The 144179-nt window shown below is 43.9% G+C and overlaps 1 protein-coding gene and 2 non-coding genes across 3 annotated transcripts; all 3 read right to left on the bottom strand.

Moving 5' to 3' along the window:
• Positions 1-4080: 4080 nt before the first annotated feature.
• On the bottom strand, positions 4081-4155 carry Trnas-gga (transfer RNA serine (anticodon GGA)). The gene has a single exon. It is a non-coding gene; the product is annotated as a tRNA-Ser (tRNA).
• Positions 4156-4381: 226 nt separating this feature from the next.
• Positions 4382-4456, bottom strand: Trnas-gga (transfer RNA serine (anticodon GGA)). Its single transcript has one exon. It is a non-coding gene; the product is annotated as a tRNA-Ser (tRNA).
• Positions 4457-26337: 21881 nt separating this feature from the next.
• Positions 26338-139925, bottom strand: LOC126475231 (knirps-related protein-like). Its single transcript, XM_050102908.1, has 3 exons — positions 139485-139925; positions 46359-46436; positions 26338-29591 (listed from the first exon to the last, which is right to left on the bottom strand). Exons 2-3 carry the CDS (start codon positions 46434-46436, stop codon positions 28293-28295), a joined length of 1377 nt encoding a protein of 458 aa, XP_049958865.1. The 5' UTR covers positions 139485-139925; the 3' UTR covers positions 26338-28292.
• Positions 139926-144179: the final 4254 nt, after the last annotated feature.

The following is a 144179-nucleotide window of genomic DNA, read 5'->3' as shown; positions in this document are numbered from 1 at the left end:
TATTTAAGTGGTGCTCTGATATACCAATAATTTTAGAGTTAACATCTATTAGCAGTTCACTAACTTTATCTCTAATACCTCTTATACACTCCTGGAAATGGAAAAAAGAACACATTGACACCGGTGTGTCAGACCCACCATACTTGCTCCGGACACTGCGAGAGGGCTGTACAAGCAATGATCACACGCACGGCACAGCGGACACACCAGGAACCGCGGTGTTGGCCGTCGAATGGCGCTAGCTGCGCAGCATTTCTACACCGCCGCCGTCAGTGTCAGCCAGTTTGCCGTGGCATACGGAGCTCCATCGCAGTCTTTAACACTGGTAGCATGCCGCGACAGCGTGGACGTGAACCGTATGTGCAGTTGACGGACTTTGAGCGAGGGCGTATAGTGGGCATGCGGGAGGCCGGGTGGACGTACCGCCGAATTGCTCAACACGTGGGGCGTGAGGTCTCCACAGTACATCGATGTTGTCGCCAGTGGTCGGCGGAAGGTGCACGTGCCCGTCGACCTGGGACCGAACCGCAGCGACGCACGGATGCACGCCAAGACCGTAGGATCCTACGCAGTGCCGTAGGGGACCGCACCGCCACTTCCCAGCAAATTAGGGACACTGTTGCTCCTGGGGTATCGGCGAGGACCATTCGCAACCGTCTCCATGAAGCTGGGCTACGGTCCCGCACACCGTTAGGCCGTCTTCCACTCACGCCCCAACATCGTGCAGCCCACCTCCAGTGGTGTCGCGACAGGCGTGAATGGAGGGACGAATGGAGACGTGTCGTCTTCAGCGATGAGAGTCGCTTCTGCCTTGGTGCCAATGATGGTCGTATGCGTGTTTGGCGCCGTGCAGGTGAACGCCTCAATCAGGACTGCATACGACCGAGGCACACAGGGCCAACACCCGGCATCATGGTGTGGGGAGCGATCTCCTACACTGGCCGTACACCACTGGTGATCGTCGAGGGGACACTGAATAGTGCACGGTACATCCAAACCGTCATCGAACCCATCGTTCTACCATTCCTAGACCGGCAAGGGAACTTGCTGTTCCAACAGGACAATGCACGTCCCGTGCCACCCGACGTGCTCTAGAAGGTGTGAGTCAACTACTCTGGCCAGCAAGATCTCCGGATCTGTCCCCCATTGAGCATGTTTGGGACTGGATGAAGCGTCGTCTCACGCGGTCTGCACGTCCAGCAAGAACGCTGGTCCAACTGAGGCGCCAGGTGGAAATGGCATGGCAAGCCGTTCCACAGGACTACATCCAGCATCTCTACGATCGTCTCCATGGGAGAATAGCAGCCTGCATTGCTGCGAAAGGTGGATATACACTACTAGTGCCGACATTGTGCATGCTCTGTTGCCTGTGTCTATGTGCCTGTGGTTCTGTCAGTGTGATCATGTGATGTATCTGACCCCAGGAATGTGTCAATAAAGTTTCCCCTTCCTGGGACAATGAATTCACGGTGTTCTTATTTCAATTTCCAGGAGTGTATTTTGATGAAATATGCTAATTCCTTCTCTACTTGGAAACATTACATCCTCTGGAGGTGAGCCCTTAGTTAGAGGCACTTCCTTTAAGCAGGTATACCTATCAGCTGACTTCAGTCTAAAAAAGGTGCAGCTCTAACACCAACTATTACAGGAATTTTTCCAAGTGTAACACCACCACCACCCACTACACTGTCACCTATAAGCTTAGCCAGTATCCCCTTCCCATACCTATTGATAGACCTACTGATAGACCCAACTGGCACCACTGAGATGTGTCCAATGCCCTTTGTCATCAGCACCCTCCCCAGCCCCACGGTAACGCGCCTAACAGCCACATCAAACATGACGCTGAAACAGTTACACGAAATGCACATTAGTGCCTCCAGTTTGATTTGCTATCTTAACCAAGTCACCACCTACATCATATTGTTGTGGTCTTCAGCCGAAAGACTGGTTTCATGCAGCTTCCATGCTACTCTATCCTTTACAAGCTTCTTCACCTCCGAGTAACTACATCAACCTGCATCATTCTGAGTTTGCTTAGTGTATTCACCTCTTGATCTCCCTCTACGATTTTTACCCTCCACGATTTCCTCAAGTACTGAATTGTTGATTTGTTGAAGCCTCAGAACATGTTCTACCAATCTATCCCTTCGTCTAGTCAAGCTGTGTCACAAATTCCTCTTCTCCTTACTTACGTGATCTACCCATCTAATCTTCAGCATTCTTCTGTAGCACCACATTTCGCAAGCTTCTATTCTTTTCTTGTCCAAACTGTTTATCGTCCATGTTTGACTTCCCTACATGACTGCACTCCTCACAAATACTTTCAGAAAAGACTAACTGACACTTAAATCTGTATTGAATGTTAACACATTTCAATTATTCAGAATCGCTTTCCTTGCCATCGTCAGCCTATGTTTTATATCGATCTGCTTCGACCATCATCAGTTATTTTGCTGCCCATATAGCAAACCTCATCTACCACTTTAAGTGTCTCATTTTCTAATCTAATTCCCTCAGCATCACCTGATTTAATTCGACTACATTCCATTATCCTCGTTTTGCTTTTGTTGATGTTCATCTTATATCCTCCTTTCAAGACACTGTCCATTTCGTTCAACTGCTCTTCCAGGTCCTTTGCTGTCTCTGAGAGAATTACAGTGTAATCGGCAGACTTAATTGTTTTTATTTCTTCTCCCTGGATTTTAATTCTTCATCCAAATTTTTCTTTGGCTTCCTTTACTGCTTGTTCAATGTACAGACTGAATAACATCGGGGGTAGGCTACAACCCTGTCTCACTCCCTTCTCAACCACTGCTTCCCTTTCGTGGCCCCAGATTCTTCTAACTGCCATCTGGTTTCTGTACAGATTGTAAATAGCCCTTCGCTCCTTGTATTTTATCCATGCCACCTTTAGAATTTGAAACAGTATATTCCAGTCAACATTGTCATAAGGTTTCTGTAAGTCTACAAATGCTGGAAACGTAGGTTTACGTTTCCTTAACCTAGTTTCTAAGATAGTAGAAGGGTCAGTGTTACCTCACGTGTTCCAAAATTTCTACGGAATCCAAACTGATCTTCTCCGAGGTCGGCATCACCCAGTTTTTCCATTCGTCTTTAAAGAATTCGTGTTGGTATTTTGCAACAGTAACTTATCGAACTGATAGTTCGGTAATTTCCACACCTGTCACCACCTGCTTTCTATGGAAATGGAATTATTATATTCTTCTTGAAGTCTGAGGGTATTTCGCTGTCTCATACATCTTGCTCACCAGGATAGTGTTTTGTCAGAGCTGGCTCTCCCTAGGCTATCAATAGTTCTAATGGACTGTTGACTACTCTTGCGGCCTTGTTTCTACTTAGGTCTTTCAGTGCTCAGCAAGTTCTTCATGCAGTACCATACCTCCCATTTCATCTTCATGTACGTCCTCTTCCATTTCCATAATACTGCCCTCAAGTTTGTCGCCCTTGTATAAAGCCTCTGTATACTCCTTCCACTTTTCTGCTTTGCCTTCTTTGTTTAGGACTGGTTTCGAATCTGCGCTCTTGATATTCATACAAGTTGTTCTCTTTTCTCAAAAGGTCTCTTTAATTTTCCTGTAGACAGTGTCTATCTTACCCCTAGTGATATATGCCTCTATGTCCTTGCATCTGTGCTCTAGTAATCCCTGCTTAGCCATTTTACACTTCCTGTCGATCTCATTTTGAGACCAGAATGAGATTTTCACTCTGCAGCGGAGTGTGCGCTGATATGAAACTTCCTGGCAGACTAAAACTGTGTGCCCGAACGAGACTCGAACTCGGGACCTTTGCCTTTTGCGGGCAAGTGCTCTACCAACTGAGCTACCGAAGCACGACTCACGCCCGGTACTCACAGCTTTACTTCTGCCAGTACCTCGTCTCCTACCTTCCAAACTTTACAGAAGCTCTCCTGCGAACCTAGCAGAACTAGCACTCCTGAAAGAAAGGATATTGCGGAGACATGGCTTAGCCACAGCCTGGGGGATGTTTCCAGAATGAGATTTTCACTCTGCAGCGGAGTGTGCGCTGATATGAAACTTCCTGGCAGATTAAAACTGTGTGCCCGACCGAGACTCGAACTCGGGACCTTTGCCTTTCCCGGGCAAGTGCTCTACCAACTGAGCTACCGAAGCACGACTCACGCCCGGTACTCACAGCTTTACTTCTGCCAGTACCTCGTCTCCTACCTTCCAAACTTTACAGAAGCTCTCCTGCGAACCTAGCAGAACTAGCACTCCTGAAAGAAAGGATATTGCGGAGACATGGCTTAGCCACAGCCTGGGGGATGTTTCCAGAATGAGATTTTCACTCTGCAGCGGAGTGTGCGCTGATATGAAACTTCCTGGCAGATTAAAACTGTGTGCCCGACCGAGACTCGAACTCGGGACCTTTGCCTTTCCCGGGCAAGTGCTCTACCAACTGAGCTACCGAAGCACGACTCACGCCCGGTACTCACAGCTTTACTTCTGCCAGTACCTCGTCTCCTACCTTCCAAACTTTACAGAAGCTCTCCTGCGAACCTAGCAGAACTAGCACTCCTGAAAGATAGGATATTGCGGAGACATGGCTTAGCCACAGCCTGGGGGATGTTTCCAGAATGAGATTTTCACTCTGCAGCGGAGTGTGCGCTGATATGAAACTTCCTGGCAGATTAAAACTGTGTGCCCGACCGAGACTCGAACTCGGGACCTTTGCCTTTCGCGGGTAAGTGCTCTACCAACTGAGCTACCGAAGCACGACTCACGCCCGGTACTCACAGCTTTACTTCTGCCAGTACCTCGTCTCCTACCTTCCAAACTTTACAGAAGCTCTCCTGCGAACCTAGCAGAACTAGCACTCCTGAAAGAAAGGATATTGCGGAGACATGGCTTAGCCACAGCCTGGGGGATGTTTCCAGAATGAGATTTTCACTCTGCAGCGGAGTGTGCGCTGATATGAAACTTCCTGGCAGATTAAAACTGTGTGCCCGACCGAGACTCGAACTCGGGACCTTTGCCTTTCGCGGGCAAGTGCTCTACCAACTGAGCTACCGAAGCACGACTCACGCCCGGTACTCACAGCTTTACTTCTGCCAGTACCTCGTCTCCTACCTTCCAAACTTTACAGAAGCTCTCCTGCGAACCTAGCAGAACTAGCACTCCTGAAAGAAAGGATATTGCGGAGACATGGCTTAGCCACAGCCTGGGGGATGTTTCCGGAATGAGATTTTCACTCTGCAGCGGAGTGTGCGCTGATATGAAACTTCCTGGCAGATTAAAACCGTGTGCCCGACCGAGACTCGAACTCGGGACCTTTGCCTTTCGCGGGCAAGTGCTCTACCAACTGAGCTACCGAAGCACGACTCACGCCCGGTACTCACAGCTTTACTTCTGCCAGTACCTCGTCTCCTACCTTCCAAACTTTACAGAAGCTCTCCTGCGAACCTAGCAGAACTAGCACTCCTGAAAGAAAGGATATTGCGGAGACATGGCTTAGCCACAGCCTGGGGGATGTTTCCAGAATGAGATTTTCACTCTGCAGCGGAGTGTGCGCTGATATGAAACTTGTCTTTCAGGAGTGCTAGTTCTGCTAGGTTCGCAGGAGAGCTTCTGTAAAGTTTGGAAGGTAGGAGACGAGGTACTGGCAGAAGTAAAGCTGTGAGTACCGGGCGTGAGTCGTGCTTCGGTAGCTCAGTTGGTAGAGCACTTGCCCGCGAAAGGCAAAGGTCCCGAGTTCGAGTTTCGGTCGGGCACACAGTTTTAATCTGCCAGGAAATTTCATTTTGAGACGTTTGTATTCCTTTTCGCCTGCTTCTTTTACTGTATTTTTACATTTTCTCCTTAAGTTCAATATCTCCTCTGTTACCGAAGGACTGCTGCTAGCCCTTGTCTTTTTACCTACTTGATCCTCTGCTGCCTTCACTATTTCCTCTCTCAAATCTACCCATTCTTCTTCTACTGTACTCCTCTCCACCGTTCTTGTCAATCGTCAATCGTTCCTAATGCTCTCTCTGATACCCTCTACAACTTCTATGTCTTTCAGTTTATCAAGGTCCGATATCCTTAAATTCCTATCTTTTTGCAGTTTCTTCAGTTTTAATCTACAGTTCATAATCAATAAATTGTGGTCGAAGTCCACATCTGCCTCTGGAAATGTCTTACAATTTAAAACCTGGTTTCTAAATCTCTGCCTAACCATTATATAATCAATCTGAAACTTCTGGTGTCCCCAGGTCTCTTCCACGGGTACAATGAAACGTTAAATTATAAAATTTCTACTGTAAACTTAAACTAAACAATAAAAAATTGAACAGTTGAAAATATAAAGGAAAATTGGATTAATTTGAAAGTTGGCTTTTGTCACTGTCCCATTAATATCATCAGATTTGACGAGTATCTTTCTACTAAACTCCGTCCGAACAGGCCTTGTTAGGTCCAACGGTACCGACCGACCGCTGTGTCAGCCTCAGACCACAGGCGCCACTGGATGCAGAGATGGAAGGGCATGTGGTCAGCACACCGCTCTCCCGGGCGTAAGTTTACGAGACCAGAGACGCTGCCTCTCAATCAAGTAGCTCCTCAGTTTGCCTCACAAGGGCTGAGTGCCTCCCGCTTGCCAACAGTGCTCGGCAGACCGTATGGTCACGCATCCAACTGCTAGTCCATCCCGACAGCGCTGAACTTCGGTGCTCTGTCGGGAACCGGTGTTACCACTGCGGCAAGGCTGCTGGCATGATTATCTTTCATCAAACATATTATTATAAAATCATTTTTAAATAACGTGGCCTACATTACACGGCAGATCAGGTTCCATCCTTTTCAAAGTGAATACATTCCCAGACTGTTTAACACACACTGTTACTCTCTTCAAAAAATAACCTCCCTGACCAACATCTGTGGTCTGAACAACAGACTTACAAAGGATATGGTTATATCAATACTACAGAGATTGAGTACATTTATCAAATTCGCACAGTCTGAACGTCATACCTACACACTGAGATGATAAAAGTAATGAGATATCTTCTAATATCGTGTCGGACCTTATTTTTCCCGGCATAGTGCAGCACCTCGACGTGGGTTGGACTCAACAAGTCGTTGGAAGCTCCTGCAGAAATATTGTACCATGCTGCTTCTACAGCCGTCCATAATGGTGAAAGTGTTGCCGGTGCAGTATTTTGTGCACGAACTGACCATGTTATGTCCCACAAATGTCCGATTGGATTCTGGATGGCCAAATCATTCGATCGAACTGTCCAGAATGTTCCCCAAAACAGTCGCGGACAACTGTCGCCCAGTCACATGGTGCATTATCCATAAAGGAACCCATCGTTGTTCGGCAACGTGAGGTCCATGAATGGACGCATATGGTCTCCCAGTAGCGCAACGTAACCATCTCCAGTCAATGATCGATTCAATTCCATACAAACACAATCCACAGCATTATGGAGCTATCACCAGCTTGCACAGTGCCCTGTTGACAACTTTGTGGGGTCTTAGAACCCTACCATCAATTACTACTAATTGAAATCGGGGCTCATTGACCAGGGCACGGTTTTCCAGTCGGCTAGGATCCATCCGATATGGTCACGATACCAGGAGAGGCACCGTATGCGATGTTGTGCTGTTAGCAGAGGCACTCATATTGGTCGTCTGTTGAATTTCGTCTCACTGACCTAACGGATACGTTTGTCTTAGGCCTCACAATGATTTCTGCAGTTATTTCGCGTAGTGTTGCGTGTATGTTAGCACTGACAGTTGTATGCAAACGGCGCTGCTCTCGGTCGTTAAGCGAAGGCCGTCGGCTACTGCGTTGTCCACGGTGAGACGTAATGCGTGAAATCTGGTATCCTCGGCACAGTCTTGCCCCTGTGGATCTCGGAATATTGAATACCTTAACGATTTCTGAAACGGAACGTGCCATGAATGTAGCTCCAACTACCATTCCGCTTTCAAAGCCTGTTAACTCTCGTCGAGTAGCCATGATCACGTCGGCAACCTTTTCTCATGAATCACGTGAGTACAGGTGGCAGACCCGCCAATGCACTACCTTTTATACCTTGTAGTCGCGATACTACCGCCGTCTGTACATGTTCATTTCGCTATCCCATATTTTCTATCACCTCAGCGTAAAGTTGTTTATTCGTACGGCAAATGCTTTTCCCTCTGCACTGGCTCAAAGTGGCAAAAGTTTAAATATAACCTTTCTGTACGCATCACAAGCAAAATTCCAGTTTTTATTGAAAATATAAGTTCTTCGTTATCGACGTTTTGTAAAAGATGGTTAACAAATATTTTTATTTAAAAAATACAAATTAATTTTTTAAAGCTTTATGTACCTGATATTTCACGTAAATGCTCATACAACACGCAACTTCGTTTAAAAACTTACTTTGGACCAGAATCGAACCCAGGTCACCCATGCGGCTGGCGAGCAGTCCATCAAAGAGACACGTGGTCCGTCTAAACATTGCCCTTGCGGTAGTAAACTAAATGCTCTCAGAAGGCTTGAACGTCGATTTTCTCGAGAATGTTTGAAAGTTGCATTGACCTGCTGTGGCGGACTGATATTTGTGTTCTGAATTTCATGTACCATAAATTAAAAAAAAGTTATAAAAACCCATCGTCGTGTGGTCTACTTGAGGTGTCTGATTGCCGTCAACAAACATTTGAAGAGACCAAATGTACTGTGGAGGCTGTTATCAGTATGCCCAACTGATTTAAAAGGGTTCCAAAAGAGATACTAGAATAGACTCCATTGTTAGGTGCTTCTGTCCGACAGACACTTTCTTCTCCAAGGAAGAGATGTCCTATAATAAGACGCTACAAGTCACTGAAGAATAAAAATAGGAAAAGTAAATCAAATTTTTGATACTGTCATCTTCAAAATCTGATCTTACCGTAAGCCAACTGCTGCAGAGCTAGGACGTTGAAAATGATCTGCAGGTTCATATCAGTATTAAAACCAAGAGTTTATTGATTTACCTTCGTGAATTATTTCTAAATTTGTGGACAGGCCTTTTATAGTACAGTGATGTGTATGATAAATGCGTGTGTTGTACTTTTTTACGTTCAGTGAGACCCATTTGCAGGGACTTCAAGAAAATTTTATTCACATTAAAATCTGACTTGTATAGAGAGTACTTTGCTACGTTCGTATTTTAAACAAAGGAAATTAACTTGCTGAATCATTTATGTGGAATAATTTTTGTAAGTTACTGCCATGAACTGTACTGAAATTCAGCTCCTGGCTCTTATAGACAAAAATCATTTAATGCCTGTAGTTTAGATGCTAATCTGGTTTAAACCGAACGAATGTGAATGCACTGGTCTTATTCCTTGAAAAAATTTATCTCTAACCTTAATGTGAATTTACCGACTGAAATAAACCCTGAAAGTGAGATCTTTCAAGCCTGACTTGAAATTATAAGCAACGGATATTCTCTGCACACCTGTCCCGCATCTCTTGGTCTCGTACAGCGATAAATTTACCTCGTGCGCTGAAAGAAAACACATTTGCATATCTCTGTGTGCAATGGGTGTAGCTCAGTCTGTTGCAAATAAGGCGAGACTGTGACCGTGGAAAATATAGACTGGAGGTTACGGAAAGTTATGCTCGGGGTGTGTAAAATCAGTAACTAGAATTTGAAATAGATCTATGTTTAGATGGAAATTGCAGAAACAATGGGGTTCCAACGATGGACACTGTAAGTCTACACACGGCCAAATACTAAAGGCACACAATGCTTGACCGTGTGTTACTGAAAATACAAGCCTCGCAAACTTACACATTAATTATAATTACAAAAGACACCGAAAAACGCATTTAGAAGGAGAATAAGAAGCTACAAAGAAAGGATACAGGAAGCAAGAACCTACACGTAGTCCAAACCATTCTCTTCAAGATTCAAGTGCGGCACCCATGAAAGCCAACTAATCGGGATTCCACGACCATACTACACTCAGAATATGAGTTTAATTTTCACTGACAACTAACAAAAATGATTATGATCAAAGAAGATGCTGGACCTGTGAAAGGTACAGTTGATCAACGACAAAGCCTTTTGGGTTTGCAAAAAGTTGCCTACGACAAGCCTATAACGATAATAATTGTGAAGTATGCCATAATTACCACTAATAGCTGCTGATGAACTTTAATTACTTAACAACCAATTTCGGTCCCCGGACAAACGTCATATTAGTCGATAGAAAATCATTGAGGTCTGTTAATGAAAGCCATATATTTCCACAGCACATCAAATCACAGCACTTGTTTTCTTACAGTCGGTTTTAAAATAAAACCTCTACATTGTTGTTCAAATACATATACACCCCATGTCCGCCTGAATGTTTGTTAGAGAATCGTGTTAAAATTTGAAGTAAATTATTCAAGAACTTTTCATGATTTTTGGAAACAGTGTTAAACACCATTTTGACTATATATATTAGTATAAAACAAACACCGTCCGCACAGGCCTTCAACGCCCAATGGAACCGACGGGCCGCCGTGTCAGATACGGAGGAGCGTGTAGTCAGCACACCACTCTCCTGTCCATTGTCAGTTTCCTGACCGGTGGCGCTACTTCTCAATAAAGCAACTCCTTACTTGGCGTCACAAGGGTTGAGTGACTGCAGTTGCGAACAGCACTCGGCAGACCAGGACGATGACCGATCCAGATGCTAGCCAAACCCGACAGACTTCGGTGATCTGACAGGAACCGGCACCACCACTGCGGCAAGGCCATTGGCATATATTAGTACAGGCAGATAGATGTATTCATGTATTACAAATATGTAGCCTATGTCTGTCTAACTGTTTATTAGAGTCCCATATAGCCATTCGAAGTAAACTGGTCAAGAATTTTTCGAGATTTTTGCAAATAACTTTCCCTCATTATATATTAAATATATATCAATATAGTACACAAATTTTTAAAAAACTATAGCCTTTATCCACCCGAATATTTATTAGAGCATCATGTAAAATTTTTAGTTAATTCGTCAAGACCTTTTCGAGATTTTTAGTAACAGGTCTTGGCCTTATATAGTGGCACAGATCAATTCGTATAGTAAAAAGAGAGAGAGAGACAGAGAAAGAAAAGCAAGTCACTCGTCACTCTCCTTAAATGAGAGTTAGGTCGAAGGCCCTACGACACATGTATACGAATAATGAAGGTTTTCCTCATCAACTCAACTGCTTGCAATGTCCAATGTCCTAAGTGGGCCCTCTCGGCCTCACACTCACTAGGCAAGTGTGCGCTTACATAAAGGCTATACCTATGTTTCTGGTAGCGGTGGATGACGCGACATTCCCTGACCAACTTCATCGAAGAGACGTGCATTTAGTGCTTCAGGTATGTAGACAGTGTCAGGGTGTCTTTGTTTCAACAAATATTTCGTCTGCTGAAAGCTGTGATGCAAGTTCACATTATTCACAGTCACATTCTATAATTTTTATCCCCTCACAGTTCCTTCTATTATAAAACTGACCATTCCTTGATGTTTTAAGATGTGTCGTATCAGCAAGACTCTTCTGTTAGTCGTTTTGTGCTATAAATTTCTTGTTTCTTTCTGCTCAATTCTGCACTGTCATTACTCATTCGTTATTCAATCTACGCATCTAATCTCCAGTAATCTCCTACACCACCACATTTCAAAAGCTTCTATTCTCTTGTTGTGTGAGTTGCCTATCGCCCTTGTTTCACTTCCATACAACATTACACTCCACACGTTCACAAGAGACTTCATAACACTGAATCTTATGTCAGAGCTTAAAAATTTCCTCTTTCTCACATACGCTTCTTTTGCTATTGCCAATCTGCTCTTGATATCTTCAATGCTTCGGCAAACGTCAGATAATTTGCAGCTCAAATAGCAAAACTCATCTACTACTTTTAGTGTCAATCGAATTCGCTCAGAATTGCCAACTTTGTTTATAAAATATTTACACTAATGGTCATTACACCACGAAGACGACGTGCTACAGACGCGAAATTTAACCGTCAGGAAGAAGATGCTGTGATATGCAAATGATTAGCTTTTCAGAGCATTCACACAAGGTTGGCGCCGGTGGTGACACCTACAACGTACTGACATGAGGAAAGTTTCCAACCGATTTCTCATACACAAACAGCAGTTGACCGGTGGTGCCTGGTGGAACGTTGTTGTGATGCCTCGTGTAAGGAGGAGGAATGCGTACCATCACGTTTCCGACTTTGATAAAGGTCGGATTGTAGCCTATCGCGATTGCTGTTTATCGTATCGCGACATTGCTGCTCGAGATGCAATGACTGTTAGCAGAATATGGAATCGGTGGGTTCATGAGGGTAATACGGAACGCCGTGCTCGATCCCAACGGCCTCGTATCACTAACAGTCGCGATGACAGGCATCTTATCCGCATGGCTGTAACAGATCGTGCAGCCACGTCTCGAACCCTGAGTCAACAGATGGGGACGTTTGCAAGACAACAGCACCTGCACGAACAGTTCGACGACGTTTGCAGCAGCATGGACTATCAGCTCGGAGACCATGGCTGCGGTTACCCTTGACGCCGCATCACAGACAGGAGCACCTGCGATGGTGTACTCGATGACGAACCTGGGTGCACGAATGCCAAAACGTCATTTTTTCCGATGAATCCAGGTTCTGTTTACAGCATCATGATGGTCCCATCGGTGTTTGGGGACATCTCGGTGAACGCACATTGGAAGCGTGTATTCTTCATCACCATACTGGCGTATCACCCTGCGTGATGGTATGGGGTGCCACTGGTTACACGTCTCGGTCACTTCTTGTTCGCATTGACGGCACTTTGAACAGTAGACGTTACATTTCAGATGTGTTACGACCCGTGACTCTACCCTTCATTCGATCCCTGCGAAAACCTACATTTCAGCACGATAATGCACGATCGCATGTTGCAGGTCCTGTACAGGCCTTTCTGGATACAAAAAATGTTCGACTGCTGCCCTGGCCAGCACGTTCTCCAGATCTCTCATGAATTGAAAAAGTCTGGTCAATGGTGCCGAGCAACTGATTCGTCACAATACGCCACTCTTGATGAACTGTGGTATCGTGTTGAAGCTGCATTGGCAGCTGTACCTGTACACACCATCCAAGCTCTGTTTGACCTAATGCCAAGGCGTATCAAGGCCGTTATTACGGCCAGAGATGGTTGTTCTGGGTACTGATTTCTCAGGATCTATGCACCCAAATTGGGTGAAAATGTAATCACATGTCAGTTGTAGTATAATATATTTGTCCAATGAATACCCGTTTATCATCTGCATTTCTTCTTGGTGTAGCAATTTTAATAGCCAGTTGTGTATTACTTTCTGGATTTTTGAGAGTTATTACTGGTGTACAGCTAAATTTTTTAAATTTATTCATCAAAAAGCAAGTATTTTTCAAGTATGCTTTGACACACTTGGTTACCCATGTGGATACGCTAGTTGATTTCTCCCCCAATTCTGACGCAGATTTGTTGCTCAAGTCGTGTTGTAGTTCACTGTGCGTGACAGCAGGTGGCTGGGGAAATGCATCGGCTCAAATAACAAAAGCTTTACTGCGCCGAGTTGTGGCTGCTATTAGCGCGGACGGTTTGGGTGATTTGCCGTCGGCCACCGCGAGTGTGGCCAGTTGGAAAGTCTGGCCAATTAGGAGACGCGTCAAAGGGCACGGCGGCAGGCGGCAGGCGGCCGGTGAAAGGCACCCCCGCGAGTGGCGTAGCGCACCGCGGCCCGGGCCCCGCCGGTGACCCGGCCCGCGTCTGCCGTGTCGCATCGCTTTCACGCTCCCGTGCGCTCTGCCGCTCTGCGCTGCGCCGCGGGACGCGTCTATCCGGGACACGCGGTCGTCGACTCATCCCGCTGTACGACGCCGACGCGCGCCAACATCACTCAGCAGGTTTTCAGACGCACCATACGTACCGAGTGCGACGTTGACATGAAAATACTGATTTTGTGAAATTGGGAGAAATATCGTGTGTTAGAGTTTTGGCGTTTGTTACTTCTTGAGTTTCTAAGATACTGCATGTTTTTAGGTTTAGGACACACACCGAAGCTCCAAAGGCACTGGTTTAGGCATGCGTATTCAAATAGAGACATAAGTAAACAGGCAAAATACGGCGCTGCGGTCGGCAACGTCTATACAGGGTACTCCATTGATTGTGACCGGGCCAAATATCTCACGAAATAAGCGTCAAACGAAAAAACTACAAACAACGAAACTTGTCTAGCTTGAAGGGGGAAACCAGATGGCGCAATGGTTGGCCCGCTAGATGGCGCTGCTATAGGTCAAACGGATATCAACTGCGTTTTTGTAAATAGGAACCCCCATTTTTTATTACGTATTCGTGAAGTACGTAAAGAAATATGAATATTTTAGTTGAACCACTTTTTTCGCTTTGTGATAGATGGCGCTGTAATAGTCACAAACATATGGCTCAAAGTTTTAGACAGGTAAGCTTTCAAAATTAAAATACAGAACGTAGGTACGTTTGAACATTTTATTTCGGTTGTTCCGATGTGATACATGTACCTTTGTGAACTTATCAATTCTGAGAACGCATGCTGTCACAGCGTGATTACCTGTAAATACCACGTTAATGCCATAAATGCAATTGGCAATATGTGTAACGACATTCCTGTCAACAGCGAGCAGTTCGCCTTCCGTAATGTTCGCACATGCATTGACAATGCGCTGACGCATGTTGTCAGGCGTTGTCGGTGGATCACGATAGCAAATATCCTTCAACTTTCCCCACAGAAAGAAATCCGGGGACGTCAGATCCGGTGAACGTGCTGGCCATGGTATGGTGCTTCGACGACCATCCATCTGTCTTGAAATATGCTATTCAATACCGCTTCAACCGCTCGCGAGTTATGTGGCGGACATCCATCATGCTGGATGTACAGGTGTTTCAGAAATGACCGGTATATTTGAAACGGCAATAAAAACTAAACGAGCAGCGATAGAAATACACCGTTTGTTGCAATATGCTTGGGACAACAGTACATTTTCAGGCGGACAAACTTTCGAAATTACAGTAGTTACAATTTTGAACAACAGATGGCGCTGCAAGTGATGTGAAAGATATAGAAGACAACGCAGTCTGTGGGTGCGCCATTCTGTACGTCGTCTTTCTGCTGTAAGCGTGTGCTGTTCACAACGTGCAAGTGTGCTGTAGACAACATGGTTTATTCCTTAGAACAGAGGATTTTTCTGGTGTTGGAATTCCACTGCCTAGAACACAATGTTGCTGCAACAAGACGAAGTTTTCAACGGAGGTTTAATGTAACCAAAGGACCGAAAAGCGATACAATAAAGGATCTGTTTGAAAAATTTCAACAGACTGGGAACGTGACGGATGAACGTGCTGGAAAGGTAGGGCGACCGCGTACGGCAATCACAGAGGGCAACGTGCAGCTAGTGCAGCAGGTGATCCAACAGCGGCCTCGGGTTTCCGTTCGCCGTGTTGCAGCTGCGATCCAAATGACGCCAACGTCCACGTATCGTCTCATGCGCCAGTGTTTACACCTCTATCCATACAAAATTCAAACGCGGCAACCCCTCAGCGCCGCTACCATTGCTGCACGAGAGACATTCGCTAACGATATAGTGCACAGGATTGATGACGGCGATATGCATGTGGGCAGCATTTGGTTTACTGACGAAGCTTATTTTTACCTGGACGGCTTCGTCAATAAACAGAACTGGCGCATATGGGGAACCGAAAAGCCCCATGTTGCAGTGCCATCGTCCCTGCATCCTCAAAAAGTACTGGTCTGGGCCGCCATTTCTTCCAAAGGAATCTTTGGCCCATTTTTCAGATCCGAAACGATTACTGCATCACGCTATCTGGACATTCTTCGTGAATTTGTGGCGGTACAAACTGCCTTAGACGACACTGCGAACACCTCGTGGTTTATGCAAGATGGTGCCCGGCCACATCGCACGGCCGACGTCTTTAATTTCCTGAATGAATATTTCGATGATCGTGTGATTGCTTTGGGCTATCCGAAACATACAGGAGGCGGCGTGGATTGGCCTCCCTATTCGCCAGATATGAACCCCTGTGACTTCTTTCTGTGGGGACACTTGAAAGACCAGGTGTACCGCCAGAATCCAGAAACAATTGAACAACTGAGGCAGTACATCTCATCTGCATGTGAAGCCATTCCGCCAGACACGTTGTCAAAGGTTTCGGGTAATTTCATTCAGAGACTACGCCATATTATTGCTACGCATGGAGGATATGTGGAAAATATCGTACTATAGAGTTTCCCCGACCGCAGCGCCATCTGTTGTTGAAAATTGTAACTACTGTAATTTCGAAAGTTTGTCTGCCTGAAAATGTACTGTTGTCCCAAGCATATTGCAACAAACGGTGTATTTCTATCGCTGCTCGTTTAGTTTTTATTGCCGTTTCAAATATACCGGTCATTTTTGAAACACCCTGTACATCGCCATTCTGTCATGCAGAAAAACATCTTGTAGTAACATCGGTAGAACATTACGTAGGAAATCCGCATACATTGCACCATTTAGATTGCCATCGATAAAATGGGGGCCAGTTATCCTTCCTCCCATAATGCCGCACCATACATTAACTCGCCAAGGTCGCTGATGTTCCACTTGTCGCAGTCATCGTGGATTTTCCGTTGCCCAATACTGCACATTATGCCGGTTTACGTTACCGCTGTTGGTGAAGGACGCTTCGTCGCTAAATAGAACGCGTGCAAAAAACCTTTCATCGTCCCGTAATTTCTCTTGTGCCCAGTGGCAGAACTGTACACGGCGTCGCCATGCAATTCTGGTGCATAGAAATATGGTACGGGTGCAATCGATGTTGATGTAGCATTCTCAACACCGATGTTTTTGAGATTCCCGATTCTCGCTCAATTTGTCTGCTACTGATGTGCGGATTAGCCGCGAGAGCTGTTTCCTTAAATAACGTAACTATCCGTCGAACGGTCCGGACACTTGGACGATGTCGTCCAGGATACCGAGCAGCATACATAGCACACGCCCGTTGGGCATTTTGATCACAATAGGCATACATCAACACGATATCGACCTTTTTCGCTATTGTTAAACGGTCCATTTTAACATGCGTAGTGTATCACGAAGCAAATACCGTCCGCACTAGCTGTATGTTACGTGATACCACGTACTTATACGTTTGTGACTATTACAGCGCCATGTATCACGAAGCGGAAAAAGTGGTCCAACTAAAACATTCATATTTCTTTACGTACTACACGAAAATGTAGTGAAAAATGGGGGTTCCTATTTTAAAAAACGCAGTTGATATCCGTTTGACCTATGGCAGCGCCATCTAGTACGCCAACCATTGCGCCATCTGGTTTCCCCCTTCAAGCTAGACAAGTTTCGTTCTTTGTAGTTTTTTCGTTTGATGCTTATTTCGTCTGATAGTTAGCCCGGTCACTATCAGTGTACCACCCTGTACAAGACAAGTGTCTGGCGCAGTTGTCAGATCGGTTACTGCTGCTACAATGGCAGGTTATCAAGATTTAAGTGAGTTTGAACGTGGTATTATAGTCGGCGCGCGAGCAATGGGACACAGCCTCTTCGAGGTAGCAATGAAGTGGGGATTTTCCAGTACGACAATTTCACGAGTGTACCGTGAATATCAGGAACCCGGTAAAACATCAAATCTCCGACATCGCTGCGGCCGGAAAAAGATCCTGCAAGAACGGGCCCAGTGACGACTGAAGTGAATCGTTCAACGTCGTGCAACCCTTCCGCAAATTCCTGCATACTTCAATGCTCGTCCATCAACAAGTATCAACGAAACATCATCGATATGGTCTTTAGGAGCCGAAGACCCACTCGTGTACTCTTGATGACTGAGCGACACAAAGCTTTACGCCTCGCCTAGGCCCGTCAGCACCTACACTGGACTGTTAATGGCTGGAAACATGTTGGCTGGTCGGACGAGTTTCGTTTCAAATTGTATTGAGCGGATGGACGTGTACGGGTATTGAGACAACCTCATGAACCCGTGGATCCTGGATATTAGCAGGGGACCGTTCAAGGTTGTGGAGGCTATGTAATGGTGTGGGGCGTGTGCAGTTGCAGTGATACGGGACCCCTGATGCGTCTAGATACGGCTCTGACGGGTGACACGTACATACCTGCATCCATTCATGTACATTGTGCATTCCGATGGACTAGGGCAATTCCAGCAGGACAATGCGAAACCTCACACGTCCATAATTGCTACAGCGTGGCTCCAGGAACACTCTTCTGAGTTTAAACACTTCCAGTGGCCACCAGACTCCCCAGAGACGAACATTATCGAGCTTGTCTGGGATGCATTGCAGTGTGATTTCAGAAAAGAGATATCCACCAGGCTCCTATCTTTCGGATTTATGGACAGCCCTGCAGGATTCATGGTGTCAGTTCCCTCCGGCACAACTTCAGACATTAGTTGAGTCCATGCCACGTCGTGTTGCGGCACTTCTACGTGCTCGAGTGGGCGCTACACGATATTAGGCAGGTGTACCAGTTTCTTTGGCTCTTCAGTGTATTACCGAGAAAGGGAATGTATCTTGTTACTGTGTCCTCTTGGTTCAAAAAATGGCTCTGAGCACTATGGGACTTAACATCTGTCGTCATCAGTCCCCTAGAACTTAGAACTACTTAAACCTAACTAACCTAAGGACATCACTGACATCCATGCCCGAGACAGGATTCGAACCGGCGACCGTAGCAGTCGCGCGGTTCCGGACTGAGCGCCTAGAACCGCTCGGCCACCGCGGCCGGCGTGTCGTCTTGGCTCTTAACTGTTATTTTGTTTGTTTGCTTTCTTTGAATTTTCAGCTAATTTGTCTATTAAATGCATCTGCATCTGCATATACACACTCTACAAACCACTGTGAAGTGCATAGCACAGGGTACTTAGGTTGCTACGACAAGTTTCTGCCGGTCCTAGTAGCGCACGGAGCGCGGGGAAAGTGACTGTTTCCACGCTGTAATCGGTCTGCTTTTGTCCTCAAGGGAACGATGCAAAGGGTACGGAAAAATATGTCTAGATTTTTCGCTTAATATTTTTTCTTGAAATTTTGTAACTAGGTATCGCGGGATAGTTTGCGTCTATTTTCGACAGTCTGCCGTTTCTTGTTTTTCAACATTTCCGTGACGCTCTGCGAGAGTCAAACAAACCAGTGATGATGATTCGTGCTTTCGTTCACTCATCATACGCTCAATATCCCCTCTCAGAATGTGTCCCACACACTTGAGCAGTATTCTAGGATGGGACGCACGAGCGATTTGCAAGTATCCTCCTTTGTAGATTGCATTGTCCCGTATCCTGCCAGTAAACGGAAGTCTGTCACCCGTCGTACCTACCACTGAGCCTATGCAGTCATTCCAATGCATAGCCCTACAATTTGACCATTTTATTTGTGCGAGTTGGGTGATTCCAGTGGTGAATCACAGATTTTTTTTTCGTTTTTTGAAGCGTGTAATTATACATTTCTGTACAATTAAAGCAAGTTGGCAACCTTTGTACCACTTTGAAACCTTATCTAAATCTGACTGTATATTTCTGCAGCATTTTTCAGACACATATTCATTACAGATAGCTGCAGGACGTGTCAAAATCCTGAGGGTGCTGTTAATGTCGTTTCTCAGGTCGTTGATATACGAGGCGCTATCTAATAGTTCCCGGAATGTATGTATGGCTGGTGAACCCTAGCCAGTACGACGAAACGTCACCATACTTTTAGATTTAGTGGCTCAAGGGGTTTCATGCTATGTGGTTGTGTTGAGGTTTTATGAGCATTTACTCGTTCTCGTGTGTTGCATGTCTTGCGAAATTGATGATGGCGATTGTCTGAGAACAATGTGTGTGCACAAACTTTTGTTTCATAGTCGGAAAGATCGCTACATAAACACGTGGCATGTTGAAGCAAGAGTTTGTGGGAGATGCTTCAGGTAACAGTCAAACTTTCGACTATTTAAACGTTTTCAAGATGGCAGAGCATCATTTCACGATGATCCCCATTCATAACAGCCATAAACCAGCTTTACTCCTGAAAATGTCGCTGCTGTTGAGAATATGGTGTCGGAAGATCGCTGGCAGACCTTCCAAGACGTATGCACTGTTGTGGAATTGTGTTATGGGACGTGTCAGAGGATTTTTTCGGACGAAAGTGACATACGAGCGATTGGTTCCTCCTTCATGACAGTGCGAGGTCACACACACTGCGCTGATCACCCTTGAATTTCTGGCGAAAAACATAATCACAGTTGTTCCTCATCAGTGACATCCACCCCAACCTGGCACCGACAGATTTTTTTTATTCCCCAGAATGAAATTTAGATTAAAAAGCCGAAGATCTCACCCAGCTGAGGAGATTCAAACAGAAATGCAACTGGTACTCCACAGGCTCACGAAAAATCCATTTCAAGGAGCTTACAGTTCTGGAAAAACCGCTTCAAGCGGTGTATTCACCCTTCAACCCCCCCCCCCCCACCCCTCCTTCCGCTCCCCGCAGAGGGGACTTCTTTGGAGGTGATGGTGATAAATAACTTCATCGCCGATGGCTTTATAGACGTCATGTTTAAAAAAAGCAGCAAGTTGGTATTCACATGACCAATTTTTTCGGAATCCACACTGACTGAATTGGGGGAAGTGATTCTTTTCGATACGCCTCATTAAGTTTGAGCTCTTTATAGGGTTCTACAACAGATGCGCATCACTGAGATCGCAAGGTACTTTCTTGGATCACTTCTGTTGCCCTTCTCGTAGACGGGCCCCATTTTTTGTTCAACCGGTGTTTAAAATGAGAGGTAAGTCGGGTATAAATTCTTTACAGAATTAAACACATGCAGACTTTAATTGAAAATAATAAAACTGTTTAGGATTGTAAGCGCTTGCTACTGCAATTTTTAAAGCGCTGTAAATAATAGATCATTGACATAAAACTGTGTATCTTTTCGGACGTCAGAAGAAAGTACTCGGAGTGATTCTGATTCAGTAAAGCGTTGACTAATGTATGCTATTTATTTTTGCGAACTAATGCAACAATATACAGTACACTGACGAGAGAGATCATTTACATTTTCATTGATAACAAAGCCTACTTGAAAGTAATTTGTTGGTAAGCCCTCCCACCAATCGATGTAGACCGAAAACTTCGGAGAACCTGAGTACTCCCAAAGTATAACACCTATTTGTTTGAATTCATTTTGATGATAACTGTTGTTTTTGCAGTCTTATTTTATGTTCCTTTCACTAATTGTGAGTTTAGTCACAGTATAACTTTACAACATATTTGCCTGTTACGCATCAACGCATTTAGCTGTATGTTTGAAGCATGCTGTAGTCCTTAATCCCGGCCGCGGTGGTCTAGCGGTTCTAGGCGCTCAGTCCGGAACCGCGAGATTGCTACGGTCGCAGGTTCGAATCCTGCCTCGGGCATGGATGTGTGTGATGTCCTTAGGTTAGTTGGCTTTAAGTAGTTCTAAGTTCTAGGGGTCTGATGACCACAGATGTTAAGTCCCATTGTGCTCAGAGCCATTTGAACCAAGTCCTTAATCAATTAAGAAACGGTATTATTCTTATTATTTCTTGACAGACGTTGCAGAGTCATGTTTCCCCCTTCCACCACTAAGCATAACATAAATCAGGCTTTATCAACCGATTTTCACGAAATCTTTATCTGCCTATAGATCTAAGCTCTATAAGTTTATGATAAGATCTGTTTTATTTTTTACAATCAGCAATAATAATTTATAATCAGTTTCGAGACGGTCTGCACGAGCTAGCGCCTACAACGATGCGTAACTATCACTTCTGTTTGCTGGTAACTCAAGCTACGGTAAAAGTACACTGACATCAAAAATTAAAACCAAATTTTGCTACGTTGCGTTTATTTTGCCACAAAACTGTATAATCAGGTGGTAGTAAAGTAGGGACAATACAAAGAATACAGGACTTAAACAACTGCAACTTGCATTGCGGTAGACAAAAATGTTCTTGCATTTTTGCAACTTAATGAATTTGCAAACACATTCCAACAACTGGTTAATGCGCTCAGTATAGCGTGTGACTACCTCTGGCTGCAATACAGGCCTGACATATTGTGGATGATACTGTCACTCTCATCTTGAGGCCATTCTCCCTGCAGTGCTGCTCGCAAGTCCTTGAGAGTGGTTGGCGAATGCTGACGTGATGCAACCCGTATCCCCAGTGCACCCCGGACATGCTCTGTGAGATTCAAATCGGAAGAGCGAGAAGGCCACGCCATGCGAACAGTATCTTCCGTTTCCAAGAAAATATTAACCATGTGTGCTCTATGAGGTCGAGCATTGTCGTTCAGCAATACGAAGTCTGGGTCCACAGCACCTCGCAACAAACGCACGCACATAAGGTTCCAAGATCTCGTCACGATACCTGACAGCAGTTAAACCTTGCCGATTTAACGAGACAATTTCATGAAGAGGTGTTTGAGTGGTCAACATAATCCCTTCCCACACCATTAGGGATCATCCTCGATAACAGCCTCTTTCGACAATGGTTAGGTCCCGAAATCGTGTTCCACGTTCCCTCCAGATGTAAATCCATCGAGAATCACTGTTTGGACCAAATCGGGATCATCTGTGAAAAGAACATTGGCTCACTGTTCGATCATCCACGTGGCATGTTGACGGTTCCACTTTATACGTTCCCTTCTGTGAAGACGCGTCAGAGGTACGCATAAAGCAAGTCTCCGAAAATAAAGACCACACTGCCGAAGCCTTCTGTACACCGTTTCCCTATCTACAACACGTCCAGTGGATGCTGAGAGGTCAGATACCAATTGCCGTGCAGTACTAAGGCGGTACCGTCGTGCCCTTACAGCCAAATAAGGGTTCTCTCTTTCTGATGTTACACGTTGTCGTCCCCGCCCTGGTCTTCGGGTTCTTTCGATCTCTGTAAATTGTTGCCACATCCGAAAAACAATAGAACGACTCATATTAAGCCATCGGGGCTCATCAGTTTGCGACTGTCATGCTTCCATTCTTTCCATGGCCCCCCACCGCAGAGAGCATGGTAGGCGTCTTCTCTGTGCCATACTGCACCGTCTGTTACTGTGTACACAGTGATTAAGGATGTGAGGCTACCCGTAAAACACTATCCCGTTTGCTAGGTGCCCTGACTTCACCTCTGGGGTGGTTTTCCGTTGACCAGAATGCCATCTTACCTGCAGGATTTTGGACACCAATGTATTTGACTGAGATTATCTTACTTTTCCCACTTATGGAAAACAAGAGCACGAGCACCCTGCTAACTCGCCAGATTTAATTTAAGCAGTATTGATTGGGTAGCTGAGATGATAGTTCAAATTTAATGTCCATGACATCATCACTTAGTGCTTGTTGTTGTTGTTGTGGTCTTCAGTACTGAGACTGGTTTGATGCAGCTCTCCATGCTACTCTATCCTGTGCAAGCTTCTTTATCTCCCAGTACCTACTCCAGCCTACATCCTTCTGAATCTGCTTAGTGTAAACATTTCTCGGTCTCCCTCTACGATTTTTACCCTATACGCTGCCCTCCAAAACTAAATTGGTGATCTCTCGATGTCTCCGAACATGTCCTACCAACCGATCCCTTCTTCCAGTCAAGTTGTGCCACAAGCTCCTCTTCTCCCCAATTCTGTTCAATACCTCCTCATGTGATCTACCCATCTAATCTTCAGCATTCTTCTGTAGCACAACATTTCGAAAGCTTCTATTCTCTGCTTGTCTAAACTATTTATCGTCCACGTTTCACTTCCATACATGGCTACACTCCATACAAATACTTTCAGAAACGACTTCCTGACATTTAAATCTATACTCGATGTTAACAAATTCTTCTTCTTCAGAAACGCTTTCCTTGCCATTGCCAGTCTACATTTTATATCCTCTCTACTTCGACCATCATCAGTTATTTTGCTCCCCAAATAGCAAAACTCCTTTACTACTTTAAGTGTCTCATTTCCTAATCTAATTCCCTCAGCATCACCAGACTTAATTCGACTACATTCCACTATCCTCGTTTTACTTTTGTTGATGTTCATCTTATATCCTCCTTTTAAGACACTGTCCATTCCGTTCAACTGCTCTTCCAAGTCCTTTGCTGTCTCTGACAGAATTACAATGTCATTCCTTTTTGCCTGCTTCATTTACTGCATTTTTATATTTTCTCCTTTCATCAATGAAATTCAATATTTCTTCTGTTACCCAAGGGTTTCTACTAGCCGTCGTCTTTTTACCTACTTCATCCTCTGCTGCCTTCACTATTTCATCCCTCAAAACTATCCACTCTTCTTCTACTGTATTTCTTTCCCCCATTCCTGTCAATTGTTCCCTTATGCTCTCCCTGAAACTCTGTACAACCTCCGGTTCTTTTTTGTTTATCCAGGTCTCATCTCCTTAAATTCCCACCTTTCTGCAGTTTCTTCAGTTTTAACCTGCAGTTCATAACCAATAGATTGTGGTCAGAGTCCACATCTGCCCCTGGAAATGTCTTACAATTTAAAATCTTGTTCCTAAATCTCTGTCTTACCATTATGTAATCTATCTGATACCTTTTAGTCCAGGGTTCTTCCATGTATACAACCTTCTTTCATGATTCTTGAACCAAGTGCTTACTGTAGCGAAATAAAATTTGACTATACGTTACCTTATCATCATCATCATCTTCTTTTCTTTAGCGTTTAACCCGTGTAGACAGGCCCTGCTGTACTCAATTTTTGCCAATTTTATTTAAATTTGCGGTGTAGATGCCCTTACTGTCTGTGAACTGTGTAAACTTTGCTCCGTTTGTGGCTGTGTGTTAAATGTTTGTGTGACGTATGCTCGTAGGCGGAAAGTGAGATCCTCGCAGTTCAGTGCTACACGTCATGCGCTGTCTTCGTGGTTTCAAAAATTTTGTGTGATGTATTATTAATCTTCTAGCGACACCCGCAGCAAAAATCTCCACTTAGATTCAGTGTCTGCATGAAAGGCATAAACTTGGAGGCTATGACCGAACGGATGTCTTGAAAAACTTTTTCTTTCGCAGTGGTAATTTGCCATATAGCATGTTAATTTGGGGAACGTTAAGTATACGATATTTACCAGCTTGTCTAGTTGCTACGTTTCATAAGAGTAGAGCATACTGTGGGCCTGTTCGTGATTAGGGGCAACTTCGTATTTTTTTTGCAGGTTCTTGGTGGACAGTTACGTTGTTACAGCCTATACTAGCATTTCTGCCGGGCAGATTTCACTTTTTTACCCTACGTTTGATCTCTGAGTGAAACAATACTTCATAGTAAATATGTTGTCTGAACTGAAATTATGGAGACAATATAAAACACTTTTGAGACAGCAGTGTATTTTTTTTTTCATTTGTAGACCAGAAATAGCACTGACGTCCTTTAATATGCTTTTTCATCACGGAGTCTAAGATCGATGGAAGCTAACGAACGAAGACATGCACAGTTTTTACAGAAGAATGTCTTTGGAACACAAGACACAGCAGCAGGTTCGTTGGCATACTGCATTCCGTAATGTGTGTTTAAGTCTGCTCCTATAAATTGAGAGAAGTAAGCACACGTAAACTTCCATAAGTTCTTTTAATGTTCTTAATGGCAGCATGTTTACAACACTACAGAGACTCTGATTTGAGTGAAGCATTGGAGTTAGAGGTAAGGATTCGCAAAGCTAATCCGATCATTTGCATATTCTTCCCTCACTTGTTGATGATGCTTATACAGTTGAAGATTTTCCAGTAGTAGAACAAGGCGAATGTGTTTTGAGTCTCTGTTATTTTTCATGAAATTTCAGGTATCTTTTGTTTTCTAAGTTTCATTTATCATTCTCTTAGACAAGCTGTGAATCATTTCTCTGCAGGCACTTACGTCGGGTCGAGTACAGTAATGCAGATGGACGTGCACAATAAATTTTCACACTTACCTTTGCAAATGAATCAGTGTTGCTACCTGAAATTGAAGTATCACACCTGCCTCTCATAACCTATATGTTTAAAATCTGTACATCGCAGTTTTTCCCTACCCTTTATTATACAAAATTTCACTATTTTACTTAGACATAAATTATAGTAGCCCATAGAAAGAACTCTGGGAGTATGTATTTTTGTGTTGTGGTTCTAAGCCATAAAATAAAATACAGATGTCCAAATGAAAGAAAAGACTCTGTGAAACGTGGACTGGAGACAGAATCAGAGATTTTTATTTTCAATCTTTTGTTACCTCCTGGAAAACTGTCTAGGAATTACCTCAGAATATAAGCAGAAATTTAAAGTTGAAGTAAGAATCATGTGGACTGCAAATGTTCAATGTACAGTTTATTTGGTGACTGAATATCACAATTTTAATATAGATAAAAAGCGAAACAACAATAAACAATTTACTGCGTCAAAGTAGAACTTATTCTACAAACAATATTTACAATACAATAACATTATTTGTTGCTAAATATCATGAACAAGCAGGTATAATTGTCAGATAGTCTTTAGACTAAACTCAAACAATAACAGCAAAAATATTTACTCAGACTGGCCATAAGTCCCATAGTAACTTTCTTCACATAAGTAAATCTTTTCACCAGATTTGTGACACTAAAAAACTTTGACGATAACAAAACCCAGAAGTGTTTCACTTACAGCATTCCGCTATCATAGAAATCAACAACATGTTATCACAAAATTTCACCAACCTCAGACATACGACAATGAGATCATTCCTTCATTGATTTTATTTGAAATGTTGATCAGGTTCAGCTGTTTGGAGAAAAAAATAGTTTATAATGTTTCGATCTGTTAGATAAGTTATGAATTAGACCTTCCACTAGCAATGGTCAGAGACTAAAATGAAGCACTGAAAAATGAGACTGACTGGGACAGTGTTTACTGTGGCATGGGAATTATAAGAGGGTTGGGTTATAAACAGAAATTCCAGTTGACATCTTAGTGAATTTCAATTATTAGTGCGGCGGAACCACCGTAAAACGAAAAAAAAGTTACATGCTTGTCCTGAGCTGTCTTCCCACAGGTAAAACAGTTCATTGGTGTCTTGCTTGAGGCGTACAATTCAGTTTTCAACGATTTGTAACTTTTTGTAATTGACCGGCATGTAACAGCTGTGAGCAGAAGAACGCTTTTATGAGCAACATTTCTCGATGTACGATTCCGTAAATTTTAAAGATAAAGAAGGTTAAACGAACCATACGATAATTAGTTTGTGGGAAAGGCTACTATATAATGACACTTGTTTTCTTCATTTTCTTCAATGGACAAATTGTATGGAAGTAAACATAGTTGAAAAATTAAGATTCATACGAGATTTGTGAAACCTTAATCACGGCTAAGCATTTTCTTGTAACTAGCAATATTCTTATGCTCAAAATATCAATCAACTGTGACAGTCAACGCTTAATTCCAAGTTCTGTTCACTCTTTTGATGTTTCGATTTATAATCAGTGAGTGTAAAATAAAAGTCTAAACAGCGAAATAGGTTGTGAGATCGACATGTTACAACGTACTTATGTAATTCATCACTCAGTCCGTGTCTGCAGCTTCCAAGGGACAAAACATGCTATAATTTTCTACAGAGCTGCACTGTTTATTTCTGAGCTGTTTATCGCCACAAGTAAGTGTACAGATTTCCTATTCGTAAAGACGTACAAATACATTTGTGTACAGGATGTAGGGAGGTAAGTGTCGAAAAGAGGAATGATCTCATACCCTGGCTGTCTGCATCTCCTTTGGATTGAAACACGGTGTATAGAACACCTGAAGAGATGATCTGCGATTTACTTGATGTTCATTATCGATAGTGACAGTGACGCTTCCGTGGCTTTTTCAGCAAAGACAAGTCTAGGATGGGAACTTCCGTTTTCGTTACGAAGTGCGACATCAAAAGACGTCTTCGCGTCGTCTGTTAGCTACAATGAGCAACAGTGGCTCTGTTCCAACTTGGAAGTGGCAACTACCGGTGAAGATGTACAGACGATACGTCTTCAAACAAGAATTGAGAAATTAAAAATAATTGTCTTTGCAAGAGGTGGACGGAAAGATAGTTTGTGCCACTAGTCCCTTGGCTTTAGATAACGTTTGCATATGAGGTCATACAGAAATTCACGAACTATTAGAGTATGTGGATAACTCGGATCGTCTTTGGACAGGAAGCTACTTTGTTTTCAGTGACAAGCAGCTGTATACGAAAGGCATCTGAGACTGTGTACAGCCGTGGTACACAAACTCCTAAGGCAGGTTGTCTGGGGCTGTGCCGCGTCACGCTTTGGTCGTGAGATCGATGGGCGTGGCACGGTGCGCCAGCGAGGCGTGGCCCTCCGCGTCGTCGACGTCTGCGCCGCAGCCGTGCGACAGCCCCGAGTCGGAGCGGTGGCCGTCGGCGTCGCCGTCTCCCTCGGCGTCGCCTTCGTCGTCCTCGTCGGCGCCGTCTGCGCCACTTCCCTTGCTGCCGCTGAACCCTCCCGGCGACAGCGACCGCCGCTCTTCGGCCCGTATGCGGCAGCCCTTCATCGACAAGTCCATCGGGTTCTCCTGCTCCTGATCGGAAAGCAGCAGCGAAGGAGAGTGGTGCGACGACGAGCCGTCGTCTTCGTTGCCGTCGTCGTCGGCGTCGACGTCACTGCTCGTGGCGCCTCTCGGCGTAGACGGCGGGGAGACCCTCTGGGACTGCAGGATCGCGTCCAGGAAGAACCTCTTGCCGGCCGCGGCGTCGATGGTGTTGTTGTTGAGGGTGGAGGCGTGCGTCGTCGGCATTTTGGGCACTCCGGCGTGGTGGCCGTGCTGCTTGTGCGGGCCCGCCGGAGGGTAGACGTATCCGCCGTGCGTCGGGAAGAGGAACGGCGCGCCTGCCGCTCCCGCACCGGCGAACGCCGACGGCTGCAAGAAGGCGGCGGCTGCCGCGGCGGCAGCGTGCGGGAACACCGAAGGCGCCAGAGACGCCAACGTTGCGAACGGCAGCGGAACGAACATTCCGTCCTTGTGCGCTGCCGGGGACGCCGACTCCTTGAAGAGGCTCGCTGTCCGCGAAGCCAGCCGCTGGTCGCTCACTTCCACCGACGAGTCGGAGTTGTGTGACTCCGGGGAACTGATGGACGGCGACGTCGAATTCTTGTACTCGTCCAGACCCAGAAGCATGAGGTCTTCCTTGGCCCGCTGGTGGTGGTGGTGCGACATGGCTGCAGCCAGCTGGTGGTGTAATCGAGGGTCAAAATGAGGGTGGTTGCCGGGCTGGGCTTGATGGTGGCCGAGTATCCCCAACGCAGATGGATGCGGGGGCGACCTCTGCTGCCTCCCCACCTGCTGCTGGTGGAGGTGGTTCTGCTGCTGCTGCTGTTGTTGTTGCTGCTGCTGCTGCTGTTCTTGCAGTAGGCAGTGTATCTTGAACCAGTTGGAGCGCCGGCCGTAGCGGGAGCCGCTCTTGGACATGCCCACCAGCAGGCACTTGCGCAGGCGACACGCCTTGCAGGATGTGCGGTTCTTCTTGTTGATGACACATTCCCCGTTGTTCTTGCACTCGGAGATAGAGCCGAGGTTGTTGTATGACCGTCCAAAGAAGGACTGAAAAGGGAAATATCGAAATTAAAACTAAAGGAATAACTCAAAAGAAACAAATAGTAAATAGTGGTAAACTGAACTTGTTAAAACTGCAAACAACAATTAACTCATGATTTATTCACAGTACTGGCTTGACTGCGTTAAACTAGCGTCTTCAGGTGATATATAACATCACATAGGTTAGCACAAGGAGACACCCCCAACATTCGTAACCCCATGAAAAGGGTAAGTAATCAGCAAATAATAAACGGCAGGTTCAGATGGTTCAAATGGCTCTGAGCACTATGGGACTCAACTTCTGAGGTCATCAGTCCCCTAGAACTTAGAACTACACAAACCTAACTAACCTAAGGACATCACACACATCCATGCCCGAGGCAGGATACGAACCTGCGATCGCAGAGGTCGCGCGGTTCCAGACTGTAACGCCTAGAACCGTTTGGCCACTCCGGCCGGCTAAACGGCAAGTCATTGGCGCAAATAGTGCAGGGGTGAGGCACAATAACAAACTATTCTGGACGCAGGAATGAGCATATCAAATAGTAGGAGACCCGATTTATAACGACAAACGCTCTATTTGATTGTCGCGAGGGTAAAGCGGTGACGGCAGTGCGCAGTATACTGGCGGGGATCGCCTTAAGACCAGAGGCGCTTGTGAACATCGATCACAGTGAAACTGGTGGTCTGAATAAATTGTCAGTTAACAGCTGTTTTCGGTTTTATTCAAGTTCAAAAATGGTTCAAATGGCTCTGAATACTATGGGACTTATCATCTGAGGTCATCAGTCCCCTAGAACTTAGAACTACTTAAACCTAACTAACCTAAGGACATCACACACATCCATGCCCGAGGCAGGATTCGAACCTGCGACCGTAGCGGTCGCGCCGTTTGAAACTGAAGCGCCTAGAACCGCTCGGCCACACCGGCCGGCTTATTCAAGTTCAGTTTAACATAAATGTCATCGTCTGTGGCTGACCATGCTGTAGAACTGTATGTAAAATAGTGAATAACGCATCTTACGAAATATCAAAGGCATAAGCAATAATATATTAATAAGTGAAAATTATAATCAAGATTAACAGTAGCTAGTTACATAAAAGCCTGTTACTAAGTCTGTGAAAGATTACAGAATTTCGATAGACATAAAGAGTGCTCTCGAAGATTTAATAACGTTCACCATTGCTAGTGTAGCTGCCCCTAAGAAGCAACAGCAGCCAATACGGCCTTCAGTAAATGTGTCAAGCAGTTAACAGTTCTGGAATAGGTACGAATTTCGTCGGTTGTGAACGTATAAGCTTAGCAGAATTCCAGAAGAAAGCATATGTTTTCAATAATATAAAATTACATCACATAGGCTGTTTGTATATAACTACGCGGCTGGGTTACGGTGTACTGTGGTGGCATTCTTTATTAAAATGAGCCTTGGGGGCATTTGGATAACTTCACATGGGGAAGAATCTTCGGAAAGCTGGAAGAAGGACGAAATGTGACGGGTGTAGCCCAGGAATTTGGTATTGCTGACGCATTGTTTCAAATGCATTGGGAGCATTCCGAACCAAAGGCACTGCTGCCCGAAGGAGAGGGGGCAGTCGATCACGGCCAACACTAGTACATGACCACAGCACTGTGCAGTAGGCAAGAAGGGACCCAGGTCAAACGGCGGTTGCAGTTGCAACTAACTTTAACAGGAGCGCACGGCGCGCAGCCTCACACTTTAAAGTGGCACGGTGACTGCATCGTAGGGGCCTCTTTGTCTGGCGATCAGTACACGGTCTTCCGTTGACACCCGTTCATCGGCGGCACCGATTGCAGCGGTACCAAGAGCATAGGAACCGGACCAACGAGGAGTGAATTTGCTTGCTCTTCTCGGGTGAGAGCAGATCCAGTCTGAAAAGTGATTCTGGACGTGCCCTCACAAGACGTGAGGTGTACCCGGGGACGTTGTCCAACTTGATCGTTTTGGTGGTGTTATGGTGTGAGAAGGCATAATCTTACATGGGGGTACTGACCACCAAATCTTTCAACACGACACACACACCAGCCAGCGTTGTCAGCCAACGTTGTTGTGACACTGTGCTCCTTCCCCAAATGCGTCTTTTCAGGGTCACATTCGGTCCTTACTTCATTTAAATGGATGACAATGCCCGACTGCATCAAAAAATGTGGATGGAGGAGCTCTTGGAACGAGACGATATTCGGCGAATGGACTGTTCTCTCCGCTCCCCGACTTAAATCTCATCAAGCACATGAAACATGTATTCGAAAGACGTCTAGCCGCACGTTTATATGTTCCAATGACGATCGAGCAGTTGTGAAACATACCTTTGCAGGGGTGGAACACTCTACCTCAATAATAAATACAAGTGTTATTTATGTTCGTCTCACTGCATATTTCCTTCAGTTACCTTCTGTACTGTACTGTACTATACTGTAGCAATTCTTTCCATGTATGGTCCAAATTTCATCGAGCCATGTTCCTTGCGAAAGTTACTTTCGTTCTTAAGTTTAGTAACTAGTCTCAAAAACACGTGTTCTGGCAAAGTGAATTAATGTAACACAGACTGATGGAGAACATCTTGAATAGCGAAACACAACGGAACTGAATAGCGCTCAAGCAGCCATTTACGATATAAGGTGGAACTAATTGCAAAGTAACATTTACGTCATTCCGTCTGATCGGTTGCGTGTGAATCAAACATAAAAAGGTAGAATCTCGCTGTACTTACTAGGTGAATTGTTGAAGAACATGCGTTAGAAAAAAGACGGACCGCGCGACTTCTACGGTCGCAGGTTCGGATCCTGCCTCGGGCATGGATGTGTGTGATGTCCTTAGGATAGTTAGGTTTAAGTAGTTCTAAGTTCTAGGGGACTGATGACCCCAGATGTTAAGTCCCATAGTGCTCAGAGCCATTTGAACCATTTGATCGTCTTGAAAGATGCAGTCTCTATCCCCGAATATCTCTTCAACAGTGGGAAGCAAGAAGGTGCTTGAGACATCAATGTAGGTCTGTACTGTGATAGTGCCACGCAAAACAACAAGGGGTGCATGCCCCCTCCATGAAAATCACACCTTCTAATTTTACTGTTGGCACTACATACGCTGGCAGATGACGTTACCGGGCATTCGCCATACCCACACCCTGCCATCCGATCGCCATATTGTGTACCGTGATTCGTCACTCCACACAACTTTTTTACGCTGTTCAATCGTCCCATGTTTACGCTGCTTACACCAAGCGAGGCGTTGTTTGGCATTTACCGGCGTGATGTGTGGCTTATGAGCAGCCGCTCGACCATGAAATCCAAGTTTTATCACCTCCCACCTAACTGTCATAGTACTTGGAGTGGATCCTGATGCAGTCTGGGATTCCTGTGCGATGGTCTGGATATACTACACATTACGGCCCTCTTCTACTGTCGGCGGTATCTGTCAGTCAACAGACCAGGTCGGCCTGTACGATTTTGTGCTGTACGTGTCCCTTCACGTTTTCACTTCACTATCACATCGGAAACAGTGGACCTAGGGATGTTTAGGAGTGTAGAAATCTCGCGTACAGACGTATGACACAAGTGACACCAAATCACCTGGCCACGTTAGAAGTCTGTGAGTTCCTCGGAGCGCCCCATTCTGCTCTCTCACGATGTCTAATGACTACTGAGGTCGCTGATATGGACTACGTTGGCGGTAGGTGACTGCACAATGAACCTAATATAAAAAACATTTTGTGGTTGTCCGAATACTTTTGATCACATAGTGTATATCTAACTTACCCCAGTAATCCTACTGGGCAAAGTAGACCTACAGCTTAACATGGTATCTGAATCACGTATTGTTCCTGATCCTGGAATTTGTTCACATTATTGAGAGGTGAAGACTAGGGTAAAGTCAAACACATTATCAAGGAGAGTTGTGGCGCAGGTAACTATCTTATTACATCTGATGTCAGGTTACACCTTGAATAAACTCGCATTATTATTTAAGATGTGTGGAGAGTTCCTCTGTGTGACGTTGTTCAATTCCCTTTGGTTTCCTGGGGTCAGGTGAGTGGAGTTTGACCTAGAATAAAAGTCGCCGAAGTTGGTACCCTAGCCCTGGATGTGTAACCTGACGCCTTATGTGATAGGATCTTGATAACATACTAGTGTACTCCGAAGAATTTCGAGCTCTGGCAGGAATTCAGCCCATCGAGCTTTCGATGTTCAACATGCGCTCTAGGACTTGTTCACCAAGTCTGACTTTGTGGGGCTAAGATCACGTAACTGAACGAAGCAGTCGAATGGTGATGGGTGCTTGAGTGTCTGTCATACAAGGAAGATAGGGTGTAGCCCACTGTACATCGAAGTTAACATTTCGGAATTCGAAAATGTCCACAGCGTAATTATGAATATGTGGAAGGAAAGACACCACTTGGTCATGAAGAATACTGAGATCTTTCTTATGATCAAGGAGCTTGAATCAACGAGAGCAACTCATACTCCAAAAACGCTCGTAACACCTTACACACTGCGAGGTAAAACCTTCGTACGACCGTCGCTGCACTATACGCTTTGCACTGTTTGAAATTGGCCAGTGTTGCTAGAAGTTGGATCACTCTACTCACTTCCAGTCAGCTCCTGTCAGTGTTGTTTACCACACCGAAGAAGTTCAGTTTTGTATGTTAATGTGAACAAAGGCCTTTTGCGATATACCCACAACGGATGTCCATCGAAAGCTGTTCCGTTCACAGAGTTTGCGCGGAAACTGGTTTAGTCTTTGATACCAGTAACGTAAAACGAATCAGAAAGCCATAGTCTCTGCTGATTAGAATCTTTACTACAACCAGTATTCGCATTCCATGTTACGTGACTTAAAGTGGTGCAACACTCCTTTTAGACACGCTGGAGAGTCCACTTTCATACAGCAACAAATCGGGCAACTTTATTCTCTGTGTGGTCATGGTCAGGACCAGACACGATGGCTCCTATCAGCCAGTCTGTCACGTCTCCACGTCGAACAGTCTTATTGCACTGAAAACATACAGGAGCGTGGCACTTACACACCACTTCACAGCCACAATTTAAGTCGACGGTGGTGGGTCACGTGGCTGGATGCTACCACTTATATAGCACCCACAGCGCTCCGAAGCGACCACTGTGCTCTTTTAAAGATGTTACAAATATTACGTCCGGTCAGCTCAGCTTACTAAAGGTATTCCCGGAAGATCCCATTTGAAGCCCTGTGGTAAGAGGAAGACCAGGTTGCGAAGAGACAAGGACGGGACCCGTGCGTGCCGCTGCAGCGGTAGAAAGCTACCGGTGGAGCAAGCAGCGCCTGCTTCGATGGGATGGGATGGGCTGGGCTGGGCTGGGCTGGGTCTCACAGACCGGCCGCGTCTTTCGCAACGCCCGAGACAATACGGTAAGCCACGCGCCGGAAACGGCGCATCGCCGCTACGGCTTTTGTTCGGCGGCCCTTGCCCACTTTCGCGGGTCTGTAGCGATCTTAGCCCATAGTCGAGTTGTCCTCATTCTCAAAACTCCGCGGTAACTGTGCCCGTAAAGGGTCATCAGATTTCATATCTGCTTTGTGAAGAAAGTCGAAGGGCTCTGTATAAAAGTATACTGTTTCATATTCATACACGCTGACCAGTCACCACCTGTCAATAGCCTGAATAACCGGACATTGCTGCAGTGCAGACATCTGCGAGACGCACAGGAAGAGGGTCACTGTGGTGCTGGGAGGTACCGACATGGATGTAGATCCATGTGGACTCTTGTGCTGTGGCCAGCTGCGCTACGTTTCTCGGTTGAGGATCCATGGCGCGAACAGACCGATCGAGGTGGTCCCACAGACTAAATCTGGGTAGTTTGTTGACCAGGGGATACTCTAAACTCATCCTGTTTTCTTGAACAGAACTAATTGGGACCCCGAGTTAGGCGCCATCATTCGACGGTTGAATCGAATCGTCACTTCGTTATGATTTAACTCCATAATATACCGGGTGATCAAAAAGTCAGTATAAATTAGAAAACTTAATAAACCACGGAATAATGTAGATAGAGAGGTAAAAATTGACATACATGCTTGGAATTACATGGGGTTTTATTGGAACCACCCCATATTGCTCGAGGCGTGAAAGATCTCTTGCACGCGTCATTTGGTGATGATCGTGTGCTCAGTCGCCACTTTCGTCATGCTTGGCCTCCCAGGTCCCCAGACCTCAGTCCGTGCGATTATTGGCTTTGGGGTTACCTGAAGTCGCAAGTGTATCGTGATCGACCGACGCGTCTAGGGATGCTGAAACACAACATCCGACGCCAATGCCTCACCGTAACTCCGGACATGCTTTACAGTGCTGTTCACAACATTATTCCTCGACTACAGCTATTGTTGAGGAATGATGGTGGACATATTGAGCATTTCCTGTAAAGAACATCATCTTTGCTTTGTCTTACTTTGTTATGCTAATTATTGCTATTTTAATCAGATGAAGCGCCATCTGTCGGACATTTTTTAAACTTTTTTTTTTGTTCTAATGAAACTCCATGTCATTCCAAGCATATATGTCAATTTGTATCTCTCTATCTACATTATTCCGTGATTTATTCAGTTTTCAAATTTATACTCACTTTTTGATCACCCGGTACTACGGAGACTTCTGAATTTTATCTCAGAACACTGGTGCATGCTCTCGTGGTGGGGAACTGTTTTCTGTTTGCTCTTCTCCGATAAATCCTACCTTAGGACTGATGCCACCCTGTTAACATGAATTTAGACACGAAGACGTGTTATTTGGCATAAAATCTGCTGTTTCTTATTACTTCTCAAATTCGTGTTTTCCGCTCTTTGTACACTACCACACATCTTCTTAATTTATGAGTGAAATTGTTCCTTAGCATCCTGAATTTCAGTATACCAAATTACTTAGATATAAATGTTTACTTTTTAGTGCATCGGAGATTTTTCAGCAATTTCGTTTCTTGGGCATCGCTTCAACAACTGAGCCATTAGGTAAAATTCCATACTGGCGCACATTTGTTGAAACTTTTAAGGTGAGTAAGTGAACTTTACGTCTTATGTTTCGGACGGCCGCTCAGAGACGGTTTCATCCTCATATAGCATGTATAATCGTGTGATACTACTGGAACTCGAACCACACAGCCACTCTCACTTGATGCCGTGAAGCATCGGTTCATTCGTGTTAAGATTCATTACCGTGACGCATCACAATTGTCCTTAATAGGCCTGCTTTAACCCACTAAGGTAACTGGTTTCGTCAGATATAACTAGCAACTTCGCCACTTTCTGTAGACCGTGGAAAAATTGCTATTACGTAGTAAAGTGTACTTGACACTTGTATTGAATAAGAAATGTCGAGTGGCTCCCAGTCTAGCGCAAGTACGAGGACGTGCTGGAAAATAATGCCTCCCATTTTTCTCTGAAAATTCTTAAAGCTTTTTGAAAAAATCAAACGCTATTAACATTCTACATCTTTATTCTTCATCTCTACAAATTTCCAGCCCTCTACCGCTAGAGGGCTCCCAATTCTGGCATGTAGCATGGCAGTGTGTGACGTGACTGTGTCGGTGCGTGAGGAGCAGCAGGCTGTAATCGAGCTTCTAATTCGAAAGAGTTCGCCCACACATGGAGAATCCTGTCCTTCAGCACGACTGGAGCCAGACCAAACACGAGCGCTGCGACATCTGCAACCATCCGCCGCCCTGGGTTCCTTGGGTTCTACACCACATATTCCCGACTCGGCCCCATCTGATTTTTATCTGTTTTCAAAACTTAAAGCACAGCTTCAAGGACTTCACTTCGATAATTATGAAGCGGTGCAAGCAGAAGTGAGGTTATTTCTCCGTCATAAATATCAAACATTCTACAGTGACGGTATCAACAAAGCGCTCTCTTGTTAGGAGAAATGTGCTCGATGCCAGGGTGACTAAATATGTAGACATGAAGAATAAAAATGTGGAATGTTAATAAAGTTTGTTTCATTTAAAAAGTTTGAAGAGCTACCCACAAGGAAGTCGGAGGCATTACTTTTCAGCACGCTCTCTAGCTCGATTGGATGCCATTTCGGCAGCTTGTGTGTTAGTCTCGCTTCTTATTTATAAAAAAATATTACCATTTAACAACATGAAACTGAGTGGGCCATGTTACATGTCTTGCATGACTTAATACGGTCATTGTTGACTGAACCCAGGACCTTAGTGTAAGAAACCTGTAGCTCACGGATCCAAGCCTTGTGATAGACTGGTATTCGAACTTGGCCAAGTTCCACTGAACAGATGTATTTTCTAGAAGTTCTGAACCGCGAAGCTTTTTTTACCCAGAAGCTTTCCTTTTGAGACGATTTACAATTTGTGTTTATTGTGTATACTAAGAACGCGGTACTCGAAACAGAGATGGTGACATCGCAGCGGGATTCGAGTTATGGATAGGGTATCATGAAACAGACGCCATGTACGACTTGCGTATAACGTTCGTGTGTTGACTAGCAGGCATATTTGATAGCCGTTCGTTAGCGGCTTTCACGCGATCTGATCGAACGACAGGCCATTCTGCTGTACTGACGGGTAGTCGCATTGCTTTCCGTTTTTATACGAGAATATTTGCAAGAAAATGTACCTCCTCTTTTGGTTTTATAGCGTAATTCGATAGTGGTTAACAGCCTTGAGGGTGTATATTTCCATGTTCTGTTTACCCGTGTGGAAGGATACGTATGCTATGGCCAGCTGTAGGAATTAGAAGTACTACCACTACGCACAGGGAGCTCATAGGAGAACAAGAAGAAGAATACAAGAATAACAACTGACAGCCCTAATCTGATTGGGCTAAATAAGCAATAAATAAATAAATAAAACATAATGTAGTTATATTAAGGACACAACTGGCACCAAAGAGGTGAATCGTACTGAAAAGTGTACTATACTATAACATTTATCAAAATCAATATCAGTAATCTGACATCCACAGCTGGGCAAAATCCCCCTACAGACTTCAGTTACGGGTTTCCATGGTATCTCCATGTTTCCTTCCGCTATACAACAATATTATCGTCTAATAACATCAAATTAGACGCACTGTCCTATAGTTTTCGTATTATTTTCAAATTAACTTAGCGATGTGCTGTGGGGAACATTAGAGAAGAACAGGGTACAAATTTCCGTTCGCTATTCAGCTTTAAGTTTACTATCATTGCAGGCAGAGCTCACGATGATTCTTTCAACGAGGCGACAGCCGATTCTTCTTCCAGTCTTCTCTCATCTGAGACCATAGTATTCCAACATAATATACCTGTCACATGGCGCAGCGTACATCCGGGGCCCAGGAAACCGTTTCTTGCGCCTGACGTGCAGGCTGCCCTGGCAAGCAGGTTGATTTGGTACGCCGATAGTTTCCACACGATATGACTGATCGTTTCTTGCGCCTGACCTGTAGGCTGCCCTGCAAAGCAGGTTGATTTGGTAGTCCGATGGAGTTCCCACACAATATGACTGACGTGCGAGGGAACCTATACGCAAGGGATTGGAAAACACATTTTTTTCACATCTCGGCTCTGTTGAAACTAGAAGATTATAGACCCCGACATTGCTGATACTCTTGAGGCTTTTGTTTCTATGACAAATTTAGCTGAAATCGATAGAGAGGTGGCATTATATGAGGAAGGGCAGGGGCATGAAGAAAATTACAATTGAAAATTGGCTCACTAATACTGAAAGCTTGGAAAATGCCACACTATTGGAAAAGCAATGTAGGAAGTGACTAGCAAAATGGCTCTGAGCACTATGGGACTTAACATCTATGGTCATCAGTCCCCTAGAACTTAGAACTACTTAAACCTAACTAACCTAAGGACATCACAAAACACCTAGTCATCCCTGACCCCGCCGGGAATCGAACCCGGGAACCCGGGCGCGGGAAGCGAGAACGCTACCGCACGACCACGAGCTGCGGACTGACTGTAGCACCCTCCATCACATGTCATAAGGTCACCTGCGGAGTGGAAATGTAGATATGGATCTAAATGCCTGCCTGTTGAAGGTGTGCGTCAAAGCCCAGAAGGGCCTCCTTCCACAGTGTGTATGTCTCTCAATGCCTCAGAACACAGGCCCAGCAAGCACTCCGCGCTGTAGCACCGAAACCTCACTTCCAGAGTTATCGTTTCAGCTCGCACACGATTTTGAAGCACAACAGGGACTCGCAAAGCAGACATGTGCGCCTCCGCGTACGACGTGGGGTGGGACGCAGTGTCGCGCCGGTGGTTGCTGACGCGTGGCGCGGCTCTCTCCGGCTGAATGGCGCGCCGTATTCTCGGGGATTTCTCCGACCACGGGGTAAGGTCAGCCCCGCCAGAGAAACCAATCTGGCCGCCGAGCCGCGCGCAGCCTGTCGCAACGCGGGCGCTGAGTCACGCTCTTCCTTCCGGGAGCAACGAGGTGCCACCCGCACCTCCGATCCGCTGTGAGCGCCGCACTGCCCTCAGCTCGCGTAAGGCCCTCCCTTTCCGTAAGTGAACAAGTTCGCTGAGCGTGTGACGGTCCGATGTATTCCCAGTGTGCGAGGGTAGTCAAAAAGCTAGTCTGGAAACATCCCCTAGGCTGTGGCTAAGCCATGTCACCGCAATATCCTTTCTTCCAGCAGTGCTAGTTCTGCAAGGTATGCGGAAGAGCTTCTGTGAAGTTTGGAAGGTAGGAGACGAGGTACTGGCAGAATTGAAGCTGTGAGGACAGGTCGTGAGTCGTGCCTGGGTAGCTCAGATGGTAGAGTACTTGCCAGCAAAAGGCAAAGGTTTCGAGTTCGAGTGTCGGTCCGGCACACAGTTTTAATTTGCCAGGAAGTTTCATATCAGCGCACACTCCTCTACGGAGTGAAAATCTCATATCTGAACATAGTCGTAAACAGCTTCCGACACTTTCTACTAGATAGTTTGTATACCAGTTCATTGGCAACCGTAATGGTCCTGTCACTTCCTTTGGGTACTCCGTACGTTATATTTACATCCGTCGATTTGTGCAGTTAAGAGGGGTGTGTTGAGTGCTATCTGCATGTCTTGAATCCAGCCGCAAATCTGGTTCTATACTCGGTAAGCGCAGTGCAGGTTGGTGTCAAATGCCTTCATGAACTCAAATATAAGTGCTCTAACTGTAAGGAGAGAGTTTGTTCGACTTGGTGAACTTCTGTATGCTGATGCACTTAGTGACTAGACACGTTTCCTTCCTTTTTTTCGTATTACATGTTCACGGGTATCGAAGTTTTTATTTATGTATACCACAGACATGACTAGTACACGGACAAGGAAGGAAACGCAAGTTTTAATAGAGTTAACGTAGGAATTTTACGTGTGTCCATTTTCGAGAACGAACTGTATGGTTTGAGAGCCAAAATAAAGCCAAATGCCGCTGCAGAGCGCTGAGAATCCAAAATCACCTTAACCACCTCGTCCAGTGTGCCGACGGCTTAACCAAAACAAAGCGTCTCAGTCCCATAGGTAAAGTGAAGTATCGCGCAGTAAATGTCTGCTGTATTCGAAAGGGAACAATGCTGCAAAATTCCACGTTTTGGTAGCTGTGTGCGGCAATAATGCCCAGTGTTGTCAAACAAACCTGAAAGACAAATAACATAGTGGCAGACCATCTCTCTGTGAAGACCCGGGAATCGCAAGGAGAGATCTTGATGCTCGAAGATCGGCGTTTCAGAATGGCGGCTATAACGTAAAAAGTGAAAATCAGTCGCGGATCGGTTTTCAACATCTAGCACGACTTTCTTTTAACGTGAAGTAGGTCGACATCAACTGGATTCCACTACTGCTCATCGCCCTCACTCATCCTGTATGTATTGAACAAGATGGGGCAGTGGTCAGGACAGTGGACTCGCATTCGGAAGGTCGACGGTTAAATTCCGCGTTCGGCCATTCAGATTTAGGCTTCCAGTGATTTCCCTAAATCGCTCCACTGCAAGGGCACCCTTGATTTGCTTCCCCATTCTCGAATCATTGCGAGTTTATGCTCCATCTCTGATGACTTCGATATCTGCGGGACATTATCGTATTTTGCCTCATCGCTCCGTATTGTCTTGACAGGGCATTCACTGATCTATTCCTCTTTCCTTGGACGAAGAAACAGTTGCGGGGCAACCGTTTCCAGAGCAAAGGTGATGTGTTTTTCGAGGTGAAATGTTCCTTGGACAGACGAAGCGCAGGTGTAGGTAGGTGACAATAAACTATTTTCGCATTCGGCGGAGAAAGTTGGTGATTGGAATTTCACGAGAAGATGCTGCCGCAACGAAAAATGCCTTTGTTTTATTGATTCGCACCCCAATTCGTGCATCTTATCCGTGGCACTCTCTCCCTTGTTTCGCGATAGTTCAAAACTATCTGCCCTTTTCTGATTCTTTTTTCGATCTCTTTCGTCAATCCTAATTGATGTGGATACGATACCGTGCAGCAATACTCCAGAAGAGGACTGGCAAGAGTAGTGCAGGCAGTATCTTTAGTAGACATGTTACACTTTCTAAATGTTCTGCCAATAAATGGCAATCTGTGGCTAGCTTTCCCCACAACATAACCTATCTAACTGTTCCAGTTTAATTTATTCGTCATTGTAATCCCTAAGTATTTAGTTGAATTCCTGCTTTTAGATTTGTATGATTTATCGTGTAACCGAAGTTTAGTGGATTGCTTTTAGTATTCATGTAGATGACTTTACACTTTTTATTATTTAGTCAACTGCCAATTTTCGTACCGTATCTTGTCTAAGTCATTTTGCAACTGGTTTTTATGGTCTGGTGACTTAACAATACGATTAATAACAGTATCATCTGCAAATAATTTAAGAGATTGTTTCCAGAAATCTTTTATATTGATCAGGAACAACAGAGGACCTATAACACTTTCTTGGGGAACGTCAGATATCATTTCTGTTTTACTGGATGGCTTCCCGTCAGCTATCATGAACTGCGACCTTTATGACCGGAAATCCAGTCGCACTACCGAGACGATATTCCGTAGGCACATAATTTGATTAGAAGCCGCTTATGAGGAACGGTGTCGAAAGCTTTCTGGAAATCTAAAACTTTGAAATCAGATTGACATTCCCGGCCGGTAGCACTCATTACTTCGTGAGAAAAAAGGCTATTTGTGTTCCACAAGAACGATATTTTCTGAATCCGTGTTGACTACTCGGCAAAAGATGGTTTTCTTTTTTTTTTGAGGTAGTACGTAATGTATATATAACAAAGCACATGTCCAAGAATCCGTTCATGGGTATTGGTGTGACTTGATCTTTAGGTACTGATCTTCAAACCAGTGAGCGGTTGTATGTGATGATAATTCTTGTATGAGATAGCGAAGGAGATGGGTACTGGGAAGGCCAACATTCGGTGCGTAGCATGGATTACAGGTCACAGAACGTAAAACAGCACAAAAAAAAGAAAGATCAGTCTTCTAACGATATACACAGGTAGCCACTCATTTTCGGTCACATGATTGAGAAATTATCGCAGACGTGCTATTATCCAATGCATACAGAATCCAGAGAGCTCTTTTGTAATTTTTTGGTTAGGCCTGAAAGAAAATGGCAACGAGAATGTGATCAGAGACTAGCTTAGTAGGTGAACGGGCTGAAATCGTGGCATCATTCAAAATGCAATCGCCTGAACTGGTTTAATAACTCTCGAACCCTTATGGTACAAGTTTCGTTTTCCGCGTATGAAATCCTCGCAGTATATGAGAGCTGTATTTGTGTTAACCACTCGGATATTTTATAGAACGTTTCTTGTTTTCCTACCTTAAAAAATGCATCTTCTGTAAAATTAATCCGGAAAGTAGTAGCTTTGATTATAACGTTCTCACCAAAAATCAATAAAATCAAATAAAATTTAATGTCCAGAGAGTAATATGAAACAGATTCCTAACATTAACGATTCCACTGTCTCATGTACTATGTTAGTGCAGAGCGCTGTTACGAGACAGTTTAAACGTTCCTTTCAAATGAAATATGTGTTTACGACTTTCAGACAGTACTATTTTTGTCAAATCGGGCGCTAGGGTAGACTCAGCGGCTAATCTAGTATTTCATGATCTTCGGAACAATGGAACCTTATACGAAGCGACATAAATCACTAGAGAAATAGGGAAAACAAGAAATGAAGTAATATTCCTTCATACTGCCAAGACATCAATAATTATGCAGTCCTGTTCTAGCGTATGTGTCAATCTAGAGATAAGTGTCATTTTAACTATATATGATTTTTGAAACGACACCGATGGTGACCCACGAGCTGGACTATAATGTTATTTTTAATTAATTTATTTATTTAACATGATTAGGGCCATCAGGTCCTCTCTTACATCGGACCAGTGTTTCACACATACAGCGTATTTCCAATCATACTTACCTAATAGCCAGCCGAAGTGGCCGTGCGGTTCAAGGCGCTGCAGTCTGGAACCGCAAGACCGCTACGGTCGCAGGTTCGAATCCTGCCTCGGACATGGATGTTTGTTATGTCCTTAGGTTAGTTAGGTTTAACTAGTTCTAAGTTCTAGGGGACTAATGACCTCAGAAGTTGAGTCCCATAGTGCTCAGAGCCATTTGAATCATTTGAACTTACCTAATAAATAACAATTTTAATATGACAAACAGTGATGTGAGTGTCTATAGTGATAATGTGAGTAAATAGCACTGACTATGAACCAATAAAGTTAATACTGGCAGTACTTGTAATACTGCAACGATTGTTACTAATGGTAATTACAGTAATAATTAAAATTGGTAATAATAATGGCAGTAATAACAGTAACGATGGTATCACATATAAAAAGAATTTATAGGTAGATTTTTTCTGAAGCAGTGAGTTCTGGGGAACAGAAATTTAAGGAGACTGCACCAGCTATGAAAGCTGGTAAATGAAAAAGATCTGGTGGAAAGAATGTTGTACAGAGGTAATGTGTGCGTAAAGGGACAATAGTAATCATTATTGCCGCTTTAGTAGTTGTGCCATTAACTGCCTTCTGAAGCTGGAAATGTTGTTGAGACAAGAGCGTTAAGGTCTAGAAGAGATGTGAGGAACAGTGTATGTTGATAAGACAATACAGAAGACAAAGGGTATGGAAATCTCTGCTCTTGTATGCACGCATTTAAGATAACCGTGCATATGAACGTGAAATATGGTCAAAGAGTCGAACATCACAGATATAACGAACACTGGCATTCATAACTAGTTCCAGGTGCGGTGAGCTTTGCTGAGAAAGACCTTACAGGATAACATTGCTGTAATCAGTAATTGGAAGTATAAGTGTTAGTACAAGTTGCTTTCTCAGGTCAAGAGGGAAGAGCTGTTTATGTTTTTCTGGGTCATGGAGAGATGCTGATGCCCTCTTGCTTAGTCCGATTTACAATGGGTGGGAGACAGGAAAAACGCTCGTTATTTAGTGACTCAGAACTGAGACATCCGGGTGTTCTGATTTACTATCGAGAACAGGCAGCTAATTCAGTCCAGAAAGAACCAAAGAATAAAGATATTGTTTAAAATCAGTACAGCTATTTACTTAGTACTAAAGAGTGCATTTTCCCCCTAGAGTCTTGCGTTTGCCGAGCTATTGACAGATCTGATAATACATAAGCTGATTACACTATCCAGAAATGAACACGCTGCAGAAACTTCTTTCTCATTTTTTCCTATCCAGAAGAAGTGTCCATAGTAAGAATTGAGAACTGCCAACACCTAAGCTCATCTTTACCGTGAGATACCTACCACGATTATAGCGCGGAGATAACATACAATAACCCCATTGTATTCTACAGAATGAGAACAAAAGATACAGAGGGTCGTAATGTTTGGCCTTCAGTCACAAAATTACTAATGGGCGTCTTATCGTCGAAAGCATCTTCTCAACTTTACCGGTGCAAACTGCTTATATATAAAGTGGCCAGGTGTTAGTAGCAACAGTGCACTTACGATTCCGCGCAAACTTAATTCCGTATATAGACAGTTCGTGCATTCCGGGAATCGAGATCTCGACGATTGTTGCCTGTTATTGCACCCCAAGGGGCTGAAGACCTTAATATGTGACAAATTTCAACTTGATGCATCTACCTATCCCCGAGAAAGAAGAGTCTTAACAGACAGACGGGCAAATAGTCTACTAAAAAATGACATGAAAGTTTGATAGCAAATGACAATTTTTTTCATGTGAAATGATTACAAATTAACAATTTCCGCACATTTCTTTCGTTTGTGTTGCGAAACAGTGTTTCTCGCCAAACTTCATGATTCTAGGTTAACGCGAATTACCCTATAGGTTTTGATGAGTGAGTTAGCGAATATCAAAATATGTGACATAAATGGCCGTATCTTTCGACTGGACTGACTTAGCAGCTTACACTTATTGCGCAGTCAAAGATTCATAAACCTTCGCATGTGCCATAAATTTTAGCTTGACATGTCGATCCTTTCCTTAGAAAAAAGGGGCTTAACAGACGAACAACACAGTATCTTCTAGGGGTTCTGTTCTTATTGAGGTACGTCGCCCTAAAAAGGCATGAGCGAACGGACAAAGCATAAGGCTTAATGCCGAATTAGTTAATGGTAACTATAAAAATAAAATTAAATTATCTGAAATATGTGGAGAAGTAGAGATCAGATTTCAAATGTTGTGGTTACCCACAATTTATTTCAGCTGTCGTATTACAGATAGAGTAAACGGCGGGACGCACAAGTTTTAATTTCTTCTTCTCCGTAATTAGTTTTAATTTATGCGTGGCTGTATTGACGTGAAACTCACCTTGCAGCCCTCGCAGGTGAAGGCGCCGAAGTGGAAACCAGCCGCAGGCTCGCCGCACACCTTGCACTGCTGGTTCATCTGCAACAACACAGATGGCTCTGCGTTACACTCCGCGCAACAGCTGCCCTCTGCAGGCGGTCGGTGCTTGTAGGCACCAATCAAATGTAGGAAACACACACCTGCCCTCGTAGTTTTCGTTCCTTTTGCAAACGGCGCGTCTTTAATTTCGCACTTGCTGATGACTACAGAAAGCACCATTTCGAGGAAGCATGTTGCTAGAGTTACAACTCAAGACGCTGCAGATTGCGAGGCATCCTCAACTCTTCCTCTTAGTTCGAGTTTTCCGTGACTGTAGTACAAACATATAGGACATGGGTTCACCTTGAATATAAAGCTCTTTTTTATTCCTGTCTGTCACCGATGTTTTTCCGCAATGACCTACGACCCGTATCTTCTGCAAGTGTAAACATGTCAGTCTCGAGCAGAATATACGCTTCCAACGCAATGAGAAACAATACGGACTTGGATGACAGAGGTGACAAGCACGAATGCGTAGCTCTAGAAAAAAAGCATAGTACTGGAAGTGGCTAACATTCTGAATAATAATTGAATTCTTTTCCGTCGAAACAGTACATCAAGTTTTTCTCGTTTACGAATAGTACATTAATTGTACTTCCTACAATTCCGTTTCGCGCGTTTAAAGCAAAACTACATACTTTCTGTGAAAGACTTGGAAAGAAGAAAAAAAAAATTAACTTCCCGCTGACTGCGACGTCAGCAGAGACTCAGCACAAGCTCTGATTGGGAAACGAAAGTAAATCGACCGTGTTCTCTCTGAAGGAACCATCCTGGCACTTGTCTTGCGCGGTTTTAGGGGAGCTATGACTATCGGCATGGCTGGACGGGGATATGAACCTCTGTCCTCCCAAATGCGAATCCAGTGTCTTCATCACTGCGCCATCCGACTCGATCATTTGGCGATGGAGCAAAATGATCGATGTGATGGGTGATTGTCTAATAATCTTATTTGTGCAATCACGAGAGATATATTAGAAGCAGATGTTCGTAAATAGAGAAGAGCATTCTAGATACCAGCGTTCGGATGAAACGTACAGGAATTTGGAAACAAACTTCTTATTTATCAAAGAACTCTAGCAACGACTGACTGGGATTCTACTAAAGCTTAGAGTGCCGAGCGCGACTGGAAATACTGCTTCTTCAGCAATCTGTATACTACTTGGATTTCGTTGTTAGGCTGCTCATGGGATATTATGCCTCTTCTTTGGCGGCATGGCAGTTTCGTTGCTATACTGTAGCCAAGGCGGTTGAGAAGACTGACAGAGCATTCGTAAAATCTATTTAGTGTCCCTTCTTCGTGCAGCTTTCAGACTTACTTACGTTGATTTCAAAAAGGCTTTTCTCAGTCGTTCTCATTTTCTGTGTGATATTTTTAAGATTCAGTGTCTAGTAAAATTATTAATACAGGAACTATACAATTTTCCTGACTACTTCATGTACTCCAGACTTACCGAATGAGGTTTATCTTAAATGGCAATTTTAGAATCGCCGCTCTCAGATTAAGTTCTGTAGATCCCCATGGTATGGTTAGTGATGCCGTAGGAGGAACGTTGGTGGAAGTTCAGTATAACGAGACAGACGAAAACGGATTTTCTATTGCTCTCACTTTAGACCACATCAGTATGAGCTTTCATGTTACTGAGTGAATTTTTACTTGCTTTTAGGGTGCCTAGAGAGCGTCGTGTAAATGGTTATTATAAGGTGCGATAAAACGTTTCCGTTTGAGGGCGCTGCTGCAGCATACAGAGGGGTTCAAAAATGGTTCAAATGGCTCTGAGCACTATGGGACTTAACTTCTGAGGTCATCAGTCCTCTAGAACTTAGAACTACTTAAACCTAACTAACCTAAGGACATCACATACATCCATGTTCGAGGTAGGATTCGAACTTGCGACCGTAGCGGTCGCGCGGTTCCCGACTGTAGCGCCTAGAACCGCTCGGCCACAACGGCCGGCTACAGAGGCGTAAAAAAAACGTATCCACTGTTTAAAAATCCATAACTGGCCAACTAATTGTCGGAGTTGTCTCATCTTTGGTAGTGTGATAGTTTGTAGTTCCGGCACTCGCCACACAAGCGTTGTATTGCCTTGTTTTGTTTTTTGAGATAACAGTCGCCAGATAGTCAGTGTTTTGTTCTTAGTTGCACCTAGTTATTCGAGTAAACATGGCTGGCGCAAGGCTTACATTCGATGAAAGGAAGTCAGTTTTGAAGTGGTATTTTAAGTACGAAAACATTAATGATGTTCAATGGCAATGGCGAAACGAGTATCAAACAGAGCCACCGACACGTTTAACGATTCGTCGCATTCGAGACAAATTTGAAGCCGAAGGCTGTGTTAAGGAAGTACACAAACAACGACCTGGACGACCTGTAACAGTAACAAGTCCAGCTAACTCCCGTCGTGTGTTACAACAATTCACTCGCTCACCACAGAAGTCTGCGAGACAGTGTGTCCGTGAAACTGGAGTGAGTCGCTCAAGTTTTTGGCGAATTTTGAAGACAGCAAAGTGGAAGTGCTACATCCCACGATTGCTACACGCAATGAACGAGGACGGCCCAGATCTTAGAATGGAGTACTGCGCGAATGGTTTACTAACATGGTGTGCAACGATGAAGAGTTTGCAGAGATGATTGTGTGGTCTGATGAGGCACAGTTCAAACTCAATGGTACAGTAAATCACCACAAATGCATCTGCTGGGCCGCCGAAAATCCGAACGTCCATGCTCACAAAGCCGTGAATTAGCCAGGAGTAAATTGGTGTGGGTTGTCCTACCGGGGTTTCATTGGACCATTCTTCTTTGACGGCACAGTTACCGGTGAGGTGTACCTTCAGAAGCTTCAGACATCCATTTCACCTGCCATCCGAGACTTGTATGGAGACGGAAGAGTTTACTTTCAACAAGATGGTGCCCCACCCCACTACCAGAATCGTGTTAGGACGTATCTCGACGAAAATCTACCAGGAAGATGGATAGGCCGTAGAGGTGCTATGGAGAATCCACCACGTTCCCTAGACCTAACTCCTCTGGACTTTTACATGTGGGGAACACTAAAGGAAGTCGTTTATCGACAAAAGCCACGCACATTGGATGAACTTCGAGAATCCATCGAACATTCATGTGCAAATATCCAACTGAACACGTTGCAGTCACTAGTTCGTGCTGCAGTTCGGCGGCATCGTTTGTGTGTGGTTGTTAACGGTGACTATTTCGAACACCTACAGTGATATGTTTAAGTTGGACTTTAGGCTGTGCTTTCACCAAAAATGAGACAATTCCGTCAATTAGTTTGCAAGTTATGGATTTTTAAACAGTGGGTACATTTTTTGGACCTCCCTGTATATGCAACGTAACGCGACTCCGTTGGGGGTATACAAGCACCGACATGTAGGCAGAAGATTTGTGTGGGATTCGTGCCCTTCCAGTGTGCGTGCAGTAAATGCGGAAACGTGGACTATGACAACGTTATTACCAAACGCTTCCAAACACAGCCAACGTGCTGTTATTCTTTCGTGGCTGCCGAAGGACAAACGCCAGTAGAAATCCGTTTCAGAATAAAGAATGTGTATGTGGCAGTATGTCTGTCTAAAAACACTATTGTGGAATGGGTGCTGCTGCTTCGTGATAACGCGCGTCTCCATATCGCAAATGTCGTAATGCAGAAGTTACGCCGATTCAAGTGGGAGGCACTCGAGCACCCGTACTATAACCTGGATCTCTCCCCGTGCGATTTTATCACGCTTTAAGTCTCTTAAAGAACGCCTTGAACGGTCGACGATTCCTGTCGGATGAGGATGCGCAGCAGGCAGGTGCGGACTTCTTCACACAGCAGGACACGGTGGTTTACCATGAGGGTATCTTCAGCCGGGTCCATCGGTTGGATGATTGTCTGTGTGTTCACGGCGATTTCGCCTGATTGGCATACCGATTCTAGACCGCATTGCCTACAAACGGGAACTTTTTGATCGCTCCTATATGAAGTCATGAATAAATACATATTCTGGCCGGCCGGTGTGGCCGAGCGGTTCTAGGCGCTTCAGTCTGGAACCACGCGACCGCTACGGTCGCAGGTTCGAATCCTGCCTCGGGCATGGATGTGTGTGATGTCCTTAGGTTAGTTACGTTTAAGTAGTTCTAACTTCTAGGGGACTGATGACCTCAGATGTTGAGTTCCATAGTGCTCAGAGCCATTTGGATCATTTTTTTGAAATACGCATTTTGATGTGTAGTGCGATACAGACACGTGTGGCTGCTGACGCAACTACATAGGCTTGAAGATGATTCGGGGATATCTAAATCAGTCACACTGTAAAAATGTACAACCGTGATTTGAAAACGAACGGTGTACAAGAATTTTATAAACATAAAAACAATTTATGTTCTGTGACAAGATATACACAGAGCTTATAGTATTCACGTAGCAAATTACATTCATTGCGTCTTTTATTTCAGTGGTGGTCCACACCTTGTTCCACTATTTCGACTGTGCTCAGCTTTGCGGGTTGTCACCTCATTAGGTGATTGGTTGCAAAGGTAAAAATTGTTAGGTCAAGCAATATGATATGGAACGAAAACGTGATGACAGATGTCAGGAAGCTGAATGGAATGCTAGGTTTGTTAGGTGGGTACTGGGATAGTGCAGTGCATATGTTAAGGAGAACACATTCGAGGCCCAACTAATACTAATTCAGTATGTAGGGTACATATCAAGCAAGCTTGACAATAGTCAAAGAAGTTGTTCTAGGATGCATTACTACGATGGATATTCCTCATACAGGTGTAAAAGATGTACTCGGAGAAATAAAATAGTAATCGCTGGAAAATGAACAGATGTTGTTAGCAGGAAGCCTTGTTGGGTAAATGTTGAAATGTGTGTGAATTCCTAAGGGACCAAACTGCTGAGGTCATCGGTCCCTAGACTTACACACTACTTAAACTAACAACACACTTAAACTAACAACACACACACACACACCCACGCCCGAGGGAGGATACGAACCTCCGCCGAGAGCAGCCGCGCAGTCCGTGACAGGGCGCCACCCGCGCGGCTTGTTGGGTAAATTTAGAGGACTGGTATTCGAAGTAGACAGTGCAACAATTCCACTGCCTCTGTCGTATCGGAAGCACTAGGCCGTGGAAAGAGAGACTCGCGCGCATACCGAGACATTGTTCCTTGTGACCTTGTGAGCGAATGAAATAGAACCGCAAATGACTCGTACTGGTGGACAGTACCCCTGCCGCCTCCTCGGCCTTGTGGTTAGCGTTTCTCACTCGTATCCTAGCTGTCTCCATTCAATTTCCCTGTGATTCTCTCAGAGTTTTCTCTGCGAATGGCAGGGGACAAGGCGAGCAGTTGTTCAAAAAATGGTTCAAATGGCTCTGAGCACTATGGGACTCAACTGCTGTGGTTATCAGTCCCCTAGAACTAGAACTACTTAAACCTAACTAACCTAAGGACATCACACACATCCATGCCAGAGGCAGGATTCGAACCTGCGACCGTAGCAGTTGCACGGTTCCGGACTGCGCGCCTAGAACCGCGAGACCACCGCGGCCGGCGAGCGGGCATTTGTTGTCTCCGGTCACGTTACTCTATTATTTGCAACTGTGGAGCCGGTGAAATGAATAGCTTGTGACATCAAGATTCTTATTGCCAAAGAAGCGTCCGGTAGAAATCACGCACTGCGGTGTTACTCGAAGAAGATAACTCCCATGCTGTATTTCTCTCTGAACTTGGAGGTTCAGTTTTCCATGTGATTCGATGATAACCCTGTGTCCGTGGGTGTTGCGTTCACCTCGGTCGTCACGTGAGTGCGTTCCTCTGTTCACGCAACCAAAGAGAAAGTTTCTCAGCCTAGCAGTGAAAGAAAGTATTTGTTGTTGTTAAAAAGATACTTAATTCTCAACGTATTAACTTTTCATGTGTATGAATACAGTCCGGTGTTTCTTCAGTGAGTAATTTCCATCAATGATGAGTGATTTTATCATGTACAGAAAATGGGTGTCTAAGGACCCCCTAACTTATTCACAGGACAAAGCAAATTCCTGCCAAAAGTTTCCTTAGTCGTGCGAATAACTGAAAGCGTGGGAGCGTCATATTTGCTGTACAGGAAGGAAATTTGAACAGTTAAAAAATTTTGTCGTAGTTCATTATCCGGGGAAATGTACAAATATATTAATCTTCGTTCCCATGGCTATTTGGAGATATGGCTGAAGGTTCTACGTCAGAAGCCACACCTATTGTGTCTGTTGGCCAGTTTGAGAACTACATCTTAAATGGTTTTTAGCAGCCTTGTTCTGGATGCCGTCACTGTTCCGCACAGTGGGCCAACGCGCTTCAAAACCTGGAGAAAATAGAAATGGAAAAAGATTGGTGTTTCGACTTCAGTCGAGCGAAATCTTATGTAGATAGCACTAGTCCACAGTTGTCCAATGCTGAGGTGGCATTTCAGCAACAAGGGGAAATGATACGTGCCGTGACAGCTGCGGGTAAACAGTAGAGCGGACAGCGACACATTTTTTTAGATACTTTTCGTGTGGCCTGTTTAATATATGACAATTGTCCGTCCCAGGTGTCAAGATAAATATAAATTGTCAGAACTCCTGAAGGCATGTTTACGACATTTTTAACAGGTGTAATCACGTGTTACTACTTAACACTACTACCAATATTATCCGAAATCTTTGGCTACAAAATTTCCTCTGCGTGGCTCCACTGTTATGTGTCTCTTCTGCTACCTTAGTAGTATAACCAACGAGTACAAATGCATCATCTGTGAGCGAATGTTTGCACGTTTATAGTGGACGGTCAATTTATTCCGTGCGGCAGTGTCACACAGTAAAAATGGGTCCCACATATTACAGTTATCTCATAAATCATTATTTGTACAAAAAAATCATTAGGGTTTTCTGGAGAACTCTTGGGGAGCTTTTCAGAACAGGCCCCCCATTTTTTTTAGGGCATTGAAATTTTCCCGAGTACTATACAGCAAATGTGTAAAGAACTCTGAAAAAAATGTATGTTTCTAGAAAGTCGGGTGTCTTCGTGACCGAGTTCACAATAATCTGAAGTATCCCCAATACCGACATCAGCCCCCATAGTTTTGGTGCACGGAACTGTTGTAATCGAAGCTGCATCGTTGCCGATTGGTCGGTCATCTGAAGATGTGTAAGAAGCTCGGGATGAGGAGATCCGGCGCCTCCCAGATTTTACGCGCAAATATTCCCGTGAGGAAACGATGCATGACCCATCTTTGGATTCAACCCATCTTTGGATTCTCTTATCTCGAGATCCCACAAAATGAGAATTAAAGATACGTATATAGACGCCACCTAAGGTAAAAGATCTGCTTTTCGAACCATATCCCAGTGGACAAACCGACAGTGACCCTTCCGATAGAGATGATGACGCAAGCGACGAATGTATGTACTGTTTCGATTGAAAAATGTGATATGTCAAATAAAACGTTTCAGTGTGGCAATTTCGACTTTTAACTCGTCATGAGCGACCCCGCAATACTTTATACCCGACATTTTAAGGCGTGTACGCAGTAAGCCAACGAGAGCGAGCTGGATTCAGACGAACGTTGGTCGCCAATGTATTGGCGTTAGGCTCCTCATCCACACGAAACGACGGGTTGGGTCCAAGGCATTGGGGCTTGTGAAATCACGCTGGCACTGATAACTTGCCGACGCTGCCTCCTTTTGTTATTGTCATAAAGTAGCATTTTGATTAGAATTTCACCGGCCGATATTATGAGGGAAGAAGAGGATTTAGCAGTTGTCACATGTGCAGCGTTTATTTTACTCCTTGCAGACCTGATCGTCAAAGAAGTGAGATGAAGAAACGACGCCGGTGGACGGCCTCTCTTTTAGAAAGTTTGGACCAGTGTGGTGGGACAAAATTAATATCTATATTGAAGCTGAACTGGAATATGGGCTGTTTCATAACTTTTTTCCTAATGAATTTAGAATTGTTACTCAATTTTGTGGAGGCCCTAAAACTTCCTCTTTTCGGAGAACTGGACCAGCAGCAGAAATTTAATAATCATTCCCAATTTTGTTTGTTTCTCTTTGTGGTTCAAGGCGAAAAGACGTCAGTAAAGACACCATTTCCTTTGTCGTATCGTGGATATCACTTTCTAGTAGCTACATTATTTCCCGCCCAACGTCTGGTCTTTTCAATTTGTTTTTATAACCACAGTACCTAGGGGCCCATAGATATTCCCCTTCACGATAAAACTCTTTCTGCTTTAATGCTGTACCCATATTCCACTCTATACCCCAGTGTAGCGACAGGAGGCATGGCCTGCAGAAGAAACAACGACTGATGACATTAAGTTTATCAGGACCGCCACAGTCGGTATGTTTTGCTGACTGGTTTTGCTCTTTGATTTAAAAGGGAAATACTGTACTTTAAACTGTAAATTCCAGAGTTTCTGATTATGCTCTTGTTAAATTAAAGAGCGAAAGCGGTCAAGCAAACGTAATAAGTGCGACTTGTGCCTGTCCTGGAAGACTTAAATGCAGACCCATGCTACACACAACAAATCGCTACTGAACCAACGAACATTCGAGCTGACGTACAACGCTTTGATGTTACCGCCAACAGGCCGGACCGCAACGAAGGTAAAACTCCTTCTTGGCTCCGATTTGCCGCCTGTACGCATCTTCACACACAAAGCAAATGTCGGCGATCGAAGTGGTTGGTTGAGGTTCGTTGGCCTATAGCGAACGCGCCTTTACTCGAATACGGTAAACTTAAACTATTTGATCCGCCATGTTAGATCCGCCATTTTGAATTTTATAATTCTGCCACTGGATTCGTAATCAGCGACCTCAATGATCTTAATAGTACACAGTTTTATAAATCTTCATGTTGATTTTTCTGTTATGTCGAGATTTTGGCTCGTTGTTCGAAGGTGTGAAGAATGTTCACATGCTCTCGAGCACACACACAATAAACAGAGAAACGTCGGTAGCCACGTAGCCTGCTGACTGTGCCGGGTCACTATTAGAACCACCGCCGCCTCCACGCACGCTGTCGCGCGCCGCTCATCCGTAACTAGACCAGGGGTGTCCAACTCGTGGCAAGTGCTCTACCAACTGAGCTACCCAAGCACAACTCACGCCCCGTTCTCACAGCCTTACTTCTGCCAGTATCTCGTCTCCTACCTTCCAAACTTTACAGAAGCTCTCCTGTGAACCATGCAGAACTAGCACTCCTGAAAGAAAGGATATTGCGGAGACATGGCTTAGCCACAGCCTGGAGGATGTTTCCAGAATGAGATTTCCACTCTTCAGCGGAGTGTGCGCTGATGTGAAACTTCCTGGCAGATTAAAACTGTGTGCCGGACCGAGACTCGAATTCGGGACCTTCACCTTTCGCGGGGAAGTGCAATACCAACTGAGTTCTGCAAGGTTCGCAGGAAAGCGTCTGTTAAGTTTGGAAGGTAGGAGACGAGATACTGGCAAAAGTAAGGCTGTGAGGATGAGGCGTGAGTCGTGGTTCAAATGGTTCAAATGGCTCTGAGCACTATGGGACTCAACTGCTGTGGCCATCAGTCCCCTAGAACTTAGAACTACTTAAACCTAACTAACCTAAGGACATCACACACACCCATGCCTGAGGCAGGATTCGAACCTGCTACCGTAGCAGCAGCGCGGCTCCGGACTGGAGCGCCTAGAACCACACGGCCACCGCGGCCGGCGTGAGTCGTGCTTGGTTAGCTCAGTTGGTAGAGTACTTTCCCGCGAAAGGCAAAGGTCCCGAGTTCGAGTCTCGGTCCGGCACACAGTTTTAATCTGCCAGGAAGTTTCATATCAGCGCACACTCCGCTGCAGAGTGGAAATCTCATTCTGGAAACGTCCCCAGGTTGTGGCTAAGCCATGTCTCCGCAATATCCTTTTTTTCAGGAGTGCTAGTTCTGCAAGGTTCGCAGGAGAGCTTCTGTAAAGTTTGGAAAAAAATGGTTCAAATGGCTCTGAGCATTATGGGACTTAACTTCTGAGGTCATCAGTCCCCTAGAACTTAGAACTACTTAAACCTAACTAACCTAAGGACATCACACACATCCACGCCCGAGGCAGGATTCGATCCTGTGACCGCAGCGGTCGTGCGGTTCCAGACTGTAGCTCGTAGAACCGCTCGTCCACCCCGCCCGGCAAAGTTTGGAAGGTAGGAGACGAGATACTGGCAGAAGTAAGGCTGTGAGGACGGGGGCGTGAGTCGTGCTTGTGCAGCTCAGCCGGCAAGGTAGCTCAACGTGTTCGGTCAGAGGGTTAGCTGTCCTTTGTAATAAAAAAAACCAAGTTAATGGATCAACGACGAACTGAAATGGGTGTTTTGCGACGACCGCCCCGAGCAAATGCAACGAACTAATACGAACAAAATGAGATTAAAAAAGAAAAAAAAGTTGGTAGAGCACTTGCCCGCGAAAGGCAAAGGTCTGGAGTTCGAGTCTCGGTCCCAACATAGTTTTAATCTGCCAGGAAGTTTCATATCAGCGCACACTCCGCTGCAGAGTAGAAATCTCATTCTGGAAATTCCGTTTATGTAAAGTTAAGATAAATTGAATACTTTCAGATCTGAAAATCCCGTAACACGATGCTGTTCTCTCACGTTCTTTCACTGTTGCCCAGGTGAACTAAAAGTTTGGAAACCCCGAAAGTAGACTGTGCGACCCGGAGTTGGTGAACTTCTGCTGCTGCACCTGCGCTGTGAGAACACGCGAAAACGCCGCGCCGGCCGCCCACGAAGCCTCGGCCGCCTCGCCTCGGTCATTGTTGTTATATAGTCCGCCCTGGCTGCCAGAACAGAGGACAGCAATTTCGCGGTTTCGTAACCGGGCACGGACGACGAGACAGCGGCGGCCGCCTTCTTCCCACGGTAATAGCGATGTGATTTACGTAACGCGGCGTCTGGTGCTCAGCATCAGCGCGCATCATAAGCCGGTGAAAGCATTTAAATGTATTTTCTTGCGCATCCCCCCCCCGCGCTGCCCTCTCCGCCGCCCTCGACAGTCACCATTACGACCGTGCCGGGTAATGTGGTTTATAATTCCAGGCGGTGCGGCGCGGGCGGCGCGCGGCCAGGGCTCTGCGGCGCGTCGGATTATTTGAACGGGCTCGCGAGGTACCAGTTTTTGTGCTCGCGCCCGTAACATATTCGCTCGGCCGCTCTCCTGGGTTAGTCACAGCTAATCTTCACTCGCCGGACGCCGCGCATAAAAACAATTGAGGCTCACGGCGCCTCGCCGCGTGTTTATCCGGCGGGTGAGATATGGCAGGCGGCGGCGGAATTTATTCTCCGCTCTTCTCTCTCTCTCTCCCTCTCTCTTTCTCTGTCTCCCCTCCCTCGCCTCTGCTCACCTCACGCTCCTTATGCATGTAAAAATTATTCACGGGCGGCAACGAGCGCTCTTTAAAAATTATTTTTTGGGGACTCGTCGGTCGTAATGTCCTCGCGTTTATACTGCGTTTCTGTTCTCTCCGCCGGCGCCGTCGTCTCGCCGCCTCATTACGTATGCCAGTGCTGGTATGCGCGCCCCGACTCGAGATTAATGAATTCGAGCGGTCAGCGCGTGTACGACAGGGGCTGCCGAGGAGCACTCTCGCAGAAATAAGCTGAACGTGTACCTAATTGCTATCACCATCCGTAACTTGTCCGAGCTTCCGGAATCTAAAAATTTGTTAAACGTATGTTAGTAGTCACTGCTGGAACTTACATTATAAGACGAGACTCCGTACTTACTAAAATACATATTTAAATTTCCCTTAACAGGCTTGTTACGGCTTAAATTCCAAAGCAAACAGTAGCCTGAATAATGGAATTGTACAAGCAACAGTTTTAATGACTACTGGTCTGCTCTTCGCTTTACTATAATGTGTAAACATAGCGGTGCACGCGAAGCTTAGAATTTCTTAATATGGGGCGAAAGAGCACTGCTGGGCTGACTCGTTTTCACGTCGCTGTGGGTTCTCGCTCTTGGAATCTAAGGGGGGTTCTGAAAAATTATGTGTGTGTGCATTTACAATATTTGTGGCCGAGAGAGCTGGAATCTTCTGTGCTTGCACATCAATCGCTATGAATCTTATTTTATCCATAATGATATCAGAACACGGCAGCCGCACCGTGAATATCACTCAAGGAAAAACTGCAATCTGCCACACTTTTTCAATTAATGATCTATTTCATCGTACCTAATTTCGGGCCTGGAGCCATCTTTAGACTGCAGCGAGGATTTCTCAAACAAATTTCATACTAGTTGGTCTACCTTCCAAACTTTACAGTAGCTCTCCTGCGAACCTTGCAGAAATCAGTTGGTAGTGCGCTTGACCGCGAAAGGCAAAGGTCCCGAGTTCGAGTAAAATTCCTCGATGTAAAAAAGTAACATTTGCGCGAGAAATCTGACGATGGGACCAGGCCCGAGTTACGGGAAAGAAATAATTCATTCCAAAAGTGTGACTGGTTGCAGTTTTTTCTTCTATAAAATCTTTCATTGTCCTGAGTTTGTCATGTCAAAGGTGTACATATTAGGGCAGATGGATATAGAAGTGTACATATCATGTCAAATACAGATTGCTTGCTTTATATCTGACAATTTGTTTGAAACGTTTAGCACTATGAACATCTTTGCTTGGCTGAACACATAAGTGATACTCCTTCTTTGGCTACCAGAGGTCGTAGTATTACTGAGTAGAGCTTGGGCGAGCAAAGAAGTCGGAAGCGGTTGTCGACCAGAGAGGAAGAGAAAGTGTTGTGTCATTGAAGAGTGAGGATCTCGAATGGTGGACGAATCGCACAGAGAATGGAGATGATCCCTGGCAGATAACTGAGGACAGAGGATGATTTAAGAGACATTTTGAGAGAAACGGCATGTTTGGAATAAAGGTAATTTACTTTCAATTTATTTTGCTAAAAGCGTTAGCCGAGTAGTTATTGTAACATGAAGATTTCATTGCATCTAGCAATACATATATGTTGGTATCCAGGCCGGCCGTTGTGACCGAGCGGTTCTAGGCGCTTCAGTCTGGAACCGCGCGACCGCTACGGTCGCAAGTTTGAATCATGGCTTGGGCATGGATGTGTGTGATGTCCTTAGATTAGTCATGTTTAAGTAGTTCCAAGTTCTAGGGGACTGATGACCTCAGATGTTAAGTCCCATAGTACTCAGAGCCATTTGTTGGTATCCAGGGCGAATTATCAGTAATATGTTCAGTATTACAATTAGCTTTCTCTCTCTATATTTAGTTAAAGTACTTCTTTAAAAGGATTCAGTATAATTTCTACATATTTTCCTATTCACTTGTAAATATTTCATGAATCTATTAAGTAAGAGATGTAGGCCTATACACTGTGCTTGGCCAAATTGTGCTATCCAAAACTGTTGCCAAGGCAACTTTGATGCCCCACGGGCCATAGATGACATGGATGAACGACGACTGCGAGGATGAGTACGGTCGAACAGAAGAACTGTTGAGTAACTGAGCAACCAGATGAACCACGGGGCTACGAACAGTGTCTCTTCAACGACCGTTCGGCCAACGTCGTTGCGTACGGGCCTCCTCTGCAGCAGGCACCTCGTTCGTTGTGCATCCATGCCGACTGCTGTTCAACGGCGAAGAAGGCTGGACTTTGCGCGTTAATTCCGTAACTAGAGGTCTACTGAGCAGCAACAGGTGGTGCTTCCAGTAAGAAATTTGGAGTTTTATGGGGTTGTTTGGTTAAGGAGACCAGACAGCGAGGTCATCGGTCTCGTCGGATTAGTGAAGGACGGAGAAGGAAGTCTGCCGTGCCCCTTCAAAGGAACCATCCCGGCATTTGCCTGGAGCGATTTAGGAAAATCACGGAAACCCTAAATCAGGATGGCGGGACGCGGGATTGAACCGTCGTCCTCCCGAATGCGAGTCCAGTGTCCGAGCCACTGCGGGAATTTTATGGTAAGTTCCTATGGGAGCAAATTGCTAAGGCCATCAGTCCGTAGACTTACACACTACTTAATGTAATTTAAACTAATTTACGCTAAGGACAACACTCACATCCATGCCCGAGGGAAGACTCGAATCTCCATCGGACAGATGTCCATTAACGTGTACGGTCTGAAAGCAAACACGCTACAACAATCGTCCAAAGTGTCCGAGGCGGAGGATGGAGCGTTACGGATCTGGTAGGCACAATGGATCAACACAAGTATGCATCTATCCTTCGAGACCACGTGGTTAGTTTTTCCTTGTCACGATGGCATCTACTGGCAGGAAAGGGGAACGTGTCACACAGCTCCCAGTACACATATATAGTCTGAAAGGCCCCAGGATGAGTTTACTTACTCCCCTGGCCACTAAACTCACCAGCCTGGAAGCCAGTCGAGAATGCGTGGGACCACCTCGATCGGGCTGTTCGAGCCATGAAACCTCAACAGATAAACCTAGCGCAGCTTGCCACGGCATTGGTGTGGCTCCACCGTCCGCGTCGATACCTTCCGGAAGCTCTCTACCTGTATGCCTCACAGCGGTGCTGCAGAAGATGGTTATTCAGATTTTTGACAGGTGGTCACAATAGTAGGACTGTGCAGTGTTGCTATGGTGATGTACTGATCTGTAGCGTATTTATACGTATAGGTTAAGTTAAAAAGTGACAGTTTGTCATTTGGCGAATACATTGGATTGGATGTCATGAAAATGAAATTAATTTTGCTACAGCGCGTATTCTATATTTGTATTAGATGTCAAGGAACGGTTTATGTCTGCCATTTTGATGGTCAACTTGGATCAAAGCAGACGTGTAATATCAATGGGCTCAATATCTCCAGTGCTTATTTCACAATTTTAATGAAATTAATTTCGGAATTGACTGGGAACTAAACGGCGGCGCTCCAGAGACGTGGAAAGGTAGCGCGTTGCAGAAGCCGGTCTGTTTCCAAATGACAGCGTCGAAGTCGGTCTGTTTCCAAATGACGGCGTCGAAGGCCGGGAAACTGGAGCGTGAGGCGCCGGCGGAACGCCCGAGGCTGCCGTCGCAACCGGCGTTGCGCAAAGGGCGCAGGGCTGGCCCCAGCAGTCTGCCGCCTACCTGCTCATCACGACGTGTGCGCCACGGGGCGAGGGACCGTTCCTCGGTGGACCCCGCGGGACTGCAGTCTTAAGCCGTCGGCACACGGACCGTGCATCCGAACGTTGAGTGTTGAGCGTGCCGAGTTTCTGACGCCATTGCGTGGAATGGCACGTTCAGGAGTCTTTCCGAACGTGCAGAGCAATATCTAGCATGTCAGATACGCCGAGCGTGCGCCTGAGCGATGACCAGTCAGATGCCACAACGCCACCTACGTCACATGCACACCTTCTCCCTTCTGCACAGAACTGTAAGGCGCCATTTTGGCATTCGGTTCACACCTACACGTATATATGTCGTTTCTGAGCACCAGCAAATTGAGAATCATTCGAAAACCTGTTGTTAACTGCGTGATTCGTTGCAATAAAATAATGAGAGACATCATATTCGTGGCAAAAGAATTATTGTAACTTGCGTATTATGAGAGTATATCATTTGAAGGTAGCGACACACTGAGGATCCACGAAAAACACATTGTTCTAGGTACAATTTGTTGTAATGAAATTTCAGTTAGTAACATAGCTACGATTAAAGCTTTTAGCAAGTGGTAAGATCTTATAATAGAGGGCTGAAGGAATTGTTCTCACTGTCGCGTAGTGAGTAGCGTTGATTAATCAAGATCTGATGATTGTTCGCATCTCGCTAAAGCTAAGTATTTTTTTCATAATATTCGCGAATGTAATAGATTCTGATGCTTTATTGTTAGTTTAATGTAAGTATATACTACAATTATTGATGTTATGTAAATATTAGTTCACCTTTTTTTGAGGAGTAACTTCGTTCGATTGGCTTAATCTACAGGACAGCTTGCGCTACTTGTATAAAGATATTTTGTTCCTTTTTCTTTTGAGTTTTGTGATTTACATGTTGTAAAGTTTCCGCTACTGGGTAGGAACAGTGATCAACTATGAATGACTTTAGGGTTTTACTAAAATGTGGGGAAGATAAAATAGTGTTTATCTTATGTGGAGAAATATTGCAAATTTGTGTCCCACTGTTTGTAATGGAACTTTTATGCACCTGTGTTCTCATTGATTGGAGATGGTACTTTCCTTTTTGTCTTAAAACATGTACATCGATATTGAAGTTTTAATTTGTGTATATTGCATATAGAACAACGTGACTAGCATATGAACAATGGAGGAAATGTGCGCTTTAATAGAGCTAACGTGGAAATTTTATGCAGCCTGTTGAGTAAACAGTGTGATTTACGAACTAGAAACATCCCACAACTGCCGGTGGAGTGCATTGCGATCGCGTATACCACGTTGGGGCCGACGTACCGTATGCACAAGTCGCATCATCCATGAAAGTTCAGCAGCACGTTGAACTTGGCACACTCAACGTTAACGTTCGACAGCACGGTTCGTGTGCCGACGGCTTTGCTGTACAGCACAAGACGCGAACGCGGGCGTGGACGTGGTTTCCAACGCGGTTGGTGAGCGCGGTACGTTTTTGGCTAAGCGATCTGTGACCGAAGCGCTCTCCGCCGGCGCCTGTGACGTACCACACACTCAGATTTTGTTTCCGAAGTAGATGCCTTAACTTCATTAGCTAACGTCGAATAGGGACAGAGAAAACATTGTGAAGGCGTCAACGGATTTAAAGGCGCTTGGCTTGTTGAAAACAGAGCTTTGACAAAAATCCCATTTCTTACGAGACATTTTTTCTGGGACAAAGATTTTCGAACTTTTACGAGGATTTAAAATCTGACGAGGAATCAAAATCAGGCCTGAAAATTTCAGGAACAGACTCAGCAACATTATCGAGGTCTGTAGTTCTAACTTACTTGGCTCTGTCATCTTTGGGGTTTTATCTCAAATTGATGAGTGTAGATGCACGCATTTATTGATCGAATAATACATCTGGAGAGATCTATAATTGTATTTATATCTTGGCGCTTGCAGACATGGCAGCACGCTTAATCACGGGCGTAGTATTTTCTTTCGTGTTATTATTGGCAATCGCATAAAAACGAAACCGTTTTTCTTTTTTTTTAAAATAAAGAGTTTTGGTTTGACGATACGTTGAAACGTCAGTTTTGTAGCATGCAAACTCTTTCGTTCTCCCCCCCCCCCCCCCTAGCGTGTATTCCGTCGAGTACGGGATCCCCCTTTTTCGAGATTATTTATGGTCGGATGCCCTTCCTGACCTCACACTCGTCAACGCAACATATGGGAGGGAAGTCGTGTGTACTGGCAAATTGTTAATGAGGTGGAGGAAGACAATAGCAAACCAGACTCGCAAGGACCGCGTAGAAAGAACAGTATGGTTTGGTCCCACATTGTTCGGACGCTTTGGTAATTGTACAATAATTAAGACACTACTGGAAAGATTGCAATATTATTTATAAATTCTTCTACGTGCGTTCTCCTATAGAGAACTTTAGCGAAATTAGCCTAAGAACTAATTCGTACGAACAGTAATCTAGTTTGACAGAAACACATTATGTACTCAAAGTTCTTGCAAGAAGGACGACAGAGCTGTGCATTGGAAGGGCAGTGTTTACAGGGTAAACAAAAATTATACTGACAGATTTCCAGAGGTTGTTCAGGGAAAGTTTCGGAGTATTTTTGTAACAGGAAATTTGATATCATTACCGAGTAATACTGTAATCATCTTTTATTCTGTTTGTTGCTGTGTAAACACTTTCACAACACTGGTAAAAGTATGTCATGTTCAATCATCAGAACCTGCAACAGAAAGCACAGAGTAAAGCAACGATTCACAGGCGTAAATGTACTGTGATGTGGCTGCCGTCGCTGAAGGAGTATTGTTATCCTGCTGTTCCATTGCATTCAATGAACCCATACATAAGGTTCACATCGGCCGGCCAGTTCTTCATCACTACAGCGTTCACCTATCCACAGTGCTGTATATCAATGTTACCATAAAACCTGCACTAAGAGGAAAACCAACGTGAGAAGTACTGAACGCAAACTTGAGATCGAAGAGTGGACTGGACATTTACACTGTCAATAACAAGATCTGCGACTGAACACAGCAAGTTTGTTTCCATCGACATTTGCGTTGTTGTATAGATATTTTTAGATCAGTATGAAGATAATTGGGGGATAATAAATCATGCAAAATGTAGTTCCTCTGTAAATAACAATGGAGACGGCGAGGCCCTTGTACAAAAATGTTCAGAAAATATCCCTCAACAACAGTTAAAATTTTATCAGAGTCTGGGTACATCATGTATCCTATAGTGCAAAATCTAGTATTCTAAAATAATTAATGGTAGGTGCAACCGGCATGCCACTAGCATCGCATATCACAAGTAGGGTAAATTTCATAGATGTCTGTGTCTCATTAGACAGACATATTAAGATGCGGCTGATGTTATTTAAAGATCAAAATTGCGCTGGATCAGGCAACGCAGTACCCGCGTAACTGCCGAGGGATATTTCCATGATCTCGTGTCACACATTCAGCGCTCGCAACGTCTTTTGGGAAACACAGGAAACGCGAAATGCATACGCCATGAAACAAACCGAGGAGAGAGATTCTCCTGGTGCTGTACGAAACCGGCATCAGACAATGGCTGGCGTAATTAAGTCGGGTTTGCGCCACCGATCACCGCGGAGGGGAAGCCTTCTTTATTATTTTTGCTCTTGCTCGCCAATAGGGAGAATAAGCAGCAGCAGCAGCAGCGGCGGGGATTGGCGGAGTCTTCCTTCCTGCGTTGCGTAAATAGGCGGACTGGCTAGCGGCTGCGCAACTGCGGCGCTGTGGTCGGACGTGCTCCGGCGCACACCCAGCCCGCGCTGGTGGCTGAGTGATAGGCACCCTGCCAGGAACCTACGAGGAGGTTTGGAGGGAGGGGGGGGGGGGGGGGGGTGCAGGGCGCAGCGTCACACTGTCAAATTCGACATAATCGCATCCGCCTAGGTAAAATTCACGGGAATTGTTGTCACATCCGAAGATCTCAGCACGTCACAACAGACTGGCCGTGAAATGATAATCGGTGAAGGACCCACGGGCCGTGTCATAACGTACATTACGCATGAATTCGGATGTCAATTATATGCAGTATCGTAGGTGCACTGTTTGCATACGCACATAGGACGACCGCAAGTGTCTGACGAAGCGGAGTTCACGTGGCCACCGCTTACAGGGCGATCGACGGTCTATTGAGAGTCTGATCGTCGTCGATTTGAATGTGAGGCGTCAGAAACCCATTCCTACAAGAGTTGTACGGAGGAAAATACAGAGCATGGAATTCAGTGGCTGCCCTTAACTTTTGGCCATTTGGAGTATTTCCAGCATCCGAAGACCTGCATCTACGTCAATACTCCGCAAGCCATCTGATGGCGTGTGGCGGAGGGTACCTCTGATACATCTAACTGGCCCCAACCCTCTCCCTGTTCCATTTGCTAATGGCACGTGGGTAAAATGACTGTCGATAAGTCTCTGTATTTGCTCTAATTTCTCGAATTTTCTTGTTGTGGTCATTTCGCGGGACGTTTATGGGAGTAAATAGTATGCTGTCATTCGGGAGGACGACGGTTCAATCCCGCGTCCGGCCATCCTGACTTAGGTTTTCCGTGATTCCCTAAATGCCGGGATGGTTGCTTTCAAAGGGCACGGCCAACTTCCTTCCCCGTCCTTCCCTAATCCGATGAGACCGATGATCTCGCTGTCTGGTCTCCTTCCCCAAACAACCCAACCCCAAGTATGCTGTCCGACTCTTCCGGAAAGTACGCTCTCGAAAATTTCAATAATAAACCTCTCGGTGATGCTCAACGCCTCTCTTGTATCGTCTGCCACTGAAGTTTGTTGAGCATCTCTGTAACGCTCTCTCGCCCATTAAACGGTCTCGTGACGAAACACGGCGCTCTTTGTTGGATCTCCTCTTTCCCTTCTTCCTGCCTCGTAAGGTTCACACAGTGATGAACAATACCCAAGGATCGGTGGAACAAGCGACTTGTAAACCACTTCTTTGGTGGATGACTGAAAAATAAAGGCTCCGCATTTTTTTATTCTGGTCTCAATACCAGTGTTACATGACGTGCTTATTATTCTATCGCCTTCCGCGCTTCACTGACACAAGCTGCAACCCTCTTCTGCTAGAGGGCTCCTAGTTATAACGAGTAACATGGCGATGTGTCGGTATCTACGTCGGTGTACTGCGAGACTCCCACAAAGCTGAAAGCACGAATTCGAAGCGTTCGTCCTCACATGGAGCACCCTCTCATTCGGCATGACAGTACCGGACCACACACGAGCGCTGCGATGTCTCCAACAATCCGACGGCCCTGGTTCACTCTCAACAATCATCCTCCATAGAGTCCGACTTGACCACGTCCGATTTTCATCTGTTCCCAAAACCTAAGGAACACCTTATAGGACCTCATTTAATAGTGATGAATCGGCGCAAGCAGAGACGAGGTTGAGGGTCGGTCAAAAAAGTCAAACATTCTACAGTGGTGGTATCAACAAATTGGTCTCTCACTGGGAGAAATGTGTTCGTCGATGCGTTCGTCGCCAGGGTGATTATGTTGAGAAATAATTATGTACGCACGATGAATAAAGATTTAGGATGTCAATACAGTTTTATTTAAAAACGTTTCAGTTTTCACATAAAAAGTTCGGAGGCATCCTAAATCTTTATTCTCCGTGCGTACATAATTATTTCTCAACATAATTCTTCAGATGAATTTCGGTCTGGCATCTGCTTCTCCTACTGTTTATGTGCTCATTCCGCTTAAGGTCGTAATTTATATAATAGTACTTTATTACGTCCAATATCTCCTAAAAATACAGTACGGTCTAAGGCGCTGCAGTCATGGACTGTGCGGCTGCTACCGGTGGAGGTTCGAGTCCTCCCTCGGGCATGGGTGTGTGTGATTGTTTAGTTTAAGTTGGTTAAGTAGTGTGTAAGCTTAGGGACTGATGACCTTAACAGTTAAGTCCCATAAGATTTAACACACTTGAAAAATACAATATTCACATTACCAGTTTCTGCACTTTATTGCCATCTGCAGCTTTGACTAATTCGTAAACAGTTTCGTCGTGGTTATAACAAACCTGTTATCGAATTAACCGCATCTGATGATGGCAAGTGCTGAAGCCGGTAATGCGAACGTATTTTTAAGCGATATTGGACATAATAAATCATCCCATGGACATTTTAAATGTCACATACCTCCGTTTGGCAAAATGTTAACTTTTCAATAGCTTTATTACTGTTCTACCGATCCGTTGAAAGGTTTACCCTCACATCGTTTTCGTCTTTTCGTATACAGCAACAGACCTCTATAAATCAGAAAACGAAGCCTAACTATTCAACCTCACTAAAACTTTTGCTTGTACGTCTCCCTCTATTCGTATTTTACACATGACGAACGTTTCGTACTGTCGTGGGAGTAGCTATCACAGTTGAGTACCTAAATGTTTCATCCTGATGAAATCCAACTGCCGGTCGTAGGTCTATATAACAACATGAGGGCAAGATCATATACCCAGAAAAGATTTACTCAGAATTTCTAATTGTACATCAGCCTGTAGTACTTCAAAGCAGCGCTATACATATGCATAGAATCATTTTAATGAATTTGGGGTAGAAGTTTCAAGACTAATTAATAACTATAGCTAAAAACTTTAGGCAAATGATTCATGTCGACGTTTTGTGAAGACATGTAGTAATGTTTCTTCACAGTCCGATTTAAGAACAATAATTTATTTTCCCAGTCCTTTAGATCATGAAATAGTAGTCATGAAAGGTCGAATCTGGTCATGACTCTATATATGCAATCAAGAAATGAATAAATTGTTATGAAAGACTCCATTACTTATTGATCTTCCTATGTTCCAATCACTGTTGCGAACGCAACGACTTGTTACCAGGTCTGTAGGTAAGCAAAGTTTAGTAGTTCTCATGGGGTCATACTCTACAGTAAAGTTGTCTTCCATAAGTGCAAGAATAAACAATTTATGAGTCCATCAGCGGTATCGTGGATATCAACAGATGGCCAATAATGACGTAAAATGGTCATAGTAAGGACTGATTATTGAATGCTGCAACACTAGCTTGCATAATGATTACTAGTTCAACGCCAAAATAATTTTTTCTCAAAATAAGTGTTTTTATAGCTGATCATAGTGAACGATAAATGTTGAATATTTCGAATATATAGTATCTGTGGGAACCGGAACTAGCAGCTGTAATGTAGAGACAGTGCCGACTTTGCTGCTCTCATTATAAATGCAAACATGCAATGTAGTTAACAGTGATCACTGTAGCGAAATGGAGGTTTATCAAGATTCGCTGGTTGTCCCATCTTAAATGTGGGTTCGATTTTATTAGTGCGTTCTTTGTCGTGGTAGTATTCTGTTTTGTTTCGTAGTGCGGACTACGAGGGCTACAGTGCTTTCAATCTATGCTTAAACACATTGAGGTCACACAAATCTCCGGCCATTTTTTCAGTCCTAGACATACAAGCACCGTGTCTTGTCCAGACCTAATAATTATGGACTGTATATATGCAACAGAATGTTAACACTGATGACAACAGCACGTATGCAGGACGCTCTTTTAATATTTTTTGATGCATTGTGTTCAAAATGGGCATACAATGCTAAAGAAAATAGCAGCCGACTCAATTACAAAATACTTTATACTAACACTGTGGTAATTAACAGTTAATAATTTAAGAAAAATATCTATGTTCTTCTACCTTCAGGTGCCATAAGCTCTAAATATAGCCTCGCTTTTATTTCTGCCTCCTTTGGTTTTCAAACTTTTCCATTGATTTTACAGCCTTCGTTTTGTACTTAACTCTTCAACTTCAGTTTACTTTCTTCTTATTCATTTATTCCTCCAGAGCGTATGTTTTCAATCTCTTGTCACCAAAAATGTATAGGGAATTTGCGTTTCTTCATTTATCATCATAATTTTCCTTTACCCTTTCCGTCACATAACTGCCATTTCTCTGGCTGAAGAAAAAATTTTTAATTTTCTGAAGTTCGCTATTTTTCTTCCCTGTTGTAGCTATCCGTCGTGTATCACTTGCTCGTGTCCCTGTGACTAGCCAGGTTTCGATTCTTACCAGTATAACAACTAGCACTTGACAGAGAAACAGTAAGGAATCTGCATTCGGTGTAAGCGTTTGGCGTGACTTACTGAGGAAGTCCAGAATGAGATTTTCACTCTGCAGCGGAGTGTGCGCTGATATGAAACTTCCTGGCAGATTAAAACTGTGTGTCCGACCGAGACTCGAACTCGGGACTTTTGCCTTTCGTGGGTAGAGCACTTGCCCGCGAAAGCAAAGGTCCCGAGTTCGAGTCTCGGTCGGGCACACAGTTTTAATCTGCCAGGAAGTTTCTTACTGAGGAAGTGTTTTTTAAGAAGACTCGCATTGCACGTTCAGAATGTACCGCTGTTATTTTTTTTATAAAAGAAACACTAAAACCATAAAAAAATGAGAATTCGGTTTAAGCGTGGCAAAATGCCAACACAAGTTACTCACTGCCACAATACAAACACACATGAATCTACATTTGTTTTGCGCGCTGTAACGCGCATCCTACAGTCTGCTCATGCTCCGTTGGTCAGTGGACCCTCTCCCTTCAGGTGCTGGGCATCAAAACTACGCTGCTAGGCGGTCAGTGCCAGAGACGCAGCACCTCTGAGGCGAAAGATAATGGAAGCCAGCCGAGTAAGCTGCACTGCGCCACGTTTTGCGGGATTATCGAATCACCATTCTTCAGGCGTGCCCTTGGCTTCACGCAGGATCCGCTCCGACGGAATCTCTGGATTAAGCCGTCTACTGTACTTGTTGCTACATGCGGATTTCTCCGTAACAGTACAGCAACAAGCAATGGAAGTCTTACTCAGGTTGTATCTGAGTGAACGCAGTTAACGTTTTGGCATAAACGAAGCAACAGATAGTAACAAGTGAAACATAACATTATTAACGAAGTGATACCTTCCCTACGGTTTTTTTAAGACGTACAAAGCTCCGAAAATAGCCGGATGAATTGTAACTCAAAGAAATGTAATGGTAAACAATCACTGTTCTTTATTTGCTTTGCTTTCAGTTGCGGAAAAAGTTTTATTTAAGTGAAAATCCATAGAGTGTTCACGTAAGTATTATCTCGCTTACTACCGAGCATCTAACGATGGCGTTATTTTCTGAGCCTACAGGGACGGTGTTTCCACTCCTTCATCTTTGTTGTCATAATTCGTCCTGATTTGTATTCTTCGCTTATGGTTTTAAGCTGATGGTATTGATGGAAACTACAATTTTGATGTTAAAATACAATGTTAAAAATTGAGTCTGCCTACGAACAGACTTCCACTCTGTTACGTGCCTTTTGCGTCGCTAGACGGTAAGATTAGAGGGACATACGATTAACATACCTATCTCAAGGTCGTCAAACCGAAGACGCAGTTTCTCCTCCTCGGTTGTTCTCAGCAGCTACGCTTCACCCTCTCACCAAGCAATATTCCTGTTGATCCAACATGGATCTTTGTGTGACAATCATACGCTGAAGAAGGAAGGAAGGAAGATAAGTGTTTAACATGCCGATGACGAGGAGGTCATTAGAAACGAAGCACTCGGATTAGGAAAGGGCAGGAAAGGAAATCGGCCGGCCTCTTTCGAAGGAATAGTCTCGGCATTTGTCTTGAGCGATTTAGGAAATTAAAGGAAAACCTAAATCTGGATGGCATCCTCCTCCCAAATGCGAGTCCGATGTGCTAAGTACAGCACCATCTCGCACTATCATACAGGGCTGTACGCTGTTGCAATAGTTCGTAGCGTTTTTCCATGAATTTAATAAATACAACAGATACACAAAACAGAGATTTAATCATCAGTAATGTGTTGTCCTTCACTATTTACAACAGTCTCCCAACGCCTGTGTAACTTTTAGATTCCGCGATTGTGCAAATTAGGTGGTTATGTGGCGAAGAAATCGTCGAGGCATTTTCGGGCCGCATTTTCATCCGGAAAGGAAGATTCTTGAAGGTTGTTCGACAGAAAGAGGAAAAGGTGAAAATTTGAGGGGTCAAGACCAGGCGAATAAGATCGGTGTGGAATGACTTCCCAATGCAACTCCCGTATAGTGTGTTTCTTGTCACTCTAGCAGAATGCGGGCGGGCGTTATCGTGGAGTTGCATCACTTCACGCAGTCCTCCTGGTCGCTATTCATGGATTGTGCTTGCAAGACATCTCAGTTTCTGACAATAAATGTCAGCCGCGCGGGATTAGCAGAGTGGTCTAGGGCGCTGCAGTCATGGGCTGTGCGGCTGGTCCCGGCGGAGGTTTGTGACCTCCCTCGGGCATGGGTGTGTGTGTTTGTCCTTGGGATAATTTAGGTTAAGTAGTATGTAAGCTTAGGGACTAATGACCTTAGCATTTAAGTCTCATAAGATTTCACACACATTTTTTGAACAATAAATGCCAGCACTGATGCTTAAACCGGAGAAGCAATTCGTAGTACGCCACGCCGTCGCTGTTCCACCAGATGCGCAATATTATATTTTCTGGATGCGCATGGGTCGTTGTACGGGAGTTGCTGTTTTGCTTGGGCTGAACCATTGCTTTCTTTACCCTACGTTAGCAAAAAGACACAAATTCTCGCCACCAGTAACGATACAGGTTGGAATTGTCGCTGCTGTTCACGATCCAATTGATAATGAGCAAGCAGATATCCACATATGGCCGACCGCTGGTTTTTGTGATTTTTGGCTGAGAGGGTGCGGTACCAATACACCCGATTTTTGAACCTTACCGATTGCATGTAATGTCGCACGATGGTGGAATGATCCCAATTCATCACATTTGCCAGTTGGCTAGTACAATGACGTGGATCATTATGGATTAATGCGTTTAAATGATCTTCAACAAACACCCCAGATTTTCCTGAACGTGGAGAGACACAAATGTCAAAACGATCCTCCTCAAAACGAGCAAACCATTTTCTGTCGTCCAATGTTAATATCCCCATACACAGCGCAAATCTTTCTGGCTGCCTCCGCTGGTGCCACACCTCTATTGAACTCAGTCAGAAGAATACGTTGGAAACGTTCGGATTTCTCCACTTTGCTTTGTTTTAATGCTCACCTGAAATTACGTTATCTCTGATAGTGGATTTGTGCAAGTCGGCTTGGATTTACACCTTTTTATGGTTATACAGCAAGTCACCTGCAAAGTATTCGGAATAATTTGCTTAGAGAGTTATTAATTTTGGAAACAATTTTCTGAGAGAAGTAGTGGCGTGCGATCTGTACTTACGTTTTCCATCCTGTCATGAAACAGTGGTGTATTTTATTGTTGTTCGATTCTAATTATATACAGTTATTTGTCTCGCTTTTGCACTTCGTCCTCACCTGGTGTCATAAGTTTTCACACACAGAACGAAGTTTGGGAGGAAACTTAATGTCGCCATCGCCTGTGCTATTGTCGCCTCTGTCTTGTTTTCTTGTTATGTTTTTGTCCAGTAGGGTGCTAATTTTGGGAGAGAGAGAGAGACGGAGAGAGAGAGAGATAGTTGAGGCGAGGAGAAAGTTGAGAAGATGGTGTGTGGCGTGTATGGATAAACGAAGATGTTTGATGAACTATGTTTCCTTTGAGGTACTGTTCAAATGGCTCTGAGCACTATGCGACTTAACTTCTGAGGTCATCAGTCTCCTAGAACTTAGAACTAATTAAACCTAACTAACCTAAGGACATCACACACATCCATACCCGAGGCAGGATTCGAACCTGCGACCGCAGCGGTCGCTCGGCTCCAGACTGTAGCGCCTAGAACCGCACGGCCATTCTGGCCAGCTGAGGTAGTGTCTTTGCATAATTAGTTAAGTGTTGCAAACCGTGATTTTCTGCATGGTTTCAGGTATTCGTTTAGAACTTTCTTTCCATGTATTACTGTTTTTTTTATGTCTTACTTCTCCTCTATTGTATGCTCTTAGTACAGATTTTTGATTTCTCTGAGAACCGTGAGATCAATTTCTACATTAGTTGGCTGATGGATTTTCTCTGTGAGATAATATGCAAAGGTGGAGTGCGTATGTCAGTTCTTAAAGCTCCGAGGTATTTAGAATAGCTAGTTTTTAAGTACTTGCATGTTCACCAAAGGTCTATATGATCTTTGAATATTAAAACAGAATTTTTAATCTGCAATGGAGCCCGCGCTAATATGAAACTCCGTGTCAGATTAAAACTGTGTGCCGAACTGGGACTTGAAACCATGACCTTTACATTCAACGAGGATCTACTCTACCAGTTGAGCTACCCAAACACGACTCACGACCCGTCGTCAGCGCTTTACTTTCGCCAGTACCTTATCACCTACCTTCCCAACAAAACAAAAGTTCAAAAAATTATTAGCAGTTGCGGATTCTTTTGACGTCAGCTGTAAGAGGTATTGTAATATTAGTTATTGGTGACACGGGTTTCCCGCCTATCGCGGGCAGTCCCCTTAAACATCTGGGCTTCCCGTGCACGCTTCCCGGTTCGATTCAAATCTCCGTATGCCACACTGTCTACGTCCCTACTACTCGCAACGTTATTTAGATTCCCGCAGCAGCGTTAATGAGACAATCGTGTTCAATGTTAGTATTATTATCGTCGTTTAACAGAAATTCTCGTGAAACTTCCTGGCAGATTAAAACTGTGTGCCGGACCGAGACTCGAACTCGGGACCTTTGCCTTTCGCGGGCAAGTGCTCAGTTGGTAGAGCACTTGCCCGCGAAAGGCAAATGCCCCGAGTTCTAGTCTCGGTCCGGCACACAGTTTTAATCTGCCAGGAAGTTTCATATCAGCGCAAACTCCGCTGCAGAGTGAAAATCTCATTCTGGAAACATCCGCTAGGCTGTGGCTAAGCCATGCCTCCGCAATATCCTTTCTTTCAGGAGTGCTAGTTCTGTAAGGTTCGCAGGAGAGCTTCTGTAAAGTTTGGAAGGTAGGGAGGTCGGGGCGTGAGTCGTGTTTGGGTAGCTCAGTTGGTAGAGCACTTGCCCGCGAAAGGCAAAGGCCCCGAGTTCGAGTCTCGGTCCGGCACACAGTTTTAATCTACCAGGAAGTTTCATATCAGCGCACAGTCCGCTGCAGAGTGAAAATCTCATTCTAGAAATTCTCGTGTATACCTTGAGGGACTAGCATTGCTGGAAGGAAGGATATTGCGGAGACATGGCTTAGCCACAGGCTAGGGGATGGTTTCTACAATTAATTTTCAGTCCGCACCGGAGACTGCGCGGATATGAAACTTCCTGGCTGTGTAAAACTGTGTGCCGGACTGGGACTCGAACCTGAGACTTTTTCCTTTTGAAGTTTGGAACGTAGGAGATGAGGTCTTGTTGGTTCAAATGGTTCAAATGGCTCTGAGCGCTATGGGACTTAACATCTATGGTCATCAGTCCCCTAGAACTTAGAACTACTTAAACTTAACTAACCTAAGGACATCACACAACACCCAGTCATCACGAGGCAGGGGGTCTTGTTGGAAGTGAAGCTGTGAGTACGGGTTGTAAATCTTGCTTGGGTAGCTAGTCGCCACAGCACTTGCCTGCAAAAAGCAAAGGTTCGAGGTTCGCGTCCCACCTTGGCACTCAGTTTTATCCGGCTAGGACGTTGTTATTAAAAACAGATAGGTAACATCGATCAGAAGACCTTTCGACATCCTGCTTTCTGTATAAGTACAAGCTGCGATATGAGTCAGAACTGACAGCGGAATAATCGAATCGTTCTCCCACGTCCGGCTGGTGGTTCACGATTTCGGAATCGGTGCAAAGTGGACCGCAACGCGCTGCCGTAATGCTCGCGCTTTCGAAAATTTTCCGGAGCGCCGTCGAGGTGACAGCCGAGTTCGTCCCGTTATGCGCGCGCCGCGAAAGCCAGCCACTCAGCCTCCATGGCGTCTCCCGCATGATTGAATCGACCGCAGGCAGCGCCGTATGGCAGGCGGCCGCCCGACCTCACGCCGCGAGGGGGCAAAAACCGGGAGGAAAGCCGGCGGGAAACAATACCGGCCGCTAACAGTTCTTTCTCCCCGCGGCCGGCCGCTAAATTGTGTGCCCACCGAGGTCGGTGCGCTCACCCAGTGTCAAAGCTCGCCTCGCTCTAAAGTGGCGGTGATGCGGTTGCGGCCTGCGGCACCATTCCAGTTCCTGCTCGCGGTGGTCCTCCCACGCGCACGCGCGCGGACAACGAGGGATTTTACGAAATTGCGCGGTGGCCGACGCGGTTGTAAGTGCGCGCACTTCCCGGGTATTTCCCTTTAACGACACACTGCGCCCGCGTTGTAACCGCAGCACTCGGCTTAACGCAATACAAGCACCGCATTAGGCGAGCAGGCGATGCTGCCATTAGCTGATACACTTGGACGGGCGCCGCTAACAACCGGCCAGCGCGGGAATGGTTAATTTAAGGTCTCGCGAGTCCGGTCCGGCGCCGCGCTACGCCTCGGCCTTATCCTATTAATATATTCCACCACAAGAGCTCGTAAGTGCGTAATCTGATTCGCCGCCCGACGTACGTGCCCGCGCACTTGCAAGTTATCGAAATTAAAAGGATTCGTGCTCGAACCGTTTCCGTCACAAGTGGTCGTGCGGCGCTGTCTCACGCGTTAATGGTGACCTCGACTCACGTAACAGAACACAAGAATCGCGTGTGTTTTATACTGTACCACAGTGTGATGACAGTGAGAATTTCGAAAGTTACTAGCAATTTTATAGGATTGGCGCTCAAGCAAGCTCTGATCACGTGGAAAGTTTATCATGCGTCACTCGTCCAGCGCAGAGTCCCAAGCGACTGGACAAAAAGCAGGTGACTCCTGCATACAGCAAGTGCAAAAGAGCTGACCAGTAAAAGTACAGACCGATATCCTGCAAAATTCTCGAACACAGTTCCCTTTCGAATACAATAACTTTCCTTGAGACAGAAAAGCTTCTTCAGTTGAAACTTCTGGGCTGAGAGGCCGTGGTCGATGTATAAAATTTCCACCTAACGTTTCGTCTTCATCTGCGGGAGACATCTTCTCAAGTCATCCGGCTACTGCAGTTTCAACTGAAGACAACACCGACGGTGAAAGCCTACATTGTATGAGAAAAGTTTCTGTTCACAAATCGGCGCGGATTCTAAAAACATCGCTCCTGCGATACTCAGCTTGCCCTCTACTCGCACGATATCCTCTGAACCATGGATGAAGCGCAAAGGGCAGATACCGTATCCTTAGATTTCCGAAAAGCGTTTGACACCGTGCTATACTGCAAGCATACGAAATGGATTCCCAGATACGTGAGTGGCTCGAAGACTTCTTAAGTAACAGAGCCCAGCACATTGTCCTCGACAGCGAGTTTTCATCAGAGACCAGGGTACTGTCTGGAGTACTCCTGGGAAGTGTGATAGGACTGCTATTATTTTCTGTATACATAAATCATCTGGCTGACAAGTTGAGCGGCAGTCTGCGACTGTTTGCTGATGACGCCGAGGTGTACGGGAAGCTGTCGTTGTTAACTGGCTGTAGGAGGATGCAAGATGACTTAGACCAAATTTCTGTTGATATTATGAATGCCAGCTGGTAGAGGTCACTTAAATTGCAACACTGCAGACAATAATTGCTACACGTCAAACTAAAACACCACAAGCGTCACGCCATGCAAAAAAAACATATGATCGTGTTTTTTTACTTGTGGTTCTGGCAAATGTGTGTGTGTGAATGCCTAAGGTACCAAATTGCTAAGGTCATCGGTCCCTGGTCTTACACACTACTTAAATTAACTTATGCTAAGAACAACACATACACTCATGCCAGAGGGAGGACTCAAACCTCCAGCGGGAGGGGCTGCGCAGTCCATGACATGGCGCCTCAAACATCGCGGCCACTCCGCGCGTCTCGGCAAATGCTACAGCATGTGGTCGCTATCTGTTTTGTTAACGAAGTGACACTACTGGAATCATTTGTGTTGTAATTTTGAGTACAAGCAAATTTCGAACAGAAGAACGTCTTCTTAGCGTATGGTTGCATGAAAAGAAACGAATGGGTGTGACATATGATGAAATTAGGGAAAACTTTTTTTAGAAAATCGTTTCAAGGAAGAAGTTCCAGAGGAGGCTAATCTTCTTAAACTGGAAAGAAAAGCTTTTGCAACTGGGTGTGTGACAGATGCACCACGCAGTGGAAGACCCAGGAAATATAACGACGATAATGAAGTAACTGAACGCTTAAATAGATCAGTGCTTCAGAATGAGAGTTTCACTCTGCAGCGGATTGTGCGCCGATATGAAACTTCCTGGCAGACTAAAACTGTGTGCCGCACCGAGAATCGAACTCGGGACCTTTGCCTTTCGAGGGCAAGTGCAATTTTGGAAGGTAGGAGACGAAGTACTGGCAGAAGTAAAGCTCTGAGGACGAGGCGTGAGTCGTGCTTGGGTAGTTCAGATGGTAGAGCACTTTCCCGCGAAATGCAAAGGTCCCGAGTTCGAGTCTCGGTCCGGCAAACAGTTTTAATCTGCCAGGAAGTTTCACATCAGTTATTCGTTCAGCAGAAATAAAGACAGGGAAGCGGTCGACCGAGATGAACATTCCTATAAGCTCGATGCGTATTTGGAAGAAGAAAGATTACCATTCACTTCGAGCCGGCAGCATCAATGGATTAAGTGATGGACAGCATGCAGAGAGAGTTTGAAATATGTAAGACGCATGTAAAAACGTTCGTTTCTTTGTTATTCCTTTCCCACGTGTACTTTTTTCTGTTAAGTACAGTTTCTACTAGAGCTAGTCAGTCAATTTTCCGTTGTGCCTCGGTGCGGCACAGTCACAGTTCTGAAATGTTACTTTTATGTCATGCCCAGTGCGCATCCGGTTTAGAGCTGCATACTGTGTTAGATTTAATTCAGTTTCCGAAGTGTTGGGGGTTGTAGCTCTGGAACCATTATCAACAGCGTAAATTATAAAATAACCCAATGGCCGTCTTACACGCCGCTGTACAAGATTACCACTTTCCAAACAACGGCCTTCCAGAAAACGCGTTCCACCCGGTCATGATGGTTAGCCATCGAAACGCATAGTGGATAAAATAAATTTTCGTGACGGATGAAGAATTATTTGTTTTGTCATTTAAGTGACAGTCGCAGTCCTCAGACCGTATTGTGGTTAAAGTTCCTCGTTGCACAATGTATTCCGAGTGAGAAGGTTCTAAGATGTGCTTCACTCGTTATGTAAAACTAAACATTGGCATAAATGTGCACTTATATAGCTTTTATATATATTATCGATTTCAACAACTGACAAGCGTCAAGGGATTGCTATGTATGTAGACATGCCAGGTTCCACGAGATGCATTTTACCCGTGCATGTTTTTACTTGTGACAAATCTGTTTGGAGTTTTATTTTTGCCGCCCGGGATAAGCCGAGCGGTCTAGGGCGCTGTTGTCATGAACTGTGCGGCTGATCCCGGCGGAGATTCGAGTCCTCCCTCGGTCATGGGTGTGTGTGTTTGTCCTTAGGATAATTTAGGTTAAGTAGTGTGTAAGCTTAGGGACTGATGACCTTAGCAGTTAAGTCTCATAAGATTTCACACACATTTTAGCATTTATTTTTTATTTTTGACATACCTGTGTGGAATGTGCAATTTACTCCCCATTAAAATGTTAACATTACATGAATAATGAATGCACAATGGAACATGACATACAAGCAAAAACATTTTTAGAGATCTGAAGATGACAGTCTTACCTGTCGAAACCGGTCAATGTAAAACAGTTTCGAAAGCGATCATGACTATAAAAAATTTCTTTAATTAGTAATGAATGTAATAGGTATTTGTACTATCGTACCACTTTCTCTTCTTTTATTACGAGTGTCGTTCAGTAAGTAATGCAGCACATTTTTTCTCGAAATTTAGGTTGAAAAATGCGGAATTCATTGTGGAACATCGTGGAATATTCCCGTTTCAGTCCCTATGGTTTCGTGAAATTCCAATAGATGGCAAACGCTATAAGTATCCTTCATAATGGCGTCTGTAACTGAGGTGCATTCCAATGCATATCAAATGGTTCAAATGGCTCTGAGCACTATGGGACTTAATTGCTGAGGTCATCAGTCGCCTAGAACTCAGAACTAATTAAACCTAACTAACCTAAAGACATCACAAACATCCATGGCCGTGGCAGGATGCGAACCTGCGACCGTAGCGCAATGCATTTCTTTTGGTCGAAAACCAGAGCATTGCAGACACTCGCTGGTGCTTGCTGAATGTCTAAGGAGACCCGACAGTGAACGACAGCTCGATAAGTCGTTGGACGAGGCGTCTGTCATCGTTGCAACAAAGCCGCCCAAACCTGCCCGACCTCTCGGCCGCCCGCATGCAGCTGTGACTCCTGCAATCTTGGGACGTACGGACACTCTAACTTCGAGGTGATCGACAGATGACAATCAGACACCTCGCTGCACAACTGGACGTCTCTGTTGTTAGTGCTGACACACTCTTCCACCAGTTGGGGTACTCAAATGTGAGTGCCTGCTGCATACTTCGCCGCCTAACATAAGACCACAAAGAGCAACGAAAGACCATCTGTGCGGAATTGCTTGCGCTTTACGAGGCTCGTCGTGACAATTTTTTTGTCGTTTATCACCACAAGCGACGAAACATGGATTCATTACTTCGAACAGGAAACAAAGCAGAAATCCATGGAGTGGCACCACATCACCTCTCCTCCAAAGAAGAAGATAAAAGCCACACACTCAGCCGGCAAAGTCATGGCAGCCGTTTTCTGGGACTCTGAAGGGATTATTCTGATCGATGTCCCTTTAATGTGCAACGATCACCTGAAGTGTATTGTACTATCATTAGTAAACTGAAGAAACGATTTCAGCGTGTTAGTCAACACAATAAATGCAAACGCACTTCTCCTTCCAAATGACAACGCAATGCCTCACTCAAGTCTGCGCATTCTAGTAGAGCTCACAATATTTCAGTGTTTTTTTTTTTTCCATCCACCCTACAGCCCGGATCACCTTACGACTTTCACCTGTTTGGCTCAATACAGAATGCCTTCCGCGGGAAGCAGTACGTGGGTGATGGCGAAGTTATTGATGCAGCAAGACGTTGGCCGCAACGTCGACCAGTAGAATGGTACCATGCGGAAATACAGGCAGGGGCGTCGCATTGCACGGGGGTTATGTTGAAAAACAGAGTTTTGTTGCGAGAAGAGTGGGGAATAATATGGTCTACATCTACATTTATACTCCGCAAGCTACCTAACGGTGTGAGGCGGAGGGCACCTTACGTGCCACTGTCATTACCTCCCTTTCCTGTTCCAATCGCGTATGGTTCGCGGGAAGATCGACTGCCGGAAAGCCTCCTTGCGCGCTCGAATCTGTCTAATTTTACATTCGTGATCTCCTCGGGAGGTATAAGTAGGGGGAAGCAATATATTCGATACCTCATCCAGAAACGCACCCTCTCGAAACCTTGACAGCAAGCTACACCGCGATGCAGAACACCTCTCTTGCAGAGTCTGCCACTTGAGTTTGCTAAACATCTCCGTAACGCTGTCACGCTTACCAAATAACCCTGTGACCAAACGCGCCGCTCTTCTTTGGATCTTCTCTATCTCCTCTGTCAACCCGACCTGCTACGGATCCCACACTGATGAGTAATACCCAAGTATAGGTCGAACGAGTGTTTTGTAAGCCACCTCCTTTGTTGAGAGACTACATTTTGTAAGGACTCTCCTAATGAATCTCAACCTGGCACCCGCCTTACCAACAATTAATTTTATATGCTCATTCCACTTCAGATCGTTCCGTACGCATACTGCCAGATATTTTACAGAAATGGTGTGTTGAAATTCTGAATAAAACAACCTGATTTCAGGAAAAAATGTGTAGCATTACTTACTGAATGCCTGTCGTAAATATCGATGTGAGGATGACCTGTAACCAAGATCAAAGCCAGTAATCCAAATAAAGAATGATAAAGATAAACTGTGACCCACACGAAATTTGTCTTTATTCAGCATGGGCCGAAGCGTTCCCAAATTACAGAGCCGACATCTTTTTAAAATCTTAAATGTAGAGTAGTCTGCAGGATGTTTAATGCCCATCCCGTTAACTTTCTCGCGGTGACTATATTTGCATGGAAGGAACACCTACACGTATGAGCAACATAGCGACTGCAAAACTGAGAACAATCGCCGGCAGTCATACGAGAGAGTTCGTTGGTTTTGCAAGAGGGGCAAAGAGGGGGGGGGGGGGGGGGGAAGGCGAAACGATGTAGAGGACAAGTTGCGATACAGCTGTCTCATCGTAAGGGCCGAGCGAGCAGCGCGCTGGCCGCCCCCTCGACCCGGCGGCGCCTCTCCCGCGACGTAATGAAGGCGCTAATTGTTGCGGAGGCTGCGCCGTTGTTTGCTGTAGGCGCGGTGCGGGCGGGCGCTCGCCACCTGCGCCCCTTGTGCAACGCACCACGCGAGCCCAAATGTCGCAGCCGCCGGGGCACGGAATGTCATCGGGGCCGGGCAGACGCATCGCTGTCTCCGTGAAAGGCGGGCCGTGAGATACCGGCTATTAGCGCCCGCCGTGACTCTCGGCTTTCACTCTCCTGCTCCCGCAGCGTGCACGCTGCCGTTTGCTTTGACACGCCTCGCTTCTCCTACAAATGTGAGCATCCGCCTGCATCAAAGCAGTCGGGTCGGCGGGGAGCACAGGAACGGCGTGCCACCAGACGGGGATCCGCCGGCTTTCGAATCTTCCAGGTCGCGCTCTGATTACTGTAACCTTCCTCCTCGCTGCAAGGGGAACTACGGCCGCTTCGCGTGGCGCGTGTTTGTCGCAATGGGACCCCACCGTATGTCGAGCAGCGGTGTTAGGACGCCCGCCTCCACCACAGAAATACACTACCTGATCAAAAGTGTCCGGACACCAATTGGTAGGCGTTAATACACTGACGGAAGAAAATCGCAACACCAACAAGGAGTTGTGGGACGTAGAAGAAAGTTGGTACGCGTATTTCTATATCTGAAAGATGGTGTCTATTCCAACTTCGTGACAGCTACTTGCACCAATATGGAGACGCAAATCCGGTTTGCTTTAAATACGCGCTGTAGCAATCATGGGCTGTAGTTACGTTTGAGATTGGACCCGCCAGGATAGCCGAGAGGGCTAATGCGCTGCTTCCTGCACTCGGATAGGAGCGCCGGCCCCGGATCGAATCCGCCTGGCGGATTAACGACGAGGGCCGGTATGCCGGCCAGCCTGGATGTGGCTTTTAGGTGGTTTTCCACATCCCGCTAGGTGAATACCGGGCTGTTCCCCAAGTTACGCATCAGTCACACGACTCACAGACATTTGAAAGCGTTCGCACTATTTCATGACTTACACTAGACACAGACAGCTGGGGTACACTACTTCCGTCCCGGGGGGTTCGGGGTGGCGTCAGGAAGGGCATCCGGCCATCCTCTGCAATTAACACTGCCAAATCCGTAATAACAAAGCCGACCCCGCGTTGGAGCGGGACAAAGGCTCCGAGAAAGAAAAAAAAAGTTACCTTTGAGATTGGACTGGTGAGTTGATGATAACTGTTCTGATAAAAGCTGGTTCTGCTTCAGTGCCAGTGATGGCCCTGTGTTGGTTAGAAGAAGGCCAGTTGAGGGTTTGCAACCAACCCGTTTGCGTGCTAGACACTCTGGACCTGCACTTGGAATTATTGTCTGGGGTCCGATTTCGTTTGAAAGAGGAGCACCCTCGTCCTTAACTCATGCACCCTGACTGCCAGATTGTACGTCAATCTGGAAATACGCACTGTTGTGCTGCCATTCATGAACAGAATTCCAGGGAGTGTTTTCCAACAGCATAACGCTCGCCCACAAATGACCATCTGTACACTATTTTGTATTGTAAAGTGAAATATTTCCTTTGTTGTTTGAGGTATACGAGCGGTAGTAATAGAGTTTAATTATCGTCTCGGCCGGCAGCGGTGGCCCAACATGCCCTACAACGCGTCGACACGTTGCCTTGGCCTCCTCGATCACGAGATCTGTCTCCAATGGAGCACTTATAGGACGTCATCGGACGACAACTCCAGCGCCGTCCACAACCAGCATTAGCCGCCCCTGTGTCGACTGGCCAAGTGCAACAGTCACGGAACTCCAGCCCACAAACTGACATCCGGCATCTGTATAACACAATATATGCATGTTTGCATCCTTGCATTCAACATTCTGGCGGCTACATAGGTTATTAATGTACCAGCATTCCACATTTGTAATGGCTACGATCCTACAATGTTAGCCACTTAAATATGTTACGTAGACAATTAAATCCCCAGAATTTCATTACTCTGCATTAATTATTTGTTTGGTGTTAGGATTTTCTTCCGTCAGTGTATGAGGCATGTCCACACTCCCCCTTTATGGCGGATTGAACTCTTCTGGGTTACTCTCTGTGAGGTGTCTGAATGTCTGTGGAGGAATGACAGCCCGTTCTTCCTAAAGAGCCGAAACCAGAGAAGGTAGTGGTGTTGGACACTGGGGTCTGGAGCTAAGTCTACGTTCTTACTCATCCGAAAGGCGTTCCACTGTGTTCAGGCCAGCTGTCAGGCTAGCCCGTTTGAGGAGTGTTATTGTCCAAGAAGCACAGCCCGCTTTATTACAGGGCGTACTGTTATGTTGATACAAACTACCATTGTCCCAGAACTGTTCCTCCATTGCAAGCAGTACGGAATTATGGAAATATGTTCGTATCATTCTGCATTTAGCGCAATAAGAGGGCTACGCCATAACCACGAAAAATACTCCCATACTGTAACAAACCTCCTCCGTACCTCTCTATTGGCCCTACAAATAATGACAGGTAACGTCTTGGAATTCACCAAATCCAAACCCTTCCATTGGAATCCCAACAGGGTAGCACGTTACATCTCATTCACCCGTTAAAATAAAATGACAGGCCGAAGCGGGGATAAATGAGATTGGTAGCTGCTGCCTTATTACAAGATTTTTTAGTGAAAGACTAGAACGAAGTGTTAAACAGAAACAGGACTATCACAGTGTAACAAACTACCATGATATGTGGTTCCATAGAAACATCAGTCATTGTGCTGCAGCTAAGACCTGTAAGAAGTGCTGGAACGAATTGCGAAAATTAAAAAATAAAAAATATTACTAAGATTGCATGCAGAGCTGAGAAGCTCTGGCACAAGTATCACAGCCGACGCTGGTAAATGACTTTGGCCAGATTTATTGATAAATGTGGAATTCCTCGCCGATCGCGACGTTATTAGTAACAGGAAAGAATGCAGTTAGAAAGGAAGATAAAACAAAGCATCAATTTTATATGAAGCCTTTGAATACATTTTAGAAGTGGTTTTCTTGGTTACGTGCGTTCAGAGAACTTCTTCTCATATGCAGTAATGTAATTTTTCCAGACAAGACGTCGGTTATTCTGTAAGTCCCCGTCTATAACGCCGTTTTCTGGAGCATGAAATCGAACCGAGTCAAGGTACGGCTCTCTTTGTTAAGGAAACCTGCGGTTTACGGTTGAAAGGTCTGGAAGGCTTTCATACGCTTCTGGTCAGTATTGTTCTGAAATTATTTATTAAATGTCCGGGCAGCAAAGGATAGTATGAAATCAGGAAGAGTAGGTGAAAACACGTTGCAGACATCTGAAGTGGATATATGAATTATGCATTGATCGATGTATGTGGATGCGACATCTGTTGAGGCATCGGATCGGGTACTTAGTACTCGGCAAGAGAGCTTTTAGAAGTTTTCTACGCTTGTTTGGTTGTTTCCTTTTTTAATCACAGCGGACACCTGAACAATCATTAAATACTAAATTAGAATATTTTCTTAGTTGTGGCTGCAAGGAAAATTAGCAACATGTGCTATAACTAATGTTAAATATGAATTGAAGAAAGTATGTAATATGAGCTTTCTGTTTACAATTCTCGTGTTATTTAATACAATCTCTATCTTGCACGTTTATTTTATTTACGACGTTAGCAATCAGTAGTTACATGATGACATGCTACGAAACAGAAAATTACTTAATAAACAAATTAAAAATTGTAGAGGAACAGAATAAAGCCTTATGTCGTTTGTAATTGTCTTCAAACATGTTTCCAAGCAATGTGTAGGAAACGAAGGTGTGACAATGTAGCTAAAAAGAAAAAATTATTTGAAGAACTGGTAGTTTTACAAATAGGTAGTAGGTGATCAGATTATCTACAAGGAAGTAAAGTAAACACTATGCTATTGCTGAAATTTGACAGATGACAACAATTAGAATATTATTGGCTTTTTAAGAGTGCATCTGTAAAGGTCACGCATAGGTATGAGGCACTGATAAATAGTGGTGGTCGTATTTTGGAGGACACAGGTAACAAAGATTTCCCTTCTCTTTCGTGTTGTGGAGGACAGTCCCCAAATCTTTATTACATCCTCAGTATAGGCTATGTGAAAAACAGCTCTACCTATAATGACAGTAATTCGACATTTGAGAATACTGCTTTGTTCTATCAGAACATAATCCACAGAAAACAAAGAGTAAGCCATGGCTGCAATTTTAGGACAGACGACACTAACCAGAAAACTGAAAACTTCGGCAGAGTATATTATCTGGAAAGAAGATCACACATGAACATTAGTGGTTTTTAAAAGAAAGGAAAAAATCCTAATGCTGTCTGGAGTGCAATTGCGAGGTAAGGCAAATATAACGTAAAACATACACGCGGATAGGAAACAGATAGGCATATGTATGAGGCTTTAATCATAGCTTAAGATGTAGCTGGGCTAGAATGTCTAGGAAAGCTTTCAAAACTTTTACAACTAACGAAAAACAGCTTTTACAGCAGCATGTTTAAACAGTTCTATCTGTTATTGTGTTTGCTTTCCTTAGGAAGCGTTGAAGCAATACGAAGTACCCAGGTCTTCACTTGGCAAAACGACAGTAAAAATAGTAAAAAAACACTGAACTTGCAACGGGGTCATGCTGGTGTTTAAAATGGCTATATGCCATGAAAAAACAGCAATTAATTCCAGAAGTTTTAATCACCGAGTCAACAGAGAATGGTCATAATTTTAGGTTGCGAGCTGAGTAACACGATAACGCGTAAAAGGCCAACGAAGATTCGAGAGGTCCCCGATGTCGTCTTATGCTTTAGCAGAGGCAACAACTCTTTTTCGTTTCACCCAGACCGCAAATCTGAATTTCTTCCGTGAGTATATGCGACCTGCTTCCATAAAGTCCCGACCTTTCGCCGCTCACTGAAATTAATTTGTGGAAATGTCATAGTTTACAGCCGCATAGGTAGAAAGTGGGAAACTACTCCAAAGCGAAACATTACAAGCCGCGGAACAGGTTCCCAGTAACTAATGGATATTATAGTAGTCACGTCGTGTCCGGACAATATGTCGGTGATTTACCGCCTGGGATTCCCTGTGCGACTCGTCGGCGCGGGGGCAGATCAAAGTCTGGCAGTCTGCGTAAGCCACACGTGGCTCGAGAAATCCAGGTCCACCCTGGCATTTTTACATTCGTGTGGACGTTGCGTCTCTTCCCTGCTGTAAGCAGTCGCGCGGTTCCGGACTGAAGTGCCTAGAACTCATCGGCCACCGCTGCCGGCCGAGACGATAATTAAACTCTATTACTACCGCTCGTATACCTCAAACAACAAAGGAAATATTTCACTTTACAATACAAAATAGTGTACAGATGGTCATTTGAATGAAAAGATGTTCAGGCGCAAATTATTCTCTTCAAAATTCATCGTTGAAGAGCGGTATCGTCTGACACTTTTCGATGGGAGTCAGTTCGTTTTGTCGCAGATTGCATATTGAATCTTCCACATTTGCCCTCCAGCGATATACGGTCACTCTAATCACGGGCTCTAATACTAGAGCGTGCTAAAAAGTAATGCCTACGAAATTCTCATGTGAAAACTGTTAATGATTTTTAAATAAAAAATCGCTGTTAATATTCTACATCTTTATTCTTCACGTCTACGTATTTGCAGCGCTCTGACGCTAAAGAGCTCCGAACTGCAGCGTGTAGTATGGCGGTGTGTAAAATACGTATGTCGGTACGTGACAAACAGTCTGCTGTAATCGAGTTTTTTATTCGAAGAGTTCGTCTAAACATGGAGCATCCTCTCCTTCAGCATAACAACGCCGGACCACACACGAACAGTACGCACATGCAACAGTCCGACGCCTTGGTTTCATTGTCACCTATCATCCTCCATACAGTCCCGACTTGACCCCATCCAATTTTCATCGGTTTTCAAAACTTCCTAGGACTTAAATTTGATAATGATGTAGCGGTGCAAGCAAAAGTGAAGTTGTGGCTCCGTCAACAAAGTGGAACATTGTGCAGTGACGGTATCAACAAACCGATCTCTTGTTGGGGGAAATGTGTTCCTCGCCGGAGTGACTGTGTTGAGAAGTAAATATGTGGACATGAAGAATAAACATGTAGAATGTTAACAATGTTTGTTTTGTTTAAAAAAGTTTAAGAGGTGTTAAACAAAAAATTCAAGGGAATTACTTCTTAGCACGCCCTTGTGTGTAATTTTCGTAGGCTATTGCAACATCTTTTGTATTTATTAATCCCATCGGCGTACAAGTTACAAAGAACGGACACAGATACACTGCATAATATTTTTCAAGATTAAAAACAAACGAACTGCCTTTTCGTTCTACAAATTCCGACAAAAGTTTTCTTCCGCATGTAGTGTTTTCAGGTAAATGCAGGAAATGCTGGTCCCTCCACATTGTTCCCGATGCATTGAGGATAAGTTAAAAATAAATAAATGAATAAAATAAACAAAGTGAGTTCTACAACGAGTCGAATCTCAAACGTTATAGGGAACGAAAAGCAGATAATAAGGTGACAGCTACAATGATAACAGGAATACTCCAGCGCATGTCGAGTAAATCATCGACTTCACTCTTTGACATACATGCCAACAACATGAGAGGCTAACATATTGTGACAGTGACGACATTGATTAGCAACGAATTAATGCAGTTACGATCATTCCGTTCCGACCAAAGTTGCGGGAGACTTTCCTTCTCAGTGAAGTAATTGTCGGATCTGAAAGGCCTGTGTGTGTTCTGAACTTTTTTTCGTACCGTTCTCCAAACCCAAATACATTTACAATACTAATTAGATATATAACGTATTTTAGAAGTGACATGTGGTATAAATCATTTTTGAAAAAAAAAGAAAAAGAAACTGATGTATGCCAGAATATGACATACTGTCGAAACTAGTTTTTAGCAGGTTTGTGGTGTTTGTACTTAAAATTGTCTTTGCTTCATACGTTTGGTTTGATACTGACCTTAAATAGTTCTGTTCTTCTCCGCATGTCTGCTACAAGCAATTCGTTTAGCATAAGCTATTTTTGTCCACCTGGCACCTGGCGGAGGTCAGTGGTCAGTGAAGTTTGCCTGAGAGGGTGTGCACGAGTAATATGCAGCCGGTTCCATCCTTGTGAAGCTACAAATTTTCATCGCTGTCGGAGGAGAGCTGGATACACACGCGAAAGTTCCTAATAGGTAAGCACCTTCAGTTGGACCTTGGACTGCACGGCAGTGCCTGATTCCTACATCTGCTTCCAACGCTGCTTTCCATAATAAAAGACTAAGTTTGCATTTTGCTGCCTCAACGGTTACCTTCACGGTAGCCTCTAACAGCACCACTGAGTCAGGTGGCGGGGTGCAGTACGGCGATTCAAATCCCTGTCCAGACATCCAAATTTAGGTTTTCGTGATCTTCCTCAGTTACTTAAGGTGAATGCAGGCATGACTCATTTGATGTGTCACGTACGATTTATCCACCGATCCTTCCCCAATCCGAGCTTGCGCTGTCTGAATGACATTGTCGTCGACGGTATGTAATCTTCCTTCTTCCTCCTTCCACTAGCGCCCGCCTGACTGATTCTAGATGCCACAACAAATACACAGTTCCCTTGAACCTAACCGTTTCCTACGATATTCTTTCGTCACCTGTTCTTCCCTTCAGACAAGCTTCTGTCTACAAATCAGCACCGACTTAGGAAGCATCGTTCGTGCGAAACGCAATATGCTCTTTTCTCGGACGATATCTCACGAACCACGGATGGGGAACCACAAGCAGATTCAGCATTCCTAGATTTCTGGAAGGTGTTTGACCCGGTGTTTAGCTGCAGACTGTCAACAAAGGTCAGAGTGTGCGGAATAGGTTCCCAGATTTGCGAGTGTTCGAAGATTTGTTAACTCAGACCAGTATCGTGTTCTGGACGGCTAGTGCTCATCAGGCACGAGGATATAGTCAGAACCTCACCCAGGAAGTGTGGCAGGACCGATCATGCTCTCACTGATCGAGATGGCGCAGTAGACTCGTATTCGGGAGGGCGGCGGTTCATATACCCGCCTGAACATCCAGGTTAAGACTTTCTGTGATTTCCTTCGTTCGCTCCAGGCAAATGGCGAGAAGGTTCCTTTGAAAAGGCACGGCCGGTTTCATTATCCATCCTTTCGTAATCCGAGCTTGTTTTTAGTGACTGCGCTGTCGGTGGGACGTATTCTTCCTTCCATTTTTTCGCTGTTGTTTTCTATACACATGAATGGTCGGACGGATAGGGTGATTGGCAGTCTGCGACAGTCAGCTGATGACTGTACAGCGCTGGAAAGTGTCGTCGGTGAGTGACTGTGGGAGGATACGGGATAACTCAGAATTTCTACAGTATTTCGTGTGATGACTGACACCTTGCTCCAAATACAGAAAAATGTAAGATGGGTAGCAAAAAAGATTCATTTGGTAAGTGCGGAAGCGTCACGGAGATACTCCGCAACTCCAGTGGCAAACACTGCACGAGAGGCATTCTGCATCACAGTATGGTCAACCGTTAAAATTCCGAGACTGTACGTTCCTAGAAATGTCACCCAATATATTCATTCTTCCTGCGTGTATCTTGCGAAAAGACCATGAACATAAAATTGTAGAGGTTCGAGCCCACACAGAGAGTTACCAGCAACAGTTCTACCCGTCAACCAATCGCAACCGAAGCAGAAGAAGGGTTGGGGGGGGGGGGGGTGGGTGAGTGACAGTGGACTACAAAGTATCATTCGCCACAAACCGAAAGGTGGCTTGCGGAATATAGAAGTAGATGTAGAGAGGGAATGACTAATAGTGAAACGAGGTATCCTCCACCATGCAGCGTATGGTGGCTTGCGGGGCATGTAGATTAGATATAAATGAAGCAGCTCTTCGTTTTCTGCTTTGTCCCCCACATAACTTTGAACTCCTTTCTGTAGCACTGTTTGCGGTTTCCTATGTCTATTTCAATGGAACAGGTGCGGCTTTTATCCTAAACGCTCATCTTACGAATGAAATTCTGTTGTTTGTACGAGTATCATTCAGCTTGGGTGAAACATTGCTTTCAAAGGGCGTGACTAAAGATCCCCTATTAAACGTTATTTTTCTGGCTAAAAATACGATACTGTTGTCATGCATGTATATCTGACTAAGTAATGTTAACATTCCGTCGCTGCACGGAGTCCATCGGAAAAATTAAAAGTTCGAATTCCAAGGAACGAACAAGTGCCCTAGATTGTTACCGTCAATTTCAATTTTGAATTCGTTTTAAAATGTTACGTAACATTTTATAACGTACAATAAAATAATAAATTGACGTAGATGGTTAAAATTTTCTCGAGCTTCCAGCCGCGTCAGGTGGTTAAGTACCGTCGGCCACTTTCAAGTGGTGAGTGTAATGCGGTTGCTGCTGCCTGCTGCCTGCTGCCGTCCTTAGATAACCGCCTGCGACGTCATTGGTGCCCACTGCTACAGTACCAGTACCAGTACCAGTACCAGTAAGTTTTCGTTGCATACTTACCACGCCCGTTTCAACCTTCCGGTGGCCGGGTCCTAAGCTGCGCTTAGACACATATCGCCCGTCCTTATTGACGGTGTTGGTTGAAAAAATTATCTCAGTCGCTTCTTTTAAAGCGCTATCCCAGAAGCCATTCGTCCTTTTAATAATTTTCGAGAGCATTTTTTGCTACCGTAGGCGTAAACACCTTATCACACAATGGTCGAGGAGCATTCGGTCGGAAGCTCGTGGGTGTTCAACCACTTGGCGTGGATGGAAGCTCATGAGAATGTTAGAAGTATATACAGGGTGTTAGGGGTACGGATATTGTGATCATTGGTGCCTTAATATGTTCCCACTCCAGTGTGTTAATTATTTTTCCTCTGCGTGTAACAGTCTTCCCTCAAACAGGTCATATAATTCACTGTCTGATGTTTTATGCATGGTTGTAACTGTACCGTTAAGTGGAGTACATCTGTCAGTATAGACCAATCGTTTTGTACCCATGTGTCCACACTTCAACACCAGTCCTCATGACCAGGGGAAAATAAGTATTAATAGGTTGCTCTTGCCACAGCTACTTGGAGGTACGAAGCAATCTAAAAACATACTAGACCTTCAAAAGAAGTAAATACTGTTGTAATGTTATTCAGTACACGGTCCTCGATCAGCAATAAAAAACTACTGCACTTCTACCTCTTACCATGTATATCGCCGTAAACCTTGGATCCTTACATGAACTAGACGGCGTTTGACTTTCTATATATTTATTTAATACCTAACGGGAAATTTAATAAAATGGTTGATATAGCTGTGTAGTTACACACTGCATTGGAAAAACGTCATTCTTCTTCTCATCCTTATCCCACGGTTCGCATTTGACTGGGCTACAGTATTTGGGAACAAGCATCAAGTACGCGCTGCTGCGGACGCCATGTTGCTGGAGAGGCAGAGTAGAGCAGAGTAGAACGGCCCAGCCTCCAGACTCCAGCTTCCAGCCACGTGGGCGGTTCCCGCAAATATTTGCGCCGCCACTTTGCGTTCGGCGCGTGGGCACTGGGCGAGCAAACAGCGCGCACCCCTGCCTAATGTATTTCCCTGCCCAGTAACGGGCCTTTCCGTTCCGCGCATTTCTTCCTCGTTACACGCTTACTTGCGGTGGGTGTGCCCGTGTGGATTTTTGTGTGAATTCTGTGCCTGTCCTGGGAATTGAGACATCGTGCGCGTCGAGCGTGATCGGTGTTATCGTATAACGTGCCGCAAGATAACGGGACTAGAATATGCACGAATGGTTCCGTTCCGTATCTAGAAATTGTTCTGCTATTCGGTACACGAGGAATTTGCGGGAATTCTAGATACCTGGTTCGATTCTCACTTGCTAAAGTAGTTTTCTCAGCATTTTCTTTTCGATAACTGGGAAGATATGTGAAGTTCTGAATTTTAAAAAATCTTTTATAGATTGTCCGCCTGCTTAGCTGAGTGGTAACGTGCTTGCCTCCCATGCACTGGGCCCGGGTTTGATTCCTGGCCGTGGCGGAGATTTTCTCCGCTTGGGGACTGGTTGTTGTGTTGTCCTCATCATCATTTCATCCTCATCACCGGCCGCAAGTCGCCCAAAGTGGCGCCGACTGAAATAAGACTTCTGCTTGGCGGCCGAACCCGACTGGGATATTCATTTATTATTTCATCAATTCATTGGCCTTCGGGACATGCACATACAGCCATCTCGATGCAACATCCAGTCCCCGACTGGAGAAAATCTCCGACCCCTTCGGTTAGTAAGTCGTAGTGCAACTCTCGAGGTGGACATATAAGGTTATTTCAGCGTTCTGTTAAGGGACCTTTTGATGTTCAATTGTCCAGTAGAGGGAAACGCTGAGGCTGATGACGCAAATAAGGCTATTCGAGAGATGTTGACTATGAGCTACCATTGCGTTTCGAGTTTCCCTTCCGTGCTCACCACCGTAAATACTATGAAGTGGCAGTGTGACAGTAGCGCTGGAAGAAAATCTTATTTCCTATCTGACTTTTTTTTTATTTCTCGTTGTCGCTTCCTGTTTATAGCACACACAGCATATGAAGCGATCCAAAAATTTCCATTTGACAGCGTTGCTGCGGCGTATATGCAACCCAGCGCGACTGCGATGCATGTACACAAGTACTGACAGATAGGCGAGAGGTAAGAGCCGTGGCGGCTGGCGCTGGTTATGCTCCACTTGCAGGCATTTGAACCCCGCTTCCCTTTAACATGTTCCCATGCCTCGGGCATGGATGTGTGTGATGTCCTTAGGTTAGTTAGGTTTAAGTAGTTCTAAGTTCTAGGGGACTGATGACCTTAGAAGTTAAGTCCCATAGTGCTCAGAGCCATTTGAACCATTTGAACCACGCCATCTCGCTCTTGCGATAGTCGCAGTGGATGTTTCGGCTGCAATTTTCACCAGATTTGACTTGGTTTCAACGCCATCACCAAAGGAAATTTGTACGTGGATAATGTTTTGAGTCCGATGAATAGATTATGGCAACGGTGGTTATTTTCTAGGTATCCCAGAACTTACCTACTGTGAAAATCTGCATAAAGCATCTACTGTATGTTGCTAAACGGCTAATATGGTTCATGGTGCACGCTTTCATTTGCTAGTTGCCTGTCTGAAGGCTTACAGGGGCAATGAATTTGATTTTCTGTATTCGTATAATTATTGACAGATTTACAAATTTAAAATGGTATCATCATCTTCTCATTAAGAGGTGTAATCTTTTGTTAAAGTTTTACCGCAGTAAGATATGAATTACAGTTAGAACCTGTTTGAAGGTCTTGAGCAGCTTAACTCACGGCGCGCAGATTATTCGGACTATATTCAACCAGTAAGTGAGGACGAGAGCACTTAGCACCTTACAGCAAACTGTACTCAAAATTTCAGACCTGTTGGAAACATTTTCTCGCTGACGCTCCCCACAAAACGACGAAAAGAAAAAAGTTTATGGTTTATACATTTTCGTTACTACATTTTCAATCTGCATGCGGTTAACCTTCAGCATCAGGCACGGCGTTTTAATTTATTACTTCTTTACCACCAACACTACTCGAAACACATTATGCAGACAGTATCTACATGAACCACTGAATATACCTGCAAAATTACATCCCTGTACGAAGCATAGTAGGAAGATACTACGTTTTATACATGGAATTTTGATTATTTACTGCCACGAACTTAAATGAAGACTATTCCAAAAAAAATGAGTGTACTTTATACCTATGAAAAGCGCAGTATGCCTCTGTCAGGCCGAGAGGTTTTCACCTTGTCATCGCAACAATAGTACTGTGCGACAGCCGACACAGAAAGCCAAACGCTTTCGTTCCATATAACGCTGAACCACTTTTACGTAAGATTTCTCTCTCGAGATATTTTCCCATAACCGAGATATATTCTCGCAGCCACGTTGTTGCGTAACAGCAAGTCAGCGGAACGGCAGGGAGCCACGCGGGGAAAACAGCTGAGCGCGTATTTCCGGACACGCGGCCGCAGCGGTACGCGCGGGGTCGGAGGGGGGCAGGGGGCGAAGGTGTGGGGTGGGGAGGGGGTGCATGCTCTGCTGCCTTCTGCTCCCCTCCGTGTGATATCAGACCCCGGCAGTCCCAAAAAAACGAAGAGCCGAATGAGATATCCTAATTACTGCACAAGAAGCCGCAAGCTCTTCAAGTCGACCATAATGGGTACTACGAGCCGCTAAAGAAAGAGGAGACTGCAGACAGTGAACGAACAAATAAGTGTCATGTGAAAATATGAATGTGTCAAGTAAGCGGATTCAGAGGGCGATTTCTCAACAGTTTAGAGACCAAGTCCGGGCATAGGTCGGGTCATAACTTTGTTATAAAAAGACCGCGCACGAGTATAGGTCAGCACACGATTTTCTTGAGATGTGAGCCACCTATCGTTCGAAAACTGGACAGATTTCGTATGAGAACAATTTATGGACGTCACACGACGTGCTCCTTGACTGGTGCTGCCTTCTGTTGTAAGTTTCTAGAATTATTTATAAAAAAGCATTAGTGAAGGTAAGTGAATGGAAGTGAAATCAGGACCGCGGTGTTGGCCGTCGAATGGCGCTAGCTGCGCAGCATTTGTGCACCGCCGCCGTCAGTGTCAGCCAGTTTGCCGTGGCATACGGAGCTCCATCGCAGTCTTTAACACTGGTAGCATGCCGCGACAGCGTGGACGTGAACCGTATGTGCAGTTGACGGACTTTGAGCGAGGGCGTATAGTGGGCATGCGGGAGGCCGGGTGGACCTACCGCCGAATTGCTCAACACGTGGGGCGTGAGGTCTCCGCAGTACATCGATGTTGTCGCCAGTGGTCGGCGGAAGGTGCACGTGCCCGTCGACCAGGGACCGGACCGCAGCGACGCACAGATGCACGCCAAGACCGTAGGATCCTACGCAGTGCCGTAGGGGACCGCACCGCCACTTCCCAGCAAATTAGGGACACTGTTGCTCCTGGGGTATCGGCGAGGACCATTCGCAACCGTCTCCATGAAGCTGGGCTACGGTCCCGCACACCGTTAGGCCGTCTTCCGCTCACGCCCCAACATTGTGCAGCCCGCCTCCAGTGGTGTCGCGACAGGTGTGAATGGAGGGACGAATGGAGACGTGTCGTCTTCAGCGATGAGAGTCGCTTCTGCCTTGGTGCCAATGATGGTCGTATGCGTGTTTGGCGCCGTGCAGGTGAGCGCCACAATCAGGACTGCATACGACCGAGGCACACAGGGCCAACACCCGGCATCATGGTGTGGGGAGCGATCTCCTACACTGGCCGTACACCACTGGTGATCGTCGAGGGGACACTGAATAGTGCACGGTACATCCAAACCGTCATCGAACCCATCGTTCTACCATTCCTAGACCGGCAAGGGAACTTGCTGTTCCAACAGAAAAATGCACGTCCGCATGTATCCCGTGCCACCCAACGTGCTCTAGAAGGTGTAAGTCAACTACCCTGGCCAGCAAGATCTCCGGATCTGTCCCCCATTGAGCATGTTTGGGACTGGATGAAGCGTCATCTCACGCGGTCTGCACGTCCAGCACGAACGCTGGTCCAACTGAGGCGCCAGGTGGAAATGGCATGGCAAGCCGTTCCACAGGACTACATCCAGCATCTCTACGATCGTCTCCATGGGAGAATAGCAGCCTGCATTGCTGCGAAAGGTGGATATACACTGTACTAGTGCCGACATTGTGCATGCTCTGTTGCCTGTGTCTATGTGCCTGTGGTTCTGTCAGTGTGATCATGTGATGTATCTGACCCCAGGAATGTGTCAATAAAGTTTCCTCTTCCTGGGACAATGAATTCACGGTGTTCTTATTTCAATTTCCAGGAGTGTATGTCCCACTTCAGCCTGTCAGGCTCACTGGACATGCACCCTTATGCATCAGAAAAACCCAATTGTTACTTTGAAGAGCCGAGTACAATCTCCAGGCTGTTGTTTGATGTGCAGTGACTTAATACGATTCTTTTGCCAAACTTTTAATGCTAATCAGTATGTTCAGGAACTGTTTTATGCGTATGTGGACCAACTCATAGAAGAGGAATGACTGTATAGATATTTTCGGCAAGACAGAGCGTCAACACACACCGCTTTGACAATTTTGCCAGAGTGCAAAAGGTGTTCGGTGAGAAGAGGATAATCAGCAGACGCAGCACAATCTGCTGGCCACATGGATCACCCAATCTTTCTCCCTGTGACTTTTAGCCATGGGACAACTTGAAGAGTCAGCTCTTTTCAAACGACTCTCATCCACTGGAAGAGCTGCAGCCGGCTGGAGTGGCCGTGCGGTTCTAGGCGCTACAGTCTGGAACCGAGCGACCGCTACGGTCGCAGGTTCGAATCCTGCCTCGGGCGTGGATGTGTGTGATGTCCTTAGGTTAGTTAGGTTTAATTAGTTCTAAATTCTAGGCGACCGATGACATCAGAAGGGAAGACGCATAGTGCTCAGAGCCATTTTTTTGAAGAGCTGCAGCAGAACACTGAAAACATTATTGCTGCTGCCCCTGTGGCAGAATTGCTACACATGCCTCACAGTCTGATAAATCGAGTACAGCACTTCATCTAGGTCAACGGTGACCATTTCCAGCCGCGCTGTCTCAGGCGTCTTGTCACGGTCTGCGCGGCTCCCCCCGTTGGAGGTTCGAGTCCTCCTTCGGGCATGGGTGTGTGTGTTGTCCTTAGCGTAAGTTAGTTTAAGTTAGACTAAGTAGTGCGTAAGCTTAGGGACCGATGACCTCAGCAGTTTGGTCCCGTAAGACCTTACCACAAATTTCCAATTTGACCATTTCCAGCACCTTTCGTGATGCCCATTAACAAAGATCAACCCCACCTCACCTTATCGTAAATATTTCAAGGGCCGGTTTTGTTTTGCACAACCTTTGCGTTGTTGTATCCCGTTGACTTAACCCGTTCCGTGTCTACGGCAGTGTGCGACCGTTCCCCACTGGCTTGCAGCTAAGACGATAAACAAGTGTTTGGAACAGGATGAAGTGAAACCAACGATTTTATCAGCAGCTGTCACCTGAGCCCAAGTTGTGGCAGGAAACGGCATTATCTCTTTAATCGACATACTCTGAACGGTCGATGTGACTGCGCTTGGCTGTGATATACGCTGGTCATCTCGTCAACTGAGCGGGTTCGTGAAGAACGAATGCCGACATGCAACAGCGCTACACGGGGCATTTATGGTACCACGAGTTTCTCTAAAAGAAGCACCCACGTTAATATTCAATAACATTATTCGTAGTCTCGCGTAAACAACCTGTTGCGACGACTCTCCACGAGTTTGAACTTTAGCCTCTGGACGAACGGGAGTATTTGTCACAAGCACTGGGCACCGCACTCACGATGAAGAGACTGGAATATGCTAATACGCAATAATCACGATTATGCGAAATACACACAGGCTTACGTGTGGAGTCCCATACAAGTAAATGCACTTCTGAAGCTATATGAAAGTGGAAGGAGTGTACCGCTATTCCTTAACAACATCTTACTGTGGAGTTGGAGAAGATGTACCTTGTACGCTCTATGCGACATTTATGTGATTTAAGTGAAATATGAACATTAAACCGGTGTGGAATTCGGTCGTGCGTTGCGTTACAGCGGTTGCGTGCAGTAATAGGAGGAGTATTTTGTGACACTTGCTCGATTTGTTGTAATAAGATTTCCTCCTCAATCGTAGAGCTACTGCGCGTTTTCGTCGACTCATAATTCTTCCGATACCAGCCTGACTGAAGTGCGTCACAGGTGAACAGTGACCATCGAAGATTCATGTTGTACAACCTACTCCAAACTTCTGAACATTAGGGTGGTGTATAAAGCCTTCTATCTCTCTAGAGATACTTTAGAATTCAGAAGTAGTGCTAACTGGCGGTTTCTTTTTAATGCGACCACCGACGATAAATGTCAAACTCTGGTGCACCACAATTATGTTCCTCGGCGTTCTGTAGAGTGACAATTACACTGTGCCGAATTTTTCAGCAGCGGGTTAGTGATACTGATATTCTTTTTAGATTTCGATTATGTGTCTGAAACTTGTGATGCCACATCGAGTGAAAAAGTCGTGTTGTGGGATTAACCTTGAAGTCTTTCGCGATTGACTTGTTGTATAAACCGGTCGGTCTGTTTTTCGCGTCAGTGCGCGATAAAATCCGATCTTCCGACAATATCCACGTCAAGAAGGCAGCTAACTGTTGAAAAAGTAATGCAATCACACTTTCGTAATTGATGTATTGAGCACCACTACTTATTTTTTGTAATGAAACTGCCGCCATTTGAGTAAGTTCTTTATTATTCACCTATTTCTCGCTATTCCGATTTGGGCTTTATATCCATTATCAGGTGCCAAGGTGAAAAACAGTAATTAAATATCCGACATGTCTGATAGTTAATGGCTTTTTCACCTTTGCATTGGGTGATGCCTATAAAGACAGAATCTAGATAGTCTGAAATAAACGAATAATAAAATAACTTAGAGTAAAATAGCGGCAACTTCATTACAAAAAATACATTGTGACTTTGGTCGCCATCGAAAGTGAAATCATTAACTACTATTTCAGTTACATTTGTGAGATTTCGTCATTCCTCCGGCATTTAATTACTTCCCTGACGAATGTAATGGTCGATAATATCGAAAGCTCAAATTTTCGTAGGGCATTAATGCGATAGGTACACCGAGCGGTTTATATAATATTTTTTGGTATTGCTAACTTCAACGGACAGTTATTTTTGTAAAAACTAAATCCCACGATTGAGTTGACGAGCTAAAATAAATTAATCAAACTAAATTTAAAAATTGTGGTAAACATAAGAACTCTATCGAAGGAAGGAAATTCGAGGCTAGTAAGACAGTCGTGTCTCTTTGTACTCTTTGGAACTAATTTGTTAAGAATGACGAAGCCGACATTGTGACACCAACCGTTAGAGGATTTTCACCACAGTGGACAACGGCGTTAGCCCAACCGTTCATACAGAGTCCAGTTGCTAGAAGCATTTACCATTCTCGGCCCCACTTGGAACGGATGACCTCATCGGCAGCTGACCGCACTCTGCTGTCTTGACGACCGGTTATGCCGCGGGCCACAACAGAAGGACTTGAACTACGTGGTTATCCAACATGTCAACACGGAGTAATGATGGTATTGCGGTTTTTTCGGCCGCTCATTGTAACATATTACAACTACAAGCCATCAGTACAATTGTATAAAATGTACTCGGTGGACGTTTCGAGTTAAACCTCAGTGAAAATCGGAGCATTCGATTCTTCTGGCAATAGTTACGTGTGTCAAACCATTCGAACCATTTCCCACAACTGTACCGAACATCGTGACATATTAAGTACAGAAATTTAGAAAAATCTTGTGTTGCTGAAGACAGCCTAAGTAAAAGCACAAAATATTGTATGAACAGACTGGGATTCCAGCACTCACTTATGACTGTAAGCATCAGTTATAAAAGAGGCTGGGGGAATTAGAATGTGGGTAAACAATTTTAACAGAGGTACGGAATTCGGACTCAGATGCATGTGAGAGTACCTTTTTGTGTATCTTTCTTTCTCAATTCTTCAGGAGCAGGTTGGGTCACTTCAGAACTTCGTCTTTTCTTTTTCAGCCAAATATCTCAGCAAGCTGGGAGTGGGGCAGAGTAGATCCCAACTGCCAAAATTTGCGATAAAATTTTCAGTCAAGCAGTCGCCTAAAAGCCCAGGGGAAACAGCCCGAAATCCTCGATCAGATTGGGAGATTGAGACCATTTGAATTTATTTCTTGCATTGTTTCCGTAGAACTTCATTTTTTTCTGTCAGACAAATATCTCAACAGACTGGGAGTGGGGCAGAGTATATCTCAACTGTCAAAATTTGCGAGAAAATTTTCAGTCGAGCATTCGCCTTAAGGCCCAAGGGATGCCTTCCGAAATCCTCTATTAGACTGGAAGACTGGTACTATTTTAATTTTCTTATCTCAGGTAACATACACAGGAGTACCATATACGTCGTGATGGAAACAAAGACTCTACGAGTGACGTTTTGTCGTTGGCGCCAATGTAATCTCTGGTAGGGTGGCACTACTACATCAGTCAAATCTCTTTGATTTATTTACTTCTTCGACAGTTAATTGCTTTCCTGGTTCTGACAATGGTGGATACTGTCGGAATCTCAGATTTTCATCGAGAATTAAAGCAACAGACGCAACAGGAACCTTTAACACAACAAACCCGTGTCCAAAGACTTTGTGGTTATGTCAATACAACTCACTATTAATTTATTAGTTTTGCACACGATGAAGCGCTGCACCGCTACGGTTGGTGATTTTAGTGATAGAAAAACATCTGGTAAAATCCATAACGTGACTATGGTATATCTACTATCCACCTAGGGGGGGGGGGGGGATGAGGTTCTCCTTAAGGCGTCCTCTCACGCGACGTGAAAACGCGCTTGGACGAGGAGCTGGTGACGTCATAGCGTGGAATTCCACGTTCAGCTACACTGTGGAGCGTAAAATAAAGAATCTGGCATGCCAAATTTTTGCCTCGTGGAGAGGAACGTGGCCAATGAGATGCGACATAGTTCTACGTCACAAGTGGAACTTACGAACCGCCATATTGTATTGACTTAAAATACGTTTTTTTTTAGGTTTTATCTATCGCAGAGTACGTGGTATGTATATCAGCTGTTTCAAAGCATTAGAAAATTGTGGATCTCTCGAAAACATGTCATTATAGCTACGATTTGTTATAATAAAATGAGAGGACACTACATATCGGCAGGTAAACGCTCCCTATATTTGTCGTTCTTACTGTTATAATTTGTTTTCTATGAGAGTATACTATTTCATTGCTACGGCACAGTGATGATCTATTACAAGCGTATTATATTGATACGATTTGTCGTCTTCGCTTAGGCTACAGCCGTGTGACATACGGCTTCTTTCTCTGCCATCTGTGGGTTTTGTGACGTGCAAAATACGGTACACCGGACTTAGCAGATTTTTGAGAAAATATTAACAACAAAAATTTAACTTCTTTATCAGGTGAGGGAGCATCGTCTCACACTTCGTTATCATGTAAGTAAAAGTTCCGCGAGCAATGGTTGTTACGTAGTCGGTTCAGGTGTAATACGAATTGTATACGTCTGTAGTCGAAACCTGGAGGATACATTTCGTGTGACAGGTGACACGTAACGTGACCATGATGCCTTGTACCAGCAGTTCCTACTGTTTATGCTCTTCTCGCCCGTATTTCCACACAATAGCGCCTGCGAACTGAATACCGATCGTTTTGATGTCTTCGAGTCGTAGCATGCTGTTTTGTGCTTATTTATTTCAGTAAACAGAAAGTGTCCATTACGTTATAGAAACTTTTTTTGATAATCCTTTGAGACGATATGAATGCTCAGTGTCCCTCTCTTCTTTCAGCCCTCAGTCCTTTTCTCCCTCCAGAAAAAAAAACTACCACAGAACTGGGGTTCAGCGGGAGAGACGAAAGCGAATCTGCATATTTTTCGTCACGTCTAAATTTCTTTCATTCTTTAAAAAAACGAAGTGATTTACAGTTAACCAAAAGGCTGATCTACCAGTAAAACACAGAGAACAAAAGAAATACGAATTCGTTTCTGTTAGTTATTCTGACAAAAATATTTGCAGTCGACATGAATCTTTCTACTTGAACACGGAATGTTAGTGGATATTACTAATGTAGTCGCACATGAATGTCCCTCGAGGATGTTCGCGGATAACGCTGTTGGGTGTAGAGATGTCGGAAAGCTAGAAAATTGTAACAAAATGCAGGAAGACCTGAACAGAATCGATGCTTGGAGTTGGGATTGGTAGTTGACTTTAGATATAAACTAAAGTAACGTATTGATCATAAAAAGGCGGCAAGATCGTTTATGTTTGATTAGATGATTGTCAACCACTGGACACTGACCCCTCCATTAGATGTCTGAGAGTACGTGCGCGAAGAAATTTAAAGGGAACGACCGCATGTTAATAGGGGAGCAAGATGCCACACTGAGGTTCAGTGGCAGAAACCTGTGAAGTGTTGTCCATTCGCGCAAGTGGCAGCCTACAAACCTCTTAGTCCGACCCACGTCTTAGAGCAGCTCCTCTGTCTGGGATCTTTACCAGGTACGATCAGCAGAGGTACTAGAGAAACGTGTGTCGTCAACAGTTCGTTTAGTAATCGCGAAAGCGTCACGAAAATGCTGAGCCAGTTCCAGAACCTTTGAGGATAATGGTATTGTTTATTGATGAAAATCCGACAGCATACGTTCTAGAAGAGTCAAAATATATCGCGGCGGTCTTTTTGCTCATCACTTGCGATTGTAATAGGTGAGGGGGAAGTATCCGCCACACAACGTGAGAAGATATGCGCGGTGTAAATGTAGATTCAGATACTGTGCGCTACACAATATACGTTAACTCTTTAATAAAAATGAACAGAAGGACAACATATCGAATAGCGAGCCACAGCTAACACGTCATCGAGTGGATGATTCCTGAAAGCGACTTCTACCCGTTTTGGACGCAGGATTTCGAGTTTGTCTGCTACTGATGTAAGGTAGGCTGAGCACTGTGAAAGCACTTGGAAGAACAGCAGAGACATACCGAGTACACTCAAAGCATCAGGCTCACAGTCTGCCTACATAGTTGGAATTTGGTAGACAGAATTCCCTTCATAACTTTCTTGCTTTCCCTTGGTTTCTCGAACTTGCACGTGTATTGACGGAGTAACTATCAACTTTACTGAACTTTTTCATACAATATATTCCATTAATAAACTACGGGTTAAACAAAACAAAGAATTATGAATTGTTGGTAGAACAAATGAACTGCGAGAGGCTTGTCTACGACCCCTGTATCAAAATAGATGACACTTCTGCTATTCGCTTCATTTGTAAACTATACGTTATTTCATGTGAAACTAAACCTATTTAACATGGACAACTCTGCTATTATTACAAAATGTGTGTGACGGAAGTACATTAACCGGTCACAAGTTTTACTGTGGGTGCTTAGCCAGAATTTCCCTCTGTTTCGGAGTTTTTAAATTCAAATTGCTGTTCTTATACGTATTAAAGAATCGCTTTGCTGACTATTAATGTAGAAATCCGCATTTAGATTACCAGGATATAATTTGCGTGTAGATTTCACTTGGGCGTCGTTTCAGTATGTAATGTTAGAATAATCTGCAATTCAGGACATCATTAGTGACCATATTTTTTATTATTTTTATTTATTGATCTACTTATTTTGCCAGAATTAGACTCATCTGGCCCTCTCTGACACCTGTTTCGGCATTGTTCATATTTTGCATGTTTCCTCAATGACATATAATTAAGTTATAAAAAGATTTACTGTGAAATATACCGGGCGGGGTTATACTCTCTAATAAAAGTCATGGTACAGTCGCTAGCACTTCAGTTAGGCCTCTAAGTACGTGTCAGCAAACCTGGCATTTTACCGGACATTTATACAACTGGCGGGATTGGTGTTGTGGTGTTTTTCTTAGTTTTGTTCCTTCAGGTACGTATATGTGTAGCTTACTAATTTGGCCCCATTCTTCCATTCCGATCCTCCATTTTCTTTGTAACTAGGTGTTAGATTAGGTAGAGATAAGTGTCTCTTTTTAGGTCCCGTACCTCAGTCGGTAAAAACGGGACCCTTACGGGATCACATTGTTGTCCATTTGTCTGTCTCTCTGTTAAGAGCCCTTTTTCTCAGGAACGGTAGAGGTATCGAGTTGAAATGTATGTCAAATACTAAGCTCTACGGTGTAAAAAATTTAAGCATCGAAGCGAATGCAATCAAAAGATGTGGCCATCTATGTCACATATTTTCATACTCGCAAGCTCATTCATCAAAACGTACAGGCGAGCTGTTTATAATCATAATTGAGTTTGTACGTAACACTCAGGGCGCGTGTCCTACTCACACTTGCCTCTTTTTTTTTGCAATTAAAACTGCGTAATACAATAGTGACGGGGTATGGGTATTGTCTTCAATCTTGTAGTTTAATATTTAAAAAAACACACGTTTATGATCCGGTTTGGATTACTCGCTGATCATGTAGGTGCAGGAAATATATGAATCAATAAATAAGATTCATTGGTAGCTATTGTACAATTCATCTCAATTTCTTTTCATTTTAAATACCATATTTTTCAAGTTTCATTATATCTGTAGCCATTAAAAGAGAAATAATGAACACCAAATTTTCTTGTCGTCTTAGAACTATATCTCTAGAACTGGGATTTCTCTCCTACCGCTCTGCGCAATAAACACACATTGTTTAATTCGAGTACGTGCCGATGGTTACAGGGTTTCTCTGGTAGTTGTGGCTTGATCAGTTCATAATTCTAACCAAACACCCTTTTCCAGTACATGTGAAATTTCCAGGAGTCTTGATTATAAAAGTGAAAAGCGTGTAGACTGCTTGCAAAATAATAGGCGAGAATAATAAAGTAGGCGACAAATAATAATTATTCCTTGCTAAAAATTTAGCAGCTGGTGTCAACTTCTCTTCCATTGGCATGGAAGCAAGAATACGCAGAACAGTTTTACTTAAGACGCGACATTGACACTTTGCGTGGCAACGGTGGTGTGTAGTGTCTTTGAATGTGAGAAACGTGTCCAATTCGGCGCTTGAACTCATGATGTATATCTCTCCTTCCTGTCGTTATCACGTCATAACGTGTCCACTGTTTTCACAGATTTAACAAATTTATTTTGTTTTATGCCCGAGAGTACTTTTTCTACGGCACAGTCACCAGTCATCGCAAGGGAGGGAAGTCGTGTGCGCCGTCTGATAATGTTTGTGTAACATGTATTCTAAGGCGGACATTGGGGAGCTTCGCAGAATTTGTCTAAATGAACGCTGATAACCACCTAAAAGATGGACTCTGGTGTTGGCCGGTGTACTAGACCAAAGGCCATTGGTCCACCGTGCAAATTCGCTTTGGGGCTGGTTCTTCTCTCTGTTTTGGGAGCTAACGAGCTGCACGTTACGCTATACGAGCAGGTTAGTCTTCCAGAGCCTATTGTAACAACATTGTATTGAATTAACGACCGATCGATCATATAATGAGTCAGATGAGTCTCTTATCAAAATATTTACAGGTACGCAAATTTTTAGATTTATACACAGGATGTTTCAGAATTACACAGACAAACTGCGAGGAGATGTAGAAGGTGTGTTAAGGAATAAGATGAGGATATACTGTATACCTGTTTCCGGAAACGCGATCCAACGACGCTACAGAATATCAAAGTTACAGGCGCCGGCGCTTGTATATGTATGTGCATAAACGGTGCTTCCGTGATGACGTTACACACTTTCAGGGGTGATGGAGAACCGTAAGTGTATCAATTTGAAGGAAGCGACCATGGCGCGGAAACGAACTAGTCGAAAGTTATAAGAAAAAACGTTCTGCCACCCCTGGCAATGGAATACATTTGCCGGTACTGTTATTGCTAAGACTGTAGGGTAGGCAACTTTCAGAGTTGGTAGTGTGGACCACAATAATAAAAAAAATCCAGTAAACATGGTGTCTAAAATAAATATCTGAGGAGCCATGAGCAGTGGTTCATCTTCGCTACTGTGAACCACATCTCCTCTATTGCGCAAGTGCCCATAGCTCTCAAGGTATACATTTTGGAGCCCGTGTTTACTGGCCACTTTTTCTTGTTTTAGTCCGTAATACCACGTCTGAAAGTTACCTGTCCTGCAGTCTTAGCAACAACAATACCGGTACATGTATTCCAGTGTCAGTGGTATCAGAGCGATATTCGCTTATAATTTTCGACTCGTTCTTTTCCGGACCAGAGTCCCTTACCTCAAATTGATACATTTATCCTTCTCCATCATCCCTGAAAGTTTGTACCATCATCACAGAATCACCTTATATATAAATTTATCTATAGGCGCCGGTGCCTATTTCTGTGACGCTCTTTAGATTCAGTGGATGACGTTTCCGGGCACGGGTTCCTATTCTCGTTTTGTTCCCGATGACACCTTCTACATCTCCGCGAAGTTTTTAGGTGTGATTTTGAAGCACTCTGTATAGGTGGGTTATCAGATGGAGTTATGGATATCGGTTACGTTTAGTTTTTATGATGCAGGAACGCAGCAGAAAAAAGAACCCGTGCTAACCACTGGGCGAAAGAAATACTCTAGCGACCAAATGGCTTGACACTCACTGATGGTATGTGTGTATTCAAGTAACACATACAGAACTCGGAACGTTTCGGAAACTGTTTGCAGTGTTTGGTGCGACGAGTACGTGTTAGTTGCGAAGGAGGCAGAGCAAATACTGCGCCGAACACATTTCCGCGTTCGCTTCGCGATGTCCGCCGTCGGAACCAGAAATTCGTTTAGCGACCCGTTGGCAGCGGCGAGCGCCTTATCTATTGACTGGCTGTAAACAAACGCCGCGGGGGGAAATGAGGTTAAAAATGCAATTAAAGTTGTTGGCGCGTCAACAAAAGGCTTCTGCCGTGTGAGTTATGGCGTGTTTAATATTCGCGTGCCCTTATCGACGGACTGATTTATAGAGGGGAGCGTATTTTAATGCTTCGGACGGCGTCGTAAAATCGACGGCACTAAAGTGCGGGTCCAGGCCGCGGAGCCTCGGCCGGCGAGAAGGGGGGAGCAGTTTTTCAGCCGTCTTCTAAAAGTCGAATTATTGTCAGAACGTCTGTTTCGACATTTCGACGTCGTATATTACCGCGTTTCGTAAGGGCTCAAAGGGGAAACAGCCGGGAGAGGACTATCGCTACGTCGACGTTACCCATTCCACACACACACACACACACACACACACACACACACGAACACAACACACACACAGACACACACACACCTCGCAACCCAATTTTCGCAGAATATCGACCGCTGTGCGAGGCTCTATTCCAGTAATATACGACACGGCGGTTCACTCATACCCCATCTCCCCTCATTGTTCTCCCTGTTTTTTTTTTTTTTTTTTTTTTTTTTTTTGCGACTGTCTTAAGCCTCCTCTCTCTCTCTCTCTCTCTCTCTTTCTCTTTCTTACAGGCATATGCCTTGTCCTGCCACTTACGCGTTACGAGATTGTATCGTATGCTTTACGCTTTCTTCGCCATCAAATTGATTCGGAGCACCATGGCGGGGCGAGGAAACGCTTCGATCTTCACGAGTCGGCACCCCTCCTCCGTCCCCTCGCGCCGCTCCACGCTGCCCCTCTCCCCTCACTCCCCCCCTCCCCCTCTCCTCTCTGCTGCTCCGCCGCCCCCGCAAATGCCGGCGCCTTGCTCTCTGAGATGAGATCTGTCTTGCTGCTCTATTGTGCAGATAATCGGTTGGCGCTCCCCGAACGATTACGAGATACGCGTGCAACAGTTCCCGGTACGATAATGGGTTGAAACCCGGCCGCGCGGCGCGCGCCTGCGCCTCGCCGCCGTGAAGTGAACTGTAACTGCTGCCTTTTGTTTCTTTAAATATGTACCGCTGTCCGGACCGCCGGACCGCCCGGCCGCCGGCCGTGGGAATGGGTCGCGGAAGTGAGGTGAGGTGTGCGGAGCGCGCGCGCCACTGACCCGAGGCCGGCTCTGCACCGGGCGCCCCCCGCGTGCGCCGACACGGCGCTGCTTTGATCCTCGGCGGCCGTTAAGTGACCGCCACACCGGGAGCACCTCTCGCTCCCGAGGCGTACGTTCCAGACTCGCCGAGACACGGAGCTTCACACCCGAAGCACTGAACAGTCGATACTACACCGAAGCGGCGAAGAAAGTGGTATAGGCGAAGCGTTCAACGAAACATCAACGATATGGGCTTTCGAAACCGAAGGCCCACTCGTCTACCATTGATGACAGCACGGGGACAAAGCTTTACGCCTCGTCTGGACCCGTCAACACCGACATTGGACTGTTGACGACTGGAAACATGTTGCCTGGTCGGACGAGTCTCGTTTCAAATCGCATCGAGCGGATGGACGTGTACTAGTATGGAGACAACCTCAAGAGTCCACAGACCCTGCATGTCAGCCTGGTGAAGGCTCTGTAATGGTGTGCGGCGTGTGCTGTTGGAGTGATATGGGACCCCTGATACGTCTTGATACGACTCTCACAAGTGACAAGTACGTAAACATCCTGTCTGGTCACCTGCATCCATTCATGTCCATTGTGCATTCCGACGGAGTTGCAAAATTCCAGCAGAACAATACGACATCTCACACGTTCAGAATTGCTACCAATCCAGAAAGCCTATAGATAATGTATAAACTGCTAGCAATAGGAAGAGAAATTCGCATAAAACCCTTAAAACCCACATAAGTGTGTGTGTGTGTGGGGGGGGGGGGGGGAATAATTCTTCTGTTGTAATGGACATTGCATTGGCGTTAAGGAAAGAGCCACCAGAATGCTCGATAGAAATAATTTCTTGAAACGATACTACTGGAGTATACACATTATTTTAACAGCAATGAAACACTGCACAGCCGGCCTGTGTGGCCGAGAAGTTCTAGGCGCTTCAGTCTGGAACCGAGCGACCGCTACGGTCGCAGGTTCGAATCCTGCCTCGGACATGGATGTGTGTGATGTCCTTAGGTTAGCTAGGTTTAAGTAGTTCTAAGATCTAGGAGACTGATGACCTCAGATGTTAAGTCCCATAGTACTCAGAGCCATTTGAACCACACACTGCACAGCAGAACTACGACGTAGGAAGTGAAATGGCGTAGGAGAAAATGAAAAGATACAGCAAAAATTGCATGAAGCAGAAGAGTTTGCATAAAGCCATAGAATGAAACGAACGATTACGTATGATATGCTGGTAACAAATATGTATCATAAATGAAGCAGCGTCTCGTCGACAACAGTGACAGTTTAGAGATTGGATCAGACAAAGAGGGGCAGAAATACGGCCTCGGTCTTCTGCAAGTAATCATTTCGTAACCAGACCCGTTAGGATTCGAACGCAACTCGAACTCGTTTCAAATAATAACCCAGAATTTAACAACTGCTTCACTGTTTATGATGTATGACTATCGCATAGTTACCACCCGTGCACAGGCGGGGTGACAACTCGAGCTAGCGACCAAATGGTGTAAATTGCCCTGAAGATGACCCCATCGCGGGTTGAAACCGGTTGCCGACAAAATAAATAACGCAATTGTGACTGTCATTTTGATTGATCAACTCTAAGGACACATAACGTTTTTTAGTTTTACATGTGATTGTACGACCATAAGTAGAATAAACAGGTGTTAACATAAATAATTATGTTCAATAATTACGATGATTCCATATTCCCTTTTTTTCTAAACATTAAGCAATGAACGCGAGAAAAGTGTTGGACTTAATTATATACTATTTTTCTGGAACGTAACAGCCATCTGCAAGGTCGCTTGTTTCCTTTTTCTAAAGACCCAACTTGTTCACCAGTTTGTAAAAACAATGCATTTCGAAATTCCCTCTGAAAATGCAGTATGTAGTCACCTTCCGCTCGTCAGAATTTGCTTTGCGTTGCTTTTGGTATTCGTTCTGACAGATGACGCCATCACAAACACTCGACTGACTTGGCTGTTGGGAGACGACTCAGTGTCACGTCCGTGAATGATCACTTGCTCGTGCCATTCTGCGTGCAGAGACGCAAGGGATGAATTCCACCCCACGACGACACTAATAGTTTGTCCCTATTATTATAATTACTCATTGTTTTATGTTGATGGTTTGTCAGGTTGCACAAGTTGGACATTCTCTCTGCTTTTTGTTAGATGGCGGCGTTGCATTATTTCATTCCTGTAGTGCTTTAAACAACTGTTGGAGCCAGTATGTGAGGCAACAGAAAGTATAGTAAACTTGCTTTATTTTTTCGGGAGATTAATGGTCAGCACGCATAACACAAAAATTGACCAACAGGTGAAAATACTCCAGCAACACACTATAGCTGCCGATTGTTTTGCAGTTGTCATTATGGATAGCACTTACGCAAGCACAGAATTCTATTAAGTCAAACAGAAATGCTTAAGTGCTACAGAGTTTCTCAAAAGAGATTCAGAAAGAGCGATTGGAAAAAAGTACGGATACTGCATAAACGTCAAGATTCCCCTCCCAACTAAAATCGAATTCCGTACTTTTTGATAATCAAGCTGGAAAAGGCTGCAGAAAATAAACACACGAACGAAAACCTACAACTGCAGATGATGTAGAAATTAAGGATTAGAAGATGTGTAAATAAGTGTACGGCATTGTCGGACGGGAGTCCCCCATTTGGGGAAGTTCGGCCGCTGAGGGGATGAAATGATGATGAGGACAACACAACACCCAGTCCTTGAACGGAGAAAATCTCCTGCCCCAGCCGGAAATCGAACCCAGGCCCCTTGGCGTGGCATTCCGCCGCGCTGACCACTCAGCTAGCGGGGGCGGAAAGGAGCAGTAATAATTAATATTAAACTACGTCCAGCACTTTCTGTTTCCTTGCAGCCAACTATTTATTCAACGCTTCATTCCCGACCTCGTGATGTGTTATGACGTCATTAACCACAAATAGGTAACGTCATCTGTTTTCTTGCAGGAAATGTCCACTGCAAACATTTCCTTATTAACAGGGTGTTTGAATTGTTGCTTTGTTTTAAATATGAACACATCAGCAATGCTGCATGGTAAAGCACTTCCTCAGGAATTTCCGTGGAGTAGGTAAGTTAACCTAAAACCGAAACTTAATTGTATCACTAAAAGTGCTTTGGAAATATGATACTCAGTAGCTCTTGCTGGCACTTTATGTAAACGCAGAACATTTTCTACGTGAGGTCGGAAATTACTTGATGAAAACACCCGTCTTCTGAAGAGACTGTCTTTGCACAACATTCCAAACGCACATCACCCTGTTGGATGGTCAGTTTTTGTTAATATGACTGCAACACTGTCCGAGAAGGTAATGTACAATTGCAGAACGAGTAACACAATTATTTAAAAATACTCATGCGAAGCATATAGCGGTAACGAAGCTGAAAATTAAGACTGCATCCGAACTGAAAGGAAGCTGTATGTGTCTGCGTAAGTAAGACGACAAGTAGCAAGTGAAAAGCACCGCATGCTGTTAATAACTAGCCATTTTTTCATCGAAAAAGTTTCTGTAGTACAAATATTTTTATATATTAATATATTAATGCTCATGTATGAAATATGATATTTAACACAATGTAAATTTTCCTTGTTTAATAGAGTTTAGAAGAATAGAATCGGGGGAACATTTTTGTGGTTGTGGATTGTTCATTTTATCTCACGTATTGGACACCAAATATTACATTTATGTTCGGAGCGCAACTAACGAACACTATTAAGAAATTCGCATAGGAGGGGAGATGTTTCAGAAGAAAAATACATTTAACTTAGTGAGGGACATACGACATAGAAACTGTATTTAGGAGCTTCAAGTATTTAGCATGCGATCAGTTAGATTTGGAAGAATTGTTCTAAGAGTTCATCAGCAATATAGAACATGGCATGGAGACCGCACTGGCCTCTTGGAATATAAGGTACCTTATAAAAAGAGATCATGGTTTTTGTTTAGATTCTGCGGCGAATCATGCTCTCTCCGTTGTCGAAACCGAGGGACAGAGTTAATGCTACCTTACCCTTGGTTATTAATTTTCACTGTCGGTAACTTCTGACGTAGGACATCTTTTGTTGTGTGGTGGCGCGAGTGTTTAGTGTGTGTGTGTGTGTGTGTGTGTGTGTGTGTGTGTGTGTGTGTGTGTGTGTGTGTTTGTGTGTCTGTGTGTGTATCTTTTCGGAACTACACCGCAAACCGAGGTTATATATAGCCTTGCACAGTGTTTACTTGCTGCAGTTTTTTCTTGATGTCAGGGTGTGCCTGTCGAAATATCAGCTGTGGTCGACGACATCACCCGACAGCAGTCCCCGTAAGTTATTCGAAGAAGAATTTGTTCTTCATCCGAAAAAATGGAAGCTATCTGTTCAGTCAGATAAAATCGAGTTCTTCTTTCTTGCTGCAGGATTACTGCATTTGCTCAAATTTCGTTCTGGCCTGATATTGGTGGACGTACATTTCATCCACAACAACGCATCAGCGTACAATGTTATTAGGATTTTTTTTCCAGATGAGTCCAAATGGCTGAGAAAGTAGTTTTCGCGAGTGCTTCCGCCCAACGTTCCACAAACACGACATGCGCCTTGCGCAAAACTTACTCGTAGTTAATTCTTCGAATGCTTCAGCTACTTCTTTCAAATTTATCGCCTATCGAAAAATACCGTATTTTGCACTCTCTAGACGTTTAGCTTAGTGGTTGCAGTTTCCGTATGTCTAACACGAACCAGATTTATGAGAAGTGGCTTACTATGCAGCTCAACCGTCCATGTCTTAAATATTGAAAATAAAGAAACAGACTCCTTACAATTCTCCACCAACATCGCAAAAGTTTTCGTTAGGGATAAATTGCCCAAAACAATGAATTTTATAACAGTACCATATTCTATTTTATATATTTCAACAAAAAATGTTCAGTGTGTATATTTTAGGAACAGGCTTTACAATAACAGCTATAAGTCACAAATTAATTGTTTAATAGCTTAAATTATTTAAATACAGCAACTTGTTTCGAGGTGTAACTTCCTCACTGGGGAAAAGTGGCAGTACACCTAACTATCAATGTGGTAGTTTTCTATCTCGGGAACTGTGGTGCTGATTACAATAAACATAGAGGCGTAATTTTTCACGATTTTGGAAACAGAAGGCAACAAAAACAGAGACAGCCGCAGATAGGCAAGAAGCAGAACGCTGCTTGATTCCAGAGCAACGCACAACACATGAGTGCATTAAGATACTTCAATAAAAATCTTCTCTTTTTACAAGCTGCGTCACTTCGAACAAGACACTCGAGCTTCCGATAAATGTCACCGCCATCATCATCAGGAGTTAAAATCATTGAGTGACAAGGGTGACCCTGTGTTTTGGTTATATAGATGCCATGGCAGCGTCTGGAACCTTCCAGGGACGGTCGGAGAGACGCATTCACGGTAGGCAAGTTGGACAGCTCCTAGCTGGAACTATATAAGCAGAACGCCGAGCCAGCACCGGCAGTCGGTGACTTTATGTCCTGATGACGATGGTGGGGACGCCTGTCGAAAGCTCGAGTGTTTTATTCGAAGTGAAGCTGTATGTAGGCTGTTTAGGTTTTTTTATTGGTAACGCCACCTCTGTATGAAAATCACTGGCTGTGCTGTGTGCAGTCTGCGGCTGCTTTGCATTGTTGTAATACTGGCCATTGTAGTGTTGGGCAGCGGCAGCTGGATGTGAACAGCGCGTAGCGTTGCGCAGTTGGAGGTGAGCCGCCAGCAGTGGTGGATGTGGGGAGAGAGATGGCGGAGTTTTGAAATTTGTCATGAACTGCTATATTTATATATGATGATATCAAGGTAAATACATTGTTTGTTCTCTATTAATATCTTTCATTTGCTAACTATCCCTATCAGTAGTTAGTGCCTTCCATAGTTTGAATCTTTTATTTAGCTGGCAGTAGTGGCGCTCGCTGTATTGCAGTAGCTTGAGCAGCGAAGATTTTTGTGAGGTAAGTGATTTGTGAAAGGTATAGTTTAATGTTAGTCAGGGCCATTCTTTTGTACGGAATTTTGAAAGTCAGATTGCGTTGCGCTAACAAAATATTGTGTGTCAGTTTAAGCACAGTCATGTATAATTGTTTAAAGGGGACGTTTCAAAGCGGCTTATAAACCAAGAAGATTTATTGAAGTGTGCCACCGCAAAAGACTCCTAGGACACATTATGATACAGGATGTCAAATCAGACACCATTCAGCCACCTAGTTTCCAAACTTATTTTATTTGGCTACCAGTTTCGGGGATTTACTATGCCATCTTCAGGCCCCTGACCTACGTTTAGGAAGATTCCACCTCGTTTCTGGTCAAAACAGAGGCCAGAAATACTGGTATTAGTAGATTTCTGCTTCCTATAGCAACCTCTTCAACCATCATCCAGTGTTGCTGCCCCTGTTTTGACCAGAACCGAGGTGGAATCTTGCCACACGTCGATCAGGGGCCTGAAGATGGCGTAGTAAATCGCCGAAACTGGTAGCCATATAAAATAAGTTTGGGAACTAGACGGCTTAAAGGTGTCTGCTTTGACATCTGTGTCGAACAACTCGAGTCCCACAACCATCTCTGGAAAGATGGACTTACAGAGACATTGTGATACTGTTAAATGTTTTTGTATTGCCATATTTTGTGCGGTGATGAGATCGTACCTCGAAACTTGTCATATTCGAATAATTTGAAGCAAGTGGACACCAAAAGTCAGTGAATGTCATTGGTATTAGCGTCACATCCATACTAGAGCGACAGCTTTTCATCTCGCTCTGGTACGCGGCCGAGCGCGCTCGTGGTGTAACCTGCACCGATCGGCGGCTCAGGTGATTGGCTCCAGCCGCGTGCGGCTGGTGGTCCACTGCGTTACGTCAGGGCGGCCGGCCGGCGCCCCTCGCCTGTGACAAGGGAGACCGCACTGCATTCGTCAGGCTTTTCTTTTGCGGCCTGGCCGCCCGCCCTGAGTGCCCCGGGTAATTGTCTGGAAAGTGCCTCCCGCGGAAACAGGATCGGCGCTGTGATCTCTGACTCCCGTTACAGACAGCTCACGCCGCTGTGGGCCTTCCGTGACGCTGCCGCCGCCGCTGCTGCTGCTCCTGCTCGCCAAGTTGTTCACGGAAACGCTCAGCAGCCGACACGCATCAGTGGCACTCGGTTGTCGTATATTATCAAACCTGTGCTGTCCTAAGTGAGGGCAAAAAATGTGTTCCGGGACAGAAAGAAGGCCGGCATTGGTCGTAGTATCGTCTGTCTTTTCTATTGCAGAGCTAGGTGTCAGCTAACAGCGCAGCTACCGTCAGTGCCTTATAGGGAGTCATGTAGACTCAACGTATTGTAACAGCACACATTCAAATATAATTCAGGGGTGTACAATCATGCATGGTTGACCAATGTTGGTACATGGCTGAGTTATATTGGAATACGTGCTGTTACAATTATATATAGTAATCTTCTCTGTATATAAAAGGCAATGTCCTGACTCACTGACTCATCATTGCCCAGCCTAAGCCGCTAAGGATAAAATCTTGAAATCTGGGCAAAGGTAGGTGTCGTTTAAGAAGGGATTTCTCGTAATTCTGACGCTAAGGGGGCAAAATATCAGATGAAGTGTTTCTTTCAAAAATGTCGCTATTAAGGCAATCTTGAAGCTATTTGGTTTCTCGGTTTCAGCATTTTTGGAAATTTACGAATAGGGATAAAGAACTACTTAAGTATTTTTAAAGCTTATCTATGAACATTGGTATTTTGACTTCTTGGATAAAGATGAAAGAATATACGTTTCATTGTTTTTGGAAAGTGCATCACGTAGGGGGTAAAATAGGGGATGAGACTTTTTATGAAAACATTTTATTATAAAATCTGTTTCAAAGCTAAATCTATAAAATTTACATTTGGTTTCTCAGTTAGAAATAAAAAATTGTGTTTAACTGTTTTTGGTAATTCAACCCCTATAGGTGTGAAACGATGGATGAAAGTTTTTGTGGAAATATTTCATTGTGCAAGCAATTTTGAATCTAAATGTACGAGAATTTGCATGTGGCTTCCCTGTTAGAAATAAAACATACACGTCTCACTGTTTTTGGAAACTCAACTACGAAGCGGATGCAATAGGGTTAGACTGATTCACTGACTCGTCATCGCTCAGCCCAAACTGCTAAGGATAGGAACTTTAAGTTTCGACACGGTGTGCGTCTTATGCTTCAGCATCGTTTAAGATGGAATTGTCCGAAATTTCACTCCTAAGGGGGTTAAATAAGGGATGAAAGGCTTTTTAAAGCATGTCGCTATCAAGGGAATTTGGACGTTAGAACTACGAAAAGTGTAATTGGTTTCTCAGTCAGAATAAAAAAAAATTACATGTTTCAGTATTTTCGGAAATTCAACCATTAAGGCCGTAAAATACTGCGTGAAAGTTTTTTTGAAAATGCGTAACTACTGAAGAACTACTAAAGGATTTTTAAGGCTGCATCTTTGGTAAATCTTATTTGACTTCTCCGTTAGAAATACAAAACTACGTGCTTTAGTGTTTCTGAAAATTCAACCTCTAAGGGAGTGCAATAGAGGATGAGCATTTAAAGAAAGTATTTCATTACATTAAAAGAATTTTTAAAGCTTAATTTGTGAAAATGGTATTTCACTTCTCGGTCAGATATAAAGAAATATTCGATAGGGAATGAAACTTGCTACGGCAATATCTCCACAAGAAGACAAAAGGGATGATTAACAAAAACTTTGGACTCGAAAAGACCATGCTTAAATGGCCTTAATTAGTGAAAAACTTAAAAGGTGTTGCAATTTGTGATCAACATAAAAATTCGATTAAATAAAATAATAAAAAAATTCTCTGTATGCCATACAGTCCGTGCGAGCGAAGCAGCGGACGCTAAGATAGTTACATATATAACATGTAGACTAGCAATGGCAAAAAAAGAAAAACATTTCTGAAGAGGAGTAATTTGTTAACATCGAATATCGGTTTGGGTATTAGAAAGTCTTTTCTGAAAGTATCTGAATAGAATGTAGCCATATAGGTAAGTAAAAGAAGGACGATAAACAGTTTAGACATGAAGAGAATAAAAACTTTTGAAATGCGACGCTGCAGAAGAATACTAAAGATGAAATGGATAAATCACGTAACTAATGAGGAAGTACTGATCAGAAACGGGGAGAAAAGAAATTTGTGGCACAATCTGATTACAAGGAGGGATCGGTTGATAGGACACATTGTGAGATATCAAGGGATCATCAATTTAGTACCGGAGGGAAGTGTTGGAAGTAAAAATCATAGAGGGAGACCAAGAGACGAATACAGTGAGCAGATTCAGAAAGGTGTAAGTTGCAGTAGTCATTCCGAGACGATGAGGCCTGCACAGATTAGAGTAGCATGGAGAGTTGCATCAAACCAGTCTTCGGACTGAAGACAGTAACAACAACATAATTACGTCTACATGACTACTTCTGACGCACTAATCATAGCTGCACTGTTAGCTGAAATCTAGATCTGCAATAACAAAGACAGATGATATGAAGGCCGATCCTAACCTTCTCTCTGTCTTGGATCACATCACGGTAGTGGTGCACAATGACTCACATGGAATCGAACATGAAGAAAATGTGTTCTTCTCTAGGAAAGAACAGAGCTGCGGCAGGATTCAGTCGCTAGCGCGTAGCGTCGTTACCCCGCAAAAACGGAGCTCGCCAATGCGACTCCCGTCTGGGACATAAGCGTGGTTTTTAAAATCTGCTATATTGGGTGTTTTCCGTTTCTTGTTTTATCTGCTTTTAATGCTTTACATTCTATAGATAGAGCCGGCTCGTGTAGTAATGACAAATGCACAGTCAGTAAGTTTTCAGCCAAATACCAGGCTGGTTGGGGCGGACGGAGTCACAAATGGGAGTATTTGGGAAGGGTTTTCCATTCCCACCATCAGTCTTACAACCAAGGAAAATGTCTCCACAACCTTGACTGGAACTATTTATAATTTCATTATGGACCTATATCCCAGATAAAAATCTGATTGCCTACCTTACATGATATACGTGGATTTTAAATACCGTAAAGTCGAGCTGCTCGATATGTGCAGTGTATTTTTGTGGCTATCAAATGCGTCCTGTGCTTTTGTAAACCATACATATTATAAAAATGGCCGTATGTATGCGTGTGTTTTCTACATCTCCTCCTAAACCACTGGACCAATTTCAACCAAACTTGCCACACATTTCCCTTAATGTCAGGGTAAGAACCACCTACCTATCATAGTTCAGGAGATGTGACGTTATAAAGACTGAGATGCGTGAAAAACTGCCGCTTCACGCTTGAAGTTTAAATTTATTACTTATTTGCTACTAACTTTATTCACAACATATTTCGCAGACAGTATACACATACGCCGCTGAATGTACCTGCACAAATATGTCGTTTTACGACACATATTTCAAGAGATATGACGTCATAAAAATTGAGATGCGCAATATGCATTAATTTTAATACATTTCTTCTTTACTACTAAGCCACTCCTACAGTCAAGTTAACTTAAGTAAGTCCCTGACATCGGGCAGCACTTTTGGCAGCTTTCAACAGTAAAGCGCAAACGGCTGTAGGTGAAAACAAAGGCCGTTTGTAGGGCTGTGAATCGGCGTTGCCATAGAGGATTTTACAAAAGCGGGTTGTAGGCACTTGTAGTAGATGAGCCCAGCGTGCAAAATCTGTCCGGGATGCTATAATTATACATTGGTACATTATGCCTATTTCTATGTACGACTGTTTCATAATTTCAAAGATGTTTTCACCAATACATGTAAATGACTTTTGTTCGATATTAAAATACAAACGCAGTTAATTTTTTTTCGTTTTAATAGAAAATTGGCAAAATGAATACCCAGGCAACGCTGGGTCTGTCAGCTAGTGTAATATGAGAGAAACCACTACCTACGTCTGCTTGAGAAAATATAATATTTACTTTCGGAATTAGGGGTTTGACCGCAGTGAGAACTGGAGTCTGGTTATAGAAAGGGAGACTAAATTCTTTGGGATTTGGTATTACAGTTGTATCCAGTAGATCAAATGGCCTGATAAGGTCACGAATGACAAAGATCTTAAAAGAGTGGGACAAGAGTTTAAGGGACTCTATAGTAAAAAGAAGCTCCAATCATTCGTCCCCTTTTGAGACTCGAGGCGCTCTTACAAACAATACTAGAGGGAAACGTCAACGGAAAAAGAACTGGAGAAAGAGCACAACTGAAATACTTCAAATTATGAAAGATGTCGAGAATGGAATTTTTACTGCGAGGCGGAGTGCGCGCTGATTTGAGACTGGGCAGCTCAGTCAATACAGTAATTTTCCGCGTGAGGCAAAGATCATGGGCTCGAATTTCGGCCCGGAGCACTGTTTTAACCTGCCATAAAGTTATAAACTGTGTTGGACTGTAGCTCCCACATAGAAATGACGAAGGAGGCAACAAAGACGTGAAGACTGGTGATAAGACAGCTGCCAACCAGTATTCAGATTGAGGACTAAAGGTGGAGGGACTTGTTAAAAATGATTGAGTTTTCAAAGCAAGGGAGGAAGGCAGATAGAGGTTTAAGATACTGTCGACGAAATAGTTACAGATGGAGTACTTGTTTTGCAAGGAAACCATATCCGCGTCCAGTGAGCCAGCCACTCTGTCAACTCGCTCGGTAAATTTTCGAAATAGATGATGTGATAGCCGCATGGTGTCGAGCCTATTGCAAATAGCAAAGAATAGGAAGACAAACAGACCACTCAGATAGCACCTTCTCCAATCCTGTCCTAATCTTCCTAGATTTCCTCGATCTGCTAAGAGGACCCCTTCAACCTTTATATTTGTTTCCTTTGTTTGTTTACACTTAATTCAAGGTTGATTCGGCTTATTATTATACCAATATCGAGGCATGTAGAGAATAACAACTAGTTCATTTGGACAAAGGTTTAGCTTAGGTGTAGTAGCTGCCACATAATTTACAAAATGTGGTGCACTCAGCTGGTTTTGATGTCAGAACAGTAAGCCGAATTTTCGGATGATGAACGGAGTCAGTTTTTCTTTCTCGGAACTCTGCCAAAGCTTCGAGTAGATGGCAAGTTCCATGTAAAGAAAAATTCGTGATCGCAGTGCGATTTAGATTCCACTGGGCCATATCAACATCACTGAGGCAGTTCGTTAACGGATCGGAGGAAGATGAGGCAATACGACCATCACTAGGATCATGGAAATTTATGCAAGGGAGGTGAATTAAAGATTATCTTCCAGACGGCATCGAGATCATTGTCGACATAATTCAATTGGAGAACGGGGCAAATGAGACTGCCAGAGCCAATGAAGGTACAATTTCTATACACTTCTGAAGTGAATACAAAATCTGGGTAGCTGGATTGTGATCTGAATGAAATTTGGGAATCTGTATCCACATTAACCAGCACCTATGCGCGAGCTAGGTGAGGGGAGGGGGGGGGGGGGGCGTAACGCAGTATGACTGAATATTAAAGTTGACTTTCTCAAACTACGGAAACGTGTTTTAAGCAGCAACCATTGAGTTATGGTGATAAGTTACAGGTCCGCACACGCGGGTATTGAAATCGATTACCGGAGAAGTTTCGTGCGGTTTATCATTGCACTACCTCGCGCATTTTTTTCTTGTAAAAGCATGCTTCGTTGCCCACTAGTATTTGACATAAACAGTGTGCTGTACATGGTATCTTGTTGTATAAATTACACTACAAACAGAATAAAACAGAAAACTTCTGGAAGGCACAAAATGTTGGCGTTCGCCTTAATAAAAGTAGACAGATACGATTAAGTAGCTAAGAAGCCTTTGCCGGCCAGTTTATTAGTGACTTTAAACGGGAAAAACCAACAGAATTTTTTTATGAATAAGATAACAGACAGCTATTGTAGCTAGTACTGTTACTGTGGGTAATATTACAATCTACGGCCTCGTCGTTATTGAATAAATGGAACGTATCGATACCAAGTCGGATAAGAACAGTGAAGAAATCGGCAGACAATTTCTCGAAGTCATCACACAAGCAGATGACGAATGAACACAGCGGAAAATTTAGATCAAGGTAGCTTGGAGGGAGCTTGAACTAAAATAGCTTGCAGTAACCATACGGTATCTTAATCTCTGAGCCACCTCGGTCAGTTAAAATGAGCATATGAATAAAAAATGAAAACGGACACAAGCACCAGAAATAACACGCACAAATGCGAAGAAAACACTGTTAAAGCCTTCTTTAACTGTCTGGTTGACTGAAACACAAGCTTAACTCGAATCCAATAAATTCAGTTTGAGGCTGTCCTGCATAGAGTCGTGATTTTACCATCATTACTGATGTCTTCATGTAGTGCTTATTAATAAAATACTTAGTGGTGTGTAGCTTTGCGCTAGATATAAGGGAAAGTCAGACGTTGCGAAAGTGTGCATTCGAAATGAGATCTGCTGAAGACTATTCCAGAGCGAGCCAACTTGCGCACAGCTTGTAATGTGCATTCGCCTCACTCACAGAAACGACGCCACGGCTTCGGTGAACTGCTCGTCTTGCCCTTACCTTTTCTGGCTGTTAATGCACATCAATACTGTCCTAGATCTCCTTTAATGTTCAAGTTACATGTCTCAGCAGTTCTTAATCATGTGCATAATTTATTTTATTTCTTGTGAAATTATTATTTTTTTCTCTGTCTTGCTCCGACTTGTTTAGAGTTGTGTTTTGATTGTTTCGTGGAACAGGGCGTGTCTTGCAAGCTAATCGATAAGATTGCTTTTGAACACATGCGGTTTGGTTTATTCACAAAAGGATCTTCAATAGTTATTCATACAGTGATCATTGGGGATATTCTCACAAATCAGGGAAATGCGGATAGTAGATAAAAACTAAGCAACTAGATTCCGAGGGACAACCTGCTGAACAGTTCATACACTGTAGTAGCCCTTTGTGTTAATCTCGATACTACAGAATCCTAGACTCCATGCATGAGATGTGGCCAGTTATACGCCCATAGTTTAATTAGACTCAAAAATATTTTCTTTGTTTTATATGTTAATGTAACGGAAGAGAGGCATTTGGCAATACATCATTACATATCACATACTTAGTACTACGCCCCCACTAATTATGAGATCGTGTACGGATTTTAGACCAATAACACTCTCTATTTGGAAATAGCTCACAAGAAACGGAAAAAAAAGAATAGCGTCCTAAAGTATCCTACTAGCATTAGAGACCAACAGGGTTCGTAAATTAATTACGTAGAAATACCTGCTAACGGCTTCTTTTAAATTATCTCTACAATCGAATCGAAAACGAAGTCTAATTGCACTTTCCTGGAAGATTTTTGATTTCTAATTGAACTGCTGTCCTTCCATGAATCATTTACTTCATCAAACGGAGTTCATGCAGCGCCGTAATATTTAATGAAATTAACAGTAAAATAACCAGTTTCTCTGAAATGGTGGCATCGGGGGTTATCTCCAGAGCGGGTCACAAACGGTCGTTATTATGTTGTTTGAAGATGAGGACTTGTATTCGGCGCAGTACCCTTATGTATGTACATGTTGTTTATTTTAAATCTGACATGCTGATAACCAGTGATTTCATGATCTACACATGCATATTCGTGATGTGACAAGATACATAGCACAGATGGAGGAGGTTATGTGGATTAGTAGATCATAAGATCCGAGATGGTAACGTAATCTCACCGAAACTAGTTACCGAAATTAGTGGTTTATTAGCGATCTTGGCTTTCTGAAGTTTTGCTTCTTAGTCAACTACATTGCAGATCACCTCCATTCTGGCACAACGTTAGGAATATATACCAATGGAACTAACTTATAAAGAAAAACATTACTACTTGATCTAGCTCTGCACAGATACTTTCGCATTAACGCAATACATGTAGCATAACAAATACCCTCCCTTGTAAATACATATTTTCATTAAGAAGAGGTTCTAGTTTCTTTCTTGCAATGTCATTTTAAAATAAAAGTGTATGTGGCTGTAGTTGATTTATATTTTTAAAGTAATGTTAATTTCATACTTATCTCTTTACTTTTTGTATGGGTGCCATACAGCATAGAATCTGCCGCTTCTTCCTTGTCATCACTGAGTTTCAAGTGTAGAAAATGAAATACTTTTGATTTGAAACTGTTTATTAAGTGTATGTTTTGCCTATGACATACTATTGCAAATAGATACACGCAGTCGATATAACGTTATGAACGAAATGGACTCGAAAGTATGAATACAACCTCTAAAATATTAGCGCAGCGCTAACGTGTTAAAACACGTCACGCTTCTTTCCCTCTCGGGCTCGCTTACCGTGACGCGCTATTTGGATCGGAACAAGAGTAACTAGAGCGAAATCGGCTGACGACTCCTATAAGTAAGTAACCTGCGTTCGCTTCTGATGAATTGTAATACCACAACGAAACAAGGACCCTGATTTTGGTGAGAGTAAAAGTGTATTGGAGGAAACCTTTCTTGCTATGAAACTATTATAGATCTTTTCGTTACCTCCTAATTAACGGTTCATAGATCATAAATGTTCCAGAAATGATACATTAACGTTTCACAATTACAGATGTTACAAAAAAAGTACCTTTCTCCGTATGGGGGTGTCAAATACGTAACACAGCTCTTGGAGGGAGGAAGAAGATATGAATGACCAACCTCGTGATAGAGTAACGACTCACACTTTGTACTGGACAGATCATCTTCAGGGTGGCGTTGCGTGAATATCATGGCGAGTTTTTATCACGAGTTCAGTATGCGAACGACGTACCACTTCTGACCACCTACTTCATTTGTAGCGTAGCAACTAACGTACAAAACAGCCTCTTCTGGTGTAACGTTCTTGATGGAAAATTATCTGAGTATTATTTCTTATCTTTTCGATTTTTTTCCTCTTTTGTGACAGAGAGAATTTTCAAAGGTTAATGGCGCATGAGAGAGCCTTGCACCACGGGTTTCCGTTAGTAGTATTTATGGACGAAGAGATTTAAAGGAACCGTTTACCTGCTCGTAGTGTCAGAGCCACTTCCTGTGTGAGATACGCATCCACACTGCATTATCTTCCTCCCCCAACGATATATACAGCTCCCACTCAGAGGTCGGGGCCACCACGGATGTTTTGACTTCCACCATATTCACCCGTACGTAATTTATTGGGCGGCATTCCACGGGATAAGAAAGTATTGAGTCTCTATTAGGTCCTCGGCGTCAGTAACTCAGCCGTGAATGGAAGTGGACGGTGGTCGGCTTGCATTTCACGAATGCAGCAATCCCGCTCCGGCGTTACTTCTGACTTCCTACGGCTCGGATATTATAACGACGATAAATGCGAGAATAAATTTTAGACACTGAACACAATAAAGAGGACAACAATGGGGACATTTATTGCTGCTGATACAGTAATAACAACCTCTATTGTTATTGTATTGTTCACTTACCAATAAATAACTTGAGCATGTAACTACAGATTTACAAGTTGACCTCAGAGCCCATTGTGATGCCGCGCAACGCTCTTATTCCGAACCCCCGTTCCCCCCTTTTCCCTGTTCTTCGTCTCGGAACGAGAGACCGAGTTGACACTGTGTGACAATGGAGTACTTGTCAAAGATAATAACTGGTGTTTGTCCAAAAGCGAGAGCGCAGGTCGAGCAGAGTGTTTAATGAAAGGTGCGAACTGACGGCGCCGGTGCGGCTGTCACTGCGGCAGTCGGCAGATCGACAGCTGAAGGCGAAGTGGAAGGGTAAGCAACGAATCCAGATAAGAAAGAAATACTTTTCGGTTAACTGCGGTTTACTCGCCACAGAAAAGACGGTTTTAATAGTGGTTTTAATTCCAAAATAATGCTGCCTAATGTGCAATAGGACTTTATTCACATTGCCTCTCACCGTGGAAGTTTTCACACTTTTAAGAAATCCAGACATTCGCAAATTGTCACCAAGTAGAAATACGTACAGGTGTTTCAAAAGGAGGAGGAAATACGTCATACGGAGATAGTACTGATCATTCTAAAGTGAAAATACGACACAAACATACGCTCTGTTCTAAACGGATTTCGAGTACCAGCTTTTTGTAACGTATGGTCTACTTCGCACACTGAATTTCTCAACTAATTACTGTTTGTGGTGTTGATTATGAGTTAGGAGGCCAAATAGTACAAACAGAAATTACAGTTATTTGGAAGTACCTTAAACAACACTGTAAACACAATCACAGGTTAACAACAGAGCGGTCGCAAACACTAGTTCATCTACATCTAGATCTACATCTACATTTATACTCCGCAAGCCACCCAACTGTGTGTGGCGGAGGGCACATTACGTGCCACTGTCATTACTTTCCTTTCCTGTTCCAGTAGCGTATGGTTCGCGGGAAGAACGACTGCCGGGAAGCCTCCGTGCGCGCTCGAATCTCTCTAATTTTACATTCGTGATCTCCTCGGGAGGTATAAGTAGGGGAAAGCAATATATTCGATACCTCATCCAAAAACGCACCCTCTCGAAACCTGGACAGCAAGTTACACCGCGATGCAGAGCGCATCTCTTGCAGAGTCTGCCACTTGAGTTTGCTAAACATCTCCGTAACGCTATCACGCTTACCAATAAACGGTCAGTGAAATTTTTGAACTTTACTAGTGTTTATTTCGTCGTACGAGAATCTGCTGTTTTCATCATTTTTATTTTTTCGTTTTACCTCGTTGCAGGATGCCCTTCGTTGTGTCAGAGTCGTCATTTAACTTAAGGGATGAAAGTCGTGTGCTACATCTGTCTGTGATTCGTGTAAACTTTGTTGTGTACGTTATCGTAAATGAACTGTTTATGCATCGTAGGCGGAGGCGTCCAGCGCATGGCTAAACGAGTGTGAAAAACAGTCTCATTACACCCAATGTCCGGTGTGCCAGACCATCTGTCGTTAATGCGCTGTATGGATTCGCTGCAGGTCTGTCTCACCTCCCGACCACTAAAACTAGGGCTTAGAAGCAGGTAAAAGAATTTTTTGTACGGTAATGGCTTGTATAATAAATTGACAATAAAGCATAACAGTTATTGAGCTATTAATTTACTGTGACGTGGATCGTCCCTATTCCTAACGGTTTAACATTGCTGTACTTCTGTCTCGTGTAAATGACTCTAGAAATTCTAGATACCAGCAGGGCGACATAATTTTGCATACGTCTCAAATTTTTTAATGTTATTCCATGAAATCTCACTACTGAGAGTAGAGAATATGTTTAAACGATGTTTTCTCATCAGAATGGTCCACTGTGTCATCTCTTCAGATATATTCTTCTGAAAAAAATCATGTCTGAATGCAGAGGAAGATCTGTAATAGCAGGTAGGTCAGATATGTTCTTCTGAAGAAAATCATGCCTGAATGCAAAGGAAGATCTGTAATAGTAGGTAGGTCAGAATTTAATTCCCTATTCACGTCGAGATAATTGAAGACGGATCTCCAGTTCAGTTGAGCCAAGACGAGGGAGGGTTTCAGCCATAGCAATAGTAATTTCGCCATCATGTGAAGCGAAAAAAGCTTCGGAATATGCGCACCTGGATGGCTACACAGGGATTTTGAGTTCAGCGCCTTAACCGCTGCATCTATCGTTTGGTAATCTCTCTCCTTTTCGTTCCAATTACAGGGCAGTACAGCTCAGGCAATTGCGGAATCATTAGAATCGGATTACACGCAAATATTAAGACAACATAAGAATAGGGTTAAAGGTGATGACCCTGTAGGAAGGGAAATTTGTTAATCCTTAGATCTCAACAACCACCGAAAGCTGTTTTGAATTACAAATACGGAGGCAGCAACAGAAGTTAATGCTGATAACAATTCGCGCATGGTTTCAACAACAGATAAAAATACCGCTTGTGGTTCCTGGATAGTTTCATTAGAATGTGGAAGAGTTTCTTAACAAAGCAAGTGTGTCATCGGTATTCCTTGCATGTCAACAATGCCTAAACGGGTTCGTCCTATGTGCAGGACGCAGTGTTTCAAGTGCAAATATTTATCTGGTGTACACATTTACGAAGGACAATGGGTCTTAACAGAAAATTAGAAACGAAGACTGGCACGAATGCGTGTAAGGGTGCAATGGTAAGACTCCTAAAGCTGCAAATTTCTTCCTGTTACGTGAGGAAAGAGAAATTCTATTATTTTTCGTCCATTAGTTGTTCATAAATAAATGAATGTAGATTAGTAAGGTTGTTTTATATTTCATGCATGATGTCTGCTGTTCATGGGAGTGTTGTTACAAGCATAAGTCCGTAGTAGGAAGGAAGAGGAACGGGAAGAAAAAACATTTCAGGTATCCATAAAAAAGATGCACATTAGCGTTAACGGTTTCTGTCACGTGTAAATCACTCGAGGAATTCGTGATACTCGTCGGACGGCATACTTGTCTGTGTGGTTACAAAATCCTTAAAGTTATTCCGTGAACTCTCATTATTTATTATTATGTCACCTTTCAAGCGGCACACAGCCGCCCATCAGAAAGAAAAAGAAGAGAAGAGGTTAGCACGTATAATAGAGACATTTTTGGGCAATGCGTCCTACGCACGGCGCCGCATCGGGACGGCCCCTACGTCTTGGCAATACGTGTGGCAGAGATATGCCTGGACCGCGGGAAATGCCTAGCTTTCTTCCCTCGCTCCTACTCTGGACATCCTCTGATTAATGTTTAGACTCAGGCAAAAATTTCTTGTTACGACACCCACAAGTACGTGGTCTGTGGCAGCGAACGAATGTACTGATTCCCAGCGAGTGCTATCGCAATTTGAAATTCAAGCTCCACAGAGATGTGCGTCGCCATACCTCATACGGTGATTCCGTCGCTGGAAAAGTCTTGGCATTCTACGCAGTCGCAAACTAAAATGTTTTTAGTGTGGTTCTCTCTAAAGCATTACACACATTTTTGTATACGGTAAAGATTTGATTCCTTAGTTGTTTTTTCTGCTACCAATCACTTCTATGTGTTTTATGTTTGCTTTAACATATTGAAAAGTGCTTCGTGCACGTTCTGCTAATTTTCAGGAGTCTGTAAATACAGAAAATTCTTGTTTAAAAATGAAACGTCTTAAACTTAATTAACTTAGGACTTTTTATTTATTGTTCGCTACTGGTGCGGCTATTGGGGTACTTTGGGTATTTGGAGGGAGGAGGGAGGCAGTAGTTGGCCAGAAACTGATGTCACAGTGGCATCACTGGACATCAGTTTCTGGCCAACCATTGCCCCCGCCCCCTCCGTCCATATACTCTAACAGTCACACATCCCTAGAGAACAATTAACAAAAAGTTTAATTTAGTTTTAAACATTTTATTTTTAAGTAACACTTTTGTGTACGTGTAAACGCCTGAAGATGAGCATAAAATGCACGAAACGCGTTTCAATATATTAAATTAAACATAAAACAAATAAAAGCGACTGGTAGCAGAAAATACAAATAAGTAATTATTCCAAACAATCACAGTTCCTAAACGCAGTCAGTATGGCCACAAGTAATTATGGTAAAGGTTAATTTTTAGAACTGTTATTATTTTACTCGGACTAGTACGTTTCCTTAGGGACGTTATGCACCACTTTCGCAGGTGAGGCTGTGTAACTAAAACTATACCATGATCTCTCGTTTTCTCGGCGCGATTGAGTAATAGTGTGTTCTGCCAAGTTGTTGTTTCCGTTTTACGAATAATATTTCGAGGACCAACCCAGCTGTCTTCTTCAGGTGCTACGAGTTTTGCTGTTGTAGTACTCGCTGCCTGGACACCAACAGCTGCGCTGCTCGTCAAATATTGTGCTAAAACGGAAATAACAACTCGGCAGAACTCGCGGAAGCACGCTGTCAGTAAAATATACTGTTACTTCGGTACAAGTGGTTCGATCATTTTTCTTTGAGTTTTTCCAATTATTCTCAAGCAAAGCATTGTAATTCGTAGAATATGTATTTCAAAACTCTAAGAGCAATACAAATGGAAACTATAAAAAAAATGTCGATGTTTCGAATCACACGTTAGTTGTGCGTCTTCTTATTTTTGCTGCCACAGGTGGGTGGAAGCATTGATTTCTCGCGGAGTTGTACATAACCGAGTTTCAGATTCACACTTAATCGACCCTCCATGTTACATTTTACGCATATAAGGGAAAATCTACATCTCATCATTAGTATACAGTAATACTAATTTGTCAACATTCTCCGGACCTTGGCATATATCATCAGCAAAAAATTCATTACCAAATTTTGCTCACCGAGACAACCCCACGATAATTTTGTCATAATTTTCAACAGGAAGATAAATGTACTAGAATAGCTCTAAATATTCACGATGTTGTGAGTCTGCTGCTAAGGGCCAGGCCACATACGTGTATCCTTTAATTGTAAAAGACTGTAGATTAAGCGGTTTTTGCAATTAACTGAACAATTAAATTCTCAAACGCAAAGGATCTCCTATTTGTGATAAACAACGCATTTCGTTTGACTACAAGATATGACTTACTGTTTGACTGAACATTTATCATCTGACATTCAGTGTAACTGAGAAATATAATATGTTATCTACACTAAATGTACCATGGAAAAAATTCTTTGAAGAATGCTGTCATGGGCTGTTGAAGAATTCCATTTGCATTACGCTTTACCAAAACAAATTATGTACCCATTTCGAATCAGCGAAATGGTGAGAACTGTAGATGCCAAGAAATCTTCATGATCACCAAACTGAATTTTCCCGTATGCATGATAATTTTATCCATTTTTATACGCTCAAAATGTTCCTTCTCGAATCGGGGAATTACTGAATGAGCAATAATGGTTGCCAGTGTGCACGTCAAATGTTGACTTTGGAAGCTTGGTCATGCCGCCCAACAACTCAGCACGTTAGGGATGACGTGTCGTTATTTCCGATAAAATTTGTTCTAATTTCAGTTAATCGGGGGGGGGGGGGGGGGGGGGGATTTTCCGTTAGCGGATTATTTCTTCATTGATGTGTAACGGGTAGCGTTGCATGAGACTCTGCGCGATGCGCTGCCCAGTCAAAAGACGCTCACGCGAAGCTAGTTCCTCCCTCGGCCGACAGCTGTCGCGGGTGGTTCTGTTAGCTTTGTATGGCTCTAGAAGAATAAAATTGCGACGAATTTGCATTTTTCGCGTGGGTCGCGCCCCCTGTATGTTCAACATTGTCGGCTTCACAGGAACGAGTTATGCTAAATAAACGTGCTCGTTAATTTGTACTTTATAATAAAATCGCCAAGCGCATTGTAGAAAGGTCGTATCTAATTAAAAAGTAAATATCGTTCAACAGAATACTATTGCACCTAGTCGAAACTGGACATTCTAGAACGAGTTGACTATATTCTTGCCATACATCTTTCTCAGTTGAATTATGACACGCGATTATTTGAAATTTTCGAAGCAGTACTCAGGAAAACCACTTTATTTTTAATTTTTTTTTTTTTAAATGGAAGCGTCTAGCATACAAGAACCAATATTACCCCTCAATGGGGCCCCATGTAGTCGAACTGTGTAGACTTACTCCACCATCAAAAATATTATTGGCATGGCTAATACCTCAGGACAATTTTAAACAGTGTCTAGAGAGTTTCATTTTTCTTTGGAGTCTATGAAGTGTTTGTTGACAATCTGAAGGGATGAAAGACAGCACAATGCAAACAAAATATTACATCAGTTCTTTGCGTTTTTCATATCATAGAAACTACAGACTTGCTTACACGTTCAGTGTGTCACTGCAAGTCGTATGTATAATCCAAGAATTGTTCAACTACACTAACATCGAATAGCTGTTTTTGATGTGAGCTTGCGGAAAATACGGATGAAATGAGTGTAGCTGTTCAGTGGAAGTAAGAGCGCACTCTGACTCGTATTCGAGAGGACGTCGGTTCAAATCTGCATGCGGCCATCCTGATTTACGTTTTCTGTAATTCCCCTAAATCGCTTAAGGCAAATGTCGGGATGCTTGCTTTGAAAGGACACGGTCGATTTCCTTCTCCATCCATCCTTAATTCGAGCTTTGCCCTGTCTCGAATGCCCTCGATGCTAATGGGACGTTAAACACTATTTTTCCGTCCCTCTTTCCTCCTCAAAAGGATTACATTACCCATTTGTGTTTTAATTTAGCAAAACCGAAAGTATGGTTTTGCTTCAAATGAACTGCTGGTGAATTACGTCTACGATCTAAAACGTCCTATTGAATTTTTGCAGCTATTGTGCTGTAATGATCAACACTAAAACCAAACCTAACGCACTTTTAAACGGTTTTTCTCTCCTGGTTTGTAGTTACTGATAATTACAGTTATTGGAAACATTTTTCTTTATTTGTCATGAATTACGCGTCTAATTTTCAGTAGGCTATCGGTTCTCTCCATCCTGTCCCCACATGCTCTCACAAGTCTTCAGCACCGCCAACGCCACATAGTCCAATTTTGGCTTTACCCTACGATTTTTTTAAATGGAAGCATCTCCGAAGATAAATGGCAAATAGCACCCAAGAATAATCTTGAAAATAGACTCACATATCTTATGAACAGCTTTCAGGTAGTCTTGGCGAATATCTTTCCTCGACTAGTCTATAAAATACCGCATTTTAAATTTTTACAGTTTTTTTTCCTATGATCGTTTCACTTATACACAATTCTGGGCTTTAAATGGCGTTTCTGACACCCTTCGTTGCTTTTATGTCAATGCTGACCTGCAGTTTCTCTGTTTTTCAGGAAGCTATATTCGATGCCTATATTCTTTCTCTTACATTTTGTTCCTTTCCAGACTTCTAAATTTTGTATCTCCTATGCCTTACGAGATGACTTGTTTGCACCAGAAAGAAATGTGCAAGACGCCACCCAGTAGAATTGTAGTCTTAAGAACTGTGAATGGCCGCTTCTCTTCGTCATCCTTCTTAACTTCTTGGGCTGCTCATCGGATCTCTTCACGCTTCTATTTTTAGCGCAGCCCAAAATTTTGATGGTTATTTTTTTCAGATCTACTAATCGAAATTCTAGAAGATCTTGGTGTAGTTTCCAATGATATTTTCTTCAACTCCTAATTCATGAATGTTATTTAATGAATTCCTTTGTCTCTAACAACTTTTTTGCATTAATTTCAATTGTGGCCAGGGGAAGCTAGTTGAAATTCCTTTGTAGAGCAGGGAGAGTCTCTGTTGGGAATATTTGCGGAGGGATTTCCAGCTGCAGAATTTGTTATACAACCAGAGGAATTCCTCCGGAATCATTGGTCAGAGGGGAAGGATTAGAGTTATTTTCATTTGTTTGTGGGATGATCTATGCCAGAAGACAATATGAAGATCTTGTGTGTACCTATAGCATTAATTCTTAAGATAGTGTAAGAGCATCGATGACTTTCTATACATGTATTTAAATTTTTTGATATCTTTCAACCTCCACCCAGTCGGGTGGATCGAGCTGTTCGAGGCTGTACCAATTATAGACTCAAATCTCTCGAGCTAAATATCAGAAGAGCTGATAGTGGGGCAAAAATAATTCGAAATAGAAACATTTGGGAAAATAATTCGAAATAGAAACATTTGGGAGAGTATTTGTGGTTCCGATAGTATTTATGGTTCCGATATTTACGTTGCAACCAGTAGAAACTTTTCGAAAATCTCGGGCGACAGCGTGGCGTTGGAACTAATTGTATTGTTGGGACAACACGTCCCAGCGAAACATAAGAAGATCTAGTCCGTGTTTGTGTATCTCCTGGTGGGTGTAAAAGATTGGAGTCGACGACTTGATCGTTGAGTGAAGTTTCAAACGATTAGCTTTATCCATATAATTGTTTTCTGTAATCATATTAAACTGCGAACTAGTTAGATACCCATGCAATTCAATTTTAACGTAGTTTACGAAAATAGTGTGACAGCGTTACTATACAGTAATTTATTTGGCCAATTAGATGCGTTAAGAAAACAGTTCCCCCTTTTCTTACTATGTGCATCGACATTTCAGTATTCAGAAAGTTGCAAGGTGTCATATGTTCCCTATATCGATTATTAAACGTGGATAGCCTCTCTCATTTTTCTCTGAAGCATTCAGCCGAACATAATTTTCACAGAACTTCTAATCAGCCGTAGAGAAGCGTATGGAGTCTTGCTGTTAAACTTGTGTCGTTTCCTTGTGTGCACTATTCAGTGTTACTGCGTCACATACTGGCGTTTTTATTCGTAGTTCTTCTACGATCATCAGAAATTGTGACTCTTCGGTTAAACCCCGAACGAAGGAAGTGTTTATGAGGAAATAATTTATTTTTCCTCAAAGTTATTTCCTCCTCTTCATGCAGGTGCGGTTAAAATCGAGTGGATCTGTCGTTTTCTGTTTTTATGTCGACTAAAGGTTATGATAAAAGATTGAAGCTTTTCACAGTACATCGCACTGAAGCTGCTGCTTAAACAGTCCAGATATTATATGAGACGTATCAATCGCCTGAAATATATAAAGTAAAACCTTCAAAAACGTGTGGGATAAACAATCACCATGCCCATCGAAACGTTAATTTCTTTCAGCTGTAAAACGACGAGCTGTTGTTTGCGTGTACTCTGATTCCACAATCTCACTGGCTGCTATTCTTGACGGTTCATACCCGGCGGTTCATGTACTGCGAGAAGCCCTAATTTTTATATCTCTTCAAGTAAAAACTTTATCCATTGGGCCACCATTACGTCAATTTAAATTTAGAAGTCTTTTTTCCATAATCGCAGTTTCCTTTAAAAAATGGCAGCCGATATTTCACTGTTTGCTGCCTCGTCGTTCATACTTGTAATTAATAAATACGAATTTCTTGGAGGGAGGCCACGGTCGCTCTCGTAGGTAGGGAAGCAGTGGCGTCGTGCTACGACGCAGAGTCACAGCGAAAGGTAATGTGCAGGAAATGAATAATTTTCTCAGCTGATGTAGACCTTCCACTTTCAAAGGTGGTTACGTCGTTCTTTCTCCACCGCGGGCAGAATGACCTGAGAGTAGCGCGTAAATTACAACTCCAGTTTGTGCTATGAGCACAAAAGATGATTCCTTTTCTAGAATTCAGCATTATAATTTCAAAAGTAACGTAAACCGTTGGAAATGTCGCTGTTGTAATTATAATTTTTTGTGATACTACAGTGAGAAAAATATTTCTTTACGTTAAAAGAAGCGTATGATTTTAACCAAAGTAATTAACGCACTATTCGCTATGCGACTGAAATTTTTGCCACATGTTTATGTATGCCAGTGAGTTAAATGTGAGTTAGTACCAGGTTTTAGAGGCCGTTAAACGTGTTTTAGCGCAGTTAAATAGCAACACAATGCCTTTAGAATGAGGATTAACTCAGTTTTCGATTACTAGGCTTACGAACTACGTACAGTAGGTACCAGATAGTGCAATTCACATTCCGTTAGCTTTAAAAAAGTATTTAAAAGATAATTCTATTATAGACGCGTTGTTGTTGGAGCGATTTGTCGTTGCTGTTGGCATTAGTTCAGCGTAAACGAGAATTACAATTTCGGTCCTTAAAATATGCCTCCACTTTTCATCTCATTTGTAAACTACGAAGACAACAAGATAAAAAGAAAGCACAATGTCACTGTTTGTTGATGTAATATATTTTTAGACGACTTTTGTTAAAAAAGAACAGCTAAGTTATGTTTAAGTCAAGTTTTCTGTTGAGATCAGATTCCGTATTATGGAACTGCAGCGCAGATTTCCATGCGTGTGCCATCAGAATGCTGTTGTAGCTTCTTACTATTTTCTCTGTCGTACGTTGTATGATAATGTACCACATGGAGATACCAATCTCTGTCTGGCCACATTTTAATGTCTTCGCTATTTTTATGTTTTCCTTCGAAGAAATCAGTTTCACTTGCCACTGTGTAACCTCTCTGAGGACTTGATGTCCAACGTATTAGGCAAATGAGGGGAAATTTGTCTGCCTATTTATAAAAACACAATAATTTCATAACTACAGTGGAAACGAGCTTAAGACGATAGCAATATCCGTTACATACTGTCAATATGTTTCTGAGGAATAGACTACTGTCATCTAGCGATTCAGAAATACAAAACAGTGAAACATTTCCCAATTATAATTTGTGTAATGCTTTCAAATGAGTGTTAATAATGCGTTAAGTAATTGAAAAGCTTGAGGAAATTACGGCAGGAAGCAATGTATCGTAGCGACTTTGCTTATCTGTGCCGTAGTTGCTATGTATGCCGAAATGAGACAACAGGAAACAGCACGAAACTGCATACATTAAAAGTCATTTAATACTGAATACGACTACTGCTAGAAGATCTACAAAAATGTCTCGGAAATGGATTCCGTACGTTAGACGGCTACGCACAGACGAGCAGTGTTATTTAGTTGTGCTATGTTGAGAATGTCTCATTGAAACTGGAATTCTTTCACTTAGAATAAAACGTAACACGCTCATTTTGCAATTCGCATGACAGCTTCCGTCACTGGAAATAATTACATGAACTATGCAATAAACACAACATAATAATACTGAAGCCGAGGAAGTTATGCACAACATATCTTTTATTTTATTTTTAATACTGGAACATGCGTTATAAAATATTCATTAAATAGTAATACAGAACAAAAACAGGGGGAAAGCCGACTGTAAACTTTTTTAGGTTACGTAACTGTAATAATGTTTTTATCAGTTCTGTAGCTGTTGTTACCTTCCTGAGAGGCCGAGAGCGTCTGTCACTCTGAAGGAAAGCTATGCTCAAACAATTGTCAGTTTCACTTGTCCTGTTAAGAGAGTCGGTCATCATAGGTAGATTCCCGTAACAATGGCCTTACATACAGAGGATAAATATCAACAGTAAGTTCGTGGCAGTAATTAGTAATGAGTGGAATACAAAAAAAAAAGAATATTTCCTGTACACGATATTATACAAAAAATTTTTGTTTCTATTCGACAAACTAGACCTCCTGATGAGGTAAGTCGTACCTGCGCCACCCCAAGCCACGCATAGTGTCAACAACCATTATGAGTGCAGTATTTACGTATTTTTGGTTTTGCTATCAGAAGGTTTGACAGCACTGATAAGTTAACAAAAACACCGTGTAATTAATGTCATAAGCTACCAAGTGTAGCTGACGAGCTGGCAAGTGATATGCGCCTGAAGGTGCTTAACCGCATTGTGAATAATGTTAAGTTTAGTCGCTAGAAAGAGAAGAATTTTACTGATTTAGTTGTTTATTTAATCTCTGTGGGACAAGTTAGCAAATACGGTTCCGGCGGCAATTAGACGCACCATGTTTTGTTTATGAGGTGCGAAAACTCAAGATTTACTTAAAAAAGACAGGAAATGGTTTGGAACAAGCGAGTTGACTTGAAGGCTCCTAGACAGAGAAGCGCGTTTAAAGGCGACCCGCCGAGCAGCGGCGGCGCCAGCGGCCGAATTCCGAGCACGCTCCTCGCGGACTCTGCTTCCGAGGAGGCGCGCCGCCTCGGCCCTGACTCACGGTGCTGCGAATTCTTGCCAGCAGGACGGCCTGCGGTTTCGGAAGCGTGACTGACGTGCCGCATCGCTCGCAATTCGCGAGACAGCAGTCGGCAAACGTCTGAGTAACGCGGAATTAGGGCAAAGTTGGCTAAGTCGCACATGGTCGTAAATTACAGACAATTTTTAAAAGAAATGATAAATGTCTCCCGGTTGTGTGACCACGCCATAATGTAAAAGGTCTGTCGTTTCGGCCACTACTTCAAATGGTTTACAGAAAGTTGTCGGCATCACACTGACGTGATCCAAGAGTTTTTTCCGAAATTTCACAACGGACGCGGAGGTCTACGCTCCTAAAATTGACAAAAAAATTAATCTATAGTTTTTAAAGTTTGTTATTTACATATGTAGGTCTGTAATTAAATATCCCATCGGCCGACGTCGAAATAGCTGCAACGTATTTAGATAGTTTACTCCGGGTCTGGCAGACACGGCTACTGTTGCAGCATCAAAAATTAGAGCATCAAATTGTTATAATAATGCCTGATAAATGAAAAACTTGTGTCTGAGTGCAATGGAGGACTATAGAAATTTGAATCAAAACTCGTTCCAAGAAAATTCTAGTCGTATCGTTTTCAACAGTGCCGATGCAATCCCATCTCGCTTATAACACTGTAGAAATTGTAGGACGCTTACTTCTAATTGAAATATTAATGGAGTGCATGATACTGAGATGTTTAAAGTCAAAAACTAAGAGAGTCACAACAATAAATGGCCCTTTTGGAATTTGGATGACTGTACGAATTTAGAGCAGGATAGTTCTGTAGCCCAAGGATAAGAGCCGAACCACAGTACAGAAATGAAGATTTTTGAGAGGAATGACACGCTGTAGCGGGCTTGACCACTTCCGCGATGATGAAAAAAACAATGCGCTCGAAAATCTTTATCACAAATGAAAAAAAAACTACGGAATGGGCGATAAAGAGTTTATATTCGTTTTACAACCTAAAAAGCCTCTTTCTTGTTTCAGTATAATATTTATTTATGTCCCAGACACGTTTCGCCTTTTGTATTAAAGTCATCTTCAGCGGATTTTTTTTTTTGTAAATTGTACACTCTTGTTTTTACTTATGCTAATTGTTGTCTTCGGTCCGAAGACTGGTTGGATGCGACTCCCCATGCCGCTCTGTCCCGTGCAAACGTCTTCGTGCCCGAATACGTACTGCAACCTACATTCCTCAGAATCCGATTACTGTATTCATCTCTTGGTCTCCCTCCACGCTTCTTACCCTCAACACTTCTCTCTAGTGCTAAACGATTAATCCTTTGATGTTTCAGAACGTGTCCTATCAACTGATCCCTTCTTCTAGTCAGGTTGTGCCACAAATTTCTTTTTGCCCCCAATTCCGTTCAGTATCTCCTCAGTAGTGACGGGAGCTACCCATCACATCTTCACAATTCTTCCATAACACCACATTTCAAAAGCTTCTATTCTCTTCTTGTCTAAACTATTTATTGTCGGTGTTTCACTTCCATAGGTCGCTACACTCCATGCAAATACTTTCAGAAAAAACTACCTGACACTTAAATCTACATTCGATGTTAACAGATTTCTCTTCTTCAGTAATGCTTTTCTTGACATTGCCAGTCAACATTTTATATCCTCTCTACTTCGGCCATCATCAGTTATTTTGCTACCCAAATAACAAATCTCATCTACTAGTTTCTGTGTCTCGTTTCCTAATGTGATTCCCTCAGCATCAGTTGATTTAATTCCACTAGATTCCATTTTTCATGCTGTACCACAAATTTCTTTTTGTCCCCAATTCCGTTCAGCACCTCCTCAGAAGTTACGTGAGCTACCCATCACATCTTCACAATTATTCTATAACACCGCATTTCAAAAGTTTCTATTCTCTTCTTGTCTAAACTATTTATCGTCCGTGTTTCACTTCCATACGTCGCTACACTCCATCAAATATTTTCAGGAAGAACTACCTGACACTTAATTCTACAATCGATACTGACAAATTTTTCTTCTTCAGTAACGCTTTTCTTGACGTTGTCAGTCTACATTTTATATCCTCTCTACATCGGCCATCATCAGTTATTTTGCTGCCCAAATAACAAACCTCAACTACTAGTTTCTGTGTCTCATTTCCTAGTGTGATTCCATCAGCATCAGCTGATTTAATTCCACTAGATTCCATTTTTTATGCTTATAGATTCGGAATATTTCACACCATAATATTTTTATATAGTAAGTATCACTTTATATCCCCTGACGATGGCTTCATTGAATAGAAAGGCGAAACAAGTCTGGAACGTAATTATTATTTTACAACGAGAGAAGTGCGTTTCGTGTTATAAAACAAATATTTAGGGAATTGCTGCGGAAAACGTCCACACCGACAAACTTGTAACAGAATATTGACTGAAAGGACGACCACGGAGGAAGTTAGGTAATATATTAATGCGAGCATGCCACGACAGTACAATACACGTGGAGCTTTGCTTACCTTGTGGTGCTCTCCCGACGGATCGCCCGGGCGTAACACGCGAATCGCCGCCGTCTTGGAGGCCGTAAGTACCTCCGTCAGTTTCAATATCCCACGGACATCAGTCGACCACTGCACTGTGGACTTTCGAGAGTACGCGTGACCCAGTCTTCGCACACGGAACCGTCTACGTATCCCTAATTTGTTTTATTCCCTTCTCGTCCCTAGCTAAACTCGCGCAGAGCACAACAGGTGCCACTAGGTACGTCACACGGGAGGCGGTGGCGCAGAGAGGGAGAGAGAGACAGACTGCCGACGGCCAGGGAGCTCTGGTGCGTGCCTCGCTGGCTGTGTCGCGACGTGGGCGTCGGTCGGCAGGTGGCGCGCGCGCGTCGACTCGGCGGGGTTTTGGCGAGGCGCAGCGCGGCGGGTCCCTGCTGGAGCGGGAATGATGCGGCGCAGGCCGCGAGCGGGGCACCCTCTCCAGCTCCAGGCCGCGGGCACACACCGCACCGCAGCGCGCCGACTGTGGAGGGGCGGCGCGACGGGCCATTGGCGCGCGGCCCCGCCGGCAGCCGCTATATTAAGAAAGAAGAAGACACCGCGCGAGCGGGGGACGCGGGGAGGCGGCAGTGGCGGCGGCGGCGGCGGCGGCGGCGGGGGAGGAACAGGAGGAGGAGGAGGTGCTGCTCGCAGAGGAGACACTACTGGCGAGCAGTAAAATGATTACACAAGTCTGCCCTGTCTTAGCACTCGGGGGCATCCCGCTCGGTCACTCTGCGTGACTTCGTGGAGAGCTCGCCGCTGCGCGCCGCAGAAATCTTCTCCCTTGTAGCATGCGGAAGATGAACACGTGGAAGAAGAAGAGTGCGCTCGGGATAACCTGACTAGAGAGAGAGAGAGAGAGAGAGAGAGAGAGAAGGGTCAGAAGGGAGAGAGAAAGATACAGTGATGACAATGAGGCAAGGACGCTTGTGTTTGTCGAGGCGCACAAAAAAAGGAATACCGGCGAGGACCTTCCGCCTTCCTGGCTTCTTGTTTTGGGTAACAGCTGACTAAATACCGGTTCTTTCCCGACTGCTCGGGGCTACCTCCATCGCGGGTGGCTTCGGTTGGAAACTGCGTCACTGTTATACCGGTCCGCGCCCTCCCCACCGCGGTTATGGCCGCTTACACCGATTCTATTTCGTTGTAACGTGCCTTAAATTATTTCATTTAATTATTAGAGTAGGCAGGCGTAAACGTCACGGAGGCCCCATAATAAGCGGGAGCAGTTGTTTATTTTGACATGGCTTCAGCGTGTGGGCACGTTGTTGAGGGGAAAGGAGTGGCTGGGAAACGTAAGGTTTACGAGGGAGGATGAAATATTGCTGAGGAATTAGCCATTACTTTTATTACGAGCTCAAAGTACAAACGAAACTTTCGTTAATTGATGTATGCTTTATGATATCGGTCAACTAATAAATTAGTTTTATCTATCTGTTTCTGAAATTACGTTAATGTGTTTGTAATATTAGAACGTTATTGATATAGAAACGTCTGTGAAATCAGCAAATCATAGTTGAACTCAGAAAGCTGTGTCGGGGAGATTTCGATGCAAGGTCAGAACTGTAACATGGAACAACACTGAAACAAAGTTTGCTGCTGCACTTATAGTATATACTATATATAAGTTTTAAAGTGACGTCGGAAGCATAACTGAAACACCTTGCATAATATCAATCTCTCTGAGTAATATAATAAACAAAACTTTCTGCGGAATAATACACCTCTACGGAGACTTCAGTAGCTGGATAAGAGACGAACTCTTTACAGCGATGCCAGTAAGTCCTTTGACAATAACCACGAATTTCTTTGAGGACGTCATATAGACCTGAAAGAAGATATTCCTTGCGACTAAATGAATTTTATTTCTCACTTCAGTGTCGAAAGCGGCCATTCAAGGTGAGATTCGGTTCAAAAATGGTTCAAATGGCTCTGAGCACTATGGGACTCAACTGCTGGGGTCATTAGTCCCCTAGAACTTAGAACTAATTAAACCTAACTAACCTAAGGACATCACAAACAACCATTCCCGAGGCAGGATTCGAACCTGCGACCGTAGCGGTCTTGCGGCTCCAGACTGCAGCGCCTTTAACCGCACGGCCACTTCGGCCGGCAATGAGATTCGGAACACGCACGACAAAGCTCTTTTCTTGCAGTATATTGTGTGTTCTGTAGCATAAAATAGTTGTTTCTTCAATTTTGTAACTTTTCTCTGTGGACAGTATTATCAGTAAAACCTAATCAGACTGTTCGGGTTTTGCCCGATGAAGGCCCGTGAGCACTGCACGCTTCCGAGAATCAACGACTGTGGCACATCTGGTTACTACTTCGGTCAACAGATGGCGTGTGTGCCGTTATACCGCCGCTGGCCGCTCGCTGCTGCGCGGTGACGCGCCTTGCTCAGCACTACACGAGCTAATGTAATGAAATAATTTCCTTTCGATGTATGCTGACAGTATCGAATCGGAAAAAAAATCAAGCCAACGGTGAAATCATCTTCCGATTGAAGGAGTTGTATGCGTCTCCAAGAGCTTACAACACCGGCAATACAGCGACGAGATGAGTACTTCAGGACGATATGTGTCCTTTTCCTGAAACATCGGGAGTTTAAAGATGTTATAACGTAGGTTTTGCAGATCTTCTGATGTGACGAGACATAATGTGAGGAATATGTTACTTCACTTATACTTATAGTTATATACAGTCTGCCACAAACGTTTATGTCAAAACTATGCAGATTCTAGCGGATCCAAATTTTGAATACAAGGATTTTATGATCGGAAATAAATATTTAGCTTTCCTATTGTCATTAAAAGAAGAAGAAGGCCTTAACAATTGTTCTAAGCGACATCTTCAGATGAATTATAATCTCTTTGATCCTATTCCTTGTACCAGTTATTTGTACTTGAACCGTCACTCTCCACACTGCATTTATCGGCGCGTGCATTTGACGGATGGTTATTGTTGGCTATTAAGTCACACGATCCAACATCATATCCTGAAATATTACCGTGTGAAAAATTCTTTGCAGAGAACTTCAGTCAGGTCTGTGCGGCAACTTTTATGTTGTAAGTTTTTATTAACGGCGATAATTTTTATTTCCGTTGTGGATGACACCTGTTACAATACTTTCCTCTGTACGTAAGTCTGGTTTTCGCGCACTAATTCCTCCTGCACGTCAGCATATTCCTGTAACGAGTAATGCTCCATCCCCGGCAATCATTCATGAACTGCGAACAGTGTCAAACTCAACCATGGACACATCAAAGATGACTGAGAACTATTTTTAAAATTAGTGCCATCGACGTCGATGCGAGAGACAGTTTTACGTTGTGAAACATATGCAGTTCAGAAATACGTCACTCACACACAGCGCCCTGCCAAGGCATCGCACAGCTTCCAACCACTGGTTCCTGTTCTCAAAATACACAATTCAGGATACTCTCTGACATGTGGCTGGCTTTGCTTCTAAAGGTTGCTGACTGACTGTAGAATACAGTTACATTATTCCTTAGAATACAAAGCACAGTCATGGCTGTCTAAGCACGGGTTGGAGATCAACAGTGCTGTTGCAAATCCACGCATCCATCTATATCAAACAGTTGCTCAGTTACCGTTAAATTTAACAAACATTATGGATTACTTAATTCAGAATTTTTTCATAACAATTTAGACATGCTAAAAGCACGGAAGATTATTGGCATTAGTGAAGTCTGCACTCTTCTGTAGCTACTGAAATAAAAGAACCGATACGTGTACCAAATAAGAACTAAAAGGTTAAAAAACAATATGATAAAGAATTAGTGTTTCATCTTAGATAGTGAAAAAATTTCTCAAAATTGATGATATAGACGTTCAGGCTATGGACGCTTTTTTAAGGAGTAAAATGGTTCTTATATAGAAAAAAAAGAAACTATCTTTGTACAGTAAAGACAGTGGAGGAAGCAGCGTGCTACAAGTGCGACAGAATGCTGATAAATTGAAGGTGTTGCAGGTATGCTAGTAAACCAATGGCCCAAGTGCTCACTGTACGTTGGTTTTACTGTCGTCTAAGTGACGCCCTTCACAAATTTCAAGTAAATTTTGTGAATTTTGGCAAAATTTTAAAATACTTCGTTCTAATATCTGTTAAATAAGTAACTTTATTGCTTGATCTGTACCAATCTACAGCGCAACAAGAAGTAGTTTCGAACAGAAAATCGAAGTTACAGTTTCAAAACAAAGATGGCTAAACGATTTCGTATTTTTTCCGCTGATAAGTGTTTTAGCAGAACTTCGGTGAACATGGGTGAAAAAAATGAAGCGTTGCCGCAGCTTTGGATCTTGGATACTGCTGCGAGCGAGAATTGTTTGCGTCAAGGTAAGAGATGCATTTTTTGGCTAGTTCTTTCGTATCTATCGGAATGTCACGGAACAAATAACATTAGCGATGTAGAAACTCACTGTGGCATCGTATACTTAAGAACATGAAACTAGGAAGTGATGAATTTGTTGCAATGTTTTGATCATTATTGAGGGATGATCAGATATTCTGAAGCCAGCGGTGAGGAGGCAGCAACACAAGCCTCTCATACCATATTTGCTTTGGTATCAGGGGAAAAGTAATGAGACTAAGCTGTACCAGAAGTTATTCTCAAGTGTCTGAGTAAGTAACGATGTTTAGCTATTGAT

This window comes from Schistocerca serialis, chromosome 4 (assembly GCF_023864345.2).
Source record: "Schistocerca serialis cubense isolate TAMUIC-IGC-003099 chromosome 4, iqSchSeri2.2, whole genome shotgun sequence".
In the NCBI taxonomy this organism is placed as follows: domain Eukaryota; kingdom Metazoa; phylum Arthropoda; class Insecta; order Orthoptera; family Acrididae; genus Schistocerca; species Schistocerca serialis.
The sequence above is the reverse complement of the archived record's forward strand: the minus strand, read 5'-3'. Positions and strand labels throughout refer to the sequence as shown.

Excerpts from the sequence above, each read along its gene's own strand:
- LOC126475231 (XM_050102908.1), bottom strand. The coding sequence starts at position 46,436 with ATGAACCAGCAGTGCAAGGTGTGCGGCGAGCCTGCGGCTGGTTTCCAC. Across the intron at positions 29,592-46,358 it reads TCACCTGCGAGGGCTGCAAG|TCCTTCTTTGGACGGTCATA; the intron begins GTGAGTTTCACG and ends TTCCCTTTTCAG.